Here is a 144,179-nt window from a genome sequence, read left to right as displayed (position 1 = left end):
CCCTTTCTTCAGCTCCTATCCTCCTCTTCTCTCCTCCCCTGCCCTCTTCTCTTCTCCTCTCCTCTCCTCTCCTTTTCTGTCCTTTTCTCTCCTCTCCCCTTCATTCCTCTTCTGTCCCTTTCTCCCATTTTCTCTCCTCGTCTCTCTTCTCTTCCTGTCTTCCCTCCTCCTCTCTCCTCTCCTGTTCTCTCTCCTCTCCTCCACTCCTCTCATTTTCTCTCTTCACCTCTTGTTTCCTCTCCTCTCCTGTTGTCTCCTCTTCTCTTCTCCCCTCTCCTCTTCTCTCATATTTCCTCCTCTGTCCTCTCCTCTCTTCTCCCTCCTCTCCTCTCTTCATCTCCTCTCCCCTCCTTCTCTCCTCTCCTCCTCTCTTCTCTATTCATCTGCTCTCCCCTCCTTCTCTCCTCCTCTTTCCTCTCCTCTCTTCTCTCTTCATCAACTCTCCCCTCCTTCTCTCCTCTCCTCTCCCCTCCTTCTCTCCTCTCCTCTCCCCTCCTTCTCTCCTCTCCTCTCCCATCCTTCTCTCCTCCTCCTCCTCTCCTCCTCTCTCCTCTCCTCTCCTCTCTTTTTTCTTCATCTCCTCTACCCTCCTCTCTCCTCATCTCCCCTCCTCTCCCCTCCTCTCATCTACTCTCCTCTCCTCTCTCCTCTCTCCTCCCCTCCTCCTCTCCTCTCCTCAGTAGATTTATGCTCCTGCCGGCCGGGGAGAGTATCTGGTAATGGGTGTGGAACAGGGATAAGACTTCCCTGAGTCTGTGCATGTGAGTGATGCTTTGAGTGAGCGGCGATTATGAGACAGACAATCGCAGAAGTCTTGGCTAATTTGCAGATGAGGAATGGTGCTGGGGCTAAACAATGGCAGGCTCCAACACTGTATAAATCTGTCAAATGTCTTTTCATTCACTTTTCTGGTTCATCGGGATTGTTCTGTGAATAGGAGGTGGCTTCGACCAATCAGGAGGCTTCTTATTTGAAAGTGATGAACTCTGCAGGATTTGGCTAAAGTTTTGTGTTAAAGATCAAGAAATTATGCCATTGCTAGCTTAGTGTTTTGGTTAACTGCAATGTGCTAATTTCCTCTAAGACCCCAAAGCATTAGTTTGTGTGGAAAAACAAAGGATCGTATTCAGTTTTAACACATAAAGCTCCATTATGTAACATTTTAGCCAAAAAAATTTGCTTTTTTGGGTGTCCTTCTTCACTTCTGGTCAGATTGCTGGTGGACACGGCCTTATATCTGTCTGAAGGGAGGTGCTAACTACACTGAAACTAACACCTATTTGTTTACAGTTTCTGTTTGTTGGCTCGGTCTAAGTGTGAACTGTGCCTGAGTCATATTTTGCATAATCGTTCAGGCCCTTAATGGTTGCTCTCACAACTTTTTTGGATGTTTTTATGGCACTAAAATCCTAAAAAAAAACCAACACGTTCTTACGCGCAGGATTGCAGCTCCACAAACTTTGCTCTTTTTTAGCCTGGATGGACTTTCTCCTGTTTGAGGCGATGTTTGTAGGTGATTACCCAGTGTTACTTTAAAACAAGACCAATTTATTTGACTTCTGCTTGAACCCATAGACTGTAAGTGAGTGTGACGTCACCCATAGCGTTCGGCTCCAGTCAAATGAAGCTCATAGCGGCGAATTTGGAGCCAAGTTTTGTATTTTAAATTCCAACCGTAAGTATCATCAGATCCAATCCAGAGCGAGGCTGTTGAAGGTAACGCTGACAAAAATAAATTAATTGAAGAATTTACAAAGTGTAAAGTAATCTAGACCTAGTTATATGTATATTTAGTAATATTAATTGGTAATACAAATAAAATATACAGCATATTTGGTAGATATATTTAAACTAATTATCCTTCTGCAGTGCAAAATAATCATACTCACTGTTGTGTCTGTCTCCTGCTCTTGCCCCCTGCATCTGTCCTTCATCCATCACACCGCGGTTTCTTCCAACAGCGCGACGACAGCGTTGGCATAAAAGGGGAGGTCCGGAGACGCGTGGAGGGGCATTTAAAGGGGCAACTAAGGGGCCAGGAGGTGACAAGGCCTTGGCCCAGTCTGCCCCTTAGAGTCTGGAGATGATGGAGCATTTACCCCACGACCAGACAGCTGTCCCTCGGAGAAGGACGACGGCCGCACACGCCACTCACTGTGGTGGCAACGCTGTCGTCAAAATACTTAGTAGGAAGCGGCTGAGATCATTATAGTGGGAATTAAAGGTAAAAATAGAGCGGTGATGGTGGATGGTCTGGATTCATATATCACACAAACTAGAGTCATGTCATCTGTCACTATCGTCATAAATCTTCCTAAAGGGGCTGTACGTAACCTGCCTTCAGTTGAGCCTAGGTTGTCAGTAGCGTTGTCAAAAGAATCAAAAAATCAAATACTAATACTACAACTGTTATCGAAACTAGATACTCATTTGAGCAAGTATCGATACTAAAAAGTCAGAAATGAACCTTTTCTGAATGGCTTTAGAATGATCCTGCGCTGTATACGAACAAATATAAGACACATAGACTATTATACGCCCATGGACCAGGGATTACACAGATATAAGGCCACATAAGGATAAACAAGAAAGTATTGCCTAAATAAAGCGTTTTTTAGTATCATCGTGGTATCAGATTCTGTATTGAGTATTGAGTGTATTCCATAGTATCGGAATCAACTTCAAATTTTAGTTTCGGGACAATACTAGCTGCTTCAACCCAGATAGAGACACATTCGACTTGGTCTCATTTTCAGTATATGGACAGGCCTCATGTGAAAGCTCAGAACCTCCTGAATTCCCTCACTGAGCTGCAGAGGCTGCACTAGCACTGATTCATGATTGGCTGCAGGTGCTGGGGTTCATCATTCAGAGCGGAGAGAGACTAAACTAACTAACCAAATGAGTGACTCGTATGACGCACCTTCTGTTTTCTGTTTGGATAATTGTCTCGAGACATTAACATTGTTATCAGTAAAAGCTGTATTTGATTTGAGCTTGTTTACGTCGTATCTGGGGCATAGACAGTGTATATAAATGGACATAGCTAACCTGCTAGTTGCTGCGTTCCAAATAAGAAGTGAGCACGAACGCTTTCCCGGCTCCATCTGGCTCCTCTCTCTGTAACTAGTGCCGTCTCGTTTTGGTCTTAAGATGCTCGTATTAACCTGCTTTGCTTGATCCTGTTTTTTTGTTTTTGATTTCACCATTTGGTCTTTAAATTAAGATATGAACATTAATAACAGACCAATATGGCGCCTTCTTTTTTGAAGGTTGCTCCTGCTACAAGTGCGATTGACAGTGTTGCTAACCGCTCACTCGTTGCTAAACCAGTTGTACGGGTGGAAAGGGGCGTTACCTTCAACATCCTCACTTCGGATTGGCTCTGGTTGCTATGATACTCGTGGCCGGAATTCCAAATATGGATTTCGGCATTAAACTTTGCCGCTATAACTGCTAGCCTCAATAAGCTTCATTTGACTGAAGCCGAACACTACGGGCGACGTCCCACTCATTTAGTCCACTTCTTTATACAGCCTATGATCTGGAGACACAGATAGGTCACGTTTATGTTTATTTAAAACCACAAACTTGCATACGGTCCTTTTAAATCCACACGATCACTTTGCATCAACCTGAATTAATTGAACTGGCGCAGATGACATAACACATGTATTCACATCTTTTATTTCTCCATAATATAATGAACATAAAGAGCTAATTAGACACTGAAATGCGCCCACAGCTCTCCCCTCTGTTTCTTTGGCTGCATCTTTAGATCCGAAATGAAAAGTGGGTCATTCTCGTTCACACTCCCCCCCCCTCCTCCCCTGTTCCTGATCAGACCATTTAAAATAGTGAGGGTAAAAATAGACCCTGATAAACAGCAGCGTTTACATAGAGGCCCGGGTCAAAACACTTCAGAACATACAAAAACAAATGTGGAACTTAAGAATTTTAGGTTAGTTTACATCTATGTGTAACTTTACTGGTTCTGCCACCTGCTTGTCTCCATGGAGATTATCGCTTTGCCATGTTTCACAGTATTAAATTACACTTAAAGGTCCATATTACGCTATTTTCTGATCTGTTATAATGTTGTTTCCTCATCGCAAACAGACCTGGAGTTGTGTTTTGTTTCATTCAACATGTTTAACTCACAAACCCTGCATATTTAGTCTGAGTTTTTCTCTTAGACTGAAAACACTCTGTTCCACCTTGTGATGTCATTATGTGGTAATACAGGAAGTGCTCCACTGTGTTTTTAAACTCCATACACCTTCACTAGAATCATTTGGATAATTTCAGCCCTGGAATTGCAAATCTCCACTGAACAAAAAGTAAAATGTAGCTGCTAACTTGAAAACTACCACTTCATGACATCACAAGGTGGAACAGAGCATCTTGAGCTTTAGGGATGTGTGTGAATGAAAAACACAACTCCAGGTGTGTATTTGAGGAGGTAACAGCATTATAACATGACTTAAAGCTCACCAGAGGCCATTGTGCGTAATGTAAGAACTGACCTGGATGGAGACAAGCAGATAACATCACTAGCCCAAGTTACAGGTCAGCTCTGTGGAGAGGCAAGCCCAATCACAGTGAGGATGCACATTTATTAAGGTATTTTTGAGAAATAAAAACACATGTGATTGAATAAATGCAAGATAGGTAGGTGTAATGTCATACTGTGGAACATTACAGGCAAAGCAATAACAACTCCCATAATAAAGACAAGCAGGTGCGCCTTTTAAACGGGCACCTGCTTGATAAATGGTTTATAGTAGCACTTTACATCTAGAAACTACTCACCCGTTACCACACGCATGCTAAAATGTGTCTGAGATGGGATGTTAGCTTCACTTCAATAATAATGCCTTGGTCTTAACGTGTTTCCAGAAGCTCAAAGTTGCTTCATAGTTTTGTGCGTAATTCAATCACTCCACACTTGGTGGTAGTAAACTGCTGTTGCATCCATAGCTGCCCTGAGTCAGACTGACAGAAGCGAGGCTGCTAATCTACGCCACTGGCCCCTCCGACCCCCACCAACACTCACGCACCACCTTCAGACTGGACAATGTGGGTGAATTGTCTTGCCTAAGGACAGTTTTTGTCACTGACGCCCCACTGTGGCACCGGTTATTCTCCGTGGTCTCCAACCCAAGTACTAACCAGACCCAGCCCTGCTTAGCTTCTGAGATCTGACGAGATCAGGCTTTGACAAAGAGGTTTGGCCACTTCTCCATCTGATAACAAACTGTTCTAAAAACGCCCCAAAACACTTGGATGTGAACACTAGTGATGTGCCAATGAGTTTATGAGAGCTAGAAACAAGTTAAAAATACTACTTTCTACTTTCACAGTTTGAAAATCAGCTAGCCCATATTGAAAGTTGCTGTGTCCAATTTTGTTTTGTGTAGTTGAGCATATTTTTCCTTGTCCCAGTACAGATGTATTCTATATGCAGCTCCTAGGGTTAAAATGAGACCTCTCTTCACTGTCTATTATAACACATTTTATTCTTATATGGTAATGGTGACATTTTTATACAGCACTATTCCACCTTCAAGGCACTCAAAGCACTTTACATCGAGGAACCACTCACCCATTCACGCACACATTCATACACTAGTGTACACAGATACTGGGGATGAGGTGTCTTGCTCAAGGACACAGCAACAGTATTCATCTGTGGGAGCTGGAGTCACACGACAACCTGTTTATAAGTGGATCCGACCTCTCAACTAATGATGTCTGTATGTCGAAAGTGGGATTTGAACCGCTAACCTTTAGATCAGTGGACAAACGGCAACACATTACAGTGAATAATTAGAATGCTAGAAATGTGCAAGTTAAGTGAGTCGTAACTTTGGAGCACTACAAACCATTTAAAATTAACTATCTCTGTTTTTCACCTTTTAACCCTACACCCATTCCCCACTTAAAGGGCTGTATTACACTATTTTCTGATCTATGTTATGCACCTTGTGATGTCATGTGGTGATACAGGAAGTGCTCTGTGTTTGTAAACTCCGTACATCTTCACTCGAATATTTTAGCCTATAATTGCCCATTTCTACTGAACAAAAGGTAAAAAAGTAGCCATTATTTTGAAAACTACCACTTCATGACATCACAAGGTGGAACAGATCATGTTGAGCTTTGCAGATGTACACAGACTAATAATAAAGTGTTACTCAAACATGTGTGAATGAAACAAAACACAACTCCACGTATGTTTTTGATGAGGTAACAACATTATAACACGACTTAAAGCTCACAAGAGTCAATTTTGTGTAATATAGAACCTTTAAAATAACACCACAACCCAAAGCCAAGTATATAATCCTCTATTTAATACAGTTTTTTTTATATTAATCTGTTTTTTCAAGCTTGTGCCAAACACTTTTGAATGTACATATTGGAACAGTGGTGCGTGTTTCAGACCTGCGGTGGGATTATGTGGTTTCAGGGCATCGTGGGATTTCTGGGGCACTGGTTAAATGTGCATGTCTTTTATAGTGTACGGGATATTATTATCATTATAGGCCTAAAGGAGATCACAAAGACACAGAGCTGTAGTCCATGAGTAATCTGTTCATGGTAGGTGGAGCTTAGCATATGTTTGGTACCATTTATTTAAAATCAAATACGATTATTGTTTTGCATATTTTTACACTGCTAAATATATGAGAATGAAATGCGGTGGTATCTGGATCAGCGAGTTTGGTCGTCCACTGGAAGTCGAGATTCTGTTTTGGGAAAATGATGGAACTAATTGAGAAAAAGACGAGACAAGAATCACATTTCAGGACGTGTTTGTTAGCAGTTTGCAGGGTTAGCCATTTTTATGCAGAATGAGATAGGAGATTTTTTTGTTTGTGAGAGAAATTACTGTTGATTGTGATTAATTTTACTGCCCTACACTCTGCACATTTATTTATTATAGTTATAGCTGTAGCTGTTATTGTGTTCTTGGGCAAGACACTTCACTTACCTTGTCTATAATGTGATATTTGGCCATTGCAGCACTTCAGTTAGATCTGTATGTTTTATTATTCTTTATAAATTTGCTTTACTTCCTGGATTTGTCTGTTGGAGCCCAATATTAACTCTTTCTAATGTGGAGCAATCAAAATTTCATGGAATTAACTTTTAATACCTGTGTAATCCTTAAATCGCCCAGGTAGGATCCATAGTCCAAATGGATCCATGTCAACTGGATATGAGTTGTTATTTTTTTGCAGTTCTTTGTGGATTGAAACTTTTGGATATTTTTTTTTACATTTTAGAAATATGCACTGACCCTGTTCAAAAGGAGTAGATTGAAGTTAAAAAGCTGCATTTCCCTGTGGCCAAGCCTTTTTTTTTTGTCAAAGCCTGTTCTCGTCTTATCTCAGAAACTAAGCGAGGCTGGACCACTGGGAATACCACAGCAGATAACACATTTTGAAGCGTGGTATATCAATACAGAGGAATACTGTGATAAGTGATAACATTGAAACTACTTCATGCCATTGACACAAAGCAGGACAATCCCAGTAAACTTATTTTAAAATAGACAGAATCATTAAAAGGCTTGAGCTACAACAAATGGACACCGGAATGAACCAATATGTTATTTATTCAACCCACTCCAGCTTAAATCTTACTTTATTGCGTAAAAATAACAAAAATCTCCCCACAATTGCAAAGAAATTGTACACATGAAAAATACTGAGCTCCAAAATGTAATGTTCCAGTCGATAAAGTAATCATCATGACACTTCACCCACACTGCCAAGTATGAATGTGGTGTGTGCGTTCAGTGTGGAGTGTTGGTGGTAGTCGGAGGGGCCGATGGTGCAGATTTCCATCAGTCTGTCCCAGGGCAGCTGTGACTACGGACATAACTTACCTCCACCGAGTTTGGAATGAATGAATAAAAGTGTCAAAAGTGCTATAAAACATTATTATTATTGTTTACTCCTCATTATCACGTTTGAGAATCTTAAAACATCCGTTCACTTTCATCATTGTCTCGCTAAAATCAGTTTGAAGGTTCAGTTTTTCTACAGAGGTGCGTTTGTTCATGTTCTGTGTTTGTGTGATGGGTCAATGAGGTAAAGGAGAAGGAGAGTAGACCTAGTATTAACAGACTTTGAGCCATAGGACCATGTTTCCCCCACAGCAGGATCAGAACATCAGGACTGGACCAGGACTAAACCAGGATCAGACCAGAACTGGACCAGATCTGAACCAAGATTAGCCCAGAAATGGACCAGGACTAAACTGGGATTAGACTAGAACTGGATTAGCCCAGAACTGGACCAGACCTGAACCAGGATGAGACCAGAACTGGACCAGACCTGAACCAATATTAGCCCTGAATTGGACCAAGACTAAACCAGGATTAGACCAGGACTGGACCAGGATTAAATCAGGATTAGACCAGAAATGGACCAGGACCAAACCAAGATTAGACCAGAACTTGGCTAGACTTGAACTAGGATTAGACCAGAACTGGACCAGACCTGACCTAGGATTGGACCAGAACTGGACCAGGACTAAACCGAGATTGGAGCAGAACTGGACCAGACTTGAACTAGGATTAGACCAGAACTGGACCAGACCTGACCTAGGATTGGACCAGAACTGGACCAGGACTAAACTGAGATTGGACCAGAACTGGACCAGACTTGAACTAGGATTGGACCAGAACTGGACCAGGACTAAATCAAGATTAGACCAGAACTGGACCAGACTTGAACTAGGATTAGACCAGAACTGGACCAGACCTGACCTAGGATTGGACCAGAACTGGACCAGGACTAAACCAAGATTAGCCCAGAACTGGACCAGACCTGAGCCAAGACTGGACAGCAGTTAACAGGTCCGCTCCAGTCTAATCTAGTCCCAGACTGACACTGAGCCAGAATCAGGTCTTCAACAGGAAGCAGAGGAAACCAAGATGTGCTTTAGGTTTTCAAAGTGCAAAAATAGGTGGCGCTATTGTGTACAGAGCCAATGTGATGGTTATGCCCTTTGTGACCTGTTCTGGTTAATCATTAAACTATAAACGGACATCTTGCCAATGTTAGACGGTGTGGATGAATTTGGAATGTTCCACAGTATGGCATTAACTTGCGTACCAGCTTAAGGACACAATGACAGTTTACACTAGAGCCTCTGGTGTGGTATCTGATATTCCCATCGGTCTCCCAGCCAAGCACTGACCAGGCCAAACCTCGCATAGCTTCTGAGATTAGACGACACTGGGCATTGGGTATAAGTACATAACAGGATTGTCCAAAAATGTATACAATGTGGAATCAGCCCATAAGAACACATGTTTTAAGGTACTTTTGAGCAATAAAACATCTGTAATTGAACAAATGCAAGGTAGATAAGTTAAAAGTAGACCTGTTCTGCAAAATGGACCTTTTAGAGCTTTTAACCATTTCATAGTTCGTATAATATATTGTGATTAGACGGCATTGGGCATTGGGTATATAGCTGTACATAGCAGGATTGTCCAAAAATGTATACAATGTGGAATCAGCCCATAAGAACACATGTTTTTAAGGTACTTTTCAGCAATAAAACATCTGTAATTGAACAAATGCAAGGTAGATAAGTTTAAAGTAGACCTAATCTGCAAAATGGACCTTTTAGAGCTTTTAAGTGTGTTATAGTTAGTATAGTATAGAGTTTTTCCTCACCATTTACCCTCTCGAAGTTGTATTTGGAGTGATTCGTACATATTTGAGTAGCCTTTAATCGCTTATTTTCAAGACGCCATATTGCCAATCAACTGCCGATACACGCCCATTGTGACGCACTTACTTCGTTCTCCAATTTTATTTTCTTAATCAGATATATGTGTTTCAGCTGCACTACTCGCTAGCTTGATCTGCAGCTCTCCGTCGTAGTCGCCGACAGTGACACGGCTCTTTGACATTTACGTGGATGTCAGCTGACTTGTTTCTTTTATTACGTCGTTTTAGATTAACATCGCAATTCAAAACGTGCAAATTACATCATAATGATTTACAACATAGCAGACACAAGTACAATATGTCTTCTTTAATGCCGTACCGTGGAACATTCCAGACAAAGCAAGAACATGATACCGGAGACAGACCCCAGAAAGAGTCGCTGACTGTTAAGCTCAGTTAATGGGATACTAATAATAAACTAAACTAAACTAGACCCTCACCCAGAAAAGTTGCAGTGCACCTTTAGTCTCGCTCTTTCACTCGGGCCTTCGTTTCGTAACAGGTGATGAATTAAAAACCCATCACTGTACACGCTATGAAAAAGTAGGTTGGCCTTCGCTATCTGTCAGAAAAGAACAACACTGTATAAAATGTATTTATAAGCGACTACGATGACGGTAGACTGCCTGAATATCTCACTTGTTTGTTGAACTTTGATACAGGAACTTTTAACACAAGATTTCATGATTGTGTAAGTCAAAGGACAAGGCTGCAGCAGAACTGAGATGGGAAAAAGGGCTTTTGGTTATTTTTCTTCCCAAAAATGGAATATATTACATGTGAAACTGGATACTTTGGTAACACTTTGGCAATTTAATAATCTGGTAACACACCTGGACCTGTTTTGAATGTTTTAAATGGACCTATGTACTTGTTCAAATACAGGAAAATGCAAAAAAAAACAACAACAAACAAAACAAGCAAGACACTTATGAAAAGGAGAGTCTGAGCGCTGTCAATGGGCTCTCTACGCATAAATAAAGGTAAATCAAATGAAATCTGTAATGAGAAGTAATATCTGAAGAAAAAAAATCCTTCAAAACAAGAAAAAAATCCTTTAGCTCAAAATGGGCCCTATATCTTGAGCCTTAACCTCTCAAAGCCATTCAAAAGAGACTGTCTATATTCTTCCCCAGCATGTGTTGAGTGGGTGTTTTGGCCTTGTAGTTTCTCAGAACAGAGCGAGACACCGCAGCTGAAGACCAAGGAAATGTCATGGAGATTAGCCTCATAGTTCCCAGGTCAAGTTCAAACTCTACTGCACATACGAGACATAGGAGACATAGCAGAGACATGAGGCGAGGGAGCGTTCTACGGCCGCGAGGTTCATCTAATCCAAATTAGAATGGATGTAATCAGCAAATCGCAAAGGGGACAGTTTTTGAAGCAGGATAATTTCTGGTCTTGTGTCTTCTTGTGCGTAAAAACTGTTAACCCTGTAGTTTAGATCTGTACAGACAGGTTCTGAAATGTGATTCTTCTGTTAGTTTGTTGTCTGTTTCATTATTTTCTTTAATCATATGGTTAAAGTGCTCATATTACGCTATTTTCTGATCTGTTATAATGTTGTTTCCTCATCACAAACAAACATGTGTGAATGAAAAAAACACTACTCCTGGTCTAACAGACAAACCCCACATATTTAGGCTCTAAATCTAAAGAGAGTTCTTCCATCAAACAGAAAACACTCCATTCCACCTTGTGATGTCATCGTGTGGTAGTACACATATGGATTTGCTAGAAACATTTGGATGATTTAAGCCCTGGAATTGCCAATTTCTATTGAACAAAAGGTAAAAGGTAACTATTAAGCCATGTTATAATGTTGTTACCTCCTCAAAAACAGCCCTAGAGTTGTGTTTTGTTTCATTCATGCATGTTTGAGTAACCCTGGATACTTAGTCTGTCTACATCTCCAAAGCTCAAAATACCCTGTTCCACCTTGTGATGTCATGAAGTGGTAGTTTTCAAAGTACCGTTTTTCCTTTAGTTTGATAAAGATCGGCAATTCCAGAGCTGAAAGTCATCCAAATTCTAGTTAAAGTCTATGGAGTTTAAAGCACTTCCTGTGTTACCGCATGACATCACAAGGCAGAGTGTTTAGGAGACAAACTCAGCCTAAATATGCAGTGTTTGTGTGTTAAACTTGTGTGAATGAAACAAAACACAACTCCAGGTCTGTTTGTGATGAGGAAACAACATTATAACATAGACCAGAGAATGGCTTAATATAGTCCCTTTAAAGTCTTATGCAAATCCGCGTACATCTTGCAATATTCTTCCATCATGAGAAGCTGCAGCGCTCAGAAAGAACAGGGTCAAAAGCCAGCGCTGAACCTTAAACAGATAAAAGCACTTCATGTAGCAGTCATATATTAAAACATTTAAATACTGTAGACTGGACACGCTTTGGTTCGGCCCACGTCTCTTTTCTCTCTAAGGTTAAATGCTGTTCCTTTGGGCTTTAATATCAGCTCTGTACATTTACATAAAACGTATTGAATTTGCCACTCTCAAACAGATCATATATGTGCATAGAAGGGAGATGACGGGCAGACCACAGTGAGCTACAATGAGCAGGAAAGACAAAGCGAAAGTAGCTCAGTTAGTAGAGCGTTTACCCACTGACCCGAAATAAAATCTGCTAACCTGTTGTAATCGCTGACGTCCTGCTGACAACGCCAATTGTAATTGTGAAAGAAGAGACTGCGGACCAGGTAGAGAGTTGAAAGAGGTTTATCTCATGAGAAGAATGAAGGTACAAGCAGCAGGCGTGTGTGTGTGAATGAATGAGTAACAAAGGAGCCATTCACCAAGAAACTTACTACTTACTTACTACTAGTACTTGTATACATGGTCCTATAAGGGCTTAAACTAAATTTACATTCTGTCCGTACAAGGTCATAAATGGATTTACCATTAACTGTTTACATGAAGGTAGGATACGTCATTAAAAGATGCTTGCGTCACTGAAAAGATGTATTACAAAGCGTCTTGTCAACCTGAAGATAAAGAGCCGTATCATGTAACTGAAGGAGCAGGTTCCAGTATAGACATCTTAAAATAAGCATGTGTCGTATCATTACTGATGTTTTTTTTTACACACAATTGTCAGCACAAGGTTTGAGAGTAAAGTAATAAAACAAAAACTCTGCTTTCTCAAAGGTTGCCGGTCTTCGTGGTCTTCAGTGGGCAAATGTGAAACCTCCTCCAAAGACTTTCTATTGGAGGTTTTCAGATTCTATAATGTGATAATGTCATTCTCCCAGACGAGGGACAACATCCAGATTTTTTTTTCCTATTGATTGTACTTTGCCATGAAATATCCGAAAGGTAAAAGTACGAATGTTGAACCTGGTCATTTCTATTGGCGACTAGACCCCAAATCTCAGTGTAAAACAACAAAAACCTGAATTTTACCGCAATGACGACGATCGAAGACACAGAACGATACTTCAGAACTTTCTCCGTAGCGATAGATGTTTATTCTTCACGAAAAAAAAAGTAATACACATTAAGATGACGTACAGACAGATTTTTCCATGTGTGGCAATGCTATATCTACTGTTTCACAAATTTGCAGGTGTTGCCGTTATGAGTGTGTGTGAGTACCTTGCTGTTGTGATGTCTGTAATATGTGTGAATACTTAATTGGTGGTATGTGCTCTATATGTTAAGTTGTGTATGTCAGTTAATTTATTTATTTGTTTTAGCACTTGTACAGGGTGGGTTCTATATCTATGCACTCATATTTTGTACAATTCTACTACACTGTGCTTGTGCGTTTAGAAAAAAAAAAAAAAAAAAACAGTGGACAAACTATAAACTATACTATAAACTAAACTATATTTCAGTGTAATGTGTCTTTCTTTTGGTGTTCCTGATACAAAAAAAATTAAAAAAAACATTTGGAAAAAAAAAGATACATTTATTCTAGGGTGCAATAAAACAAAAACCAGAATACGAATACTTTACAGACCGTAGCTTCAAATAACATCAGCCTATAGAACATTTCGATGTCATCTGAAACCCACCAAATAGTTCCTACTCTGCCCAATTCAAATCAAAATCTTCCCAGAATTCCCTCCAGCTGCCTGCTGTTCTTTGTCAGTGATGCAAGTGTTAATCTTTAGTAAATAAAACGCCTGACTTTAGAGATTCAAATGGATCGAGTTGTGGAGTATTTTTACAAAGACGCCTCAGCAGCGAAAACCGAACCGGAGGCGTCTTTCACCCAGCTCCTCACATGATCCGTGTTTGATCGTCCAACTGTTGTGACCCCCGCGACCCCTAGTCTCTTCTTCTTCTTCTGCTGTTCACAATGGTATTCACAAGGAACTAAATCAGAAACTCGAGCGCGATTGTACTGGTCATTTGCCACGAAATAGAAGAGTTAGAGCCAAAAGTTAGCTTGAGTGTATAGCAACAACTGTTCTGACTATGACCTTATGACCCCTGACGTAGACCAATAAGATGCTGATGTGAGCCTCAGAGGAATCCATCTTGATTTTGATATCATTGTGTTTTATTAAAGAGGACCTATTGTGCTTGTGCCTGCTACATGGCTATGGTCTGACATCCGTGGATCGTTATGTAACAATTTGCACATTTTAAAGCGCAATATTCATGTAAAACGACTTAATAAAAGAAAAAAAATCTGCTGACTTCTGTGTTAGAAAATTGCACATCACACTAGCGGGCAGTAGATTTGTTTTTATTTGTACGAAAATGATTATGCGACGCTGACGAGTCCTATGCACATAGTCGATTAAGAAAATAAAATTGGAGAACGTCGTATGTCACAGTGGGCGTGTACCAGTGGCAGTGAAAACGGGAGTTGATCGGCAAAATGGCGTCTTGAAAATAAGCGATTAAAGATTGCTCAAATGTTCACAAATCACTCCAAATACAACTTCAGAGGGTCAATGAGAAGGAAACATCTATAACATGGTTTAAAGCTGTAAAAAGTCTATATACATATCAAAATAGGTCTGATTTAAAATGAAACAAAATGACTTTCAATATGAATTTCCTGAAACAAACAAATCATACTTTTAATCTGCTATTTAACACAAAAATAGTCAATTTTCCTCTGCCCTAAACCAAATACTTTTACTGACAGAGGACAGAGGAGGGGCTGTGGATCACGCGCTTAAAAGGACCCAAGCTGATCACGGATTTTTAGAATGAATTAATCTTGATCTTGATCCAAATGTAATTAATTGTCTACGCTGATATGTCAAATTCAGAGCATTTGTGTGAATGTATTGATTTTCTGGCATCAGTGGTTTTCATCCTGTTTGGCTTATGGAGTCAGCAAGGAGACAGTGGCTCAGTTGGTAGAGTGTTTGTCCACTGAGCTTGAAGGTTGGCAGTGCAGTTCCAGCGCCCACAGATGAACGTTGTTGTTGTGTCCTTGGGCAAGACACTTAACCCACCTCACCCTCAGTGTCTGTGTACATTGGTGTATGAATGTGTGTGTGAATGGGTGAATGGTTCCTTGATGTAAATTGCTTTGAGAGCCTTGAAGGTGGAAAAGCGCTATATAAAAATGTGACCATTACCCACTTTTACGTCTCTTTATAATTTTAATGTCTTTCTTATTGTGTAAAGCACTTTGAATTACTTCGCGTACGAATTGTGCTATACAAATAAACTTGCTTTACCTAGTTTAGCCCCAGTTTAGATCTCTCTCTACGTTACTAATGCAGTAAAATAAGTAGCAAAAGATCATTTTTACATAGCAACCCAACAAAAAACAAGCTATATTATGTCTTAGTCTTAAAGCTAAATCAGTCAATCTAAAGCTTTACTGAGCAGTTTTACCGGTGGAGCGTCCGCCACCTTCTTGTCTCCACGGATATGTTTTTTGCTTTGCTTGGGAACTTATTAAACCTGAACCGGAGCCGTGTTTCCGCCAACTCCTCACCTGATCCGTGTTTGTACAAGTCTCTGATCTCCCAGCTGCTGTGACCCAGGCAACCCCTTGTCTCTTCTTCTACTGTTCACGACGGTATTCACAAGGATCTACATCAGAAACCCCAGCGGACTTGTGTTGGTCAGTTGCCCTGAAATTTAGAGTTAGAGCCAAAAGTTTGCTTGAGCGTGTAGCAACAACTGTTCTGACTATGACCTCGAAGTCGGTGTATCTATCTCGCAGTTACTTAATTCCAAAGGCTGACAAATACCTTGGAAAACATGGATTCTTACGATGAGGCGGGGTCACTTTTCCATAGATCTGACCATGAAATCCTGGGCTTTGGGTAGAAACGGTGTGATGCACAGTCTGCAATAATTTCACATTGTGTTGAACGAGAGCCATGAAGTAACAAAAATGCTTGAGGATCCATTTAAGCGTGTGTTTTTTTTGCAGTTGTTTCTTAGTCATGGTTCAACATCAGAGCGAGAGAAGGAACTGAGCAAACAGTTGAATCAGAAACATGGTCCTACTCATGCTTTAGAATCATGTATACAGCCTTTACATTGCTAAGCGAGGTGCATTTTCCAGTTTAGAGTTTTGGTTCGAGTTGGCTCTACTTCCTGCACTCTTTCCATTGTGATGAAAGTAGGGCACAGTGATGCAGGGCTCAAAGTGCTGAGGCAGGGCTTTAACTGTGAGCTAAAGGACTTTTGTCATGAGTTACAGGGACATGAGGAGAGTTAGGAGAGTATCAAGGTTCACACAAGGCCAGCTTCACACCTGAGCTGCAGGGGGCTGCTCTGATCTGGACAAGTCTGCTGCATTTTGTTATTTCTTATCCTTAAAAAGCCACTCCACCAATTTTCCCCCCATGCAAATTCGACTAAATTTGACTCACCGCTGTACAGTGTATGTATAAGCAGGCCTGGAGGTCAGAATAAGTTTGCTGTGTGTTGGCCTGTCACGGTAATTACTATGTCGAGTTCTCATTCAGTACATGATGGATGGAGCAATCATTTTTGAGGGTCAATATTTATCGCAGGGACTTTTTCTTTGCAGTAGTGGAGGAACATTTAGTTTTTTTTCTGCTCTACGATAAGATTTGAGCTGTAGACGGTTGAATAAATAACTAATTATAGATGCAAACTTAGTACTAACAGCTTCATTCTGCTATGAATTTATTGCAGGTTGTGTTTTTAACCATATGGTACATTTAGCATAGTGTTTTGTTTTGTTTTTTGTGTCAGTGGCATAAATTAGTTTCAATATTATCGTTTATCATCTGTATTTACTTCAGCGATATATCAGACTTAAACATTTTTATCGTGACAGGCCTAGCTGCACGGTGTCTGCATCTAATTTTCATCTAAGCGTTTTATTTTCTGAGAAGCAGGACGTGCATGTTTGGCAAAGTTGGCATGCTAGTTGTTGTTAGTATTACCGTGACCGTAAACTTTCTAAACTGTCTAAAATGAACTACTTCTGTTTTTTGTTTTGTTTTTGATGGTAAAAATCAAAAACAAAAAAAGCACCTTTATTTACCCTTAATAAAGTACAAACAAAGAATACAAATGGACAGAAATACTCTGACTCTAATGCAGGGCCATCCCAGCCTATGAGCAGACTAAACAGCTGCCACCAGAGGGCCCCCAAGAGCTCATGCATTTGTTTTGAAAATAATATAATATGTAAAGTTATACTAGATATATACTATACTAGTGCTCGGGTGTTTACAGCAGCCGAATTATCCCTCTATAAAGATTAGTTGTTTTTTTTTTGTTTGTTTTTTTTATAAATAGCAAAATATCTGCTTCCTACATTTGTTATATCTATGTCACATCTGTCAAACTCAAGGCCCGGTGGCCAAATGCGGCCCGCCACGTCATTTTATGTGGCCCGCGACAAGGTAAATTCAAACTTGTGACTGTCTTAAAATGTCAGTTTATCCAGAGATACGCAGTTACAGTCAGTATTTTTTACATCTATGCAAATTTGAGGGCGACATTTTGCTGATCTGGCCCTTGGTGATATTGAGTTTGACACCCCCGTGCACTGAGACTGCTGCGGTTTTGCTGCTGTTTTACAAGTTAGATTAAAACATTTCCATCTTTTTGTCATATAAATAGAAACACAATTGGACAAGGTGATGAGAGGATGGTCATAATGTTGTCAAATATCAATATCTGAGCCCAGGTACATCCACTGCCCAGGGGCCCAGAGACACATTCTGCTTAGGGCCCCCTGAAAGCTAAGGCCAGCCCTGCTCTAACGGCTTAGAAAAAACTGCCACTGGTTCCTTAGGCAAGACACTTCACCCATGTTCCACAACGGTATTCACAAGGAACTACATCAGAAACCCCCAGTGGACTTGTATTGGTCAGTTGCCACGAAATAGAAGAGTTAGAGCCAAAAGTTTACTTGAGCGTGTAGCAACAACTGTTCTGACTCTGACCTCTGAGTCGTGTATCTATCTTGCAGTTATTTAATTACAGAATACTGAAAAATACCTTGAAAAACATGCATTCTTACTATGAGGCGGGGTCATTTCTCCATAGATTTGACCTGTCACCAGGGGTTTAGCATGAAATTCTGGTTAGAAACAGTGTGTTGGAGAGTCTGCAGTAATATCACAAGCTTCAGGATCCATTTTCAGCACGTTTAGGCAAGACACTTTACTCACATTGCCTGGTATAAAAGTGCTGTGTGTGTGTGAGTGTTGTTGGTGGTCGGGGGGGGGGGGGGGCAATGGCGCAGATTGGCAGCCTTATTTCCATCAGTCCCCAGGGCAGCTGTGGCTACACTAATAAGAATGGAGCGAATGAATACTGCGCGCATTTGTAAGTGTCCAAAAAGCACTATATAACCCATTATTATTCATTATTTGTTCACATTTATTAAGGCAAATTGATGATTTCAGACCTGGAATTGCCCATCTCTACAGAACTAAAAGGGAAAATATGTAGCTGTTAACTTCAAAACTACCACTTCGTGACATCACAAGGTGGAACTGAGCATTTTGAGGTGTGGAAATGTAGACAGACTAATAATAAAGTGTTACTCAAACATGTGTGAATTAAACAAAACACAACTCCAGGGATGTTTTTGATGAGGCTTAAAACTTAGAAGAAACCATTTAGCATAAGGGAATTTTAGCTCCGTTCCATCTGTATTAAACATTTTTGGCCTGTAGAATGTTGTGATGTAATTTAAAGCATCTCCAAGTGTTCAAAAAAGTAAATCACTATTATTATAAAGTCTTTGTTCATGTTTATTAAAGCTAATTAAAGTGTAGTTATTATAAATCCTAACCATTGTCGCCCTGTTTAAACTGAGCTAAACCTCACCGCTCCTAATCCTGCTCGCCTCTCGTCTCGATATTCCCGTTATCCGTGTTGACGTCGCTTCATTACAAACAACACCCAAACGATCAGAGCGGAGCCGTGACCCCGCGCGACTTCGCTTTGACTTTCCGTGTCACGTTCGCTGCCCGAAGCAGATGTAGGAAACTGGAATACTCGGGGCCCATAGTGCGAGCGGCTGCTGTCCCATTACAAACACACATCTGTCAGCGCGTCTCTGCCTCTCCGTCAGCACTAACCCAACGGCCGTATCCAGTGTCACCAACACAATGAAAACATAAACACAGGGCCCTCCAGGACACAAGGGGGTGCACTAAGGATAACACAACATTTACATTAGTTTAAAGGCGCTGTCTTAAAAAACCTGCGCAACAAAACTAGTTCATTTTTGCAGCGGTCCAGAGTTATTCCTCACTTTCCTTATGTATTCCGAGCATCCTAATGAGTTGGTTAGTGCTTTTCCTTAACTCTCAGAGGCCAGAGCAGAGTTCGGTCGTCACAGTAATCCTAAGAACAACTAGCATGCTAATTGCACTTGTCATCTGAGGATAAAACTCTGTATAATTAGATGCAGACGGCGTAGAGCGGGTTTGGCCACGAGAGGCAAACGCGTGTGTTCATTTGATTGGATTTATTTCAATATAAGACTCACTGGTTTCAACATATTTTATCTTCAAGCTAAATGTCGACTCAAGGGTTTAAGAAAATTGCAAGTTAAAAACTAATTTGCTGGAAATAAGGGAAGCATATTAAAACCATCTGCTCGTCTCCATGGAGATGTTGTTGCTTTGCGGGCACAAATTGAGACTTAAATGCTGTACTCTGGAACATTTCAATTACAGGTGTTTAACTCGCCTCTCCACAGAGCTGACTTGTAACTTGGCCTCTTGGCATGGTCTTCTAGTCTCCATGGAGATGCTATTGCTTTGCTTGAAATGTTCCAGAGTGTGGCATTAAAGTCATCTACATTTGTTCAGTTACAGGTGTTTAATTTCAGAACCGCAGGCTTGCCTCTCCACAGATCTGACCTGTAACTTAGCCTCATGATATTGTCTTCTAGTCTCCATGGAGATGTTATTGCTTTGCTTGAAAAGTTCCAGAGTATAGCATTAAAGTCTAAATTATTCAATTACAGATGTTTGATTTCAAAAGAGCAGACTTGCCTCTCCACAGATCTGACCTGTAACTTGGACTCCTGGCATGGTCTTCTTGTTTCCATGGAGATGCTATTGCTTTGCTTGAAATGTTCCAGAGTGTGGCATTAAAGTCATCTACATTTGTTCAATTACACGTGTTTAATTTCAAAACAGCATGCTTGCCTCTCCACAGATCTGACCTGTAACTTGCCCTCATGACACGGTCTTCTCGTCTCCATGGAGATGTTAACGCTTTGCTTGGAACATTCCACAGCGTAGCATTAAAGTCGTCCACCTCGCATTGTCCAAATACAGGAGTTTTATTGCAAAAAGAACAGACTCAACCGCAGATTCCGCAGATCTGACGTGTAACTTGGCCCCGGCGGTGGTGGTGGTGGTGGTGTCACTTTCTCGTCTCCATGGCGACAGTAAAGTGGTGATCAGCAGTAATTAGAGCCAAAGCGCTGCGTAAGGATCCTGTTATCTCACACATCACATCACGGCTCTGAAGAGAAGGCACTTTGGCTCATTTAGATCAGGGAGATTCTGTCGGACCCAGTTAATTACTCTAAAGGTGACATACTGTGTAAAGCCCACGGTTACGAACGCTTAAGCTCACGGTAACCGGCCCGTATGCAAACAGTGCGGAACTTTTTCATGCATGCGTTTTACATGAATCCTGTTTGTCAAACTTAAGTCACTCTGAACCATAGACTGTATAAAGAAGTGGTGATCGGCTCCAGTCAAATGGAGCTCGTCGAGGCTAGAGCGGTTATGGGCGAATTTGGAAAGAAGTCGCCCGATTTGTCTGTTATTAATGTTCATATCTTGATTTACAGACACAATAGTGAAATATGAACCATGTAGAGCGATATATATATGAACATTTTAAGACCAAACTGATGAGTTACAGAGAGACGGGCGATGGTTTTCCAATGTAAAGTGAATGGGAGCCAGAGTCGATGGAGCTGAAAGCGCGCCCATGAGCACTTCCCATTTTGCACTACTAGGAAATTTTTGGTAATTTTTTGGCAGTATGAAAAGATTTAAGCTGTAAAAAGTTGAATGAATGACTTCTATGCGTCATTACAGATGCAAACTAACGACTAAAGTGTCTCATTCTGCTGTTTATTTATTGCAGCTCATGATTTTTAACAATATTGTAGAGTTAGAATGTTTTTTGTGGTTTAAATCTGCTCTTGGGTTTTTGTGTCAGTGGCATAAATTAGTTTGAATATTATCGTTTATCGTCTGTATTTACGTCAGTGATATATCGAACTTCAAAATGTCTTATTGTGACAGTCCTAGATATTATGTTATTTTCTGATCTACTTCATCACAAACAGACTTGGAGTTGTGTTTTGTTTCATTCATACATGTTTAACACAAACTCAAATTGAAAACACGCTGATCCACCTTGTGATGTCATCATGTGGTAATACAGGAAGTGCTCCACTGTGTTTTTAAACTCCACACACCTTCACTAGAATCATTTGGATTATTTCATCCCTGGATTTGCCTAAGTTTGAAGTTACAGACGTTGTTTTAGCCCGATTGAAACTGCTTGACTGCTCAGCGCACCAGTAGATATCAGAGTCTTTCTATTGGCGCTCTGAACTCTACAAAAAGTAAAACTAAAATATTCAAAAATAATAGCGAAGAGTGAAGAGTGTTCTTGAGGTAACAACATTATAACATGGCTAAAAGCTCAAACGAGTCAGTTTTGCATGATATATGACTTCAAATTACAATGATAACAATAAAACAAAACATAAACGTGCCCAGAAGTGACCCAGAAAAGGCACGTCTCGACTTTTTGAAATTTTTGAATCATGACAACAAATGGCGTACTGCATGTTACTATTAGATAAAAACATAAAAATAACTACTGTACTTGAAAGCCTGTTAGTGCTATTGGGCTGCGATATTATTTTGACATATTAAAAATAAATAAAAAGTGCTTTCAGTATAAATTTCCTGACCATAAACAACACAGACTTATTGATACTTGAGGGGAGGTGGGTCATGCTAACTAGAGGCACCTCTGTCTGAGGCTTTGATACTCAACTTGGACTTTAATCTGAGTTTTGTTTTAACAGAATCTGACCAGAAAGACGTGACTTAGATGGAATAAAAAGAAATGCAGAGGTGTTTATCTGGTGAACGTAATCACTGAGTGCAGTAGAACAAATCAGATGAACTTACTGTATCTTACAATAATCCTGAAACCAAACCATTAAGCAGAACTATCCCCATAAAAAACGATTCTAACTGAACAAAACATGAGCTGAAATGACTAAATGGCAGAATGCAGCACCTAAGTAACTAGTTTATTGTATTTATTCAGCCTCCCTCAGCTCAAATTTCATAATATTGTAAAAAAAAAAAAAAAAAAATAACTAACTACTGCGAACGAAAAAAGTCCCCTCGATAAATACTGACCTCCAAAAACGTATTGTTCCACCCACCGTCATTTGAAATCTTCACTGCACGCAAATATTTGAAAACAGCTTTGCAAATTCTGTCTAAACTTCCCAAATTTCCGAAGCTTCACAGTTCACTTTCAAGCCTTGTAATGAGGACGAAAGTATCTCTCATGTTCAATAAATCATGGACCGAAGCTGCAAACCGAGTTATTTAAGTTTATCTGTTCAGGGAAGTGTCTGAACAAACTTGTGGCATGTTCTTGCAGAGATACCATTTGACCTCCCTCTTTTGTCTCACTATCTCCCTTTTGTGGATATAAGCGTTCTTCTGTGCATTTTACATCACAATACTCCTCCACGCTTGCTTCCTATTTCTGGGTATTCAAATGCGATTTCATTCCCGGCTCCTACCTCTCGTGTGGTAGTGTCGCTCAAAGCCGGCGACATATAAAATGCTACTTGAACTGCCTTAAATATTCCCGCTGTGTGGGGTTTTTCAAGTTGAATTTGCATTTTTTCCCCCTTTTCGCGGTAGTTTGCATAAAGATTTACACCTGGGAATGAACCGAAGCTGTTCAAATCTCTGGCTTTGTAAGAGCGTTTTGAATGGAAAGGCATGGACAATATAAGCCCTGATAAGACTGCAGTGTGGTTATCATTAAAGCTGCATTAGGTCACTTTTCCGCCGAACTTGTCTCCGCCTGCTTTGCCTGGAATGTTTCACTGTATGGCGTTAAACTTTTATCTCCATGTTGACGAGCAGGTGAGCCGCCAGGCCGAGGTACGTGGTAGCTCAGTTAGTAGAGCGTCTCCCACTGATCCGAAGGTTGGCGGTTCGAATCCCGCTCTCCACAAGTTGCCGTTGCGATTCCAGCTTCCACAGATGAATGCTGTTGTTGTGTCATTGGGCAAGACACTTAAACCGCCCGTTGTATTAGTGTGTAAAGCGCTTTGAAGGTGAAAAAGCTCTATATAAAAATGTGATCAATTACCAATGTTTTTGAGCACATACAATATTAATAATTGAGTGAATGCAAGGTAAAGTTTAAAGCCTTACTGTGAAACATTCCTGGAAAAGTAATAACATCTCAATCAATCAGTATCGCTTTATTTGTCCAATTTAAGCGCAGTGAGGAGTAAAATATTATAATAATGGTAAAGCTCAAACTAACGTCTCAGTGCAGCTAAACACATCAGGTCATCAGATCCAGCGTCAGGCCAGTTTGAGTTTGAGGAGCGTAACATCCCTCAGGACAATAGTGTCTCGTCTCTGTGTCCTGCAGCTCGGGAATCACGGCAGCCTCCAGGGGGAGCTAGGTGAACTCCGGAGACACAACAGGAAAGCTTCTCCTGAACCTCTCAGTCCGCTCTTGTGTTTGTGTCTTGTGACCGTGATGATATGGGAACGTCTTTTTTCCAGAGTATATATAAAAAACCAGATTACATAGAAAAGTGTAGTATCCAGGGTTAATATGAGGGATTAACGGTTTACAGTGTACACCCCTTAAAACATACACTCAGCCAACAGACCCCCCCAAAACCAAACCAAGAACAAAAGACAGACAGAATATGTGCTACTAAAACACTTAGATAGCATAGTTAGATTAGCCACTTGATATCCATGAATATACGAAATAAAAGACAGCTCATGGGGACATCTGTAGTGTCAAAGACATGACATGATCTAAAAAAGGTAAACAGACTTCAGTAAAGTTAGAACCAAAGCCTTTGAGAGAGTGCAAATCGGGAACGTCTTCAGCCTTCGTCATTGGTGTAGCCTGTTTCATTGTTGTAAAAACGTGACAGCAGCAGATAGTCCAGATAACCAGTATTTATTGACAACGATCTCAGTAATTGATTAGCTGCGATTAATCGGTTACCATCTTTCAAGCCCGAACATAAAATACTTTCTAATTCAAAGTGAAACAACTCTGAATAGGGACGCCTTTGATAAAAAGCAATGTTGTTTACTTTTTCAAACACCACATCACAATAAAGACTAAACCAGGACCAGAACAGGACTAAACCAGGACTGTAACAAGCCCAAAACACCGTCTACATCAGGACTAAACCAAGATCAAACCAGGAATAAACCAGGATTAGAGAGAACGCAGAATTGATGCAGCCCATTCTTGCGTTTCATTTGAATAGTGGTTATAATTAGCCTGTAGAAGCAGTGATGTGATGGTACAGCTCCCCAGTCTTCTGATCAGAGCTGTCAGAGCGGCTGAGGAAACCATGATGTAACTTGGCCTGCTCCAAACCTGGACCCAGCAGAACCATTAGACTTGCTAATTCCGCGACGATGTTGAAAAATAGGCTAATTCATATTCACTGACTTGTTTTACATTGGAGTGGGGCTATAGGGGCTTCATTAATTGTAACAAAATGTGTTTATGTTGGTATTGTGCACTATTTTAGGGACTATAAATATCACTTAACAATGGAGCTCAACAGCGTCTGCCAACCTCATTCCCAAAGTGTATTTCCCTTAGACTTGTTAGCTGTTGCATAATAGAGAGTTTCATTTTCGAATAAAGTTATGTGTTTGGTCGTGGCTGCATAGTCCTCATTAAACCTTGAACACTATCTGCTCGTTTTGGAAATGGGGATGGGGATTTAGTTTCCTTCTCTACTATTTTTTAAGCAGTTTTATAGCAAACTTGGTTAAATGGCTTTAACCTGCATTATGAAGCATTATGAGTTCTATAGACACAGGAAGGTACGATGTGAGCTCCATGAACGTATCTACATTGTCCTAACCATAGACTGTATATATAAATAAATGGTCTTAGCTAATGTGCTAGCCGCTATATTCCAAATAAGAAGTGATCATGGGCATGCTTCCGGCTCGATCGACTCGGGCTCCAATTCACTTTACATCAGAAAACCGTCACCTGTAACTGCTGCTGTCAAACTCGTCATTTTGGTCTTAAAATGTTCGTATTAACCCGCTCTGCATTCGCTCTCCACCCAATTTTGCTATTTTATTTCGCTTTTGTGTCCATAACTCAAGATATGAACATTAAAAAGAGACAAATCGGCTGCCTTCTCCTCGCTAGTGTTAGCAACAGGTTTGATTGACAGCGTTGCTAAGCGCGTGCCCCCTACCAAACTAGAGGTGTGGGCAGGAATGGGTATTACCTTCAACATCCTCGCTCCGGATTGACTCTTTGGTTGCTATGATACTCACGATTGGCTTTCCAAATATGAAACTCGGCTCCAAATTCACTAAATATAACTGCTAGCCTCGATGAGCTTCATTTGACTGGAGCCTAACACTAACTAATGCTATGGGTGACGTCACACTCACTTAGTCCACTTCTTTATACGGTCTTTGTATGATCTGAACCTCGACTGTGCGCTGTTATCCAAACAACAAGACAGGGATAAATAAGGATATTAAGACCATCCTCAACAACAAGAAGCTGCTTAGAAAGAACTGAAAGTGAAGCTGAGCCGTTAGTCCCTGCAGCAGTAGACGCCTAGCCACGCTAACGCCTCTGCTGCACCTTAAAACTGAAGCTTATTCTATTTTCACTGGGAGTGTAGTTGGTAAAGACTTATTATACTTACTTTCTTATGTTCAACGAAAATAATTGCTATTGTTCGTTGTCGCAGACCCTTTCCTGGGAAGCATATACCCTCCAACAAGAGGAATTTAAAGACTCAACGTATTACAGTAACTGGCAATAGCTGAGAAAGGAAGGGCATCTGGCGTACCCTCGCTGTGAACAAAAAATACAATAACAAAAGTCAGTGCACATTTCCTCCATCAACATAATAAACCACATCTTAAACCTCCGTAATCATCAGAATCAGAGCATGTACAGCAGCCAAACCTGCAGCATTAGTGTAGGCTGAAGTCTGGAAGAACACGCCATCGCTAATCTCCATCTCATTAGCTAGCCCTGATCCGCGTCGCTAACCCACATCCCCGCAACAGCGCAACTTTGAAGTCCTTATCCTATCGCGGCTGGTTTTGTCTCCGGGCCTAGCCTTTTCAGACTGCGTTTCAAGCCCAATTATCCCTCCTGATCTCTGAAAAAGACGTTTATATCCACCCGGCAGCCTCTGTGTTTTTGTAAACCAAGCATAATTTGTATACGACACAATTCCCACATTGGAAAATCCAGGCTTTTGCATCAAGCTCTAGGCCAACCCGTCAGGAATCTCCTCTGAAGGTGTATTTATGTTGGTAATATGGTGGTTTAAGACTGTTGTATGTTTTGTATATTTATGAAAATGTTTGACACGGTTTCGCAGTATCGGAGAAGCTTTTGGCTGATTGCAATTCATGCCAGCAGGTGGAGGATAACAGATTAGCAGATAAAGAATAAAGAGGAAGTAAACAAGAGCTGCTAGCGTTCAAATGCACATGGCCAATGATTCTGAAGGGTAGAATTGGTATTAATCAATATTTAATACAGATGGAGGCAGCTGAAGTGAATATGCAGTAGTTGAAATGCAGATTCTTGTTGTAACACGGTGAGTTCTTGGGTCTAGTCATAAATTGAAATGATCAGGTTCAACATTTGGGAGTACTTTCGGATATTTCATGGCAAAATACAATGCGATCAGTGGTGGTGGGATGTAAAAGTAGTAAGGCACTGTACTTAAGTAGAAATCTTAGGTACTTGTCCTCATTTTACACTGGATACTTTACTTTTACGTCACTACGTTTGAAAGCAGTTATCTGTACTTTCTACTCCACTACATTTTTGAACAGGACTGAAAAGTAAAAGTATTTTTTATCATTGTTTGAGACTCGCTGAGAAGTCTGAGGGTTTATTTTTAACATGTTCATAGTTTGAGCAAATAAATATACAAACAGCTAGCAAAAAATGTGAATTCAGTTGTTTCTCCATCCATCCATCCATTTTCTTCCGCTTATCCGGGGCCGGGTCGCGGGGGCAGCAGTCTAAGCAGGGACTCCCAGACTTCCCTCACCCCAGACACGTCCTCCAGCTCCTCCGGTGGGACCCCAAGGCGTTCCCAGGCCAGCCGAGAGACATAGTCCCTCCAGCGTGTCCTGGGTCTTCCCCGGGGTCTCCTCCCGGTGGGACATGCCCAGAACACCTCCCTAGGGAGGCGTCCAGGAGGCATCCTGAGCAGATGCCCGAGCCACCTCAGCTGGTTCCTCTCAACGTGTAGGAGCAGCGGCTCTACTCCGAGCTCCTCCCGTGTGACCGAGCTCCTCACCCTATCCCTAAGGGTGCGCCCGGCCACTCTGCGGAGGAAGCCCATTTCAGCCGCTTGTATCCGCGACCTTGTCCTTTCGGTCATTACCCAGAGCTCATGACCATAGGTGAGGGTAGGAACGTAGATTGACCGGTAAATCGAGAGCTTCACCTTCCGGCTCAGCTCCTTCTTTACCACAACGGACCGATACAGCGACCGCATCACTGCAGACGCTGCACCGATCCGCCTGTCAATCTCCCGCTCCATCCTTCCCTCACTCGTGAACAAGACCCTGAGATACTTAAACTCCTCCACTTGGGGCAGAGACTCACCACCCACCCGGAGAGAGCAAACCACCTTTTTCCGGTCAAGAACCATGGCCTCGGATTTGGAGGAGCTGATTCTCATCCCAGCCGCTTCACACTCGGCTACAAACCGCCCCAGTGCCTGCTGCAAGTCCTGGCTCGAAGAAGCCATCAGGACAACATCATCTGCAAATAGCAGAGATGAAATCCTGTGGTTCCCGAACCAGGCCCCCTCCGGCCCCTGGCTGCGCCTAGAAATTCTGGCCATAAATATAATGAACAGAACTGGTGACAAAGGGCAGCCCTGGCGGAGTCCAACATGCACCGGGAACAGGTCTGACTTACTGCCGGCAATGCGAACACAGCTCCTGCTCCGGTCATACAGGGACCGGACAGCCCTTAGCAAAGAGCCCCGGACCCCATACTCCCAGAGCACCCCCCAAAGGACACCACGAGGGACACGGTTAAGGTGGCGGTTCGGGGAGGGGTCAGTTGTTTCTGTTGAAAAAAAAATTCAGCACAAATCTGTATCAATGTCTCTATATTTGAAGCTTTGTTAGATCTCAAACTTTGTGCAAAATACTTTTACTTTTTAGACTTTAATGACATTTTTAAACAGGTACTTTAATACTTTTAGTTAAGTAGTTTTTTGTGATACTTTTACACTTTAAAGGTTTTACACAGTTAAAGACTCAATTACAATATAAACAATTTAATGTTAAGTGTTTTTAAATGTGCACTATGTAACTTTTCTGATGAGGGCTCAGCCACCTGCTTGTCAGTAAAGAGAAGTTATTTCTTTACCTGTAATGTTCCACAATACGGCATTAACTTATCTTACTTATTACAGATATTGTTACAGCTGAAATATAACTAAAAAAACATGCATTCTTACTGGAAACAGGGACGTCGCTCCACAGATCTTACCTGTCTGGCTTGTGTCCATGGAGATAGATAAGTTTACGGCATTACCTGCACCAAAAAAGTTACACAGTGCACCTTTAACTCATGTAGATTGTTTTTTTTTTTATCATTTCATCACATTTGTCCATTTCTGACATGTATACAGTGAGTAACGGGGCTCTGAATTTCAATGTTCCCTTCCCCGCTGCAGTTGCATGATATGAAATTAATTGAAAAGCGTGGACAAATTAATTTCCATAATTGTGTTTTTAATTGCAGAAGCCAAAGACGATAAGGCGGCCCCAGCCTCTTCTGGTAAGAGCCTTCTCCAAATCTGATCCTGGGACACTTTTACATTCAATTTACTCCCTGCAACGTGCTGTGCAAATGAACTCAAATTCAACCCAGATGATGGAGTTTATTTAAATCAGACCTATTCTGCAAACTGGACTTTTAAGAGCTTTAAACCATGTTATAGTTGTTTGCTTCTCATTGACCTTCTGAAGTTGTATTTAGAGTGATTTGTGCATGTTTGAATTATCTTTACTCTCCTGTATTTGAGACGTCATTGCTCTGAACAACCACCGCTCCACAGCCACTGCTCTGTACTTACTTTGTTCCCTAAATTTATTTTCTTAATCGATGATATGTGCAGGATTCAGCAGCGTTGCTTAGTAATTTTGATACAAATTTAATAAAACATATACGCTGTTTGCTTGCCTGATCTGCAGCTATCCATAGGAGGCGCCAACAGCACGCGGCGTCGTTTTAGATGAATATTGCGATTTAAAATGTCCAAAGTATAACATAATGATCCACTGGTGTCATAGATTATAACTATAGAGCAGCCACAAGCACAATATGTCTTCTTGAATATATTTTATTTCTGTGTTTTTCAGATAAGCCTGGTAAGAAAACTGCATTTGACCTGTCTCGTGGAAGAAGCTTATAATCCAATAGTCGGTAACAACATTGTTTTCCCCACACATAGAGCTGTCAGATGAGGAGGAGGGTAAGACTGCATCATAACACGAGGCCAAAATGAACGTCTGCATTAGTTAAAATGACTTGAGTTTAGCGTATATTAATGGTGCACAGTGTAACTTTTGTGATGGGGAGACAGTCACCTGCTTGTCTCCATGGAAATGTTATTGCTTTTCCTCCATGGCATTAAACTTATCTGTCTCAATGGTGTTAAAAGATAAATGTGTTTAATGCCATACTGTGGGATGTTCCAAGCAAAGCCATAACATAATTCTAAAAGTTGCACAGTGAACATTTAAGAGAAAAAACTAAACTATAGTGAAATGTATTTAAAATGAGATGAATTTTCCAAACTGAAGTCATTTTAACTCGTGCAGAAGGCTCATTTTGTGGTGCAGATGTACTGTACAAGTACTGATATTATACAGATATTTTAATGAATCATTATTTTACAAATTGAAACATATTAAAAATTCATATGCATCTTATGTTTAGCTCAAAAAGCAATTTGTGAGCAAAGGATTCACAAATATGAATAGCTTTGGTTCACAAATCACCAGAAGAGGGCGCACAGAAAGATACTAGAACAAAGTAAAACATCGATCAGTATCACTGTTTTTGCCCGCGAGGATCTGTTTAAACACACTGAGCAGGGAAATGCAGACCTGGGATCCAGAACACACACTTCTTCAATACTTTATGAAGATGTGAGTCTGGTCACCGGAAAATCTCCCAGAGTTCAGATGAGCGTGATTGACAGATGGATTTGCCAGTCAGGGACACACATGGTCTCTCTGTATCAGAAAAAAATAATGCAAAAAAGTAGCACATGGTGCTGCAAAATGTTTTCTGCAGATTTCTGCAGAATAAATGAGCAAAGCAAGAAACTCTGTTAATCTGAGGTCAGATAAATTTGATTTTATTTGTAAATCACAAGTGACCAATGAGCTCTTTTGAAAAGAACAAATCTGACTGGACGATCGTATTTGGCTTGAGACGCCACAGAGGCGCAGGGACCAGACTGATATCAGTCTGTATAATAAACACACACATATCACTCTGGATTTTCCAGGCAAGTAAAACAAAATAATAACAGAAAAGCTCAAACTACAGTCTCAGTGCAGATCAACCGGTCGGGTCAGGTCCAGTGACAGGGCAGTTTGAGGAGAGTAACAGCCCTCAGGACATAGTGATAAGAAAAGGTTAATTTTCATACAACTTTGCCCATGTTTAACACTTTAAACTTTTATACTTCTCAGAAAATCCCTTGTTTAGACAAATATCTGTATGTGAGCACTAAACAGACACAGAAGCGTCTCTGTGGCGATGGCAGCACGTGCATGAACTCACACATTTGATTATCGGAGCTATTTCCGACTCAGATGGTGAGAATTTAATAAAACCGTGGAACGGAGGTGTTTCGCTTGTGCCTGTGAAACTGTATTGAGTGTTTGACCCCAGTTTTTTCAGTTCAAATTAAAGGTGCATTATGCAACTTTACTGGTGGAGAGTCTGGCACATGACGGTCTCCATGGAGATCGCTCTGCCTGCAATGTTCCACTGTATGACACTAAAGCTATGCATCTTGCATTTATTCAGTTCCTAATATCTGGATTGCTTTTTCTCCTCTGTCATCAGCCCGTACAGTTCTCACGGTGTATTTAGCCACAGGTGAAAGAAAAGGCCTCGTGTACAGGAGAAGTGTGTGTGTGAGTGTGTGTTCACGGGGCTCAGTCGCTTGAAATAAGTTCTTTGATCAGCTGATGGACTCTCACGTGGCTCATGGTGTTTGTGAACAGGACCGACCTAAAAGTGAAGTAAACAGAATTAAATCTAGAGCCACTGGGGTCGTTCCACAGACCCACTGACATGTGTGAAAACCTTTTACTTTCTGTTGATGCATCTGGCACTTCTTTATTTCACCAAACACTGCTCACAAATGTGTATTCTTTTACAATATATTTTTTCACAGTCAGGTTAAAGTTAGGGTCATGATCAGGGTGAAGTTTAGATTTAGGAACAGGCCTCTCGTGATAATTACTATATCAACTTATTCAAAATATGACATGTACCTTTTCTTTGGACTAGCAGAGATAATAATAAAATAAGTCAAAATGGGTTAAAGATAATCCCACTTTAGTGTTACTCCATCAGTGATATTAAGTAGGTTCAGTGTTATTGTTTATTGGGATATTTTTCTGTAAAAATATATCGTACTGGATCATTTGGTTAAAGGTCCTATATTACACAAAACTGACACTTGTGAGCTTTTAACCATGTTATAATGTTCTTATCTCCTCAAAAACAGACCTGGAGTTGTGTTTTGTTTCATTCACACATGTTTGAGTAACCCTTTATTATTAGTCTGTCAATATCTCCAAAGCCCAGAATGCTCTGTTCCACCTTGTGATGTCATGAAGCTGCAGTCTTTAAGTTAGCAGATATCTTTTACCTTTAGTTCAGTAGAGATTGGCAATTCCAGGGCTGAAATCATCCAAATGATTCTAGTGAAGGTGTATGAAGTTTAAAAACGTAGTGAAGCACTTCCTGTATTACCACATGATGACATCACAAGGTGGAACAGAGTGTTTTCTGTTTGAGAGAAGAACTGAGCCTAAATACACAGGGTTTGTGTGTTAAACGTGTGTGAATGAACAACAACAAACAAAACACAACTCCAGGTCTGTTTGTGATTTTGACGAAGAAGCAACATTATAACATGCATCAGAAAACAACGTCATACCGGCCCTTTAAGCTGGGACAGGTTTGCTAAGCAGGTCTTGAACTGAGTTGTATTTTCCTCTTGCCAAGATGAACTATATATCTGGAAGTTAACATGCTATTTGCTGTAATCACATCTGTCTATTATGAAATTACCTCACGCTCCATGGAAAATACAGCACATAGCAATGCCGAACTTTTAGCCAGTCCCGGAGAATTTATCTGAGTAGCACTAAACATTTTTCACATACAAGTCCATTTGCATCATGGCCTGTATATAAACCCAGGTATTCCTCAGAGCGTGACGTTATGAGCTGTAACTCCCAACATGGCTGCTCCGTTCCCTGGAGAGGCTAAATCACTTTGTATTCGGAGAGCGGCTCGGATTAGACGCCATGTCCCGTTATAGATCAAACTTTAGTGCGTATATGAGCGAGCGCGCTACATGTTGTTGTAATTTAAAGAGTGTGTACCATAGCTGCCAGCTCAGATGAATAGCTGTGTAAACCAGAGCAGGCACAGAGAGGAACGCGATTCGTGAGGAGCGTAGTGATGGGAGCGTAGAGATGGGAACAATTGAATCGACATGGCAGTTTTCAGTTTATTATGAAAAGTTATTTAATAGAATGCTCTCAGCAAAGAACAAAACATACTGTCTTTTGATAGAAAAGTCTTGTTGAAAATCCTGTAGTTTAGACATTCTGGAAACAATTCGAAAATAAGAACTAGCATTACTTCCTTGCTCAAAAATACTTCAAAATTAGAGGCAGGCAGCACACTGCGGTCTAAGTTTTAAAGGTCCTATATGACACAGAATGGGTTCTTGAGAGAGTTAAGCCATGTTATACTGTCACCTTCACAAAAACATACCTGGAGTTGTGTTGAGTAACCCTGCATTGAGGCTGAAAAGCCTTTCATGATGAGTAGAACAGCAAGGCCAGTTACGTCACCTGGACTGGCGTTACTGGGGCCCCACCCTGGAGCCAGCCCTGGGGGGTTGCTCAACAGCAAGTGCCGGGTGGCCGGGCCTTTCCCAACGGCGCAGGTCAGGCACAGCTCAAAGGAGCGACAGTGGCTGTCCCCCCGTCGACCCAACACCTGTAGGAGGATCCATCAGATGAGGAGCTCAGTCACACAGGGGGAACTTAGAGTAGAGCTACTGCTCTTCCACATGAGAGAAGCCAGGTGGGGTGACTTGGGCATCTGCTCAGGATGCCTCCCTAGGGAGGTATTATGGGCATGTCCCACCGGGAGGAGGTCCCTGGGAAGACCCAGGACACACTGGAGGGACTATGTCTCTCAGATGGCCTGGGAATGCATTGGGGTCCCACCGGAGGAGCTGGAGGATGTGTCTGGGGTGGAGGGAAGTCTGGGAGTTCCTGCTTAGACTGCTGGCCCTGCGGCCCGGCCCTGGATAAGTAGAAGAAAATGGATGGCTGGATGGATGGAACCCTGCATTATTAGTCTGTTTACATCTGTCACCTTGTGATGTCATGAAGCCGTAGTTTTCAAATTAGCATCTATCATTTACCTTTTTGTTTAGTAGAAATTTGCAATTCCAGGGCTGGAATTATCCAAGTGATTCAAGTGAAGTTGTGTGGAGTTTTAAAACACAGTGGAGCACTTCCTGTATTATCACATGACATCACAAGGTGGAACAGAGTGAGAGAAGAATTCAGTCTGAATATTCAGGGTTTGTGAGTTAAACGTGTGAATGAAACAAAACACAACTCCAGGTCTGTTTGAGATGAGGAAACAATATTATAACATAGATCAGAAAATAGCGCAATATGGAAATAAAATAAAATTTAGCTTGATGTTTTTGTCTTGAAAATTCAACTTTATAAATCAATAAATACACAGGAAAATACTATACAAACAACTCAAAAAACGTCCTGTGTCTGTGTCATAATGAGGTTTATTCTGGTCTTTGTTGCACAGATTCTCCTTCATTCACACTTCTTCAGATCGATGAGACAAGGTGCATTGTGGGAGATGGAGGCTTTAATTGTCTGCTCTAATCCGCCTTTGCATTTCAGAGCTGCTTTGTGTTGGTTTGTTTTTGAGCATTTGAGAAAAACAGCATTTAATCTGACATGAGAAGAACTGCACGAGACGCATTAAGCCTATTTAGGACGCCATTTTAGAGGAAACTGGCAAATCTGAATTAGCTTTAGCTTTTAATGTATGTTGTTTACTAAAAGAGCCTATATCTTATGCACTGGCCTATATATAGTATTTGAATATCTTAGACTATAGTTATTATCTTTAGATTTAAATGAAAGAAGACCTATTGTCTGTCATATCTGTTCTATAGTTACAATCTGTGACACTCGTGGATCATTATGTTATAGTTTGCACATTTTAAATTGCAGTATTCATCCAAAATGACTGGATAAAAGAAACAAGTCTGACTTCTGTGTTAGAAAACTGCGGTGCCCAATGGGAGCTGACGACACCGTAAATGTCATCACACCAAAGAGCCGTGGAGCTGTCGGCGCCTCCTATGGGTAGCTAGAGACCACACTAACAAGTAGCAGATTATAATTTTTTTTATTTGTGCCAAAATGAGCACGCTACACTGCCAAATACTACTCATATCACCAATTAGGAAAATAAAATTGGAGAACAAAGTAAGTACAGAGCAGTGGGCGTGTACCGGTGGCGGTGAAAACGGGGGGTTGATTGGCAGAAAATCTTCTTGAAAATAAGAGATTAAAGAGATTACACATTTTTACATAGCACTTTTCCACCTTCAAGACACTCAAAGTTCTTTACATCAAGGAACCACTCACCCATTCACACACACATTCATACACCAGTGTACGCAGAGACTGGGGCCGAGGCGGGTCAAGTGTCTTGCCCAATTAAAGCCAAAGTTAAAGCTGTCAACTGGACAAAAAGTTGTAGGAGTGAAGACGTTTGGCTGCTCATCTTCAGTTCTGATCAGATTTCTGGTGGACACTGCCTTATATCTATCTGAAGGGAGGAGCAGAAACTCGAAAACTGAGACATACTTAATATGTTCATACAATTCTTAGTGGGTGTTTTTGGCTAGCTCTATTGTTCTTTTTGTTTCCTTTGTTTGCTTTGGGTCTGAAACACTCTACCAACTGACCCACTTTCGCCCAAAATCCCTCAAACATGCACAAATCACTCCAAAAACAACTTGGTTTAAAGGTGCACCATGTAACTTTTCTGCATAGTGGCCTGTCTACATTTTTGCTTTGACTCGAATAATCCACAGTATGGCATTAAACTTATCTTGCATTTATTCAATTACAAATGGTTTTACTACCTACAGATACCTTGAAAAACATGCATTCATACTAAGAGTGGGCCAGCCTCTTCACAGATCTGACCTGTAACTTAGACTGGTGGTGTCACCTGCTTGCCATGAACTGTGGAAAGTTCCAAAGCAATAATATTTCCATGGAGAGAGAAAATTTTGATTAGAGTAGAACAAGTTGAGTTAGAGCAGTCATAAAGCTCTGCACATTATGGGCTATTTAGAAGATATGAGATTATTTTTCTATTACACTTTTTCATAGACTAAATAAGACAACAAGTTTATGCTAATCCAGAGCAATGTATTTTTGTGGCATATAGTAAAAGTTATATTAAACAAAATGATGGTGTTTTGAGGGAGTAGATGCAGATAAGACAAGACTTAAAGAGGGCGTATTATACAAAAACATGTTATAACGCTGTTTCCTCATCAAAAACACGTCTGAAGAGGTTTTAATTGTCATCCATGCATGTCTGAGTAATTAAGGGATCTCTCCCGGGCCCTATTCGAACCCTCTTTACGGTTAGCTGTAAGATGTGGTACAAGGCTCCACCCACAAGCCTACGTCACCCATGCTCCCACACGACAATTCTCCATAAATATACAAAAACACAACACACAAAACTGTACACAGCAACTTGACAAACCTGATGTGATGTGCAGTCGTTTCATTAGCCGGATGCAGCTGATTGTGTTGTGATAGTGCTCTGAAGGGGGAGTGACTTAGCACAGAGAGCAAAGGGAGGGAGATTCAGAGCGTCAAAAACAAAAGCAAAACATGTTTTTGGCAAATACCTCATTTTCAAAACTATAAAAAGCAACATGGTGATCTAAATATTTTATATGTTAGCAATTACTAACACATAGAAGTTAAATACCTGCTCTTTAAAGCTGCACTATGGAACTTTTCTGGAGAAGGATCTACCACCTACTTGTCTTTATGGAGATGCTTTCCCTGCATTGTTCCATGGTAAGGCATTAGGTAGGTATCTATCTCCATGGAGACAAGCAGAGAGTGACACCAGGTCAAGTTATGGGTTAGATCTGTGGAGAGGCAAGCAGCTATTCCTGACCAACTTCCCCATGGCTCAGATCTGGGTCACTCTGCCCGGGCCAGTGGTGGAAAAAGGCAAGTTTATTTGTATAGCACAATTCATACACAAGGTAATTCAAAGTGCTTTACAGAATAAGAAAGACATTAAAATCACACAAATCAAAACATAAATAATCACCCAATCTGCAACTCTCTCACCCACTCGTTTGCACCTTTTAAAAACTCTCTCTCTCGCACTCTTTAAACACTGTCTTGCTCACTTCTCAAATACCTTCCTGTCACTTTACTATGTCTAATAAAAGTCCGTCAGTCCATGTTTCTTTTGTCATCATAAAATTACCATTAAAGGAGAAAAGTGCAGAATAAAAACCTTTCAGTCGTATGTACAGCTAAACAGAACCGTTTTGAGCCTGGATTTAAACATTGTCAAAGTAGAGGCCTGTCTCACATCTTCGGGAAGACTGTTCCAAGTTTTAGCTGCATAAAACTGAAACGCTGATTCTCCATGTTTAGTCCTGACTCTGGGCACCAGCAGGAGGCCGGTCCCTGAAGTCCTCAGAGTGTGAGATGGTTCATATGACACTAACATGTCAGAGATATACTTTGGACCTAGGCCATGGAGAGACTTATACACAAGCAGAGCTGCTTTAAAGTCTATTCTTTGAGCTACAGGAAGCCAGTGCAGAGACCTGAGCATAGGACTTATGTGCTCGTACTTCCTGGTTCTAGTCAGGACCCGAGCAGCAGTGTTCTGGATGTACTGCAGCTGTTTTAAGGCTCGTTTGGAGAGGCCAGTGAGCAGATCGTTACAGTAGTCTAACCTACTGGAGACAAATGCATGGATAAGTCTCTCTAAGTCTGCCTTTGACAGTATACCTTTGATTTTTGCAATGTTTTTTAGGTGGTAAAAAGCTGCAGATGTTATTGATTTGATGTGGCTGTTAAAGTTCAAGTCTGAGTCCATTATTACCCCTAGATTTCTAGCCTGATTTGGAGGTTTTAGAGAGAGAGACTGGAGGTGACTGCTGACACTTTCTCTATGTTTCTGTGGGCCAAAGGTGATGACTTCAGTCTTGTCTGAGTTTAGCAGAAGAAAGTTGTTTCACATCCACACACTGATCTGTTGGATGCAGTGTCAGAGGGAATCCACTGGTCCATATTCACCTGCTGCCAGTGAGATATAGGTCTGAGTGTCATCTGCATAGTTGTGGTAAGACACATTATTGCTGCGTATTAACTGGCCTAAGGGCAGCATGTAGAGACTGAACAGCAGGGGTCCCAGGATTGAACCCTGGGGCACCCCACAGGTCAGGGACATTTTATCTGATATACATTTTCCAATTTCAACAAAGTACTTCCTGTTTTCTAAATAGGACTTGAACCAGTTTAGTGCAGTACCAGAGATGCCCACCCAGTCCCCTAGTCTCTGTAAGAGAATCCCATGATCCACAGTGTCAAAGGCAGAACTCAGATCTAACAGGATCAAGACTGAGACTTTGCCTGCATCAGTGTTCAGGCGGATGTCATTTGTCACCTCGATAAGAGCAGTCTCAGTGCTGTGGTGGGGTCTAAAACCTGATTGGAAGACATCAAAGGACTTGTTCATTTCGAGGAAGTTAATAAGTTGTTGGCAAACAACTTTTTCGAGGACTTTGCCTAACAACGGCAGATTTGAGAACGGTCGATAATTGTTCAATATTGTGGCATCAAGACTACTCTTTAGGAGAGGCTTGATAACCGCAGTTTTCAAAGCACTTGGGAATGTTCCAGATTGAAGTGACATATTAACTATGAGAGTGAGTGGTGACAGCAAACTGTTGAGCACAGACTTTAGAAATTTAGTGGGTAACACATTGAGGCAGCACGTAGATGAACTCAGACCGTTTGTATATTAACATCAACATCAGTCTGTGACAGTGGTAAAAATCTGTTTGTAAGTTGTATTTTGGGTGATGTAACTATATTAGCATTGCCTCTTATCACTTGTGGCGTTGGCTTGAAATTCTTGTCTTTACAAAGTTTTGGAAAAGACACCGTATCACTCAGGTTTAAGTTGAAAGTAGCAGTTTTTTCACTCTCTTCTCTGAAAGTATCTGTAGGCTGCTTACCACTGGAGGTCACAGGGGGCGTTCGGTGAAGTCCTTTTTCAGATTCTAAAACAAATATCTCTGCTTGTAGCTCAATAATTTGTTGTTGATAGTTCCGACAGCGTTCGCAGAAAGAATTCCTTTTGTTTCTGTTGTTTCTTCCTTCGGACATGTTGGTGGCTCGTCAGAAATTTTGTTAAAAATGTAAAAATGGTTTAAAAATCTTGGTTTACTTAAGAGAAAATCATAACTAAACAAATCTCCCAGCAATGGAAGAGGTAAAATGATTAAAAAAGCAAAGTAAGGAGGAAGCAGCAGGAGCAAGCAAGGTTTGCATCTGCATTCTTCAGAAGCAGGAAGCAGAACGTTGAACACAACCTTAGCAGCATCTCGGTCACTACGACAACCACATCTGTCTGTCTGGCCCCATTACTAAAGAATGAGTCTGAAGTACTCAATTTTTTGTTACTTAAGTAAAAGTACAGATACCAGAGCAAGAACACTTAGGAACTTTGAACACAACCTTAGCAGCATCTCGGTCACTATGACAACCACGTCTGTCTGGCCCCATTACTAAAGAATGAGTCTGAATAAATCATTAGTGTGAGATAGTGTACTATAGTCAGACGTACTGTGTCGTGTTTTATTCATGGATCACAAATGTGTTACTATTTCAATGCCCCGCTGGAGCTAAACACTGACCACTCACTTCAAATCTCCACAACTCAATGTATCACGGCAGAAATAAACTAAATAAATAAATATTAGCATGATGGGGGCTGTGGGGTAAATAATGACCACAAAATCTACAATCTCTGACTTTTAACACCGCGTGAGTCGACTGATGTGTTGTATTTTATATTTTACACAGTAGCTCAGTTGGTAGAGCGTTTGCCCACTGATCTGAAGGTTGGCGGTTTGAATCCCACGCTCACGACATACAGTAAACATCATTGGTTGAGCGGTCAAATCCACCGACCCACAGCTGAATGCTGTCGTTGTGTCCTTGGGCAAGACACTTAACCCACCTCACCCCATGTCTGTGTACACTGGAGTATGAATGTGTGTGTGTGTGAATGAGTGAGTGGTTCCTTGATGTAAAAGACTTAAGTGCCTTGAAGATGGAAAAGTGCTATCTAAAAATGAGACTTTTTATCATCATCATTTTTTATCATCTTGTTTTGACTGTTTTACTTAAGTGTTAAAGCTAGCATCTGTAACTTTATTTGGATTTTTTTAACTACTAGATGGCAAATGTGAAACCTGTTCCCCCCTTCCCTTCTCCTGGTCTTTGTTCAGTCTCACCTGTGCTCTCCAGTCTTCTTCTGTCAGAGGAAAGCTGGTACACTATCAGAGAGCAGTAACATAGACAGCATCTAGTGGTGATATGTGAGAATACAACAGGGCGAGGTTGATCAGCCTAATTAGGGATGGTCGCTTTAACTTTTTTTTTTTGTTTAATTGACAGACAACTGTGCTATGGACATTAGTTTTCTCTTCACAAACAGACCTGGAGTTGTGTTTTCTTTCATTCATTCACACATGTTTAACACACAAACCCAGCGTATTTAGGCTGATTTCTTCTCTCATATTGAAAATACTTCATTTCCACCTTGTGATGTCATTGGCTAATACAGGAAGTGCTCCACTGTGTTTTTAAACTCCATACAACTTCACTAGAATCATTTGTATGATTTCTGCTCTGGGATTGCCAAACTGTGCTGAACAAAAGGTAAAATGTAGTTGTTCACTTGAAAACTCCCACTTCATGACATCACAAGGTGGAACAGAGTATTTTGAGCTTTGGAGATGTAGACAGAAACACAACTCCAGGAATGTTTTTGATGAGGTAACAGCATTATAACATGTTTTAAAGTTCACAAGAGTCAATTTTGTGTAATATAGGACCTTTAAACATATTTTTAAATACAGTGGGCAAATCCATTACCACAAAAACACAGAAAAGACAGATAAATAGTGACAAAAACCCACAAATGTTCTAAAAATTAATAATAATAATAATAATAAATGATATACAACTATGCTCAGGTCTAGTGCCCGTCGCTGTATTTCAGAAATGACCGTCATGTGACTCTCCAGTGTCTCCTGTCCTCCTAAAACAAGTGTCCAAAATGTAAATATACTCCGTTAAGTCTTTAAACCGATCTGAGCCAAAGACATCAGCAGACTCATTTCATCATAAGCCTTTCTCCCAAACGCACAGTAACAGAATCTAGTGTGAGCACCCAAGAGTCTCCTTTGGGTGCTTCTTCACAAGATCAGATTCACCCGTTTTACACCTGACCAGGGATGTGTCGTCAGGGGGGACGCGTAATTAAGAGATCAAATTAAAATCTGCGTCATAAAAGAGGAATAGACGAAGACGCTCAGCACTTTCTGACACAGATCTAACTTGTAAATCTTTATTTAATGAGATCTCAAAGTAAAAATACATCATATATTTTTGGCCATAATATGAATACACAAACAGCACTGATGTTATTGCTTTGCCTGCAATGTTCTGCAGTATGGCATTACTTAAAAGGGCAAAAGGATGTCTTAAAAACTTGAAAAACAGAAGTAGTTCATTTTAAACAGTTTGCAGTGGTCCAAAGTTATTTCTCACTTACCTTATGTATTCAGAACATCCTAATTATTCACCATGATGAGTTTATAAGCTCTTTTCAGTGTAAAGGTAACAACAGCGCACTTCCTGATTATTGGACAATAAAATGTACTGAGGCAAGACACATTTTTCTCAAACACATAAGAAGAAATCCAGTAGAAGACCTTCAAACCTACTTGTTTAATCAAATTACAAATGTTACATTGGAAACACCTGTATCATTACTGTGTGAGGGCTCACATTTCCACAGATCTGACCTGTAACTTGGCCTGCTGGTATCGCTTATCATCTCCTTAAAGATCAATACGTTTAACGCCATACTGTGTAACAAAAAACAAGCAACATAGAATTAGTTTTCCTATTTTGAGTAGATGTTTTCCAATTATTATTATTTTTTTTGGCTCCAATTCACTTTCTATTGAAAAACCGTCACCCCTCTCTCTGTAACTGCTGCAGCGAGCCTCGTCATTTTGATCTTAAAATGTCCGTATTGACCCGCGCTACATGATCCTGGCGTTTTTATTTCACTATTGTGTCCGTAAATCAAGATATGAACATTAATAACACACAATAACAGACGTCGCCTTCAACAGCGTCGCTCTAGATTGGCCCTTTCTATGCTACTTGCGGACAGAATTCCAAATATAGGACTCTGCTCCAAATTCACCCCTATAACCGCTAGTCTCGATGAGCTTTATTTAACTGGAGCTGAACACTATGGGCGACGTCACACTCATTTAATCCACTTCTTTAAACAGTCAAAAAAATACTTGCCTGTATGTGACTTTTTGCAGTGTAGTCTAGGGCGTTTTGGAGATGGAGTAACCCTTCTGGACGTCCTCAGTAGTGATCTAAGCCGAGCCATTCTCCCGTGGGACGTCCTATTAGCAGAGGTGTACAGTATTTGACAGAGGGTCCCAGATGACTGCTCCAGCTGCTGCTAAAGTAAAAACACCTGCCATTGTTTGTGGTGTAAAAAGACAGTTTGAATCACTTTGCTAAGACATTCCCATAGTCCCAGAGGAAAACGGTTAGCTAACTTCAGATACAAAGGGTTAGCGCTCGAAATGGGACACGACAGGAAAGAAGTAAAATGCGATACGTGAAGCTTGAAAGGGCCCAGATTACACTATTTTCTGATCTATTTAAAACATTTTTCAACATCAAAAACATACCCGGAGTTGTGTTTTGTTTCATTCACACATGTTTAACTCGATTTAACTGGATTCATACACAAATCCTGCAGATGTAGGCCGATTTTTTCTAATAATGTTGTTACCTTCTCAAAAACATACCTGGAATTGTGTTTTGTTTCATTCACAGATGCTTGAGTCACCCTGCATTATTAGTCTTACCTCAAAAGCTCAAAATGCTCAATTCCACCTTGTGATGTCATCGTGTGGTAATACAGGAAGTGCTCCACTGTGTTTTTAAACTCTACACACCTTCACTAGAATCACTTGGATAATTTCAGTCCTGGAATTGCCAATCTTTACTGAACTAAAGGTAAAAGGTATCTGTTAACTTGAAAACTATCACTAGATGACATCACAAGGTGGAACAGAGCATTTTGAGCTTTGATGTGGACAGACTAATAATAAAGAGTTACTCAAACATGTGTGAATGAAACAAAACTCAACTCCAGGTCTGTTTTTGAGAAGGTAATAACACAACATGACTTAAAGCTCACAAGAATCAGTTATGTGTGATATAGGACCTTTAATATTCACAATATTTGGGGTAAAATAGTTCATAAATTTGTTACCAAGTGTGTATTCTAGGTTGCACACATCATTTGTAGATGATAAACCTAAACTAATAAAATAAACCATGTATTTTTGCTTTATTCCTACTGAATCATTACAGTTTTTATACTACGTCCTGAGCTGTGCAGTCAGTATGAAGTCACACCACCGCTGTCTAATCAGAAAATGTAAATATAACCAAAATAACATCATAAATTATAAATTGTGTATGTGTATGTATATGTATGTATATATACTTTTTTAAGTATATATGTATATATTTTTTCTCTTTCCTTTCCTTATTTGTATTACTGTTAGTAGGTATGTATGTATGTATGTATTTATTTTGTTATTGTGAAAACCATGAAAATAAATAGTAAAAAAAAAAATAAAAATCATAAATCAATAATTAAACCATAATTTCAAGGCGGGGCTTTGCTTTGAAAAATGCTTTGCTTTGAGTATGGCATTAATTATCTATCTCCATGGACACAAACAGATGCCAAGTCACAGGTCAGATACGTTTAATGCCATACTGTGGGACACTGACGGCTTATCAGTAACACCAAGTGAAAAGTAAACTATATATAAGCACATAATGCTAACTTTTATTATTTGTTTTTTTCTGATCAAGTTCTCTGTGTTTACTTTCTCTAGATTCGGCCCCTAGTGGCCAAAACCAGCCGTCGGAAAACAGCATTTTCACCCAGAGGCCAGAGAGCGCCACGGCAACTAAAGGTACACTGAAAATACCCACAAAAATATGAACGAATGAATCATGACATAAATATCTTAGTATTATTTTTGCTCATGTTTTACATTTCTGCTGCTTCTGCTGTTAAAGCAGCTGTACCTGATTTGTAGTTTTGCCCCAGTTCAGATGTACTGTAAGCAGGCTAATGAGAGTGCTGTCTGTGTTTTTTCATCCAGGAAGTGCACTGTTAGCATGCTAGTTGTTGTTAACTTTACTGAGCGCTACGGGTGATGTCACACTCCCTCAGTCCTTTTCTTTACACAGTGTTAGGCGTGTTCTTATCAAAATGACGACTGGATTCGATCAGTTCAAATCTTAAAAGTTTATTCCCCTGACAGTTACAATCTAATACAGGACCCGGGGTCATATGATCTATCCCTCGTGTGTGCAGCAGGCGGTCTGTCTGCTTTTCCCTGGCCCCGTAACATAAAAATATAACATGAAACATGAATATGCAAATATTATGTTGAGTAGGTTGTCGCCCAGGTTCCTCCCTTCGGCCTCGCTCATCTCTCCGGGCTGCACCAGTCTATTTTTCCGGCCTTGAGTCTCATCCGACCACCCTGTAAAGGAGCGTCTACACACCCCAACAGCCTTCCCCAATTCATATCACACAATATTGCTTTTAGCATAGTTTCAGTATTATCACAAGATGCTCCACTCTAGTATAAACATTAGTAGCTGTCAAGCGACATGATTCACCTCCTACAATGTTGCCTTAACTCGGTTAAAGGAGTTTCTGCAAGGGACCAACTGTCTCCCATAATTCACGTTTTACCTTTAACCTAATTTCAGTGTTAGTAGATGGTATTCAACTTTTAGTATGGTGCTTGTTAGACAACCTCCAAAAAGATACAACATTCAAAGAATATATAAATTCAGTATAAAAATGGTGATTACATAATAATATTCAAAACTTATATGATTTCAGTATCAAAAGATACATATGTATATGTGATGGCCCTAAGAAACTTTATTCAATCAATATGCATTCCATATTTTTGATATATGTGTTTGTAATGCAACTTAAAAGCTTTATTACTTGACATACCCTTCATTTCCCCCTTTTGACCTCTTCTAAGAGGTCACATCCCAGAACAAGGTAACATCACGTGGCAGCTGGTCCCCTCCGTCATCCCTCCTTCTCAGCAGAGGATACTGTCCCTTCTGGTCCGGATGAACTGCAGTGCTAATGACCTTAAGACACAGAGCACGAATGCAAGGCACACAACAACATCTCACCAGTGCAAATATAGCAAACACGGCGACCAATGAAGTAACCAATGAGACAACCAGACCTTTCTATTTACCCAATACATTATTTAGCCACGTATTCATCGGATTTTCCACTCCAGCCGCGTTGTGCATGTCCCTAGACAACATGCGCAGTCCTTCCAGAGCCTTAGACACTGACCCATCAGGAGCTGTGTTATTAGGAATAAAGGTACAACATTGATCATTAAAAATATGACAAACCCCGCCTTTCTCTGCGAGGAGCATGTCTAGTGCCATTCTGTTTTGAAAGGCTACCAATGATGTTGGGTGGAGCTGATCGGCCAAACCTTCTACTGCGTCCCTCGTTAAGTTACTGAACTAAGCCTAAGCAAATTATAGTAAATATAATTGATGGGGTCCACATTTTTGTTTGGGGTGATCGGGAAAATTGCAGCAATTAGAGGTATATTTTCAAAGCCGGACGCTATTTGGTCCGCTAAGTTATATTCATCCAGGACCCCTCTAGGAATGCCAATAGCATCAATATAAGTGGGGTTGTTGTGGTCCAGGAGTTCTGGCATCACTGAACGTTTAGCCCTCTGAGGGTGGGGTAGAGTCTTATTAAGGTGTCCCCAGAGGGTGATGGGCATAATTAGCCGCACCATAGCACCAATGCCCGTAAATTTTGCCTTCAACTTGTACCTCACTTGCATGTCTCCGCACAGCCAATATAGATCTCCCCGTATTCTGGTGTAGGGCACTGGATTTGGCAGCTGCACCACGTGTTCGCACCAGTCTTCTGGAAGCTCTCCCCACTGCAAAGATTCATGATCGCCTTTAGTAGAATTGAAACAGATATGATTAGCTCATACTGGAGTGAACATCGGGGGCTGCACAGGCTTTTTCTGGAGAGGGTATAATTTGGACAAGTCAATACATATTTCATTCTCTTTAGTGTTATTACTGTCAAATAGGTTCAACATACAATCATACCCATGATGATCGTCTAGGTGAATTGGCACAGGGTGGGTCTTCAGAGTCGGTCTGGCCGATGAGCACACAATACAATCTGTAAAGTTGGTCACTTTGTATAGTTAACACTGGGGGAACCACCCCCTTTTTTAACAGGGCATTTGGAGTCTTGCAATAAACAACGGAACATAAATCAAATTGGAATGCAAGGGATGGCCCCTTGGTGTCCTGTATGGTCATTTTGACATACTTATCACATTCTGAGATTGACCGTGGGTCAAGTTTTAGGAGAATCTTTTCCACATTGGTTTGTACATGTTTTTGATTTGCTTCCCAGAGAAGGATGGTGAAGGCAACCAGCACACCCACAATCAATATCACTACAATTCCCCATTTCCCCCTCTTGCTCAGGGGGAGCTCCATGCAATCTAAAACAGCTGTGCGTGTGTGTGAGTGTACTTAACCTTCCGCCAGGACGTATTACCCAACCATGTACAGGGAGGAGAGACCAAAGCCGAACACCACACCTGGAGTTTAAAACCGTCGAACGTCACCGGAGCAAACAAAATACACCTATGGAAATATGTAAAAAGAGAACAAACAAACAAACACCAAAGATTCAAGGGTCCACCGGTCTGGTCTGTGTTAGATGAAACCACTTATGGCCTTTGCCTTCCAACCGGACAGCCCTGTCGGTGTGAGCAGTCACTCTGTATGGGCCAGTCCAGCATGATTCAGACCACTTATGAGACAGAACTTTCAGATAGACCTCAGAGGGTGGAGGCAGAGCAGCCTCCTTGGTGGATACCTCCAGCCGTTCTTCCGACACCTGAGAAGAAAAACTAGATAACAGATGCCGCAATTGATTCCAGTATGGCTTGTACTGGAGATTTGGAAGGGGCTCCTCTTCCTGTGGTACCAATGTAGCCCCTAGCCCTGGCATCAAACGTCCAGTGAGCAAGTCATAAGGAGAGAAACCAGTAACTTTGTTAATAGACTATCTCACTGCCAGAAGAGCCAGGGGTAGGGCGTGGAGCCAATTAAGCCCTGAAGTAGAACAGATCTTAGCCAATTTGTCTGTTAAAGTGTTCAGCCCGTCCTTGACTTTCAGGATGATACACAGAACCAAATTTATGACACAGACCAAGCATTTTTTTCAACCTTTTGAAGAGCATGGCTGTGGAAATGTGTACCATTATCAGACCTAATCAGAGCTGGAAAGCCATGAGTAGGAATATAATGATTAATCATGCCCTTGATCACAGAAGAGAATCCTCGCGGTTCACAGAATAGGCTTCAGGTCAGATACATTCTAAGCTGTTTTTATTCAGTTTAGGTTAGTTTACCCTTACCAGTCACCAGGGGGTTCTCAGAGACTCTGGACCTATTGGGAGAGAACTATAGACTTAAGTTAGTCAGTGCTTTGTAATCAAGACCTTATGAATTTGAAGATTTTTAAGGACACTTGTTTCAGGTTGGAGAGGAGTGTCCATCCTTTTCCTAATTAAGATCTCATGTAAAGAGAAATCAAGAATGCTGGCTGTGGATCACGTTGCCATCAGCGCTAATGGCAAAGCATCCAACCATGTAATTCTGGTAAAGTTCATGTTTTATTTCCCCATTTGCTCAAGTGATGAGGCCCCCCTCTATAAAATATAGCCATATGTAACAGTCTGTCAATTGTCAGGTGGTCTATTGTGACACTTATTTGTCCTGTTGGTTACATATTTGGTACATATTTGTCATATCTGTGCCAGTCCAAATACTGAGCTCGAGTCAATAACCTGCCAGTGTCTATCAGTTCTATTGAATGTTCAGTTGTTTGTACAGTGCTGGTGGTAAATCCCTTCTGTATCTATTGAGAGGCATCAGTGTGTATTAGATGCCATAATTACTGCTTTAACCATAAATGTCCTTTGTTAATGTTGTCCAGTTTAGCTGTATATTATATCAACTGCAACCTCCTCGTCCAGTTTAGCCTTAAGTTATATAACCTGCAACCTCCCCCTTTTTAACAACTTTATTTTATTTGATCAACATTCATATAATTCAAACATTCATTCACAGCAATAATTTATTCTATTTGTAAATACTTAACATTATTTAAAACCAGGTTTTGATTAAGATTTAAATGGGACTTATTTCTTTCAGATTTTTCCTAGTGTTCAATTATCTTTAAGTTTAAACACATTCATACTGCTGAACATTTTGTTTTTCATATGTCAGATGTATTGAAATGGCTTTATTGTGACTACCCTATTTAGTTGTTGTTGTTAGCTCAATTGTTTTACGAGCATTAAAAAGCCACTGTTTTATGTTCTGATAATATAATTCAGTTTAAAATACAAAGTTCAAACACATTCAGGAGCATTAACATTTTGATCTAATATAAAGTATCATAGTATATGAACTAAACATTTACACCAAACTATTTAAAGCCTTTCAGATCCCAGCGGTCTCAGATTTCACACATAATAAAGCTACATATTTCTCTCCACATTGGAAATTCTACTGTCTAAAAACTTTGGTTTCTAATTTTGTTAATTGTGGCCATTCTAAATGCCATTTCAAATGCGTTGCATATGCATTATGTAGCAGCCCCAGTTTGACAGTGCTAATGTACAATGAAAAGAAATAGCCTAAATAATGTTATATTGTTATATGATTATTTTCAGGAATGGAGGAAAACTATTTCAAATAAATGAATACACTTCTAAATTTTGAAATTAAGTTAAAAAAACAAAATATTTGACTGTGTGGATCCGAGAACAGGCTCCAGTCATGAGTGCCCAGGTAAACACAGCCCAAACGCAGCAGCAGAGACAGTTCTATGGTGCCTTTAGAGGAGCAGCAGAGCACTTGAAGCTTTTGATTCAGTTCATTCATTTGTCATGTGACCAGTAGTGGAGGAGCCCAGTCCACAGATGAGTTTCAGAGCCATCAGGACTTTCTTTGGTTTTAGTTCAGTTCATGTTTCTCAGTGACGCAGCAGCCATGTTTAGACAGTCTTTAGACAACAGCAGAGCAGAGCCAGTCCAGGTCATGTGACCTTTCAGTTCAGAGCTGGAGCGATGCACCCAGAGCCACTGCACTTAGACCACGCCCACCCAGACACAACAGGCCAAAGACCCATCCCAAATCCACTTCAGCCAAAACTAAAATCTATTCAAAGTCTATTCCAACTTGCATGGACAAGTTGTTCATTTTCACCTCCAAAAAAATGTGTAAACAGTTTGCATAAGAAATCTGTATCTATATTACAATATCCTAAAGTTAAAGTGAGGAATTTTCAATAATTATAAAGACATGGTTTGAATTATTTACTTAAATTTCAGCATGATCTAATTAAACAAAATTCTTCTAACGTTTACTCGAATGTTAAAATAAATCATCACTGTCAGATGAGTTTAAAACATACTGCTCTTTCTTTGCATTGCACAAACATCATCAACTGTGGCCCTTTAATCATTGGTCTTGTATCATGTAGGTGTGGTTAAACTCAAGTTTAATTATATTGCTGGGATCATTATTTAGTAAATTGCTTTCATTTTAAACCACTTACAGAGGCACCAATATGGGATAAAGTGTATTTATTCATCATTTATCATCAGTACAATTTTGTTTGACATTTTTGATCATGGGTTCAGATTGTATTTTATAACTATGTCTGTTTATTTGTTATGCGTCCACATTTCGTTCTTTAGCTCGATAGAGATAGTTACAAATGTGCTGAACTGCAACTTTAATGGTGTCACAAGCAGCCCTGATAGTTATTACACAAATCTCTCATATTTTAGACTGAATTATATTATGATATAATCTAATAGTACAACAATATTTTAGTATAATAATATCTTATCCTAGGATGCCTCCAATCTGCAACTCGTTTGCACCCTTTAAAAACTCTCCCACTCTTTAAACACTGTCTTGCTCAGTTTAAGAACTTTCCCATTACTTTACAAGACTTTCCTGTCACTTTACTATGTCTAATACAAGTCTGTCAGTCCATGTTTCTTTTGTCATAGTAGCGGTACAATTATGTTTGTACATTGTCAATTCTGTCCGTCTCTAAGTCTGATTTACACACCTGTAATTTGGACTATTGGGAATGGAAATGTTAGTATAAATGTAATGTATGGATCCAAACCTTTCACCACACAGAGGTCCCACCAGATTTGACCTTGTCCACCCAACGCAGAGGCCAAGACGTCTGTGCGGGGTGGGGGTTCCAGCAGGACATGTGTGATTTCAGTTTTAAAGACTCGACACTTCTAGACCCCAGGTTTTCACCTTTATTTTCTCCTCCCCCAAATGCAGCCTATGCGGTTTCTGCTCCAGCCAATACTCCATGCGGTAAAGGCTAAAAAAGAGAAGTCAGAGACCCAAGCCACCCACAGTGATTCCAAAAGAAGTTCTGTCCCTGCCAGTTTATCCAAATATTGCTCAGCTGAGTGGGTCCCAGGGCCAAGGCCCCAAGCCCCCACAGTCCAAATGTCTAGTCAGAATGCACACTATCCGTCCATGTTGTACTGTATTATTTCAACTCGGTGACCCTAAACCTACACAATTATAAGAAAACTCCACTTTAGACTATTGCACCTGCCTGGTATAACTCACTTTATCACCCAAAAAATGTTAAACACAATCAGCTCACCTTGTCGGGGAGCGGCACAATTTACTGGTTTCTCAAAAGACTATACGTCTCCGGGCACAATTTATCTTATCACATAAACACACACACACACACACGTTCAGCGCACCACGCCGGGTCGCCTACCTAATCTATTTTGCTCACCACGCCGGGTAGCCTATCTAATTTCAGCGCACCACGCCGGGTCGCCTACCTAATCTATTTTGCTCACCACGCCGGGTAGCCTATCTAATTTCAGCGCACCACGCCGGGTCGCCTACCTAATCTATTTTGCTCACCACGCCGGGTAGCCTATCTAATTTCAGCGCACCACGCCGGGTCGCCTACCTAATCTATTTTGCTCACCACGCCGGGTAGCCTATCTAATTTCAGCGCACCACGCCGGGTCGCCTACCTAATCTATTTTGCTCACCACGCCGGGTAGCCTATCTAATTTCAGCGCACCACGCCGGGTCGCCTACCTAATCTATTTTGCTCACCACGCCGGGTAGCCTATCTAATTTCAGCGCACCACGCCGGGTCGCCTACCTAATCTATTTTGCTCACCACGCCGGGTAGCCTATCTAATTTCAGCGCACCACGCCGGGTCGCCTACCTAATCTATTTTGCTCACCACGCCGGGTAGCCTATCTAATTTCAGCGCACCACGCCGGGTCGCCTATCTAATCTATTCAGCGCACCACGCCGGGTCGCCTATCTATAGAGTTCAGCTCAGTACTGTATCTAATTTAAACATATACAATATTAGCACATAAGCACACAAACACTTTCAGGTCGCTGCACAAAAATACTTAGGTCTCATATTTTACACCAGGCAGGGCAAAACTCTCAATTGCATAACAATCTAAAACACACCAAGTTCACCAAGTTGAGCAACACATAAGATCTAAATCTCAACATGTCCTCTATCAGATAAAAACCTTCAACACAACACAACACAACACCACATCACACAAGTTCACCACATCATATGACCCCGGGTCTGCTCTTATTATGATATTAACACTTTTAAAAGAGAAAAATATATATATATATGCTCACCTTGTCTGGACCGCTCTTATACGATAATAGCGCCTTTAATACATGTTCACCTCCACTGGGCAGCACCTCTCTCCTTAATTTTGATATGTCCAATAGCAGAAATTCGGTTCCTTATCACAACAGGCTTTCTGCTCACCTTTCAGAGTTGGCGGCCGCACTTGGAGAGAAGTCCTGTCCGAGCGGAGGCGCGCGGAGTCCTACTCCCCTCGCGCAGTTGTTTACGGCGTCAGTTTTGATCACGTCGGGGTCACCAATTGTTAGGCGTGTTCTTATCAAAATGACGACTGGATTCGATCAGTTCAAATCTTAAAAGTTTATTCCCCTGACAGTTACAATCTAATACAGGACCCGGGGTCATATGATCTATCCCTCGTGTGTGCAGCAGGCGGTCTGTCTGCTTTTCCCTGGCCCCGTAACATAAAAATATAACATGAAACATGAATATGCAAATATTATGTTGAGTAGGTTGTCGCCCAGGTTCCTCCCTTCGGCCTCGCTCATCTCTCCGGGCTGCACCAGTCTATTTTTCCGGCCTTGAGTCTCATCCGACCACCCTGTAAAGGAGCGTCTACACACCCCAACAGCCTTCCCCAATTCATATCACACAATATTGCTTTTAGCATAGTTTCAGTATTATCACAAGATGCTCCACTCTAGTATAAACATTAGTAGCTGTCAAGCGACATGATTCACCTCCTACAATGTTGCCTTAACTCGGTTAAAGGAGTTTCTGCAAGGGACCAACTGTCTCCCATAATTCACGTTTTACCTTTAACCTAATTTCAGTGTTAGTAGATGGTATTCAACTTTTAGTATGGTGCTTGTTAGACAACCTCCAAAAAGATACAACATTCAAAGAATATATAAATTCAGTATAAAAATGGTGATTACATAATAATATTCAAAACTTATATGATTTCAGTATCAAAAGATACATATGTATATGTGATGGCCCTAAGAAACTTTATTCAATCAATATGCATTCCATATTTTTGATATATGTGTTTGTAATGCAACTTAAAAGCTTTATTACTTGACATACCCTTCAACAGTTACATTGAATATTGTTTGTAGGAAAGGACATCACGTTCGTGGCCAAAGTAGACTCGAGCAGTCTCCCACGGAAACCGGCGTTGAAATGGTTCAAAGGGAAATGGCTCGACCTGGCGAGCAAAGCGGGAAAACATCTGCAGTTCAAGGAGACCTACGACCGCAACACCAAGGTACAGCTGGGCTCACAGTGTAGGTATATGCAGACAGAGGGCAGAATAGTACTCACGTGAGAGTAACTTTACTTCAAAACTGATTGCAACACCAAGGTACAGCTGGCCTTATGGTGTACTTACTGATGAAGTGCTCAATTTTGTTATTTAAGTTAAAGTACAGATATAGAGGTAAGAAGTTACTCAAGTATTATATTAAAAAAAGAAAACTTAAGTAAGAGTGTTACGTCCCAGCTGGTGTGGGGGAGGGAAGTAACAAAAAAAAGAACCAAGATGGAAAAATGGGGAAATAAGAGGTAATTTAATTAACAGGTATGTAAGGGTGAACTAAACAAAAGGGAACTAAACATAGGTACCTTTCAAGGAATAAAACCAAAAACAATAAAGGTAAACTAACTAAACACAAATTTTACAGTAACAAAATCTTACAACTAGACAAACTCAGTCAGTACTGACAATCAAAGGGTCTCATCAAACAAAGCCACTACCCCTGTAGTGACTGAACCGATGAGACAAACACAGAGGCAGACTGGCCACTCCAGGCCAGCAGCCACGAGCAGGTGTCCCCAATCTCCTTAAATGGGGAGGTGGGCGAGGCTGAAAACTGTCGTCCAGTCATGGCCCAGGGATCCAGCAGCCAGGTTTAAGGGGAAGAGGAGACTTGGGGAGCACACACACAATAAACAAAATACATAAATACAAACAACAAAACGAACTTAAGGCCCAGGGCCGTAACAAAGAGTATTTAAGAACTTGTTTAAAAATGTACTTTAAGAGCAAAAAGTATTTCACACAAGTGTTGTTATTTTGTTCAAGTCTTAAATGTAGTGATATTGATTAAAAATTATTCCTATTTTGGTCACAGTAACAATGCAAATCATTGTCTTAATTTTTCTGATGAATTTTGTGTATTTATTTTTGTTTGCTCAAAGCTTGAACTCAAAAACTTTAGTCAGGATGTTACCACAAACATGGTAAAAATAATCCCTCAAATTATATGAAAAGTACTTTATACTTTTCTGTTCAGTTAAAAAATGTAGTGGAGTAGAATGTATAGATACCTGCTCTCAAATGTAGTGAAGTAAAAGTAAAAAAGTACACTCTATAAAATGTACTTATGCACAGGTACCTAAAAACTCTACGTTCCACCACTGCTTATGTGCAAACAGAGGTGGGTAGAGTAGCCAAAATAATACTCAAGGAAGAGTAACGTTACTTCAAAATTGGCCACAACATCAAGGTACAGCTGTGACCTGTGGAGGGAGCAGTGTGGACTTTCAAACACAGGCAGAAATCCTGGTGTCTAGTAGAAATGGTCTACTTCTCCATGTTAAGTACTTCAGGATACACACACCTCACAATGTTGAGTTTGTTTGTTTTTTAGATCTACACGTTTGAGATGAAGATTATCAAAGTGGTGGATGGAGATGCAGGAGGATACCGCTGTGAGATCAGCTCCAAAGACAAGACCGACTGCAGCTACTTTGACATCGAGGTTCAGGGTGAGTCCAGACCAGGACTTAAATCAAACCAGACCAGGACTGGTACAGCTTGAGTAATCTTGTATATCCCTGCATTCGAGGCTAGAGTGCTCAGAAAATTTCAAATCTCCCCCTAAGCCTGGCCACTTCTCTGGGTCATACGCAGGGTTAAAAATTTCATGTAGCCAATTTTCAACAGTAAAAATTGCAAACATGTTTGTCTTGATTTTTGTTCATGTGGAGCCCAAGCAGGAGGGGTTGGATGTCAACGTGAGCGCAGGATTGGGGATTTTTATTTTATTCAGTTTTACTTTTTTTTATTTTTTTTATTTTTTTTTTTTTTTTTTTTTTTTTTTTTTATATTTTCATATTTTTTTTTTTTTTTTTTTTTTTTTTTTTTGTATTTATTTTATTTGTTTTGTTTTAATTTTTTTTATTTCTTTTGTTATTTTCATCTTTTTTTTTATTTTTTTATTTTTCTTTATTTTATTTGTTTTGTTTTCATTTAATTTTATTTTATTTTTGAGCGCAAAAAAAATGTTAACATTGCAACTCCGAAGTCAACTCGTTTCTACTTTGAGGCTGTTTTAGATCGATATAGCACTTTACAATGAACAAAATGTAAAATAACACTCTCATATGTTGTAATTTAACACTAAATACCCCCCAAAATCATAATATGTTCTTTAATGATGTAACATTTCTAAATCTTTTTCCCTTTTCCCACCACAGCTGCCCAAGAGGATACGCAGGACAACATCCTGGAGGCCTTCAAGCGATCGTGAGTCTCCCTTTCACCAAACGCCCCAGTCCCTGAAATCTTCTCTGGTGTCACTGCCCCTGATTTAGTGCAGGCGCATCTATTAAAACTGTCTCCTAAAGAGGCTAGTTTCACTTTTAGCTTCCTCTACAGATTAACAGCCATGTGTATGTGGGTCTGTTGACTTCAGAGGCTATTCCTGTCCGTCCTGATCATAGACTGTATACAAGTGGATCTAGCTAACCTGCTAGCTGCTGCGTTCCAATCAGGAAGTAGACAATTTTCATTATAATCCACTCTACATGATCCTGGTGGTTTTAATTTGTGATTTTGCCCATAAATCAATATATGAACATTAATAAAAGACCAATCAAGCGCCTTCTTTCCCTGAGGTCAGCTCCTGCTCACGTTGGCAACCAGTTTAATTGACAGCAATGACTCTTGTTGCTAAGCGCCCATTCCTGATTAGTGATCTAAATTTAGATCTCCATTTTGATACTAAGGATACGACTTGATACTCAATACTGATGCCGATACCACAATAATAATTAATCCCTCAGTGGTCCATGGGTGTATACTAGTCTATGTGTCTTCATCATTCTAAAGCTCTTAAGGAAAGGTTTGTTTTTGTCTTGTGAATGTGATGCTTTCGTATCAGCACTTTCTCAAATAATTACTGTACATTTCAGACTATAGAGCGCACCTGAATATAAGCCGCACCAGCAAAATTTTAAAAGAAAATCAATTTTGTAGATATATAAGTCGCAGGTTTTCATGTTGTAACATAAGATATTTACATAGAAAGACGGTACATGGTCTTTTTTTAAAAACTGTGCCTAAAAATCGACATCAACACGGGATGAACATACCTGCAGGTTTAGAAAATAAAACAGCACCAACACGGGCCATCTGCTTTTATTTACTCTGAAAGTCTTTTTACATTGACCAAGTTCTTCCCACTGCCGCCTCCAACATCGCACCATCGGTTCATTACGTGCAGCGGCTCTATTTCCTTCTTTGATGCCAGATCCACTGCCTTTAACTTAAAAGCTGCATTATCTGCATTTCTTGGTGTGTTTTCCATGATGAGGGCGTGTGTATAATGGGCAAAATGACAGTTCAAAATCAAAACTAGTGTATTCTTCAGCGCATAATCTGTCTCCACGTCTGTCTCACTTTTGCGTTTGCTGTTAGAGAGCGCCCCCCGGTGGTCGTTAGCCAGTAAAAATCTATAAATTAGCCGCACTGTTGTATAGGCCGCAGGGTTCAAAGCGTGGGAAAAAAGTAGCGGCTTATAGTCTGAAATTTACGGCATTTAGTTTTGATACTAATTTTAATATCGATTAGTATCAATTAGATTTTTGATACTTCTGACAGCCCTACTCTTGATCACTGTTACTTCAGTATAATTTTACTGAAAAAGAAGTACAGTATGTATATAATTAAAACTATCAAAGCACAACGGAAACTCAAATGTTCATACAAAATTGTCCACATGATGCATTTGCCGCTCGCAGATTCAAGGTCCTACATTTTACGAAGGCGCAAACAGAAATAATCAATATAATCTATAAACTGACGAAACACATTTACGAAATACTTACCCTTGTGACATGTTGGTAGTCGTTCCCTCCAGCTCATGACACGGTAGTTGCATATCAGAGCCGTGTGGGTTTAACATCAGCTCCTCTCGTTTCGTTGCTTTATCCCGCATGAAGTGAGTGCCAACAGCCGTGCCACCCGATCCATAGGCCCCCAGTCTGTTTAAAGCTCAGGGCTCAATACATTAGACATTCGACTGTGGTAAAGAGGCTGAAACATGAACCCAAATGACCCACCGGGGGGCCCTCTCGCTCTCATTGTTGAGTGATCACGGCTGGTAGAAATCATAGCTGTAAACCTGCTGTTGCCGTTTGTTACTGTTAAATACATGTAGACAGTTAGAACGGGCTGGGATTTGGGAGGCTAATTAGGGGCCGCAGTCAGATTATCCAATTACAAGTTGTCACACGCAGTTTTAATCTGATTTAAAGATCTGACTCAAAGGACTCGCCACTTCCGGGTCCAAGTCGCATCAGCTGATTGAAGAAAATGGATCTTTTTAATTAATTTTCTTTTTGTTTAACACTAATAAGTTTATAAGTGTGACAGAACAAGGGTGAATGAAGAAGCTAGGCAAGGCTAAGCTAACGTTGGCACCATAGACTGTAGATATAAATGGACATGGCTAACCCGCTAGCCGCCAAATAGGAAGCGAGCATGGGCCTGCTTCCGACTCCATCGACTCCAGTTCACATTCGATTGAAAAACTGCTGCTGTCAGGTTCGTCTTAAATGTTCGTATTAACCCGTTCTATTTGATCTTGACGTTTTTATTTGGCCCTTTTTTCCATAAATTAAGATATATATAATAAAATCAAATCTCGTCACTTCTTTCTCTGAGGTCGCTCCCACTAGCGTTAGCAACAGGTTTGATTGACAGCGTTGCTCTCGCTCTCTGCTAAACAGGTGTGGGCGGGAAGGGGCGTTACCTTAAACACCCTGGCTCCAGATTGGCTCTTTGGTTGCTATGACACTCATGGTAAAAAAAAAGGGAACTTGCCTCAAAATGTGGAGCCAAGTTTGGTACTTTCTGGTGGAAGGTAAAAGTTACATAGTGCACCTTTTAATCTATGCATTACATGTGGTTAGCGTTGTCAAAAATATCGAAAATCAAATACTAATCGATATCAAAACTTGTAATTTGAGCAGGTATCAATACTAAAATCACATTCACAGGACAGAAATGAATCTTTCCTTAAAAGATTTACACTGTTCTTGAGCTGTATCTTTATATTTTACTGTCAAAACAAATTATGAAAGTGCCCTGTCCAAAATTTTTGTGGATCTAGAGAGGTACTTTTCTCTGCCAAACTCTCTTTGATCACACATTTCAACAATTAAAATGAATGTGTTGTCTCGTATAAATGTTCTTAGTTTCATTATCCCACTGCCACCACCATGTCGTTACTGGGACGGTCTGCAAAGAGCCATCCCACATTTGATTTGGAATGATAAAAACGGCCCCGCCTTAAATGGTCCACAGTTCAAAGTATCAGAGCGGCAGGAGGATTGTCACTACCCAATTTTGAACTGTATAACTGTGCCTTGGTACTTTGGGTTGGCGAACGTTAATCACATAACTAAAGCATAAAAAAACAAGCTAACAAGTTTACGCTGGATCTCACTCCAAATCACTAAGTCCTCGGTGTCGCTTCTGAACAACTCCACCAACTCTGGAGGTAGATGAAGCTCCTCTTCCTCTTCTGTGTGGCTCATCAGACTCGGCACAATACGATTTTCTTTTAGGAGGCATTTTTTTCAGTCTTTCTCAGATGTCTTTTAAATTACCGTAATGTTGAATTTTTTTCTTTTCAACGTTGCAGGAGTAGTAGACACTGGTGCACAAGCCTAAAGTGCCCTCGTGCAGTTTCACATATAAGTTGCACGCCCGGCCAAACTATGAAAAAAAGTGCGACATGGAGTCTGGAAAATACGGTATACGCCCATGAACCACTATGGAACCTACCTGGACATTGCGATATAAGTCCACATGGGAATATAAAAGAACGTAATACCATTTAATGTTGAAAATCATATTCTATTGTCTTTATAAAGAGTGTTTTTAATTATCATCGTAGTATCAGAATCGGTATTGAGTATTGAGTCTAATCCTCAGTATCAAAATTGAGGTAATTTTAATATCGTGACAACACTTCATGTGGATGTGTTGTTTTTTTTCCAGCGGAGGGGCCGATGAAGACGCAGGAGAGTTGGACTTCAGTGTTCTCCTAAAGAAAAGGTGCGTATTAATGATTCAAAAACAACATCCTTCCAATAATCATTCTGGATCTTAATTTTGTAATGACCTGTGCGTTGAAAACAGGGAGAAAAAGCAAAGGCAGTCAGAGAACGAGGAGGTGGACGTTTGGGAGATTTTGAAAAATGCCAAACCGTGTGACTATGAGAAGATCGCGTTTCAGTACGGCATCACGGACCTCAGGGGGATGTTAAAGAGGCTCAAAGCGATGAAGAAAGTGGAGATAACCAAGAGTGAAGGTGAGGACGCCAAAATACTACTGCTTTGAATGAATTTAAAGGAACAGTACGTAACCTGCACTCTTAGTTTTTTAGGTATCTGTACTTTACTTAAGCACATTTTAAAGCGGATACATTTTACTTTTACTTCTCTACATTTGAGAGCAGGTATCTGTACTTTCTATGGGATTTGAGGGATTATTTTTATCATGTTCATAGTAACATCCTGACTAAAGTTTTTGAGTTCAAGCTTCGGCTTTGAGCAAACAAAATAAACACAATTCAAGACACTGATTTGTATTGTTACTGTGACCAAAATATGCATCATGTTTGAATCAGTATCACTACATTCAATACTTTAAGAGCTAAAAGTAAAAGTAAAAATATTTCCGTGTTGTTTTTGATTTTGCGCTTTACTGAATTGAACTGAAACTGTCGTTGTTCCTGTCAGCCTTCTTGAGGAAACTGGAGTCTGCGTACTCTGTGGACAAAGGGAAGAAGATGACCATGTCTGTGGAACTGGCCGACCCCAACGCGACCGTCAAGTGGCTCAAGAACGGACAGGAGATCAAACCATCGGCCAAGTGAGGACAATCTCTGTCTTTCCTCTTTTCTTTTCCCTCTCTTTTTACCCTCCTCTCTCCTTGTCGCCCCCCCATAGACTGTATATATAAATGGACATAGCTAACCTGCTAGCCGCCGCGTTACAAATAGGAAGTGAGCATGGCTTTGTAGACTCCAATTCACTTTACATTGAAAAACTGCTGTGACAAAGGAGTGCAAAATTAGAACACATAATAATGGAAACACGAAAGAAAAGTGCAAAAAGGCCTGATAAAAAATAAAATTGCTGAGAAAGCCTCCAAAATTAATTTTAATTAATTAAAAAAACAGCAAAAAAACATATCTAGCATTTATATATTTGATAATGTTTCTTTTAAGTACTCGGAAATACTTTGAAAAACATGCATTTTCACTGTGAGCAGCCTGGCCTCTAAAAGGGTCTGAACTGCAACTTGTCCTGGTGTCATGTGATTGTTTCCGTAGAGAGAGATATGTTTAAATCCATACTGAGGAACATGAGCAGCACGTAAACATAAGACACATGAAATCATCTTTATTTGGAGATACAGAGTGAGCTGATCAGTGAGGTCAGCAGGGTAGACCACAGCGTCAGGCCTGCACTGAGGCTGCTGCCGCTGCACTTAAACTCCTCCATGCTGACCAGGATGGAGGGAGGATCTACACAAATGCTCCGAGTGGCACATCCCTTTATACCTGAAACATGAAAACACATCAGTCTGGGTGGGACGATCAATCGACATGGTGCCAAATAAGAAGTGAGCATGGGTGCGCTTCTGGCTCCATCGACTCCAATTCACTTTACACTGAAAAAACATCTCCCACCCTTCTCTCTGTAACTGCTTCTGTCAGCCTCGTTATTTATTTTGGTCTTAAAGTGTTAAAGTGTTACTATGAATGACGTCACACTCACTTAATCCACTTCTTTACACAGTATATGGTCTCAACTCACTAGAGCCAGGGCCGGTCCAGCCTAAAAGCAGACTGAGCAGCTACTTAGGACCCCGAGGCCACCAGAGGGCCCCCAAGAGCACATACATTTATACTGAAAATGATATATCAAGTTTTATTGGACACAGGGCTTGTGTGTTTACAGCAGCCTAAATATCCCTCTTAAACAATTATATTTGTTTTATAGTAGCAAAATATCTGCTGCTGCTTACGTTTGTTTTTGAGTCGGGCAGAAGTGAGGGCAGCTATGTGTTTACACCGGTGCAAGGACCCTTTGTAATGTAAATTTAAGCCAATGCCAACAGGAACACATAAAAATCCAATAGAAACGAAGAAAAAATGTCTAGAATTTTAAAAATCTTGACCCCCCTTATATGTTTGTGTACTGTTCTTGTGACTGTGTTATTTGTGACATTCTGGATGTTTTCAGTCTGGAGTTGTTCATATAAACACAAATACAATTGGTCAAGGTGATGAGAGCAGAGTCATGATGTTGATCCATTCACTGTCGGGGGCCTCAGAGACAAATTCAGCTTAGGGCCCCCTGAAAGCTGAGACCGGCCCTGACTAGAGCCATAAACAGTTATAAGGCATACCTCATAATCCGACTATCAGTGGACCTAATATGTGTGTGTGTGTGTGTGTTGTTTACCTAAGTCGATGACGCTGGTACACAAGGTCTGCTCTCCCACACAGCTCTGGGTCCCGTTGCATTCTCCTCTGTCCAGGCAGATTTCACACTTTATCCCGTTGGGGGTGGAGTTGAAAAAAGCTAAAACGCAGAATAAAGGAATTCATAATGTGTTTTAAAGGTTATAATAATACACTTAACGATCCAGTTTACTATATCACTTTTATTTGACCAGAAAAGTCAAATATAATATGCCTTTTCTTGACTCTGGAGCTTTAATGCATGTTAGAAAATTGTTTCTTCATTAAAAACGTGCTTTTGTATCTAAGCATTATAAGTTTTTGGAGTTTCAGCGGCGTCACAGTTAGTGAAAAATGAAAAATGCGCTTAAGACTAGGCCTGTCTGTTTCTCGTTTGTACTTTTTCTTTGCACTACTGGGACATTTTTGGTTATTTTTTGGCTATATAAAAACATTTAAGCTGTTAAACATTGAATGAATAACTTCTATGCCTCATTACAGATGCAAAATAACGACTAAAGTGTCTCGTTCTGCTGTTTACTTATTGCAGCTCATGATTTTTTAACAATATTTTAGGTTTAAAATAGTTTTTGTGGTTTAAATCTGCTCTTGGGTTTTTGTGTCATTGGCATAAATTAGTTTCAATATTATCGTTTATCGTTTTTATTCAGCAAAATAAGTTATCGTGACAGTCCGACTTTAGACACAGGCCAATGTTTTAGTTTAGGCCATGTCCCGTCTAAAAGATAATGATTTCAAATATTGTGTTGTGTATAATTGGTATAAAAAGAATGAAGAACATATTCCCTGGTCTTGAAAGAAAGATTTGCATGATGGGCGTCACCTGTCTCTCTTAATATCACACTGTGGAACATTCCAGGCAAGTAAAAAAAAGTTCAGAGACAGTGAGCTCTGTGTAACTTTTCTGGTGAATTGTGCATTATTGTTTTTACCGCTCAAAAACACTTTCTTACTCTATGTGGGCTCGCCTCTCCACAGATCTGACTGTAACTTGGCCTTCCATACTGTGTAACAGGCGAAACAATAATATCTCTATGGAGACAACCAGGAGCCAGACCCTCCTCCAGATTTAAAATATTGTGTTTAGCGTCATTTTAAAGGGCCCACCAACAGGCATTCTTAGATCTGACTTGTAATTTGGCCTAGTGATGTTGTGTTCTTGTCACCATGGAGATAAACAAGTTTAAAGGGCCCATATTAGGCTGTTTTCTGATCTATGTTATAATGTTGCTTCCTCATCTCAAACAGACCTGGAGTAGTGTTTTGTTTCATTCACACATGTTTAACACACAAACCCTGCACATTTAGGCTGAGTTCTTCTCTCAAACAGAAAACACAATGTTCCACCTTGTGATGTCATCATGTGGTAATACAGGAAGTGCTCCACCGTGTTTTTTAACCTCAATACACTTTCATCAGAATCAGCTGGATAATTTCAACACTGGAATTGTCAATCTCTACTGAACTAAAGATATAATGTAGCGGGTTAAACTTACTTGAAAACTGCACTTCATGACATCACAAGGTGGAACAGAGCATTTTGAGCTTTGGAGATGTGTGTGAATGAAACAAAACACAACTCCAGGTACGTTTTTGAGGAAGTAACGGCATTATAACACAGCTTAAAGCTCACAGGAGTGTTTAGTTCAGAGCTGACTCCTTTTGTTGTTGTTGTAACTGTTTATTTGCTTTTGTTTGTGACACTTTGTTGCTACGACGACAGGTTCTAGTCGTCTGTTACTGGTCTGTTTTGGGAAACTCTACGAGGCTCTACCTGTGTTTTTAATGTAGTTCTGGTGAGAGAAACACGGCAAATTTCTTCCGGTTGTTTATTTTCTACGGGTGACGTCACACTCACTTCGTCCACGTCTTTGCTCTGAACTAAACCCCAGATTTCAGCTTCTTAGACGAGGTGAAGTGACTGTGTGGAGTCTGAGATCGGCTCACGTGGTGGGGGCCGCTCTGTGTTGCAGTTGTCTGTGTCGCAGCACTTTGTCGTGAAAAACTCCTGTTCAGTTCCAACGCTAACTGAGCCGTGTGTGCAGTCACTCACCTTGAAACATGATCTTAACAGCAAATCCGAGTTTTTAGTTCTCCCTGCAAAAGAAAGGGCATATTTGTATGACGTGTTTTTGTATAAAACTGAAATAACATAACATGAAGTAAAAAATAAATAAATAAAATAAAAAATAAAGAATTAAATACAAATAAATACATATATAAATAAATAAAAAATAAGTCAATAATTAATTTAATAAAATAAATAAACACAAATAAATAAATAATAAAAATAAAGAAATACAAAATTAAAAATAAATTAATAAAAAATAAATAAAGAAAGAAAGAAAGGTTCCCAAAAACATATAACTCATAAGCAATAATTTTAACAAAAACAGGCAAAAACATCTCCAAAGCTCCAAATGCTCTGTTCCACCTTGTGATGTCATGATATAGTAATTTTCAAGTTAACAGCTACCTTTTACTTTTTGTTTAGAAGAAATTGGTAATTCCAGGGTTTAAATTATCCAAATGATTCTAGTGAAGGTGTGTGTAGTTTAAAAACACAATGGAGCACTTCCTGTATTACCGCATGACATCACAAGGTGGAACAGAGTGTTTTCAGTTTGAGAGAAGAACTCAGCTTAAATATGCAGGATTTGTGTGTTAAACATAAAACAGGGAATGTGATTTAGAAGAAATCTCTTAAATTCAGAATAAATCCCTCTAATTCATACGTCAATAACTAAATGTAACTGAAATCTGTATTTTTGTACATGTTCCACACTGACCACTGTAGCTGACGGTTCGAAGGGTCCCACAGCGAGTGAACTCTCCAGTGCAGGTGGCCTCTGAGCCCAAACACATCCTCTCCGTAGTGTCACACACATTACACTTCAGGGAATGGGCTAAAAATCACACATTGGTCAGTTTACAACAAATAAGAACATTACATCAGAGCTTGATATTACTGTTTGCAAAATGCTGGAAGATTTTAGCTTGGATACTTTCACTTTCACTTTCATACCTATAGTCCCAGGTCTGTTTTCCTTCTGTATTTTTATACCACTCCCTCTGTCGCGTCTTGAGCCAGAACCAAACATGATCGTCCAATGAGATTCGTTTATTTCAGTGACACATGTGAAACGAAAGAGCTGATTGGTCAACTGTCATTTACAAGTAAAATCAGATTTCTCTCACCTCAGATTAACAGTTTAGGGCAATGATTCTGCCATGTTTTTCAGCCTCTGTGATATGTTTTTCATACATTTTTTCAAATACCAACAAACCATGTATGTCCCTGATTGGTTAATCCACCTGTCAATCACATCCATTTGAACTCTTGGAGATTGACCGGTGCTCAGACACACAGTTTTGTAATATTTTCTACTTATATGTTGAATCCTGTGTCCTCCCTCAATGGAAACCTATATTTTCACCACAGAAAACAGATACACACTCTGGGCCCACCACCTAAACTGTGTATATAATCTCAGATCTAGGGCAAGGCCTTAAATAACTCTATGGAAGGTTCGCTGATTGATGGGGGTCACCAGACTGTATTAATATCACACTGTGGAACATTCCAGGCAAAACAAGGCAAATAGATAGCCAGACGTGTATTACAAATAATCAGCTGCACCTTTTCAACTACCAAAATGTTAAAAGTTCAGTAACTTCAGTCTAACTTTTCAGGTTTCATTATTGTCTTTATTGCTCAAAAATGCCTTGAAAAACAGGCATTCTTACTCTGTGTGGGCTCGCCTCTCCACAGATCTGACTTGTAAGTTGGCCCGGTGACGTCGCCTTCTTGTCACCATGGAGATGGACAAATTTATAGCCCATATTAAGCAATTTTCTGATCTATGTTATAATGTTGTTTCCTCATCACAAACAGACCTGGAGTTGTGTTTTATTTCATTCACACATATATTTAACACACAAACCCTGCACATTTAGGCTGAGTTCTTCTCAAACAGAAAACACTCTGTTCCACCTTGTGATGTCATGTGGTAATACAGGAAGTGCTCCATTGTGTTACTCAAATATGTGTGAATGAAAGGTATGTTTTTGAGGAGGTAACAGCTTTATAACATGGTCCTATATTACACAAGAGTCAGTTTTGTGTAATATAGGGCCTTTAATGCCATACTGAGTAACAAGCAGAAAAATAATGTTTCTAGGGAGACAAGCGAAGGACAAACGCTCCTCCAGAAACGGTGAACAGTGAACTTTTAAGCTCGTAACATGTACATAAAAAGTAGTGTTGCTGACCCTGTGGAAATAGAACGACCCCAATGATCAGTAAAAAGAGCTGCATGTTGAAAGTTCAAGTTTTGCATGTGGAGTTTTTTGTGTTTGTTTCTTTGGAGTCTATCGCCCTCTCTCCGTCTGTATGCACCCTCTCACAATACCGGTACGAGCGACTGTTTTATTCGACATGTACAGACAATGCTCCCCTGATGCCTTAGGGGAGAGAACGGTGTAGGCAAAGTGTGTGTGGGGATAAGTGATTCTAAACAAAAAACACTAAACTAAAAGTCATTTAAAGGTCCTATATTACACAAAATAGACTCTTGTGAGCTTTAAGATGTGTTATAATGTTGTTATCTCCTCAAAAACAGACCTGGAGTTGTGTTTTGTTTCATTCACACATATTTGAGAAATCCTGGTTCATCTCCAAAGCTCAAAATGCTCCGTTCCACCTCATGATATGGAAGTTTTCAAGTTAAAAGCTACTGTTTACCTTTTGTCAGGGGCAGATGAAGTACTCAATTTTGTTACCTAAGTAAACGTGCAAATACAGAGGTAAAGTAAAAGTATCATATGAAAAACTCTACTTAAGTAAAAGTATTTAAGTACCCGTTTAAAAATGTACTTGAAGAGTAAAAAGTAAAAGTGTTAATTTGTTAAAGTGTTAAACGTAGTGATAATGTGAACCAAAATAACCCGTCAAATCATATGAAAAGTACTTTTTACTTTTGAGTCCAGTACAGTACAGTCCTTTACTACTTGCTCTTCGTTACTTTCGACCACAGCTTTTGTTCAGTGGAGCTTGGCATTTCCAGGGCTGAAATGATCCAAACGATTCTAGTGAAGGTGTGTGGAGTTTAAAAACACAATGGAGCACTTCCTGTATTACCACATGATGACATCACAAGGTGGAACAGAGTGTTTTCTATTCGAGAGACGAACTCAGATTGAGAAAACAACATTATAACATGGATCAGAAAATAGCACTATTTGCCATTTAAAGGTGCAGCAAGTTTATGTCTGGAAGTGGCAAGTCACTACCATGGAAACAGAAAGTTAAAACCATACTTTGGAACCTTCTCCATGCACATTTTACATTGCGACGCCCGCTGCTCTGAACATACTTGCGATTTGTCAAAGGATTCAGACTCTCTGGTTTTTACATACAGCGTTAAAATGTCACATAGTCATTTTTTAACAGTAAAAATATACACAGATACATGAAAATCTACTCCTTTGTGCGCTGAAATGACAAGTATAACTATAACTACGATGAGCCAATAATGCAATAACATCTCGCTAATAGTTACTGCATTATTGGCGGCAGTTATAGCAGGTTAAATATATAATAACCGGACAATAATGTGCTTTTTCAAACGGTGGTACATGTACACGCAAGCTCATTCAGGTGGTACTTGGACTCTCAGCTCTTCAGATTGTGGAGTTGATTTTATCCCCTTTTTGTCCTGCTTTGGATCATTTCTCATTTATAACTACAGCGGAAGTGATGTATTCCACTTTTTAACCTGGTTTAGTCCTGGATTAGACCCACATTAGTCCTGTTATAGACCTGGTTTAGCGCTGGTGGTTCTCTGAAAGCCAAATCTTCTCTTGGCGGTACTTGGTGTGAAATGTTTGAGATTATATTATTGGGCTGTTATTACATTATGGACTTGTGACATTTAAACTTGGCCAAAATTGTTGCGTTATGGGGGGTTATTACATTATTGGCTCCTAATAGTAAACAAGGACTACCCATCATCAGTCTGCGGTTATGATCTACGACACCCGTGAATGGTTAGGTTGTAATTTGGACATTTTAAATCACAATATTCATCTAAAACGACTTAATAAAAGAAACAAGTCTGCGGTGCCCACTGGGAGCTGACATCACCGTAAACATCGGCACAGTAAAGAAGTGTGGACAGCTGCAGATCACACTAACGAGTAGAGGATTTTTTTTCATTTGTATCAAAATGACTACTGTATTTTCCGGAGTATAAGTCGCACTGGACTATAAGTCGCACTGGAGTATAAGTTGTACTGAAGTATAAGTCGCAATGAAGTATAAGTCGCAATGAAGTATAAGTCGCAATGAAGTATAAGTCGCAATGAAGTATAAGTCGCAATGGAGTATAAGTCGCATTGGAGTATAAGTCGCACCAAAGTATAAGTCGCACCGGAGTATAAGTCACACTGGAGTATAAGTCGCAATGAAGTATAAGTCGCGCCGGAGTATAAGTCGCAATGAAGTATAAGTCACACTGGAGTATAAGTCGCAATGAAGTATAAGTCACACCGGAGTATAAGCCGCACCAGAGCATAAGTCGCACCGAAGTATAAGTCGCACCGGAGTATAAGTCGCACCGGAGTATAAGTCGCACCGGAGCATAAGTCGCACCGGAGCATAAGTCGCACCAGCCAAAAAACGCATAATAATGAAGAGGAAGAAAAGAACATATATTTCACATATAAATCACATCTGAGTATAAATCGCACCCCCGACCAAACTATGAAAAAGTGCGACTTAATACGATAAAAAATACGGTACACGGCGTTGTTGAACCCTACTCCTATTACAGAAAATTAAACTGGAGAAGGAAGTAAGTACGTCACAGTGAGCATGAACCGGTGGCAGTGAAAATGGGGATTGATCGGCAAAAAATACTTGCACGAATCACTCCAAATACAACTTCGAGAGTAAATGGTGAGAGGAAACAGCTATAACATGGTAAAAAGCTCTGAAAAGTTGATTTTGCATAACAGGTCTGCTTTAATAATGTATTTCTATTCAAATAAGACTAAATACCTCTTGGCTTTTCAATGGCAAACAGCAGCTTTTTCAGTGATGTTATCTTCTGTTGGCTTTGACTTTTGCTCAGCCCACACTGTCTGCTTCGCCTTGAGATGAGTGAGTGTTATTCTCTGACATCAGCAGTGATCCTTCAGGCCTGTATTGTCATCATTGTAGTGCGTCGTTCACTTTCAGACCTGCTGCTCGGAGCAAATCTACAGTAAATATGAACAAATATAACTGACTCACCTCAAGGACCACCTCTTCAGTGTATGGATATGTGTCTAAACCAGGCTGATCTCAGGAATAAACCAGGTAAAATAGAGTTGGTAACATTTTAAAGGTCCTATATTACACAAAATGTACTCTTGTGAGGATTAAGTCATGTTATAATGCTGTTACTTCATCAAAAATATACCCCGAGTTGTGTTTTGTTTTGTTCACACATTTGGCTGATCCTTTTTCAAAGCTCAAAATGATCTGATCCACCTTGTGATGTCATTTAGTGGTAGTTTTCAAGTTAACAGCTGCCTTTTAAATTTAGTTCAGTAGAGAGCAGGACTAGTACTATGCTTCCTGCTTCTGAAGAGTGCAGACGCAAACCTTGCTTGCTCCTGCTGCTTCCTCCTTACTTTGCTTTTTAAATAATTTTACCTCTTCCATTGCTGGGAGATTTGTTTAGTTATGATTTTCTCTTAAGTAGACAAAGATTTTTAAACCATTTTTACTTTTTTTTTAAACAAAATTTTTGACGAGCCAGCAACATGTCCGCGGGAAGAAACAAAAGGAATTCTTTCTGCGAACGCTGTCGGAACTATCAACAACAAATTATTGAGCTACAAGCACGGATATTTGTTTTAGAATCTGAAAAAGGACTTCACCAAACGCTTCCTGTGACCTCCAGTGGTAAGCAACCCACAGTTACTTTCAGAGAAGAGAGTGAAAAATCTGCTACTTTCAACTTAAACCTGAGTGATACGGTGTCTTTTCCAAAACTTTGTAAAGACAAGAATTTCAAGCCAACGCGACAAGTGATAAGAGACAATGCTAATATAGTTACATCACCCAAAATACAACTTACAAACAGATTTTTACCACTGTCACAGACTGATGTTGATGTTAATATACAAACAGAAAATGGATTTTTGTCGCAAAACAAGAGCAATGAAGTTGGCAAAAGAGCGGCGGCAGACAGGCGGTCTGTGCCAAACGTCAAGGTCAGAGATACGCTGCTGCTAGGAGACGGTGCTATCAGAGATGTGACTCCCAGAGGAATCCAAACTTGCTCGTACCCCAGTCACACTGTCTCTGAGATTACAAAACTCCTCCCAAAAGTTTTGTCAACACACCAAGGAGCTAAACAGCTGATTGTGCACGTGGGTGCAGTTGACACCAGAATGAATGAAACTGAAATCTTGAAAAAGCATTTCATTGAATTATTTGAGGAGCTTGATAAAGTGGAGGTTAAGACTTTCATCAGTGGACCTCTTCCTACCATAGACAGAAGGAAGATGAACAAATTTACCCGGCTGCTTCAGCTGAACACATGGCTGTTCAACGAATGTGCAGCCAGAGGACTGCACTACATTGAGAACTTTGATCTTTTCTGGAAACGAGAGGACCTGTTCAAGGGAAATGGCCCGCACCTGAGCAGAGGTGGAGTAAGAGTGTTGACGGATAACCTCCTCCACGCTCTGAGAAACCGGCCTGGACAGGGTCCTGGGCCAGTGAGAGAAAAGAGGAATGAGAGAAGCATTCCTGCTGCACCAACCACAGACCAAGCCAATGTGTCAGCACCACCAGCAGCACCACAACTACAACCACCACCTCCCCCAGCGAAGGAGTCACCACCAGCAGCACAACCATCTCCCCCAGCGAAGGATTCAGCTGCACCACCACCTCCCCAAGAGAACAAGTCACCCCTGCCCACAGACCAACCCTGGGTCCCCTTTGCTACATCCACTCCCTCTAGGGACTCCTCACTCTCCTTTTCCTCCCCACCTTCACCTATGGCCCTTCCCGACCATCTAGAAAGTCTCATCAGATCAGGAATTAAGATGGCTCCTCTCACACCTAATATAGAGCGATCAAGAGTTCTGGCATCAACTATGCTGAACTCTTCCCCGTACCCACCTATCCCCCCTCGTCTTTCACGCAAACTCCCCCCTGCTCCGCCTCCTCGGCCCTCACCTGGTCCCTCACCCAAACTCCCCCCTGCTCATTCACCTGGTCCCTCACCCAAACTCCCCCCTCCTCGCCCTTCCCCCAGAGCTGTTATCAACAAGAGCTAGGACACACAGGGCCTCTGCTGTCTCAGGACATACAGTCATGATAAAGATAATATCATGCTGAGGCCCTGTGATGGAGCTATATCTACAGTTACACCGCGTAGACTGAATAACAGAAGGACAGTTAGACTGTCCAATCAGAGACATTTAGTTCACATTCCCTGTAAGAAGATAACATCCAGTCCTACTGAAACTAATCTGAAACTTGCTGTGCTCAATGTCAGATCTTTATGTAACAAGTCCTTTTTAATTAATGATTTTATTTCTTCTTTTAGTCTTGACTTTATGTTTTTAACTGAAACATGGCTCGACAAAAACACAGGTAATGCAATTCTAGTGGAATCAACTCCACCCAACTTCAAATTTGAATCTGAAACACGAGTAAACAAAAAAGGTGGAGGTGTGTGCGCATTTTTTAGAGATAGTTTAGTTACTCACAGATTGTCATTTGGAGTGTTTTCATCTTTTGAGTATGTTTCATTCAAAATGGAGCTAAAACAATCCCCCTCCATACTCTACTTAGTCATATACAAACCTCCCCAGCACTGTCTGAGTTTTATTGATGATTTTACTGAGATGCTTTCAGTCATATGCACAGACTTTGATGGTTTAGTCATTACAGGTGATTTTAATGTACATGTGGATAATGTGTTTGACAGGAACGCTAAAGAGCTCAGTTCTGTCCTTGAAACCTTTGGCCTGACTCAGCATGTCAGCGAGCCCACCCACAACAGAGGACACACCTTGGACCTGCTCATTACAAAAGGAGTAAATATTTCAAATGTCAATGTGGTGGATGTTGCTCTGTCTGATCATTTCTGTGTCTTCTTTGACCTGTCTGTTATTCCCAAACCAGCGGCTGGTCCTGCAGTTGTTCGAAGGAGACACATAAATGATAAAACAGGTGCACTGTTCATGGAAATGATACACTTTGAAAATGCCTCATGTTCTGATGTTGATGATTTGTTGAACTCTGTAACTTCGAGTGTTTTGAATGTTCTGGACACCATTGCCCCGATGAAGGTTAAAATGGTTAAAGATAAGCAGAAAGCGCCATGGAGGAATGATGACTCGGTCAGGGCACAGAAAAGGGAGTGCCGGAGGGCCGAGCGGGAATGGCGCAAGTCAAAGCTCCAGGTTCATTATGAAATTTACAGAGAAAAGATGCACATGTACAACCACAGTTTATGTAGAACAAGGCAAAGGTATTTTTCTGACATTATTGGAAGTTGTAGTAACAACTCTCGTATCCTGTTTGCAACGGTAAACAGATTAACAAACCCCCCAGCTCCACTGCCGTTAGAACTAATTTCCACATCTAAGTGCAATGAGTTTGCAGTATTCTTTAATGACAAGGTTCAGGGTATTAAAAATGCCATAAATTCCACAACACAAATAACAACCCAGCACCCACCTAGACACTTAGAGCTGACTCACTTTACACCTGTAACTGATAAAACTGTCCAAGAGATTGTCACCAGTCTGAGTTCATCTACATGCTGCCTCGATGTGCTACCCACTAAATTTTTAAAGTCTGTGCTCAACAGTTTGCTGTCACCACTCACTCACATAGTTAATATGTCACTTCAATCTGGAACATTCCCAAGTGCTTTGAAAACTGCGGTTATCAAGCCTCTCCTAAAGAAGAGCAGTCTTGATGCCACAATATTGAACAATTATCGACCAATCTCAAATCTGCCATTTTTAGGCAAAGTCCTTGAAAAAGTTGTTTACCAACAGCTTATTAACTTCCTTGAAATGAACAACTCCTTTGATGTTTTCCAATCAGGTTTTAGACCCCACCACAGCACTGAGACTGCTCTTATCAAGGTGACAAATGACATCCGCCTGAACACTGATGCAGGCAAAGTCTCAGTCTTGATCCTGTTAGATCTGAGTGCTGCTTTTGACACTGTTGATCATGGGATCCTCTTACAGAGACTGGAGGACTGGGAGGGCATCTCTGGTACGGCACTAAACTGGTTCAAGTCCTATTTAGAAAACAGGGAGTACTTTGTTGAAATTGGAAAATGTATATCAGATAAAATGTCCCTGACCTGTGGGGTGCCCCAGGGTTCAATCCTGGGACCCCTGCTGTTCAATCTCTACATGCTGCCATTAGGCCAGTTAATACGCAGCAATAATGTGTCTTACCACAACTATGCAGATGACACTCAGATCTATGTCTCACTAGCAGCAGGTGAATATGGACCAGTGGATTCACTCTGCCACTGCATCCAACAGATCAGTGTGTGGATGCAAAACAACTTTCTCCAGCTAAACTCAGACAAGACTGAAGTTATCATCTTTGGCCCACAGAAACATAGAGAAAGTGTCAGCAGTCACCTCCAGTCTCTCTCTCTAAAACCTTCAAATCAGGCTAGAAATCTAGGGGTAATAATGGACTCAGACTTGAACTTTAACAGCCACATCAAATCAATAACATCTGCAGCTTTTTACCACCTAAAAAACATTGCAAAAATCAAAGGTATACTGTCAAAGCCAGACTTAGAGAGACTTATCCATGCATTTGTCTCCAGTAGGTTAGACTACTGTAACGGCGTGCTCACTGGCCTCTCCAAACAAGCCTTAACACAGCTGCAGTACATCCAGAATGCTGCTGCTCGGGTCCTGACTAGAACCAGGAAGTATGAGCACATAAGTCCTGTGCTCAGGTCTCTGCACTGGCTTCCTGTAGCTCAAAGAATAGACTTTAAAGCAGCTCTGCTTGTGTATAAGTCTCTCCATGGCCTAAGTCCAAAGTATATCTCCGACATGTTAGTGCCATATGAACCATCTCGCAATTTGAGGACTTCAGGGATCGGCCTCCTGCTGGTGCCCAGAGTCAGGACTAAACATGGGGAATCAGCGTTTAAATTTTATGCAGCTAAAACTTGGAACAGTCTTCCTGAAGATGTGAGACAGGCCTCTACTTTGACAATGTTTAAATCCAGACTCAAAACAGTTCTGTTTAGCTGTGCATATGACTGACAGGTTTTTATTCTGCACTCTTCTCTTTTAATGTTGATTTTATGATGATTATTTGTGATTATTTATGTTTGATTTGTGTGATTTTAATGTCTTTCTTATTCTGTAAAGCACTTTGAATTACCTTGTGTACGAATTGTGCTATACAAATAAACTTGCCTTGCCTTGCCTTGCCTTGCCTTGCCTAGACCAGGGCTAGACCAGGACTAAATACTCTTGTTTTTTTGCAGGTATGTGATGGAGAGTGTGGGAGGCGTTCGTACCCTGACTATAAATAAGTGTAATCTCTCGGACGACGCAGCGTACGAGTGTGTGGTGGACGAGGAGAAGAGCTTCACTGAACTCTTCGTCAAAGGTACAGCTCTGACCCTCTGAGGTGGAGGGCCCAGCTCTGAGGTGGAGGGCACAGCTCTGACCCTCTGAGGTGGAGGGGACAGCTCTGAGGTGGAGGGCACAGCTCTGACCCTCTGAGGTGGAGGGCACAGCATTGGAGTTCCCAGTCTCACATGTGAAAATGGAAACAACCCTGAGGTGGATCTGAGCAGACTGTCTCTGCGAGTTGTGCATTGGAACAATCATATTTTTGGCGCTTGTTTTTGTGTTCGCAACCTACGATACAATACACGCATATTCACTTAACCATTTTCTCATAGAGCGACTTGACAGCTTCAAACACAGAGCCAGCTGTGCCCATGTGTTTAAAGCTGCAGCAGTCAGTAGCACAATGTAAACGTCACACATGAGATTAGGTTTCCTGATGATTCAAACTGCACTTTCATTATAGATTTCCATTATATATTGTGACGTGTGGTCTTTTTTTTTTTTTTTAATTTCAACTTAACACGTGTCACATCAAATCAGGTGAACAGCCCAGCAGAGGGCAGTAGAGTCCAACCATATGTTCAGTTAAACTAAACCATGGAATTAAACAGTTTGACTTCCTAGACTTAACGAAAAAAATGTTTTCTCTGGTTTGAAGTTTTAATCACTGTTGGTTTATGGATAAAGTAACACGTGTTGGTGCTGCTTTAGGACGATGATTTCTTTCACCGTCATGTCCTCAAATGTCACTGTTCAAACTCCTCTGAGGTCCCTCCTGGTGCCTGTAAACTGTTCATGTCCCGGCTCCTGTGGTCCCTGTCAGCTCGGCCCTGTCAGCTCGGCCCTGTCAGCTCGGCTCTGCTCCCGTCTCTGTTCTGCCTTATTGTTGTTTTCTTTTCCTCAGACTGAGCCGTGTCGCCTCTCACTCATTTTTAATCACAGCTCAAACTGTCATGTTTCTGTCACTAAACTCTTCTGAGTAACAAAGCACCACCAGCTCGTACATATCTCTGTTTTATCTAAAAATACATGTCTCATAGTGTTGAAATACAGGAAGTGCTCAAACAGAAAAGCTGTACCTATGGCTGTGTCTGAATGTCCACACTATTCCCTACAGGGGGCACTATTTAGGGGTTACGCAATCTTTAAGTGGTGTCCAAATGTCCAGTTGGTGAGAAAATAGTGCGCTCAAAATTTTCCACAATGCACCTTGCAAAGTAGTGGGCATCAGTGGTCACTACACTATTGCTTTTTCTACTAGTTTAAACTTTCACTTAACAAAATAAAGTCATTTACATTTATTTGATTAACCATAATATTGTGTAATTTAGTCAAGTTTAGACAAGTTTATTATTATTGTTGCCAGAAAACAGTTATGGAATTACCTCTACAATGTTTCCCATAGATTCTGAGGAAACTACGGCAGCATTCGATCTTGATAATGATTTTAATAATTTAATTTTAAACAATTTAGGGAGTATAAGTGGCGTTTATTGCCTATATTTAATCTTAAAGCAGCTGTTTTTCTTAGAGACTGTATATATAAATGGACATAGTTAACCTGCTAGCCGCCACGTTACAAATAGGAAATGATCATGGGCTCAGATTCTGGCTTCAATTCACTTTCTATTGAAAAACTGTCGCCCCTCTCTCTGTAACTGCTTCTGTCAGACTCGTCATTTCGGTCTTAAAATGTTCGTATTAACCCACTCTACATGATCCTAGTGTTTTTAAGTCCAGACAGACAAATCAGGGGCCTTCTTTCCCTGAGGTCGCACCTGCTAGCATTAGCAACAGGTTTGATTGACAGTGTTGCTAAGCACCCGCTCCCTGCTAAACCAGAGGTGCTCCAAATTTGCCCCTACTACTGCAAGCCTCGAGGTTGTTTTTTGACAATGGGGGGCCACCGTAGTCTCCTCTATTAAAGGAAACACTGCTTCTACGTATGTCAGCCTGCTGCCCATGTCTAAACCAGGAAGTAAAATTATAAACCTCACCAGAAAGATAAAACTAGAATAAACTAGACGATTTTTGTAGTCTTTAAGCTGGTAGAGCACACTAAAATGTATTATTACTTTATTTATTTATTTATTTATCACTTTTATTAAGCCTAATTTCCTGTTGTGTCCCAGAGCCCCCGATCACCATCACGAAGCTGCTGGACGATGTTCACACTGTGGTCGGAGAGAAGGTGGAGTTTGAGGTGGAGGTGTCCGAGGAAGGAGCCAACGTCAAGTGGTGAGGAGCCAAATAAATTGTCAACCAAACAGCGTAAACCTTCATCAAACTGATCAATGAACCAATCGACCAAAACAAAACTAGTTCATTTTAAACCAGTGATCCAAAGTTATTCCTCTCTTACCTCGTGCATTCAGAGCATTTTAATTATTGAGTTTGTCGTGACGGTAAAGCTAACAATAACTAGCATGCTAACTGTGCACTTCCTGATTACCATACAATCCGATAATACACTTTCTAATTAGATGCAGACAGCAGACAGTGGACTTATTTTGACCTTGAGCCATCTACATAACATATAATTTTGCTTTAAAAAAATGTACTTTTTATTGGATTATAGGAAAAGGCCTGACACTCAATACAAATTTGATCATCTCTCATTTAAAACTCAAGTAACTGAAACGTGAACTTTTTTTTGTAGACACTAGAATGCCATTTTCAACACTAAATAAACCGAGTTCAAGACCATTCTGAAACAATTCTGAAAAAAGGTCCAAATTTGTCCTGTTTATGTATTTATTTTAGTGCTGATACCTGCTCAATAGAGTATCTAGTGTTGATACGAGTTGTATTTTTTGCAGTGGTGGAAGTAGTAAAATAAGTACTTAAATTTTAGCTATATGTAAGTAAATTTTACAGTGGATACTTTTTACTTTTACTTCACTACATCTGAGAGCAGGTATCTGTACTTTCCACTCCATTACATCTTTGAACTGTACTGAAAAGTAAAAGTATTTTTATTATAGTTTGAGACGTTCTGAAAAGGCTGAGGGTTTATTTGTAACACGTAAAATCCAGTCAGTTGTTTCTGCAAAATTCGGCAGAAATCTTTATCAAAATCACTACAGTTGAAGCTTTAGTTTTTACTCTTTAACTACATTTTTAAACAGGTACTTTAATACTTTTACTTAGGTATATTTTTTCATGTTATACTTTTATTTTTACTTGAGTATTTTTTTGCTCCGCTATCTGTACCTTTACTTAAGTAACAAACTGAGTACTTCTTCTTAAAATACCACGTGTCATTTTCAGGATGAAGGACGGAGTGGAGCTGAGCAAAGAAACGGCTGGATCCAAATACAGGTTCAAGAAAGACGGAAAGAGACACATGCTGATCATCAATGAAGCCACGTTGGACGACATTGGAACGTACTACGCCTTTACCAACGGCGGGGAGTCCAAGGCCGAGCTGGAGGTTGAAGGTAACTTGTACTATCACTGCGATGCTTATACTGCTGTTATTGCCATTGCTAATATAGGGTTTATTACGGGGTTCTATATGAAACACGTACATGAAAACAAGCAGTTGAACAATAGAGTTTCAAATCAATAGCTGTATATATAAATGGACATAGCTAACCTGCTAGCTGCCATGCTCCAAATAGAAAGTGATCATTCTGGCTCCATTGACTCTGGCTCCAATTCACTTTCTTTTCTTTTACTGTCAGGCTCATCATTCTGACCTTAAAATGTTCGTATTAACCCTCTCTACATGATCCTGTGTTTTTTATCTTGCTGGTTTGTCCGTAAATCAAAATATGAACATTAGCAACAAACCAGTCAGATGTCTACTTTTTCATCCCGCTAGCAACAGGTTTAATTGACAGCCATCGTGCCTTGTTGCTAGGCACCCGCTCACTGCCAAACCAGCTTTGCAATTGGGAAGGAATATTTGGCATTCCCGCATTATTTCTTATGAAAATACAGTGTAGTTAAAAGGAAAAACTGGCTCTTGCCTCTATCTGGGAGTATGACGTCATTACATTCTCAAATCTGAAAGCAACCAGTGGAGTTTCAGTTTCAGATATACACGTATTAACATATAAACTAGCAGTTATAGGACGAATTTGAAGCTGTGTCCCATATTTGAAATTCCGACCACAAGTATCAACGTAACTAAAGAGCCAATCCGGAGTGAGGCTGTTGAGGATAACACCTCTTCCCGCCCACACCACTGGTTTTACAGGGATTGGGCGCCTAGCAACACTGTCAATCAAACCTGTTGCTAACGCTAGTGGGAGTGACCTCAGGGAAAGACGGTGACTAATTTGTCTATTGTTAATGCTCATATCTTGATTTACGGACAAAATAGTGAAGTAGACACACCAGGATCACGTAGAGCGGGTTAATATGAAAATTTTAAGACCAAAATGACGAGCCTGACAGTTACAGAGAAAGAGGCGACAGTTTTTCAATAGAAAGCTAGCGGCTGGCGGCTAGCAGGTTAGCTATGTCCATTTATATATAGTCTATGGTTAGATTAGCTAATGAACCTCTGAAATGTTATTTTTTCAAAGATTATATATGTAAAAGGCTGAACAGAAATTGTACTTTAGGAAGTTGGGAGGTGGGCGGGGCCGTTAAGCTCCAATATAACTCACCCACTAACAGACGCCATGTTGAGTCCATGTTCATTTCTTCACCTATCACTGGTTGTAATGTAATGGCTCATATCTGTACACTGCGAGCCTCCCATCCATCATCCGGTCCCTACACATCACCCATACTTTCCAATTACCTTCTAAACACATTTGCACACGAGCTGTTGATGTTTTCAGTTTATGACAACCATAGAAAGAATCAATTAGTCATTACGCCTGTCCTAATTAACATCCCTCCATCGCAGTCTTGTATCGTCATGCTAATTTCACGTAGCGCCTCCCAGATCGCTGCTTCGGGTGCTAGCCGTCGTAAACCGGGACAGTAGCGGAGACGGGGTGGCGTCCGGACCAAACGTGGAGTAATTACAGCAGTTCTCAGAAAGACATTTTGCATAATTGGTGAAATAGACCGAGCCGAGTAAATGGGATGAAACATGACACTGATGTGGTTTGGCTTGTTTTCATGTTATCGCGAAATATCTGCGTGTAAGTTGATTAGTTTAGCAGGACTTACAAATGATTTACATGCAGCTGAATAGATATTTGTATCCTCTATCCATTTTTTTCTATTTTTTTTTTTTTGGTATTTGAACAAAATGTGTCTTTCTCCAGTACAGATATGCAGGTATAAGCAGCTCTTCAGGTCAAAATAAGTGCGCTGTGTGCTGCCTGCATCTAATTAGAAAGTGTTTTATTGTCTGGTAATCAGGAAGTGCACTGTTAGCATGCTAGTTGTTGTTAGCATTACTCGTCCTTGGACTTTGAAAGTTGTAAAAAGGTCCTATATTGCACAAAATTGACTCTTGTTGAGCTTTAAGCCATGTTATAAAGTTGATCAGAAAATTGCGTGATATGGAGTCTTTTAATTTAATTCATAGCAGTGAATAATTAGGACGCTTAAGTGAGGAATAACTTTGAAGCGCTTCAAATGGTTTAAAATGAACTAGTTTTGTTTTTCACATTTTTAAGACAGTAAAATCAGGTACAGTGAGTTTAATAAAGTATTTAAAACTGCACGATAGGAAGTAAAAAGTATAGTGAAACTAAAACTCCATTCCATCTAAGTGTTTGGTGTTTAATGTTGCACTATATGACTTTTCTAGTGGGGGAGGTGAAATGGATTGTTTCCATGGAGATGTTATCGACCAACGTGAGATTTGTCGTGTTTAAAGTGCCTGTATTTATCCATTTTCTGATCTATGTTATAATGTTGTTTCCTCTCCAACCAGTCATTCACTGTAGAGGCATGGTGGCTGAGTGGCTAGCACTCTCTCCACACAGCAAGAAGATCACGGGGTCAGCTCCTGGGCCTTTCTGTGTGGAGTTTGCATGTTCTCCCTGTGTCTGGGGGGATTTCCTCTGAGTGCTCCCATCAATCCAAAACATGCACAACAGCCCAAATCCTCCAGCTAAGGTAGTTCTGACCAAGAGTAACTCAAGATCTGGAGATGGTTCCTCTGCTCCTGACAGCTTTCTCCAGCAGCATTAAGAAGGATGGGTCAAATGCAGAGGGCAAATTTGCATATGGAGACAGTAAAGTGTACCTTACCTCATAGACTTTGTTTGGTTTGTTTTAGATAAGGAGCTGCAGGTCCTCCAGAGCATCGCAGACCTCACAGTGAAGTCTTCAGAGCAGGCCGTGTTCAGATGTGAAGTGTCTGATGAGAAAGTCACCGGGAAGTGGTACAAAGACGGAGTGGAGGTGCAGCCCAGCAACCGGATCAAGATATCGCACATTGGCAGGTACTCGGCTCCTGTCTGGTCCTGTCTGCTCCTCTGGCTCTGCTGCTCTGACTCTGCTCCTCTGGCTCTGCTGCTCTGACTCTGCTCCTCTGACTCTGCTCCTCTGACTCTGCTCCTCTGACTCTGCTCCTCTGGCTCTGCTCCTCTGGCTCTGCTCCTCTGGCTCTGCTCCTCTGGCTCTGCTCCTCTGGCTCTGCTCCTCTGGCTCTGCTCCTCTGGCTCTGCTCCTCTGGCTCTGCTCCTCTGGCTCTGCTCCTCTGGCTCTGCTCCTCTGGCTCTGCTCCTCTGGCTCTGCTCCTGTCAGATTTTCTCAGATCCTCGCTCGGCTTTGTTCCTGTCTGCTCATTTAGTCCAGAGTTAGACCTGGTTTAGCCCTTGTATAGACCTTGTTTAGTCCTCACTTAGACCTAGTTTAGTCCTTGGTTAGACCTGGTTTAGTCCTGGTTTAGACCTGCTTTAGTTCTTGGTTAGACCAGGTTTAGGGGCTCACATCTGAAACTGCTTCCTCTTGCCCCATGCTTAATCATACATACTTACATTTTGTTATTGTCTGAAAATCTGTGTATTCAAATATTCAGTTTTTCTCCTTCCTGGTCCCTCCCGGTTGCTTTACCTGTCCAGCCCGAACCACAGGCTTTGACAACACTTTGCAAAGACGAGTAGATCCGGAGTTGTATCCTGCGTCCTCGATTTCAAAGGGCTTGATTGACAGGTGGATTAACCAATCAGAGAGACGCATGCTCTGTTTGTGTCAAAAACAAACATGGCTGCTCACATGTAAAATAGGGGGAAAAAAACAACATAAAGGTCTGAGAAACAGCACAGATGTTTGCAGAATCAACCATCGGAGCACCAAACCTATTTATCTCAAGTAAAAGTAGTTGTATTTTGTTAGGGTTAGGTTTAGGGTTAGGGTTTGTTTTCGGGAGGAGACGTCCTCGGGGTTTGGGCCACTGTGGTTGGACCGACCCAAGTTGGATGGAGGAGTTACACCCTCAGTTTTCAGCCCTGTCTGGACTCAGACAGAATGTAGACGGGACTAGCTGGTCAGAAAACCGGTTGCCAAGGGAAACGGTTTTACATAATTAGTCATCAGTAGAGTAACATGTGCGTATTTCACCTCAGGGTGCACAAGCTAACCATCGATGACGTGAAACAGGCTGACGCTGGCGATTACACCTTTGTACCCGACGGACACGCACTCACGCTCTCAGCCAAACTCAACTTCTTAGGTGAGAGGATAAATACTAAGCCTGAAGTATAATGTTTTGAATAAAAGATGATTTTTACAGTTGTCATCATTTATTTCTTATTTTGCCCAACAGAGATTAAGATTGAGTACAAGCCAAGACAAGGTAAGAGAGTTCATTCAAAAATACGTCTTTTATTATATTTTCCAACTAATTACTTGTTGATGATACTCAGAACAGAACTGCATAATTAAAGAGGGGGGTATTATGCTAATTATTTTTTTTAGCTTTCTACCATGATATAGCGTTCCCTCATCAAAAACATTCCTGAAGAGGTTTTAGATCCATGCATGTTTGTGAATTTTAGCGATCTCTCCCAGGTCCTATTAAAAACCTCCTTAAGATTAGCTCCAATGTCCAATGTTCCGCCCACAAGCCTACGTCATCTATACAAACCCCATGACAAAACTGCGCACAGCAACTTGACAGACCTGATGTGATGTGCAGTAGTTTCATTAACGGGATGCAGATGATTGTGTTTTGATAGAAGGAGGAGTGACTTAGCGAGGGGAGTAAAGGGAGGTACTCAGAGGGTCATAAACAAAAGTGACACTTACAAAACATGTTAATACGTTGTTTTTGCTGAATATAGCTAACATGGTGATCTAAATATGTTACGTGTTAGCAGTTAATACCCCGTAGAAGTAAAATACCCCTCTTTAACTATTCAAATGCAACGTATTTTCACAATAAAATGTAAATAAATGTGTCATTCAACCGTACCTATGTGCAATACTCAAGTCACTTTACAGAGATGTTATATTAGAGTCTATTTAGTTTATTTTTAAGTGTATTTTTCTTCTTATTTTAAGCGATTTATCTATTACCTTGTTCCGTTGCATGTACCATTTTCCTTCTGTTCTTTAACTGTGCGGTGCAATACTGGAATTTCACCACTGTGGGACTAATAAAGGCATATCTTATCTTATATAAAATATGTTTTATAGAGCCCGATCAGTCAACACTTCACGGAGTGGGAGGGGACAGGAACAGTAGACAGAGCTAAGAAAAACAACGCATTTTCAGCTTATAGAGACTGAAATAAGTAAAAATAGATGGTGTTCATGTAAAGGTGCAGTGTGTAACTTTTCTGGTGGAGGGCCTGCTATCTGCTTGTCTCCATGGAGCTGTTATTGCTCTGCCTGGAATGTTCCACAGTATCGCATTAAACTTAACTATCTTCAGTGAGACATGCGATGACACCTCCAGGCCAAGTTATACGTCAGATCTGTGAAGAGTCGACCCATATGTGAAGTTGTGTTTTGTTTCATTCACACATGTTTAACTCCATGGTGTTTTTAAACCTTCACTGGTATCACTTGGATAATTTCAGCCCTGGAATTTCAAATATCTACTGAACAAAAGGTAAAATGCAGCTGTTAACTTGCAATACACGACTTTATGACATCACAAGTTGGAACGGAGCATCTTGAGCTTTGACAGATGTGTGTGAATGAAACAAAACACAACTCCAGGTATGTTTTTGATGAAATAACAACATGGTTTAAACCTCACAAGAGCCAATTTTATGTAATACAGGACCTTTAATGTTGTATTCCACCAGAAAACTTACACAGTGGACCTTTAACGATCCAAACATTGTCATTCATTTTTCAATACTTTAGTCATGTACTAGTAAAAAAAAGAGGTCGTTTGGCGTATTTAATTTCTCTTGCGTGCTGTATTTTGTTTCACTGAATCCACTCAGAGCGGCCCATTTGTTTAAACATGTGTGATATTAATAGTTTGATTTCCCACTGGGCCTGTTTAATATCACAGAGTAACAGTGAATTATAGACACTGCCTGATCACTGTTCACCCAGAGACAAAGCGCTCGGCTCTGTCAGCAGCTGCCAGTCCACATGCCCCATACTCTATATTAATCTGACATAATCTGCTTTATCTGTGAAACTCTTACACATTCTGAGTAAATAACTAAACAGGAGAATGATTCACACTCGTGTTTTAGAGTGTCCTGAAGCGACAACAACAACTGTTCAGATTCTGAGCCGATATGAATATTTGGTGTAGGAAATACTTGATTTAAAAAATAAATTACAATTTTTTATATGTGTAGTTAGCTGAATATGTTTACAGTGTGTCAAATCTGTGCAAAATGGAAATGTAACAAGTAAAAGTAATGTGTCACATATAGGTATCTGTCGTAACGTCAGGTGCAGGTGGGGACCAAGGAGTGCAGACTCGGGGCAGATTTACAGTGTGTGCAGAAACAGTTTTCACTAGTTCATTTAACACACACAAGGAGCGGGGAGCAGGAGGCGAACCAGAAAGGCTTCGTGTAGAACAGGAACGGGGAAAGCCAGGACCGGAGCGAGGACAGGATCGGGAATGAGACCAGAGAAGACTGAGCAGGGGTAGTCTAGAGAGCAGGAGCCAGGGCAGGAGACGGGAAGCAAGCCGGAGACCAAGACAGGACAGGAGGCGAAGACAATGGGTGGACTGTACCGGAGCTGGAGCGCAGAATCAGGAGCAGGGATGAGCGAGAGCAGGAATCTGGAAGGTGGCAAAAATCCAATGAGTATCGAGCAGACAGGTAACGAAATGCAAAAACTGAGCTGGAGCATTCACGTTAACACGCGGACGATCTGGCACCGAGTGTCTTCTGCCGAGCCCTCATATGCTCGGCAGCAGGTGGTGGTAATTGTGCTGATGCACCTGCTCCAGGTGCGTGCAGGAGGAGTAGGAACTCCGCCCAGCTCCGTACTATCTGTACTTTGGATACTGTGGATACTTTAATTATTTCAACTTTTTATTTATTTATTTATTGATTTATTCATTGCTCATGACATTTTATGTTGTTGGAATCAAACAAAATAATCATACAGTTAAATTAAATACAACTGTTATGTGCCTTGACATTATTGGCGTGAACAAAGAAAGTGGAAGAACATAAATCTTATAAACCCCACTCCTTTCACACATCATTAATATAAACATTTCTTTCATAATCTTTGCTCAGCCCCCGACCAAGTCACCAATGAGCCGCACGTTTACAACAGCCTCTTGTGGTTAATATTTCATCAACTTAAATATTTTCATCAACTTAAATTTAGATTTAACAAGTAATTTTTACTTTTACTTCACTACATTTGAGAGCAGTATCTGTACTTTCTAGTCCACTACAATTTTTAACTTTGACTGAAAAGTAAAAGTATTTTTCATTATTGTTTGAGACCGGCTGAAAAGGCTGAGGGTTTATTATTTAACACGTTTAGGGTTTGAGCAAATAAAATAAATAAATAGGTATAAATCTGAAGCTTTATTAGATCAAAATCTGTGCAAAATACTTTTACTTTTTACTCTTTAAGAACATTTTCAAACAAGTACTTTAACGCTTTTACTAAGGTACACCTTGTCATGTTATACTTTTACTTTAACAAATGTGAGTACTTCTTCCACCACTGCCTCCCAGTAATGTATTTATGAGCTGGCTTGTAAATATTCTGGATAGCTGCAGTAGAGCTTGGGACTGTATGAAGAATTTAAGATGCTAAAAGTCAACTACATAAAGGTGCACTGTGTAACTTTTCTGTTAGTGAGATGGTTACCTTTACTGGCCTCGTAGATCCCCGTTTCTACTATCCAAGAGTTTATCTCCAGACAATAAGTCACCGACGCCTAGATGGGTTTAGTCTTTTATATGACAAGTAACATAATACAGTGTACATTAGTGATCTTACAAAGGTACACGGCAAATAATAAATATCCTAATGCTAACCCAAATGCACGCTAGTAATTCAACATAAGTTAGCCTGTAAATTAGTTTGTAAGTAGTTCATTTTTTGTACGCTCAGTGGTGTCAAACTCATTTTCACTGAAGGCCACATGAGCAAAATGGCCGCCATCGAGGGCCAGATATAACTGTGCGGCAAGATAAATGTCACTAAATGTAAGCAAATGTCATGTAAAATAAATGTAACTACTTATTAACTTGTTAAATAGCTCTTTCTGTTGTTAAATAACTCTTGCTTATTCAAGTTGGAAATATTTCAGTTTATCAGTGGATACACAGATACAGACATTTTTAAAAGTGTATCGGGGCACACCTGCTCACAGACCTTCAGCACTGCTTCAAAAACAGCCTTTTAATCATTGGGCAATGTGTTGTTTTTCTTGAAGGCTAACGTTTGCATACTCGGCTCCGTGTTTGGTCTCTAAATGCAGACGTAGATTGTACTTTTTCACAACTGACAACGCCTCATAACATAAAAAACATACAGGTTTTTCTCCTTGAAGCACAAACTTGTATTCACCTACAACTTTCTTGAAACTGCCCTCCATGTCTACACTTATCATCTTCCTGAACATTTTGGGATCATTATTTGCAAATATTTCTCATTAGTTTATGGCCAATGCACACATTAAAGCAGCATGAATTTATTTTAAAATGACAGTCCTGCCTTTTAATTTACCATGTCGCGGGCCACATAAAATGACGTGGCGGGCCGCATTTGGCCCCCGGGCCTTGAGTTTGACACATATGCTTTAGCTGATTGAACACATCTTATTTATCAATATCTTTAGCCTTTTGAGCTAAGTTTGTGTATACTTACAGGGAATGTCTTCATGAACTTATTACAGTGCTGTTATTACGTCCTGTTTTTTTATTAAAGGGCCAGCGCACATGGCCACACTAAAACAGACAATACGCAGAATATAGTGGTCAGAACATTACCCATAGAGATGTTTGCCTGGAATGTTCTACAGTAAGGCATTAAACATATCCATCTATCACATCCTCTATTATGAGCTCAAAAAATGCCTCAAAAACGCTTCAGAAAACAATCATTCTTATTTAAAGTGGAGACACCTCCCCACAGATCTGACTTGTTACTTGGCCTGTTGGCGTCGTCCGCTTGTCTCCATGGCGATATTTACGTGTAAAAGTGTAAAAACAATACCCATGGACACCAATATGTTAGAAAAGTTACAGAGTGCACATTTAAAAATATTCAGACGCACTGAACCAAAACCACTTCACCCACCTGTGTTTGTTTGCATGTTTTTTACAAATCTCTCACTATTTTTATGTCTCACGTTTGTTGCTTAGATCCTCCAAAGATCCACCTGGACACGAGCGGAGGAAACAAAAACGCCATCACTGTTGTGGCCGGGAATAAGCTGAGGCTGGACGTGGAGATCAGCGGGGAGCCAGCGCCCACTGTCTGCTGGAAGAGGGGAGAGGAGGTCAGGAGCGCCATGGAGGCTCACTGTAACCGGGGGCAACGGGATGAGTTAAAAGGGCCAGCGCAGAATTTTTAGCCATGTGTTAAAAAAAAACATGTTTAAGAATGAACTTTTAGCCCCGCCCATTTAGTCTCGTGTTGAGCTTTCACCCTTAAGTGCAATATTTCGCAATGTACACACACATAAGAAGTTCACTAAAGTTGTTTTTTCGTGCGTTATGAGGCGCTACATTGACTGACATTCATTTCTTGGAGAGAAATCTTAACCTTAAAGCTCCTATATTACACAAAATTGACTCATGTGAGGTGTAAGCCATGTTTCCAAAGCTCAAAATGCTCTGTTACACCTTGTGATGTCATGTCATGTAGTTTTCAAGTTAACAGCTAACTTTTACCTTTTGTTCAGTAGAAATTGGCGATTCCAGAGCAGAAATTACCCAAAAGATAATGATGTGAAAACAACATCATAACGTACACTTCCTGGTGAAAAAAAAGTCACCACCAAAAAAAAATAGGCCACACAATCTAATATTTCGTTGTTCTGCCTTTAGCTTTGATTACGTCACACATTCACCGTGGCATTGTTTTGATTTCACTTCTGCAATGTCACGAGATTTATTCCCATCCAGTGTTGCATTAATTTTTCACCATCTCACATTGTTGATGGTCGAGTCTGACGCTGCACAAAGCTTCTCCAGCACATCCCAAAGATTCTCAATGGCGTTAAGGTCTGGACTCTGTGGTGGACAAATCATGTGTGAAAATGATGTCTCATGCTCCTGATCCACTCTGTCACAATTTGAGCCCGATGAATCCTGGCATTGTCATCTTGGAATATGCCCGTGTCATCAGGGAAGAAACAATCCATTGATGGAATAACCTGGTCATTCAGTATATTCAGGTGTCAGCTGACCTCATTCTTTGAGCACAGACTGTTGCTGAACCTAGACCTGACCAACTGCAGCAACCCCCAACATATTTGCTTAGTTAAATCCAGGTGACAACTTTTTTTTTTGGCCAGGCGGTGTATATCAGGAAACAGTGTAATATGGGCCCTTTAAACTATGGCTTTTCTACCAGGTTGTTTTGCCTTGTGAGCGCAACCCATTGGTCAGTTTTGGTTGGTTTCATACTCGTCTCTTTGCTGTCCCTCTTTGGTCCAGGTGATCTCGGAGGGGGAGGGCAGGGTGCGTGTGGAAATGAGGAAAGGCTTGTGCAGTTTTGTGATTGACGGGGCGGTGAAGAGCGACGAGGGGCCGTACTCCATCACCGTGACCAACCCGGCCGGGGAAGACCACGCCGAGCTGTTGGTGAAGGTCGTGGGTCAGTGAAAACTACTATTTATTCTTTACAGTGGCACAACGCTAGGGGTGTTTTACATGTATCTCTATGTTGGAATGTTGAGCAGTTGCCACGGAGACACAATATTACCAAACACTGCCAAAAAAGTTTTAAGATTGTCGGAAAAAAATATGAGCAAAATACGATATGAACTGAAAAACTGTTGGCTAATGCTAGCTAGCTCGTGACAGTATTATTATGAGTGAGAGAGTTTAACAGCACAAATCATCTCATCTGTTGTAATTCCAACTAAATCGGATTTTTCTGTTCAGATTGTGTGAAAGTATAGATTGGATTAAAGTCTTATAGAGCCTCAAACAGAGCAGTGCCTACAGTTAGCATCACACCCCCAGGGAATGTTTATGACATCAGCTGCAAAGTATCAATCCTGAATATTTTTCAAATGCTAAAAGACAAAAAAAATTAATATAACAAAACAAAGTTATAAATCATGTTATTACAGTATAGTAAGGGTGCACTATGTAACTTTCCTGGAGGAGGGAATGGCATCTGCTTGTTTCCATGGTGATAGTAAAAGTCCTATATTACGCAAAATGGACTCTTGTGAGCGTTAAGGCTTGTTATAATGTTGTTACCTGATCAAAAACATACCTAAAGTTGTGTTATGTTTCATTCACACATGCTTGAGTAACACTTTATTATGAGTCTTGCTACACCTCCATCCACCTTGTGATGTCATGAAGTGGTAGTTTTCAAGTTAAGAGCTACCTTTTACCTTTTGTCCAGTGATGATTGGCAATTTCAAGGCTGGAATCATCCAAATGATTCTGGTGAAGGTGTGTGGAGTTTAAAAACACAGTGGAGCACTTCCTGTATTACCACATGATGACATCACAAGGTGGGGCAGAGTGTTTTCTGTTTGAGTGAAGAACTCAGCCTAAATATGCAGAGTTTCTGCGTTAAACATGTGTGAATGAAACAAAACACAACTCCAGGTCTGTTTGTGATGAGGAAACAACATAGATCATAAAACAGTGTAATACAGGCCCTTTAATGCACAATATGGCATTTCCATAGAGATAAGCGACGCCACCAGGCCACTTACAGATTAGATCTGTGGAGAGGTGACCCAGCTCACTGTAAAAACAGCTTTTTTTAAGGTACTTTTGAATTCAAGATCGATTTGGCACATTCCTATTGAAGCAGGTGGCAGATACTGATACCCTCACCGGAAAAGTTACACAGTGAAACTTTTAATTCTGAAACCTATATGACTTTATTTGAATATTACAGAGGAGACGCTACAGGCAAATTATTTTTTTGTGTGTTTTTTGGTCAGTTTGGTCTCTAAGCAAACCGGGTTTCATAAGGAAGAAACAAAATGGTCCACTCTGCACTGAAAGATGTTACACTGTCCCACAGAGTTTTATGGGACAGTGTTACTTTACAGGCTGTTTCCTCAGGATGTATTTCTTCCCATAGAGACATAAGGATCAGACCTTGGAAGTAGCACCTATACTACACACACCAAACTTTACTTGTACTTAACAAGATTTCAGCAAAATGTATGCAAGGATTTTTTGATATCTAATCCCAAATGTTTATTATTAACATTATATTATATTATATTATATTAACATTTTAACGCAACAAAATGAGTTAAAAGGCCATTTTTCAGACAGATATAGTTTTCTCAAATACTAAATTAGATCCAAAATCCCCTCTGTATATTTTTAGTGTTTAATATGGCAAAACAAAAAAAGCCTGCTCCATCTATTTTTGAGATTCGAATGTCCAAAAACGTGTCAGTCTTGCCGTTTTTACACTTAAAACGCCTTTTTTAATACAAAAACATTACAAGATGAAAAGCGTGTTATATTTTTTCTTAGTTTTATGTGAGTAAAAGACCAAGGAAGTTTCAAATTGATGCCTCTACATTTCAGATTTGTCCTTTTTCACCTGCAGTGTCTCACCTTTTTAAAAACAGGATATAATCATTTAAGGAAACAAAAATATGAATGACCCAAATAAACATATGTACAAACAATTTTTGAATTTTCAGAGGTAAAAACTGCCACCAATGCTTTTGCCCAGATTGTTCTATCCTCAATCCACCTCTTCTGCCCCCCCTCCTCTCTCTTTGTCCCCATCTCACCCCTTCTCTTTCGCCCATTCCCCCTCTCCTCTGTCACGCTCTCCTTCTTTTTCCTTCCTCTCTTTTGTCTCCTCCTCTGCCCCTTCTTCCTCTGTCTCCCTCATCTGCCTCCTCCAACTTCTCTCCTCCTCTACCCTTCGCTTCCTCTGTCTCTTCTCCTCTTCTGTCACCTCTCCTCTCTCTTTGTCCCCATTTCACCCCTTTTCTTTCTCCCAGTCCTCTTCTCCTCCGCCACGTTCTCCTTCCTCCTCCTCCAATCTCCTTCTTCCTCTCCTCCTCTCTGCCTTCTTCCTATTTCTCCCTCATCTGCCCTGCCACTCCTCTTCTCCTCTGCGCCTCTCTCTCTGTCTCCATCGCACTCCTTCTCTTTCTCCCATTCCTCCTCTTCTCCGTAACACTCTCCTTTCTCCTCCTTTCTCTCCTTCTCTTCCCCTCTGCCACTTCCTCCTCTTCTGCCCCTCCTCTCTCTCTGTCCCCATCTCACCCCTTCTCTCTCTCCCATTCCTCCTTTTCTCCTCACTTCCTTCTCTGCCCTCCTCCTCAGTGTGTTCTACTTCTCTATCTCCGTCTTCTCCACTGTCCCTGTCCCTCTTCCAACCTCCTTCCTCTCCTCCTTTGCCCCTTCTTCCTACGTCTCCCTCATCTGCCCTGCCACTCCTCTTCTCCTCTCTTCCTCTATGTCTCCTCTCCTCCTCTGTCACCACTCTTCCACTCCTCCATCTTGTCCCTCCCTTTTCTTCCTTCCCCTGTCCTCTTTCTCTCTTCTGTCTCTCCTCCTCTCCCCCTTCCTCTTCCAATCTTTCCCCTCATCACCCTCTCCTCCGTCTCCTCCTCTACTCTAATTTGTTCAACCCTCCTTTGTCTCTCCTCCTCTCCCTGCACTCCCCTCTTTGTCCCCTCTGTTTCTCCTCTCCACTTTACCCCTCACCAACCTGTCCTCTGTCCATCTTGTTCCTCCCTCCTTTGTCTCCGCTCCTCCTCCCCCTGCCCCCTTTTTCCCGTGTCACCCTGTTGCTCTTTCTCCTCCCTCTCCTCCCTCTCCTCTTCTCCTCCGTTTTACCCCTCTCACCCTTGTTCTCTCTGTTCCCTCTATCTGCAGATGTTCCAGAGCCTCCAGAGAACGTGCGCTGTACTTCAGTGGGGGAGGACTTCGCTGTGGTCACATGGGACGCCCCGCCGTACGATGGAGGCGTCCCCATTAAAGGTACCACACCTGAGGCTCTGCTCCTGCAAAACACTTTAATCCTGATAAACACATGTACCCAAACTCGTCTTTCACTCACGCTACTCCGCAATATTCACTCATTTGGACCTCCTTTTTAGTAAATTTGATGACGCTCGTGAAGTAGCTTGAGAACTCGAGTGGTCACGTGATGTTGCTGTGTCCGGTCAGCTGGTTTAAACCGGTTTTGGCGCTGTCTTCCTACCGACGGAGGCAGGACGACAGCGCCACCTGCAGTGCGACTTCTTCAGGACAATATCCCAGGTGTGTGAGAGTAAAAATGCCCCTTTGTCCCGGTTTAAAGGTCCTACGTTACACAAAAATTACTCTTGTGAGATTTAGGCCATGTTATAATGTTGTTACCTTTTCCAAATAAAGTCTGTCTACATCTCCAAAGCTCAAAATGCTCCATTCCACCTTGTGATGTCATGAAGTGGTAGTTTTCAAGTTAACATCTACCTTTTACCTTTAGTTCTTTAGTAGAAATGGGAAATCCCAGGACAGAAATTATCCAAACGATTCTAGTGAAGGTGTATGGAGTTTAAAAACACAGCAGTGCACTTCCTGTATTACCACATGATGACATCACAAGGTGGAACAGAGTGTTTTCAGTTTGAGAGAAGAGCTCAGCCTAAATATGCAGGGTTTGTGAGTGTGTGAATGAAACAAAACATAACCCCAGGTGTGTTTGTGACAAGGAAACAACATTATAACATAGATCAGACACACAGTAATATGGGCCCTTTAAAGTGCTTTCTGTTCCAGTCAAAGCAGCATCACGTGACCACTCTGAGGAAGAACGCTAATCGAAACTGTCAGGTATGAAAACAAACTAAAACTTGGTCTGAAGAAGAAGCAATTAAAATAAATCATCAGAAGACCAGATGAACGTCATTGGACCCTTCTCTCTGTCGTATCACAGAACATGGAGCCAGATACAATAATGTAACTACAAAGTGTTCAAAACGTTCTCAGTTCTGGTTAATCCATTATTTTGTTTGGTTCGTGCTCAAGATTTTTCAAAATAACTTAATGTTTGTCACGCAGGTAGTAACTGTATTCACGTGCAACACAAAAAAAAACCCAGCCAAACTCCTTGTCTTGGTGAACACGTCAGGTTTATTTGAAATACAGTCAGCGTGTCTTCTAGATGAACAAAAGAAATGAACAAACAACAATCCAAAACAGACCAATAATTGACCAATAAAACCTTCACATCAACTTGTCCTCATAGCAACCAAGTGTCACAATATATTCAGTTATACATGTCGACAATTGTTCCTTATTCTGCGTCCCAGGATATCTAATGGAGAGGAGGAAGGCTGGCTCATCGCGTTGGACCAAACTGAACTTTGACGTTTACGAGTCGACGACGTACGAGGCGAAGAAGATGATCGACGGCGTCATGTACGAGATGAGAGTGTACGCCGTGAACGGGATCGGCATCTCAGAGCCCAGCGGCACCTCCAAACCCTTCATGCCCATCGGTACTGCACCGCACACGCAGGAATAAGATCGTTTAGAGGAGTTTGGACTAGTTTGACTGTGGGAATGGTCTAGATCCATTAAGTGGCCTCTTTTAATGGGCCTGGTCCTGGTTTTAATGCGTTTCTGTCAAGATAAACGCTCTTTACATCACTGTAGGGTGAAAAAGCCTGTGAAATATCATCTATTCATTACATAGCATTTGTCAGGTTTTGTTGCTAAGGATCATGGGAAACCGACTGCCTGACACTATCCGAGACACTGTCATAATTTTCCGATCATGCATTATTTTAAATCATTTGAAAATCATCGACTTGTTATTGTCAGATATTGCAAAACTTGAAATAATTGTAACTAGTATAACTGTAATGTGTAATAGTACTTTTTAAAGGAGACTCTTGATACAAAATTGACCTTTACCATTTTATTTTGTCATTTTTTACTTTCTTAAATTAGAAATATTAGAAATGTAAAAACAAATACATAGAAACAACAACGATAATCGAAAACTAGCCAGAACTACTAAACAAGAACTCAAAATTATTACTGTATTGTGAATTTTACTAATATAACCTCATATTTTTGCAGTGTACAGTGATGAATATACATAATACACACAGTATAATACACATTCTCAGTGTGTATTTGTTCCCTGCTCAGCCCCGACCAGTGAGCCGACTCGTCTACAGGTGGATGATGTGACAGACACCACCTGTGCTCTGAAGTGGCGTCAACCGGAGAAGATCGGAGCAGGAGGCATCCAGGGATACATCATCGAGTACTGCATCGAAGGAAGTACGTTGGCGATATTCATATACTGTCACATACATATACTGTCACCTATATACGGTCAGATACATATACTGTCACATATATATATTGTCACATACATATACTGTCACATACATATACTGTCACATATATATACTGTCAAATACATATACTGTCATATACATATACTGTCACATATATATACTGTCACATACACATACTGTCATATACATATACTGTCAAATACATATACTGTCACATACACATACTGTCACATACACATACTGTCACATACATATACTGTCACATACATATACTGTCAAATACATATACTGTCATATACACATACTGTCACATATATATACTGTCACATACACATACTGTCATATACATATACTGTCATATACATAAACTGTCAAATACATATACTGTCACATACATATACTGTCAAATACATATACTGTCATATACATATACTGTCAAATACATATACTGTCATATACATATACTGTCACATACACATACTGTCACATACATATACTGTCACATACACATACTGTCATATACATATACTGTCATATACATATACTGTCAAATACATATACTGTCATATACATATACTGTCAAATACATATACTGTCAAATACATATACTGTCAAATACATATACTGTCACATACATATACTGTCACATACATATACTGTCACATACATATACTGTCACATACATATACTGTCACATACACATACTGTCACATACATATACTGTCAAATACATATACTGTCATATACATATACTGTCACATATATATAGTCACATACACATACTGTCATATACATATACTGTCATATACATATACTGTCAAATACATATACTGTCATATACATATACTGTCAAATACATATACTGTCAAATACATATACTGTCATATACATATACTGTCACATACACATACTGTCACATACATATACTGTCACATACACATACTGTCACATACATATACTGTCATATACATATACTGTCACATATATATAGTCACATACACATACTGTCACATACATATACTGTCAAATACATATACTGTCACATACATATACTGTCATATACATATACTGTCACATATATATAGTCACATACACATACTGTCACATACATATACTGTCACATACATATACTGTCACATACATATACTGTCATATACATATACTGTCACATATATATAGTCACATACACATACTGTCACATACATATACTGTCAAATACATATACTGTCACATACATATACTGTCATATACATATACTGTCACATATATATAGTCACATACACATACTGTCATATACATATACTGTCAAATACATATACTGTCATATACATATACTGTCAAATACATATACTGTCATATACATATACTGTCACATACACATACTGTCACATACATATACTGTCAAATACATATACTGTCATATACATATACTGTCACATATATATAGTCACATACACATACTGTCACATACACATACTGTCACATATATATACTGTCACATACATATACTGTCACATATATATACTGTCACATACACATACTGTCATATACATATACTGTCATATACATATACTGTCACATACACATACTGTCACATATATATACTGTCATATATATATATATATATACTGTCACATACTGTATATGTGACAGCCCCTTTAAAAAACACAATAATCCAACATTTAATAAATAAATAAAATTAAAACTGCAAGCGGCAATGATGGCCCTCACCATCGTGTGCACATCCCTTCCTAGTCCCCATCATGGACTTGAGATTTTCATTCATTTCTGTCTCTGTATATAGATTTGGAAAGTCCAATATGGAATAGTTGATGTTTATATGTTTTTATTCCCACAGTCCAAATTATAAAGAATATGATGTTGATCCAGTTGAGGTATTTGTATGTTATGGTGAAAACAATTAATCGTGACCTCAATCGTGAGCATTTTGGAGCTTTTATGTGTGTGATTTCAAATAAATGTATGTCAAAGCAGCAGCAGAAATTCCATCCAATATGGCCGACTTCCTGTTTGATGTACAGTATTGGTCCGATTATGTTTTAGGGTTGTTTTCGTGTGTTAAGGAGTTTTTTCAAGCTGGTGAATGGAATACAACACAATAGAAATCAAAATAGAAGAAAAGCATACATGGATATATCTCCAAATCTCAAAACACTCTTCCACCTTGTGATGTCATTAGGTGGAAATCTATAAAGTGCTCCGTCATGTTTATAGTCCATGTACTTTCTAACTCATGCTAATCATGGCAAATTAGCCCCTTGTATCTTAACCTTGATGCTAACAGCTATTGCTTTTAACCCCATTCAGTTTGCTTCTCATAGTTTCGAGGGTTGAATTACTTTTACCATTATTTTAAGACTAGTGTGTCCAAAAAGTCATTCAAAAGTCCTGAATAAATCAAAATAAGGGAAGATAAAATGACAATAAAACCTGCACAGCCTGGACCAGACGACAGGACTCTTTCTAAAAATACCTTCTGCCCTCCCTTCTTCTTTCCCCCTTCTCTTGTTTTTTTCCTTATCATCTCTTCTCATTGGTTCTCCCTCCTTCTTTCTCACCGCCCTCTAATCTCTTTCTCTTTTCCCCCTTCCCCTCTTTCTCTCCCCTTCCCCTCCGTCTCCTCCTCTCTCGTCATCTACCTCTCTTTCTCCCCTTCTCTTCCTTTTTCCACCCTCGTCCCATCTCTCCCTCCCTTCTTTCCCTCTCTCTCCTTTTTCTCCCTTTAACTCTCTTTCACCTCCCTCTCGTTCTCTCCTTCTCTCTCTTCCTGCCTCACTTTCTCCCACTTATCTCTCCTTTTTGCCCCTCTATCTCTCTCCCTCCTCCCTGTGTCCTCCTATATTTCTATCCCTCTTTCGCTCTCTTTTCTTCCTATCTCCCCTCTCCCATTTCCTCTCTCTTTCCCTTTTTCTCCCCCTCTCTGCCTCTTTCTCTGTCTCTCTGTACCTCCTCTCCCTCTCCTCCTCATCTTTCCCTTTCTCTCTCGCCTTTCCCTCTCTCTGTCTTTCTCTCTCTCTGTGTGTGTGTGCTCCTCACCCTCTCATCTTCCACCTCATCTTTCCCTCTCTCTCTATCCTTCTCTCTCTCCTCTCCCTCTCCTTATACTCCTCACCCTCTCATCCTCCTCCTCCTCACCTTTCTCTCTCTCTCCTCCTCTTCCCCATCTCTTTCTCTCTTGCTCCCTCTCTCTCTGCCTCTTTCTGTCTGTCTCCTCTCCCTCTCCTCCTCATCTTTCCCTCTCCCTGCCTTTCTCTCTCTATATACTCCTCACCCTCTCCTTCTCTTCCCCATTCCTCTCTCCCTCTCCCTCTCTCTGTCTGTTTCTCCCTCTCCTCCTCATCTTTCCTTCTCTCTCTCTGTCCCTCTCCTCCTCTTCCCCATCTCTCTTCATCTCCCTTTCTCTCTCTCTGCCTCCGTCTCTGTCTGTCTCCTCTCCTCCTCCTCCTCATCGTTCCTTCTCTCTCTCTCCCTCTCCGCCTCCTCTCCCTCTCCTCCTCATCTTTCCTTCTCTTCCTCTCTATCTCTCCCTCCTCCTCACGTTTCCTTTCTCTCTCTCTCTCTGTCTCTCTCTCTGCCCTCCGCCTGCTCGTCGGCGCCCCCAGGTGACCAGTGGGTGCAGGCTAACGAGGCCCCGGTGGAGAAGACTCAGTACCGGGTGAAGGGGCTTCCTGTGGGGGAGAAGATGCTGTTTCGGGTGGTGGCCGTGAACCTGGCGGGACGCAGCCCTCCGGCCGTCCTGGGACAGGCCGTCACCATCAGGGAGATCGTGGGTGAGGAGCCACACGGACCACACGTTTTACATTTAAACTATTCATTTGTGGAAAGAATTATATCAGAAAGAGAAAAGAGAAGTGTCTGAGTCTCAATGAGTTAAAATAAAACACCTGTGGTTTGAGTCACTTCTACTTTACTATTTGTACAAGTGATGGAACATAATGAAGTAAAAAAAATAAATAAATAAAGGAAAGTAGCAGGAGCTAAATCTGGTACAAATCATCTTTTCTTTTGTAAGATTCATGAATTTGTGTATGGTCCCTGATAAAGAAAGAACAGAAGGAAGGGGGAGAGAGAGAAAGGAAGGAAGGAAGGGGAAAGAGAGAAAGGAAGAAAGTAAGGAAGGGGGGGAGAGAGAGAGGAAGGAAGGCAGGAAGGAAGGAAGGAAGAGAGAGGAAAGAAGGAGGAGAGAGGAAGGAAGGAAGAAATGGTAAAGTACCATACTTAAGTACAAATTTTAAGTATCTGTATTTTAAGTAGATTTTAGTAAGTGGATATTTTTACTTTTACTTCACTACATTTCAGAGCAGGAATCTGTTCTTTCTACTCCACTACATTTTTAACTGGCTGAGAGTTTATTTTTAACTCATTCATAATTTGAGCAACAAAAATACACAAATAAAAACAGATCTGTTGGACAAAATTCAGCACAAAACTTTTAAAATCTTTAAAAATCACTACATTTTAGGCTTTTTAAGACTGCAAAATATGTGCAAAATACTTTTTATTCTTTAAGTACATTTTTAAACCGATACATTGATACTTTTACTTAACTACGTCATTATTTTGGTCCTACAATGTTCATATTAACCCGCTCTACCTGATCCCTTTATTTCACTATTGTGCTCATAAATCAAGATATGAACATTAATAAGAGACAGATCAGGCTCCTTCTTTCCCTGAGGTCACTCCCTGTAGCGTTAGCAACAGGTTTGATTGACAGCGTTGCTAAGGACCCGCTCCCTGCTAAACAGCCTCGCTCTGGACTGGCTCTTTGGTTGCTATGATACTCTTTACATTAAGTCATTGCTGTATCCCTCATTATCGTTGCGCCTCAGACTTGTGTGTCCTTTGTTGTATCCGGCCCGTTCCTCCCACTGCTGTCTCACTCCTGTGTTTATACATTTCTCTCAGAGTCGCCAAAGATCCGCGTGCCTCGTCATCTGCGCTCCAAACTCATCACTCGAGTGGGAGAGAAGGTCAACATCGTCATCCCCTTCCAGGTGAGAGCGCGTCGGTCTGTCTGCTGCGGGAATCGATACAGAAGAATCAGACATACGCAGAGGAAGAACAGGGTAACGGCGTTAGTGGGAGGTAATACAGTTTGTAAATAAAAGGCAGTGTGGTGGTGTAGTGACTAAGATTCATGACTCGTAGCAGCAAGGTTTTGGTTTAAGTCCTTGTCTACAGGATGTGGAGTTTGGATGTTTTCCCTGTTTCTGAGTCCTTGTTCTGAGCATGAATGTACAGCTAGGTAATCCTGACCAAGATCCTGGCTCAGATCTGGTACAAAAATAAAATAAAACTAAATTAAAATAAAAAATAAAATAAACAAAAAAATAATAAAATAATTAATTAATTTATAAAATAAAAATTCAATAAATGAAAATTAAATAAAACATAAAAATGGCTGGTGGTTCGAATCCTGCTCTGGTAAAAAAAAATACAATAAAAATAAAAATAGATAAATAATTAAATAAATGAAAATCAATTTTTAAAAAACCAACATAAAAATAGTTGGTGGTTCAAATCCTGCTCTGGTAAAAAAAAAAAAAAAATAAAATAAAAAAAAATAAATTAAAAATAAATAAGTAAATAACAAAATAAATAAAAATTCAATAAATAACATTTTAATTAAAAAAAATAAAACATTGGTTGATGGTTCAAATCCCACTCTCAACATGAACATCATTGGTTGAGCAGCTCCTACAGATGAATGCTGTTGTTGTGTCCTTGGGCAAGACACTTAATCCACCTCGCCTCCAGTGTCTGTGTACACTGGTGTATGAATGTGTGAGTAGTTTCTTGATGTAAAGTACTTTGAATGCCTTGAAGATGGAAAAGCGCTAAATAAAAATGTGACTATTGACCCTATAATTTCCTGTCAAATTAAATCCTTATTAATAGTTTATACAATATAGTAGCCTGGTCTCATAAATATAATATGGATGTCCTATATAAATATAGACTTGGGGATGCAGTACCAGCAAGTCTAGGCTGGTGGTAACATTACATAAATAGCGTTGGTTCCTATCGTTTAAAGACCTTTTGAATAAATAATGCTTCTATAGAGAGTTAGAGTTTGATAGCAGACCCTCAGCTATTCTTCAGCTTTCTTTTATTTGCAGAAAACTCTATGGGCTCTGGCACCAGGGTTCCAGCTTGTTTAAAGTCTCCAAAGAGAGAAACTTAAGTGGATTTGTAGAATGAGCCCCACTGAGCAGATTAAAGACTGTGTAAAATACATCTGAATGAAAGTCAATGGGAACGCCTCAGGGACCCAATCCCCAAAACTGCACCCCGTCTGTACTTTGAACCAAGACAACGCTGACAACAGCAATGTGAAATTTGTGTCTAGAAGTTGTTTTTATTTATTTGTAAAGATCTTGTTTCACATAGATTTCTTAAGACATTATAAATGGAAACCCAATGCAGGTTAAAAAGCGTAGACACGTTTAGTGGAGCAGAAATAAAGAGTCCAAACAAAGATTAAACATGGACTTAACCAGGACCAAGTATTAGACCTCAGTAAAAACTAAACCAGTACAAACCAGGGAATAAAGCAGGTTAAGATTAGCTTTAAGTTTACTACTACTACTACTACTACTGTTAGTACTACTACAACTACTATTAGACCTCAGTAAGAACTAAACCAGTACAAATCAGGGAATAAAGCAGGTTAAGATTAGCTTTAAGTTTACTACTACTACTACTACTACTACTACCACTAGTACTACTACAACTACTATTAGACCTCTAAGAACTAAACTAGAACAAACCTGGGAATAAAGCAGGTTAACATTAGCCTTAAACTTACTACTACTGCTGCTACTACTACTACTACTATTACTACTGCTATTACTACCACTACTAATATTACTACTACTACCACTACTACTAGTACTATTATGAGAACTCAGTAAGAACTAAACTAGTACAAAGCTGGGAATAAAGCAGGTTACGATTAGCCTTAAGTTTACTACTATTGCTACTACTATTACTATTAGAATTACTACTACGATTAGTCCTCAGTAAGAACTAAACTAGTACAAACCCGGGAATAAAGCAGGTTAAGATTAGCCTTCAGCTTACTCCTGCTACTACTACTACTACTACTCCTACTACTACTCCTGCTACTTTTACTACTATTGCTAGTGTTATTACTACCACTACTATTATTACTACTACTACCACTACTACTAATACTTTTATGAGAACTCAGTAAGAACTAAACTAATCCAAACCTGGGAATAAAGCAGGTTAAGATTAGCCTTAAATTTACTACTATTACTACTGCTACTGCTACTGCTGCTACTACTACTACTACTACTACTTCTACTACTACTACTACTACTACTAGTAGTAGTAAATTTAAGGCTAATCTTAACCTGCTTTATTCCCAGGTTTGTACTAGTTTAGTTCTTACTGAGGTCTAATAGTAGTAATAGTACTAATACTACTACTTCTTCTACTACTACTACTACTACTACTACTACAAGTAGTAGTATTAGTACTATTACTACTATTAGTCCTCAGTAAGAACTAAACAAGTACAAACCCGGGAATAAAGCAGGTTACGATTAGGTTACTATTAATACTACTACTGCTACTACTAGATCAGGCTTTGACAAGGAGGTTTGGCCACACTCACAGTGCGAAGCTTCTGGGTTCAAATCCCATGTTGCTCGGGTCAATGTGGGTTTCGTCTGGGCGCTCCGCTTTTCCCCATGAACCCCAAAAATGCACCACAGGTCAAACCCTCCAGGAAAAACTCAAGATCTGGAGCAGGATCCCGGGGGCCCACTCCTCCTGACAGGTTTGCCCCAGCAGCAAAGAGTCAAAGTCAATACCAGGATCAAAGTCTTCATAATTAAAATGTACGTGGTTTTACATTATAGAGCCTCTAATTAAAACAGTAATGCATCGTCAGTAAAGTCCGTCATTACGCACTTCTTGGAGACTTTACATTGACCTACATTCAATTTGAGACTGATCCTAACGTTAACCATCGTCACTACTGTCCTAACCTTAACCTCAACTTAAACCTTAGCAGAATTAATCCATATCTTGTCCTTGATCCGATTTTACAGGATCGTTCTGCATATTTGTCTACGGTATAATGTTCAGCGGTTACCGTGGCGACGCAACGCACACATTAGCGAACGAGATAATAAATATACGCTTTTAGATTGTCTGAAAACTCGAGGAAAAAATGCGAAACGATCCCATGTAGGTGTTTGATTGTGATTTTGAAAAGGTTGAGAGTGACAGTGCGAGAGTACAAATCAGCTCCCCTGTTGTAGTTCCGGCTAAGTCAGCTTTTTCTGGTCAGATTGTGTTAAAATAAAACAGAGCAGTGCCTTCAGTTAGCGTCATACCCCAGGACATGTTGATGATGCTGCAAAGAACGAGGTCCCTGGGAGACGTCTTTTCCAATTTCAGTCCCTGTAATTTAACGAATACTTGGCCATAAATCTAAAAAAAAAATCCATGGGTTGAGAAATTAGGATTGTTGCTATAGAATATAACAATTTAACACAAAAAATCCTCAAAATTTCAAAGGATTCTTGGTCTATATTGGTGTCTGCTGTGCGTGTTGTGGCTTGGTTCATCTCAAAGTCGAACACGGAGCCTCACCACATCTCACACTGACTTCTGATTAATGATGTTAAACAAGCTGTGCAGAGGGAGCTAAATAAAAGCAGACAGGCTAAAGGCAGCGGCGGCCATATTGTCTTTTGAAGAAGAGGCATCGCTGGAGGGAGGAGGAGAGGAAGGAGGAGGAGGAGAGGGAGGAGGGGCGGTCTCGTGGGACAGGGGCAAACCTCTATGTGATCTAACAAGTGGACTGAATCTACAGAGAGGAGAGCGGCACCAAACTTCTACAACTTCGACTTTAAAGAAGACCGATTGTGCTTGTGTCTGCTCTGTAGCTATAATCTGAAGTGCTCGTGGTTCTTTATGTTATAATTTGCACGTTTTAAATCGCAAAATTCATGTTAAGTGGCTTACTGAAAGGAACAAGTCCGCTGGTTTGTGTGTTAAAAAATGGCGGTGCCCAATAGGAGCTGAGATCGTCGTAAACGTCATCACAACAAAGCGAGGCGAAGTTGTTGTCCGCTCCTATGGATAGCTTCAAATCACCCTAGCAAGCAATGAATTTTTTTCATTTGTGCCAAAAAATGGCTACCCGAAGCTGTCGAATCCTGTGCGAATAACCGATTAAGTAAATAAAATTGGGGAAAACGTAAGTAAGTAAGTACGTCACAGTGGGCGTGTAACGGTGAAAACGGTGGTTGATCAACAAAATGGCGTCTTGAAAATAAGTGATTAAAGATTACTCAAACATAACGCAACAAAAATCACTTCATATACAACTTCTGGCGAGTAAATGGTGAGTGAAACAACTATAGCATGGGTTAAAAGCTCTGAAAAGTCAATTTTGCGGAATAGGTTTGATTTAATGGTTTTAATAGTCACCACCACTACTACTACTACTTCTACTACTAATACTGCTACTACTACTGCTATGGTCACCATTACTTCTTTGGATACTCCTACCACCTATTCATGCTACTGCCAAAAACCAAGCCTGAATGATCTCTTTTCCATTCCTTTAATAATAATTATAATACTGAATGTGCGAGGTTGACAAAAATAATATCTTTATTTTTATTTATTTTCCCGATGACAGTGTTTAGACAGTAATGTGACAGTAGATCAAAACAACGCTCAAACGTGCAGGTAAAAGTCATTTCAAATAAGGCACAAAAAGTGATCGGAATTCAACGAAATTCAACAAAAAAGTGCCAAAATATATCTTTGATTTTGCAGTGTTTTATGTAGTTTTATTATAGACTATTTACTATTTATTTACTCAGTTTAAGTTTGCATATGTTCATAAAGTAATCCTACCTCTAACTGTGGGTTTACCGTGCCAAATGATCTGAAGGTTGCCGGTTCGAATCCCGCTCTCGACATTTAAAAAAAAACAAAAAAAAACATTGGTAGATCCACAGTGTGACTCCAGCTCCTACAGATCAATACCGTTGTTGTGTCCTTGGGCAAGACACTTACCCCCCCTCACTCCAAGTGTCTGTGCACACTGTTGTATCAATCTGTGTGTGAATGCGTGAGTGGTTCCTTGATGTAAAGTGCTTTGAGTGCATTGAAGGTAGAAAAGTGCTATATAAATATGACCTTTAACCTTTATCTATATTCATTTGTTTAATACTTTCCAATAGACTCTCTCCACTCACACCTTCTTTGCTGTTTCACACATTTCTGCTGCTACACCCTCTCTCCACCTCTCTCTTCTTTCCCCTAACCACCCCCTCCTTCCGTCTGTAGGGAAAGCCTCGTCCCGTGGTGACCTGGTACAAAAACGGCACCCCCCTGGAGGACCGGTCCGTGGGGATCCGGACCAGTGAGGTAGACTCCATCCTCTTCATCCGCTCCACAGAGAGAGAACACTCCGGGATTTACACCCTCAACGTGAAGATCGAGAACATGGAGGACAGCGCCGACATCCACATCCTGATCGTAGGTCAGTGCGGCTCCAGCTACGTACGGTATTTATTCAGATTCGAGTTAATTTAAAGCCACAGTATGCAACATTTTATCTAAAAAAATACACGTTTTTTTCAATACGTTTAAGTTTATGACAATGAAAATCTTGCGTCCTTACTCTGATATAAACATTCCTTGACATAAAACACTATATAAAAACATAACCATGTGACCATTTCACTTTCTGTTTCTATGGAATCACTCACGAAAGTTACACAGTGCTGCTTTAACTCCATACAGTATATCATGAAAGCAGGTAAATGATATGACCTGAAGAGGTTTTAAATGTCCATGCATGGTTGAGTAATTTAGCAATCTCTCCCGGGCAATATTTGAACCCTCCTTACGGTTAGCTGTAAGATTCTGTACAAGGCTCTGCCCACAAGTCGACGTCACCCATGCTCCCACACGACAATTCTACATAAATATACAAAAACAGGATACAAAACGGACAAACCTGATGTGATGTACAGTAGTTTCTTTGGCGAGATGCACGCTGATTGTGTTGTGATAGTGTTCTGAAGGGGGAGTGACTTAGCTCAGAGAGTAAAGGAAGGGGAGACTCGGTGAATATAGAATTTTCAAAACAATAAAAGGAAACATGATGGTCTAAATATGATACGTGTTCGCAGTTAATACCCCATAGAAGTAAAATACCCGCTCTTTCAAACGTCTTCTAATCACATGTGTAGCTGTGAGATTCTGTTCCACCAGAAAAGTTACGCAGTGCTCCTTTAAACATGTCTATTTGACCTGTAATATTCTGCGCTTCCCGTCTGTTTGATGCATGTATTGTGATTTCCTAATCCTCTATGTATTTAGTCTCTACTTCCAGATTAGGAACAAGTGTAGATTTGTTTTGTCAGTGGTTTCCGGGCTGTAGGTGTTTGAAGCCGAGATTAAACTGTGTGCGGTACATCTCTGCTCACTCCTAAAAACTCATTTGGAAAAGCGGATGAGCCTAATTCTTCCTCAAACGTAACTGTCTAATTCCTGGAAGTGCGGTGTTCTCTCTCTCTCTCTTGCAAATGGCACGGTATAATTCCTGGATGTGCGGTTGGACGTATGCGGCTTTGATTGCCCTGATCCCTGTCCCAGGAGACGCACGGGGTTGGGAAGTGGCTGCACTGCAAAACGAAGTATTTCTACATTAGTTTAAAAGGATTTTGCTTCATTTTAATATTAATGGGCTCATATTACGCTGTTTTCTGATCTGTTATAATGTCGTTTCCTCATCACAAACAGACCTGGAGTTGTGTTTTGTTTCATTTACACATGGCTGAATTCTTATCCCAAACAGAAAACACTCTGTTCCACCTTGTGATGTCATCATGTGGTAATACAGGAAGTGCTCCTCTGTGTTTTTAAACTCCACACACCTTCACTAGAATCATTTGGATCATTTCACCCCCGTAATTGCCAATCTCTACTGAACAAAAGGTAAAATGTAGCTGTTAACATAGCATTTCATGACATCACAAGGTGGAACAGAGCATTTTGAGCTTTGCAGATGTACACAGATTAATAATAAAGTGTTACTCAAACATGTGTGAATGAAACAAAACACAACTCCAGGTCTGTTTTTGATGAGGTAACAGCATTATAACACGGCTTAAAACTCACAAGAGTCAATTTTACGTAATGTAGGGCCGACCTGCTGCCTATTAGTGAAAGTGTATGAAAGAAAGAGTATTTGTATATCTGAAACTGAGTGATTGTGCATGTGTGTGTGTGTATGAACCGAATGTTTTTAGAAATGGCGTATTTGAGGGGCGGGATGTGTTGCACTATCAAGGGTGTCAAACTCAATTTCACCAAGGGCCACATCAGCAAAATGTTGCCCTCAAATTTGCATAGATATAAAAAATATGACTGTGTAACTGCGTATCTCTGGATAAACAGACATTTTAAGACAGTCATACATTTTAATTTACCTTGTCGCAGGCCACATAAAATGACGTGGCGGGCCGTATTTGGCACCCGGGCCTTGAGTTTGACACACGTGTACTAGATGTATGTACAGTATGTTTACAGGTCTTTCATCCATCTACAACAAACTGCCTGTCCAGGGACTACAGCTTGAAATGAGTACTTCTGCTATAACCTGGCACCATACATCTTTCCTGTTGTTTTTTTGGGGGTTTTTTTTTGGTTTTTTTAAGGTCAGTGTATTATTGTGCACTGTCCCTGTTCAAATAAAAGCATACCAAAAGATTCAACGTAAAACAACCGCTCTTCTGGGCTGATGGTAAAACACGGCTGTGGGTGAGTTCATAGTGAATTTAAATGAATTTGGGGAAAAGAATCAAAATCTGCCCAACGTATCGGCCCAGAAATATTGGAAGAGATTATCGGCCATCACGTGCTATGGATGTGAAACAATCGCTATCCGTCAATCTCTAATTTCTGTGTATTTGGCAGTTTTCATGTATTGCATTTTACTTCATTTTACTGCAAATTGCAAAATAAGATGAACCCTTTTTGGCCCACAGTGGGGAAATGCCAAGGTTTCAATGTAAAGTAATAGAACAGGAGGAGAATAGAACCACACAGGCAAAGATCAAGATTAAAAATGATTAAAACTGACTTAGATCTCACAGTATCTGACGTCCAAAACTGCAGACGCCAAAACTTCAAACTTGTACCTTTTAGTAAATTCATCTAAACAGACTTTTTTTTTTACAGTGCGTAGAGCAGTAGGCGAATCCAGCGCGGCTCCTCTGGATTACAGCTCTGTATATCGGCATAAAACCTGGATTTAAAGGAACACTCTTCTGTCACTTTCTGGTCGTCGTGGTAATGAGCAGTTCCTATATGATGTGTCAAAGATGTATTTAGGTTAGGTCCGGATTAGGATGTAATTTCCCATAATCACGTGTAGCATGTTACCGGGTTTCAGGCGGTATTGCTGTTTATAAGCCTGAAGTGTTAAATGTGTTCACGTAAGTTTGGTTTTCAGAAGGTCAAAGGTCAATCTTTATCGGAAACTGAAACAAATTTACTGAATAATGTCGACTAGTGATTGGTTCCATGATTAAACTGTTTTTATTCTACCTTTCTGAAAATACTTCCACATTAGTAAGGCATAAGGTTCCTCATTTGTGTGTTTTCCTGCACCTCATCAGTACTTTCTACCAGAGCCTCCCTTCCCTTTCCTCTCCGCGCTAAGTCACTCCCCCTTCAGAGCGCTATCACAAACATAATCAGCGTGTGTCCCGCTAATGAAACTACTGCACATCACATCAGGTTTGACAAGTTGCTGAGTACAGTTTTATATCATGTTTTTGTATATTTATTGAGAATTGCTTAATAAAGAAGCATGGGTGACGTAGGATTGTGGGCGGAGCCTTGTACAGAATCTTACAGCTAAAAGTAAGGAGGAATAGGGCCCGGGAGAGATCACTAAATTACTCAAACATGCATGGATGACATCTAAAACCTCTTCAGGCATGTTTTTGATCATCTGTGAAAAGATGAGCCCATTCACATAGAACATAGACAGGTTTAATGCCATACTGCGGATTATTCTGGGCAAATTAATACCATCTTATCATTAGTTTGTCTACATCTCCAAAGCCCAAAATGCTCTGTTCCACCTTGTGATGTCATGAAGTGGTAGTTTCAAGTTAACAGGTAAATTTTACATTTAGTTCAGTACAGATTGGCAATTCTGGGACTGAAATTATCCAAATGATTCTCATGAGAGTGCATGGAGTTTAAAAACACAATGGAGCACTTCCTGTATTACCACATGATGACATCACAAGGTGGAACAGAGTGTTTTCTACACTACACTCTTCTTTTAGCAGTGTATTGTTTATAATGGTGGACATCTGGAATACTTTCACTTACACTCTTGCCCCCTTCGCCCTCGTTTCGCCCTCGTTTCGCCCTCGTTTCGCCCTCGTTTCGCCCTCGTTTCGCCCTCGTTTCGCCCTCGTTTCGCCCTCGTTTCGCCCTCGTTTCGCCCTCGTTTCGCCCTCGTTTCGCCCTCGTTTCGCACTTTCTTATTTGCCCCTTGTGTCTCCGTTCACAGATCTACCCGGCCCCCCGATGTCCGTGCATGTCACTGACGTCTGGGGCTTTAACGCGGCCATCGAGTGGAAACCTCCCAAAGACGACGGCAACTGTGACATCATCGGGTACACGGTGCAGAAAGCGGACAAGAAGACTAAGGTACGACGGCGACGAACACGTTAAAAATAAACTGTTAAATTTTGTTCAAATAGTGAAAAAATGAGCCTGAAATGGAGAAACAAAAGCTTTGAGAGAGTGACCGGGTTAAACATGACTCCTGGAGCTCACTGTGAGGTCCCAAAGCTCTAATCAGCTTAAACTCACCAAACTGTGTCGTTATGTGTGTGAGGCTCTGCGGTGTGTCGTTATGTGTGTGTGTGAGGCTCTGCGGTGTGTCGTTATGTGTGTGTGTGTGTGTGTGAGGCTCTGCTGTGTGTCGTTATGTGTGTGTGAGGCTCTGCGGTGTGTCGTTATGTGTGTGTGAGGCTCTGCGGTGTGTCGTTATGTGTGTGTGTGAGGCTCTGCTGTGTGTCGTTATGTGTGTGTGAGGCTCTGCTGTGTGTCGTTATGTGTGCGTGTGAGGCTCTGCGGTGTGTCGTTATGTGTGCGTGTGAGGCTCTGCGGTGTGTCGTTATGTGTGTGTGTGAGGCTCTGCTGTGTGTCGTTATGTGTGTGTGTGAGGCTCTGCTGTGTGTCGTTATGTGTGTGTGTGTGAGGCTTCGCTGTGTGTCATTATGTGTGTGTGTGAGGCTCTGCTGTGTGTCGTTATGTGTGTGTGTGAGGCTCTGCGGTGTGTCATTATATGTGTGTGTGAGGCTCTGCGGTGTGTCATTATGTGTGTGTGTGTGTGAGGCTCTGCGATGTGTCATTATGTGTGTGTATGTTGTGTTTCATTATGTGTGTGTATGTTGTGTTTCATTATGTGTGTGAACATGGGCTTACACTATATGTTTAATACACAGTTTGTACAAGTGCAACGACCTGATTTGGATTCAAAAACACTCTTAATGTGAAACGATGGAGTTCAGCTAATTCAGACGTAGCACTAGCACACACACACCTCACACACACACACACACACACACACACCCACCTACACACACACACACAGACACACACATCACAACATCGAGAACTGTCACTAATCTGGGACCTGTATCTAAACCATAGACTGTATATATAAACGGACATAGCTAACCTGCTAGCTGCTGCATTCCAAACAGGAAGTGAGCATGGACGCACTGTTCGACTCTGGCTCCAATTCACTTTCTATTGAAAAACTGTGGTCCCTCTCTCTGTAACTGCTGCTGTCAGACTCATCATTGTGGTCTCAAAATGTTTGTATTAACCCACCCTACCTGATTGTTTTTTCATTTTGCTAAATCTAGATATGAGCATTAATAAATCAGGCGCCTTAGTTTATCCACGTCACTCCGGCTAGCGCTAGCAACAGATTTGATTGACAGCGTTGCTAAGCACTCACTCCCTGCTTAACCAGTGGTGCAGGCATGAAGGGGCGTTACTTTCAAAAGCCTTTTTCCAGATTGGCTCTTTAGTTGCTATGATACTCGTGATCGGAATTCCAAATATGGAACTCTGATCCAAATTCTCCCCCATACCTGCTCGCCTCGATGAGCTTCATTTAACTGGAGCTGAACATTATGGGTGACGTCACACTCACTTACTCCACTTCTTTATACAGTCTATGACCTAAACCTGGACTGGACCAGAACTAAACCAGGACTAGTGCTGGACTAAATCAAAACTATATCAGGACTAAACTGGGTCAAACCAGGGTGAAAAATACCCTAAATGGTATAAATTGTGAATTATGGTTATTATGTCCCTAAGGTTCGAAAGTTCAAATGTTCCTGGACACTTTGAGCTCAGTTTAGTCCTGATTTAGTCCTGTTTTAGTCCTAGTTTGGTCCTGGTCCTGGTCCTTGTGTTTTAGGTTCAGTGCAAGTTTAGTACCAATTTTAATATATTGTGTGAATACAGCCTGCAACTACTTTAACCTCAAAATGAACCTCCTCTGCCTGGTCCCCTGTCTCCTCTCTCTCTCTCTCTTTCCCCCTCTCCCTGACTCTTGTCTTCCCCCTATACTTTCTCCCTTGCCTCCATCTCCTCTCACATTCTCTCATTTCCTCCCTGGTCTGTCCCTTATCTCCTCTTCTCTCCTCTCACTTTTCTTCCTTCTCTCATCTATCCCCTCCCTTACTCTCTTCTGTCCCCTGTTCTCTCTCTCTCCTGCCTCTCTCTCTCTCTCTCTCATGTCCACTCTCTTTTTCTACTATCTCTCTATCCCCTCTCTCCTGTCTCTTTGTTTTCTCTCCTCTCTTTTTCTCCCTTCCCTCTCTCCCTCTTTATTTTTACCCCACTTCTTTCTCCTCTCCTTTTCCCACTCTCTCATCTTCCTTTCTCTTTCTCCTCTATCTCTCTACCTATCTTTCTTCTTGCTTTCTCCTCTTTCTCTTTTTTCTCTCTCCTATCTCCCATCTACCCCTCTGTATTTCTCTTTGTCTTCTCTCCTCTTGTCATCTTTATTCCTCTTTCCTCTCCCTCTCCTCTGTCTCCCTTCTCTACTATATCTCTCTATCTCTTCCCCCGGCTTTCTCTCTTTTTTCTCTCCCCTGACTCCCATCTACCCCTCTCTCACTCTCTTTGTTGTCTCTCCTCTCTCCCTCTTCTCTCCTCTCTCTCTCCTCTGTCTCATCTTTTCTACTGTATCTCCCTTTCTCTCACCCTTTTTTCTCCTCACCCTCTCCTCTCTCTTTCTTCGCTCTTTTGTCTCCCATCTATCCTCTCTGCCTGTCTCTGTCTTCTCTCCTCTTCTTTCCTCCATCTCTCCTCTGTCTCCTCTATCTCTCTACCTCTCTGTCTTCTTGCTTTCTCCTTTTTCTCTTTCTTCGCTCTCCTGTCTCCCACCTACCCCTCTCTACTTCTCTTTGTCTTCTCTCCTCTCTTCCTCTTCTTTTCTCTCTCTCCTCTGTCTCCTCTTCTCTACTATATCTCTTTCTCTCTTGCTCTCTCGTTCTTCTCCCTCCCCTCTGCCCCTCTCTCCCTCTGTTTGTCTTCTTTACTCTTCTCCTCTTTTTTCCTCTGTCCTCCTCTCTGTCTTCTTGCTCTCTCTCTCTTCTCTCCCCCTCTCTCCCTCCATCTCTCCCCCTCTCTCCCCCCCTCTCTCCGTCCTCTCTCTTGTCTTCCTCAGGAGTGGTTCACTGTGTACGAGCACAACCGCAGGCCCAGCTGTACAGTGTCAGACCTGGTGATGGGAAACGAGTATTCCTTCCGAATCTTCAGTGAGAACATCTGTGGACTGAGCGAGGAGGCGGGGCTCAGCAAGAACACGGCCTTCATCAGCAAATCAGGTCCAGCGACGCTCACAAAACATAACTATCAACTACTCTAGAGGAGCAGCAGGTCTAGTCTGAGCTTTTACTGACTCCTCACGCACTGTCTGATGCAGAGGTGTCAAACTCAAATTCATAAAAAAAAAAAAACACAAAAAAACTGAGACAAATATTACAAACTTAAGAGAAATTAACTTTGAAATAAAAGACAGTAGTATTCATTTCTTATTTAAATAAATGAAATAAATTGTCTGTCTCCGTAGTAATTCATTTGGCCGAGATGACCTGTAGCTTGTTTGCTAATGAGTGTCAACAGAAAAGGAGGAGCAAAGCATTCTGGGATTTGTAGTATTAGCGGTGCATGCGCTATATACCGGCGGGCCAACTCTAATGCACATTTGATATGATCTCACGGGCCAAATATAATTACAACACGGGCCAGATTTGGCTCCCGGGCCTGAGTTTGACATATGTGGTCTGTGTAGTCAAAGCTAAAGGCGGAACAACGAAATATTAGAGTGTGTGACCTTTTTTTTTTGGTGATGACTACTTTCTTTTTGGCCAGGCAGTGTATAAATGTACAGAGCGAACCTTCTAGTTCAAAATAGGAAGTGAGCATGGACACACTTCCGTCTCTATTGACTCTGGCTCCAGTTCACTTTCTATTGAAAAACTGTGGCCCCTCTCGCTGTAACTGCTGCTGTCACACTCTTCGTTTTGATCTTAAAATGTCCGTATGAACTTGCTCTCCATGATCCTGGTGTTTTTTCCATTTAATAGCAGGCAAATCAGGCACCTTTTTTCCTTGAGGTCGCTGCCACTAGCATTAGCAACAGGTTTGATTTACAGATATGGAACTCGGCTCCAAATTTGCCGCTATAACTGTTAGACATCACACTCACTTAGTCCACTTTTTTTTACAGTCTGTCTTGATAAATCATCCAAACACAACATAAACAAACTCTGGTGAACCCTCCGAGTTTGTGGACAGTTTGGAGCTGTTTACAAATACTTGGACGATTTTTTTCCATAATTAAAGTGTTATTCTCACCTTTTACTCAAAACACAATTGTTGTTCTATTTTTCTAAGTACTGTATAATTATTGCACTTGGACCACGGTTTCAAAACAGAATTCACCACCTGCTTCCAGCCAAATGCAGCAGTGGTTTTGTTGATTTTGTCTCTGCTCCAACCAAAACTGGCAGAAAACCAAGGCACATTTTGGTCCAGTCTGGCTTTAAAAACGGAGATATCTAAAAACGCGCCTACCCCTGTGATGAAACGGTGCTATGCAAAATAAAGAGCTATTTTAGGAGCCGGGAAAGAGGCAAAAATACCACATTTATTTGCACAATTAGCGAGGTACTTACAGCTGCGAAGAGATCGATTTGAAGTGCGAATTTTGTCAGGAACACTTTGAGGCCATCCATTTCAATTAGCCAAACATATGAACGCTCACTGCTTCTCCCTGTACAAATAAATTAGCTGAAGACTGCACAATATGTTACATCATTTTCATAGGCAGCAGTTTCTAAGGTCATAGAGACGGTCTTAGAACTAGAAGGTTAAGTGCCAAGAAAGTCCAAGATTACACACTTTTACTCCACTGAAACTGTGTCCACGGCACTTTACGCTCGTGATTGTCAGACGGATTAACCAATGAGAGAAATTCATGGCTGATTGGGCAATAGTGGCTCAGTTGGTAGAGTATGTGTCAGTTCGAATCCTGCTCTCGACGTAAGCATCATTGGTAGAGCAGTCAAATCATAGACTGTATATATAAAAATGGATATAGCTGACTTGCTAGTGGCTCTATCGGCTCCAATTCTCTTTAAAAACCCATCCCTCTCCGTATTTTTATTCGTATGTTCCGATTTTTGTATTTAATTTTGTCCGAATATAGCAGTCGTATGATTTATTCTCTGATTTTTAACACAGACATTTTTTTTGTCCTAGTTTCACTGTGTCCATCGTAAATTAAACTTCCTCACTAATTTTTATCATGGTGAAAGTCCCCGAGCTTGAATCTTTGACCTTTGTTTCATTACAGGTTTCGATTTCAACCCTCGCCCGTTCAAAGAGAAGGACATGAGCCACTCGCCCAAGTTCACAGCGCCCCTTGTGGACAGGAGTGTAGTGGCAGGTTACACCACTGCCATCAGCTGCGCCGTACGTGGATTTCCTCGGGTAAGAACTACACGCATGTTTAGAGTCATGTGTTCTGTTGGTGAGAAAAAGGGTAGAGAACTTACAGGACTGTTGACAGAAATTTGGGGGCTCCGGGCAAAAAAAAAAAAAAAAAAAAAATCACATGGGCCCCTTTCCAATCTGGTGGTCTAATTCTGGTCCCCTAAAGACGCTGGGGCTCAAGACAACAGACCCCTTTGTCCCTCCCCGATATCTTATATTATATAAAAGACATATTATATAAAATCACAACAGTGTCCCCATTCGTTTATTCAAAGTATTTCTATTGATTTGTGCATGTTTGAGTAATGCTGAAGTGTTTTGCATTTAAGGCTTGAGTGTTCTGTTTTCAACTATCTCCTATCTCCACCCACTGCTCTCTACTTATGATTATTCCAATAACTACACAAAACATCACATAATAGACATGTGCAGTGGTGGAAAGTAACAAACTAAAAGTAGCAAAGTATTGTACTTAGGTAAAAGAAAATTGTAAATGTTAAGTACATTTTAAAGGTCTTACATTACACAAAATGGTGAGGTTTAAGCCATGTTATACTGCTGTTACCTCCTCAAAAACATAAATTGTGTTTTGTTTCATTCATACATGTTTTAGTAACCTTTTATTATGTCTGTCTACATCTCCAAAGCTCAAAATGCACCTTGTGATGGTGATAGTTTTCAAATTAAACAGCTCCTTTTACCTTTAGTTCAACAGAGATCGGCAATTCCAGGGCTGACATGATCCAAATGATTCTAGTGAAGGTGTGTAGAGTTTGAAAACACAGCGGAGCACTTCCTGTATTACCACATGATGACATCACAAGGTGGAACACAGTGTTTTCAGTTTAAGAGAAGAGCTCAGCCTAAATGTCTGTTGTTTGTGCGTTAAACGTGTTTGAACGGAACCAAACACAACTCCAGGTGTGTTTGTGATGAGGAAACGACATCATAACATAAAACAGAAAAAAAGCATAATCTGTGCCCTTTAAAGGTGGTGAAAACTAGTTCAAGAACCCTGAATAATGCATAACGTGTTACTGTTTGAAGTACAAAAGCTACTCAAGTAAACCTGAGTGAGTAAACCTCTGTAGCTCTTGTTCAGAGGCTTCAGGATCAGAGAGGGCGGGTCTTCTTCCCTCTCGATGTGCAGCAGGAGCGGCTTTGAACTCTCGCACTTTTATTCAACAAATCTGATGCCTTTGTCAGGTCCACGCTCTGACCTGGATTCTGCCTCCTTTAGATGCCGCTGCAACCGGTTCTCGCAAGGGTTTAAAGTCTACGGAATATGTTTCAAAAGCGCTCGGGATTGAACGTCAAAAACAATGTTGGGAAAATCCGTCATGTTTGTATAGAAATCATCGACTGTATAAAGAAGTGGAGTAAGTGAGTGTGACGTCACCCACAGCGTTCAGCTCCAGTTAAATGAAGCTCATCGAGGTTGGTGGTTATTTGGAGTCAATTTCCACGTTTGAAATTCCGACCGCGAGTATCATAGCAACCAAAGAGCCAATCTGGAGCGAACAGGTGGAAGGTAACGACCCTTCCCGCACCTGATTTGTCTGTTATTAATGTTCATATCTTGATTTACAGACACGATAGTGAAATAAAGATGCCAAGATCATGCAGAACAGAGTAATCTTAACATTTTCATAGTGAAATGATGAGGCTCACTGCAGCTGTAACAGAGAGAGACATGACAATTTTTCAATGTAAAGTGAATTAGAGCCAGAATCAATGGAAGCACCGGAAGCAGGCCCATGATCACTTCCTGTTCTAACGACTGACAGGGGGACCAAAGAGACAGAACTCAAACAGTTTAACAATGTTTATTAACAGTTTTAAATGTGCAAATGAAGGTAGATTGATGGGATAATTGAGAGCGGGTTTTGTTTGCAGTAGTCCATGAGTAGATTGTGGGCAGCGGGGTCAGAAATGAGGTGAGCTGGGTCGGAAGGTGTGAGGTTCGCACCGGTCGTGGAGAGCTGGGTCGGAGACAGAGGAGCTGAGCGGGTCCAGGGAGCGAGATCTGACGAGGAGAAAAAACATCCAACTTAGAAAAGAGTAGGAAATGCAAAAACATGAGACTTAGCCAAGCAGAGCAGTACCAATGTGGATAAGCGCACGATCTGGCGCTGAGAATCAGGTCCTGGCTCCTTTTGTCCTCCCCAGGTGCAGCTTGATTAGTGATTAGTTGCAGGTGTGCATGGGACAACCCCGAGTCTCCGCCCAGCTCCAGGCTCTGACACAGAAGGGAGCAGGAAAACACCACAAAAACACAAGGCAGACTGGGATCTTGACGCTTCCTATTTGGAACGTGGCGGCTAGCACGTTAGCCATGTCCATTTATATATACAGTGTATAATAGAAATGCATGAACCAAAATGAGACAAAAAAGTGAACAAATTTGCAATGAAATAACCCAATGTATCTTGAATGTAAACAACAATTTATACTTCTCCTGTGTATCGTTTATCTGCATATTTGGTTTAATCCGTTGACTTTCACATGAAGCACTGCGGTCGCTTAAGTCGTTTAAACGTGCTGTATAAATACTCTTGAATTGATTTGAACAATTTGGTGCAATTACTTCAGGAAATAAGCAGGGCCAGCTCTAGCTATAGAAGACCATTATAAACTGGATTCTTGCCGGCAAAATCAATTCTACAGATCTCGGGATCAGACTTCAAAAGCGTTAATTTTTGGCAAGACATGCTAAACGCCCGTAGTGAAAAATCAGCAAAAACTATGTAAAAAGTAAAAGAGCAGTGGATCAGCACGATTAACTGCTCTGTCACTGCTGGTAAATACATCCTAATTACTCACCACGATGAGTTTAGAAGTGGTTTTCACAACTTTCAGAGACCAGAGCGGAGTTTTGCCGTTGCGATTATGCTAACAACAACTAGCATGCTAACAGCACTCTTCCTGATTGTCGTAGGATAAAACGCTTTGTAATTAGATGCAGGTAGTACATACATTCCATCTTAAAGGGCTCGTATTACGCTATTTTATGATCTATGTTATAATGTTTCCTCATCACAAACAGACCTGGAGTTGTGTTTTGTTTCATTCCCACATGTTTAACACACAAACTGATTATGTTTAGGCAAAGAAAACACTTTTGTTCCACCTTGTGATGTCATACGGTAATACAGGAAGTGCGCCATTGTGTTTTTAAACTCCATACACCTTCACTTGAATCATTTGGATAATTTCAGCCCTGGAATTGCCGATCTCTACTGAACAAAAGGTAAAATGTAGCAGCTTTGTGACATCACAAGGTGGAACAGAGCATTTTGAGCTTTGGAGATGTAGACAGATTAATAATAAAGGGTTGCTCAAGAGTGAATGAAACAAAACATAACTCCAGGTCTGTTTTTGAGGAGGTAACAACATTATAACATGGTTTAAAGCTCACAAGAGTCAATGTCATGTCATATGGCAAGCTGCTTTTACAAAATATCTGTACTGGGACAAGACAAATTTTCCTCAGATACATTGGAAAAAAAACACTTTACCCACTGTACTCCTTGACATCCTTGAAATGAACCTTCTCTCCATATTTTTCCCTCAGCCAAAGATCATGTGGATGAAGAACAACATGATCATCAGTGAGGACCCTAAGTACCTGATGCAGAACAACCAGGGTGTTCTGACTCTGCAGATCCGCAAACCGAGCCTGTTCGATGGGGGAAAGTACGCCTGCCGCGCCATCAACGAGCTGGGGCAGGACGAGGTCGAGTGCAGGTTGGAGGTCAGAGGTGAGAATTATGGGTAAACAGTAAAGGCGTTGGAACGTGAGTGTTTGGATCGTTGGGTACATTTACAGTAGGGTTGTCAAAAGAATCGAAAATCAGATACCAAAGCTAGATATTCATTTGAGCAGGTATCAATACTAAAAAAGTCACATTCACAGGACAGACATGAACCTTTCCTGAATATCTTTAGAATGATCTTGAGCTGTATCAGAACAAGTATAAAACACATAGACTAATATACACTCATGGACCACTATGGAAACTACCTGGACGATTGAGGGATTACACAGACATAAGGACATATGGGAATATAAAAGAAAGTGCTACCATTTAATGTTGAAAGTCACATTCTATTGTCTAAAAGAAAGAGGTTTTTTTTACTCTCATCATGGTATCGGAATCAGTATTGAGTATCGAGTCTATTCCTTTGTATCGAAATGGAGTTTTAAATTTTATTATCGTGACAACACTAATGAACAACAAAAATCTAATAACTAGAATTATAATTTTGAAACATCTGGTCACATGACACCAGTCAAATTTGGTGCTAAATACATAAAAATGGATGTGAACTATTTAAAAACTGTTACCAACATATAGCACTCACGTTATCCCAGAAGATACCGTGGGCAACACCATTGTCATTTGTTGTTGTATCCTTGTGTTATTTTGCATGGGGCTGCCGAATCAGTACAGTGTCAACGTGTGTCACATGAACTTTGAACATTTACACGAATCAACTTAATTAACGGCTAACACATAACATATTTAGATCACCATGTTACCTTCTATTGTTTTGAAGATCTATATTTGGCAAAAACTACGCATTAAAAAGTCTGACAGTTTCACTTTAGTTTTTGATTCTCTGAGATGCCACTCACTTTGCTCACCCTGCTAAGTCACTCCCCCTTCAGAGCGCTATCACAACACAATCAGCGTGCATCCCACTAATGAAACTACTGCACATCAGGTTTGTGAAGATGCTTTTGTGTCATCTTTTTGTATATTTATGGAGAATTGTCGTGTAGGCTTGACGTAGGCTTATGGGCTTGTGGCGTAGGCTTGTGGGCGGAGCTATGTACAGCATCTTACAGCTAACCGTACGGGGGTTTATATAGGTCCTGGGAAAGATCGCTAAAATACTCAAACATGCATGGACGACATCGAAAACCTCTTCAGGCATGTTTTTGATGAGGGAACAACATTATAACATGGTAGAAAGGTTTAAAAAAAAATGCATTCAGTTTATATATTCAGACGAATTAAAAAATATAAATCTTTACAGAGATTCTCAGCACAAGGAGTAAAAGATTTAGTTCTGTAGCTATGCCCTAGTGTCAAAAGTGGTATTTCTAAGTCAAATCTCTTTGACGGGTTCTTGTGTAAGGCTAACCTCAAACACAGTAAGAGTCTTTACCACGTCCTCTGGTTCAGTCTAATCTGCAGTGTGTGGCTCTGGGGTTAACTAAAGCTCCCTCTGGAACATTTCCGTCTCAGCTTATTCACACATCTGCACTTAGAGCTTATCCAAGTCAGTGTGCAGCCCTCCGAGACTCTCATGACCTTCACCCATTTGAATAAAGATTTACATTTTGAACGGGGGTTGTATGAGGTGATACTACAGTGTTATCTAACCACGGGATAAAAGGCACTGTACAAACGTGAAAAACACAACTAGTTCATTTTAAATGTTTTGCAGTGGTCCAAAGTTGTTCCTCATTTACCGTATGCGCTCTGAACATCCTAATTATTCACCGCAATGAGTTTATAAGGGCTTTTCACAACTCTCAGAGACCAGTGCAAAGTTTTACCACCACAGTAATGCTAACAACAATTACCATGCTAACACGCTCTTCCTGCTTATCAGACAATAAAATACTTTCTAATTAGTTGCAAAGGTTCAGTCCTGCTTTAGACCTGGTTCAGTCCTGGTTCAGTCCTGGTTCAGTCCTGGTTCAGTCCTGGTTTACACCTGGTTTAGTCCTGGTTTAGACCTGGTTCAGTCCTGGTTCGGTCCTGGTTCAGTCCTGCTTTAGTCCTGCTTTAGTCTTGCTTTAGTCCTGGTTCAGTTCCCGTTCAGTCCGGGTTTAGTCCTGGTTTAGTCCTAGTTTAGTCCTGGTTCAGTCCTGGTTTAGACTTGGTTTAATGCTGGTTTAGACCTGGTTCAGTCCTGGTTTCGGTCCTGGTTCAGTCCTAGTTTAGTCCTGGTTTAGTCCTGGTTTAGACCTTCTTCAGTCCTGGTTCAGTCAATGAGTTTATAAGGGCTTTTCACAACCCTCAGAGACTAATGCAAAGCTTTGCCGCCGCGGTAATGCTAACAACAACTACCACTACACGCACTTCCTGATTATTGGAGAAGAAAATGCTTTCTTATTAGCTCCACACAGTACACAGAGGACTTATTTTGTCCTCAAGGCCAAGGATATGCGAAAAAGTAGGGCCAGTCGTTAATAAAACAACTTTGTTTTTCCATTAAACCTTCTATATGATGTTTGAATAATCTTATCTGCTGTTCCTTCTTAGCAATTTTAGAGCAAACTAGGTGAATTTGCAGCTCTGTGTTCAAAAACTGAATGTGTGCTCCCTCCTGTGGCCCCTGCAATTCCAAGTACTATGAGACATCACACAGGACTGCCCTGATTACAGTCAGGTGTTTGTGATTACAAACACCTGGCTACAAGGGCGGAGTTTGAAATGTTAGACCTACTTAAACCTCTAAACCCCGCCTCCTCCTCCTCCCTCACTCTCCGCTTTAATCTTCCAGACCTCCCCCCTCCTCCCCCCTCACTCTCCCCTTTAGTCCTCCAGACCTCCCCCCTCCTCCCCCCTCACTCTCCCCTTTAGTCCTTCAGACCCCACCCTTCCTCCCCCCTCACTCTCCCCTTTAGTCCTCCAGACCTCCCCCCTCCTCCCCCCTCACTCTCCCCTTTAGTCCTTCAGACCCTGCCCCTCCTCCCCCCTCACTTTCTGCTTTAGTCCTCCAGACCCCACCCTTCCTCCCCCCTCACTCTCCCCTTTAGTCCTCCAGACCCCACCCTTCCTCCCCCCTCACTCTCCCCTTTAGTCCTCCAGACCTCCCCCCTCACTCTCCCCTTTAGTCCTCCAGACACGGCCCAGTTTAGCAGCTCTATTTAAAATATGGTTGTGGGCGGAGTTTAGGGGTTTAGTCCCATTTAAATATCCTTAAATTTAAAAGTTAAAGTTAAATGTCTTTTTCTCTTTCAGTTGTTCAAGAGAAGGAAGAAGTAAAAGCAAAATGAGTCTTCAAGCATCAACACATCATGGATCCAGCTTAAAAACAGAAATAACGGATGAAATAAATAAAACCTGTTTGCATTATAGTCAAGAATTACATTGATTAGAATAGTTCCTCTGCTCGTTCTCCCTGACATCTGTAATAAATCGTGTTCTGAGCTGGAGGTGACTGCGTTGGTTTGAACCGTCTTGTCTGTCACTGAGTGCATTATAAAACAGGCTCTCATCCATTATGGCCTCTGTGTCGTGGTGCGTTTATGGGACGGTGGAATTTACGATTGCGATAAAGATGTACAAAGAGAAGGTACGAATGGTCCAGAGGGCGGACTCACTGCAGAAATACGCACACAGACTTAAAGTGCATATGACAGGTTTGACTTCTCATTTCACTAAAGCACAGTTAACATAAATATTTAAGACTTAACCATAGACCGTATAAAGAAGTGGACTAAGTGAGTGTGAGCGCACATAGTGTTCCGCTTCAGTGAAAAGAAGTTCACTGGAGCTAGAGGTTATAGGGGCAAATCTAGACCAAGTTCCATAGTTGTAATTCCTACAGCCAGTATCATAGCAACCAAAGAGCCAATCCAGAGCGAGGCTGTTGAAGGTAACGCCCCTTCCCGCCGGCAACACTAAGCAGCACTGTAAATAAAACCTGCTGATAATGCTAATGTGGGCGCAACCTTGGGGAAAGAAGGCACTTGATTTGTCTATTATTAATGTTCAGATCTTGATTTACGGACACAATAGTGAAATAAAAACATCAGGATCATGTAGAGCAGGTTAATACAAACATTTTAAGACCAAAATGTCTGACAGCAGCAGTTACAAAGAAAGGGGCCACAGTTTTTCAATAGAAAGTGAATTTGAGCCAAAGTCGATTGAACCGGAAGCGCGCCCATGATCACTTCCTATTTAGAACACGTCAGCTAGCACTTTAGCTATGTGCATTTATATATACAGTCTATGGGTAAGGCAATGTTTACTTTACACTGGTCCCTTGCTATATCGCAGTTCACCTTTCACAGTCTCGCCATTTCGTGGATTTTCTTTTATTACAATGTATGAACGTGCATTGTGTTCTGCGTTCTGATTGGCTGTTGGACTGTAGACCATTGTCCATCAGTCTCCTGTGCAGTACAGAATGTCTTCAGACAAATTTACATAAACATTCGACCGCAGTGTGACTCTGAAGTGCTGTATGTTTACAAGTTTCTCCCATCAAAACCCACAATGTCGATGAAACGTTCTGCACCGACAAAGGCGCCTACGAAGGTTTGAACTTTGAGAGAGTTTAAACGAGAGAGAAATGTGAGAAAATGTTAATGCCTGTGTGAGAAAAGTGTATAAAATGTGTGGTGAGGGGTTTTACAGCTACAAAACATATAGATTGTAAAAAAAAAAGCTGACTGCCTCGCATATTTCACCTATTGCGGGTTATTTTTTAAAACGTAACCCCCACGATAAACGAGGGACCACTGTATTACATAAAATAAATCAGGTGTGGTCCCTTTAAATATTGTACAAATAAGGTCTAGGTACTCTCCTTCCTCTGATGTAGCATGTCGCTCCTTGAACCTTGACGATACCAGTGGGGGAATTGAACCCTCATACACTTCCTGGTTGTATGGCGTGACCTGCGGTGTTAGCAACCCGCTCCCAACATCATGCTAACACACTGTATGAATCAGAGCCTCGTTAGCCGCGCTCACTGGAGGCTAATTAATGCGCCCATCAACACTGGCCTGATTAGCTCCCACACGGCATTATGAGCTAACCAATTAGCGCTAATGCTCCAAGGTGCTACACAAACACGCCGCCGATCTGGAGGGACAACCAAACAGAGACCGACGACGTCCCGTGTGACCCAAGCTGCGCCCTGTCATCATCATCATCGGACATCCCGTACTGCGATGATGTAATACAGGTAAGGATTAGAAGGAGAGATGTTAAGCTTGTACGTTTCTCTTAAAAACCGTTTACAAATTTAATAGAATTTTTACCATACAATAAAAATCCCATTACCGACCTTCAGATGACCTCACAAGATGCTTTTGGCTCAGTCATTTTAGCACAAATGGGGGGCAATAAATGATTTTAGTTCACGGTGAGTTCTAGGGTCTAGTCTCAAGTAGAAGTTAAATTAGCAGGTTAAAGACAAGGTGATGTTGTTCCCTCATCAAAAACATCACTGAAGAGGTTTTCGATGTCATCCATGCATGTTTGAGTAATTTATCAATCTCTCCTAGGACCTATTCAAACCCTCTTTACGGTTAGCTGTAAGATTCTGTGCAAAGCTCCGCCCACAAGCCTACGTCACCCATGCGCTCACCCGACAATTCTCCATAAATATACAAAAACATGATAGAAAACTACACAGCAACTTGTCAAAGCTGATGCCGATGTGCAGTAGTTTCATTAGCAGGATGTATGCTAATTGTGTTGTGATAGCGCTCTGAAGGGGGAGTGACTTAGCACAGAGAGCAAAGGGAGGAGAGACTCAGAGCGAACCTTATAAAACATGCTATTTTTCAGAGATTATATCATTTTCAAAACAATAAAAGGTAACATGGTGACCTAAATATGTTACGTGGTCGCAGTTACTACCCCATAGAAGTAAAATACCCCCTCGTTGACCATTTCTTATGAGAATACAATATAATCAATACTGAAAACAGGCTCTCGGGCCCTGTCACAGTCTATATCTAGTGTTATAATGTTAACATGGCTAAATCTATTCAGTGTATTCCTCAACTGTTTAAACTGACTCTCAAAGGCTGTCTGAGCTTGAATGTTTCCTGTTCAGTTGTTTTCCTGGTCCCCGGAGTGTCCAGCAGAGGGGGTCAAAGCCCAGTCCAGACTTTACTTTTCTTATTATAGAAACTGTTCACCATTTTCAAAAAGGTGCAAGTGAGATATGAGTAGGCAGAAATATAGTCTTGTCTAAGTAGTTTCAATCAACGCTGACCATGTCCAACAAGTAGTTAAGCTTATCTTAGGATCCACAGCGGCAGAGTGGTTAGCCCTTTCATCCAGCCTGAAGATTGTGGGTTCAAATCCTGGTAACACAACTAATACCTCCTTAGAAAGACCTAGAAATGTCACCTGTCAACCAATCACAGCCTGCGATTGCCTTTATCCAGTCCCCTCTTGTGCCATTTGTAGAGCGTTTGTCCACTGACACAGGTTGGCGGTTCAAATCCCATTCTCGACATAAACATTGGCAGACCGGTCAGATCCACTGATCCACAGGTTGGCGGTGCAATTCCCGCTCACACAGATGAATACTGTAGTTGTGTCCTTGGGCAAGACACTTAACCCACTTCGCCCCCAGTGTCTGCGCACACTGGTGTATGAATGTGTGTGTGATGTAGCGCTTTGAGTGACTTGAAAGTGGAAAAGGTCTATATCCATTTGTCATAATAACAGTTTTCGACCTTTTGACTCCACCGCAGCAGCCAAAACATTAGCCTCCTCAGCTTCTACAACTCTTCCTCTTCACCTCAGTTTTACCAAAGTTCAACAAATTAGTTTTCCTGTTTAAATGCAGTTAAGATACAATTAATGGAGCAACTTTGTTTTAGAATTGTTACTTACTCAACCAGTTTTGTAGCCTCATACTTGATTTTTTGATCTCTGTTATAATGTTGTTTCCTCATCACAAACAGACCTGGAGTTGTGTTTGTTTCATTCACACATGTTTCACAGACAAATCCTGTACATTTAGACTGAGTTCTTGAATCAAACAAAACACACTCGGTTCCACCTTGTGATGTCACCGAGTGGTAATACAGGAAGTGCTTCAGTGTCTTTTCAAACTCCATACACCTTCACTAGAATCACTTGAAAATTCACAGCCGTGGAATTGCCAAAAACTTTGACTCTACAGCTATTGTCTGAGCCTCTTTGTTTTCTCGGTGCACCTGAGGATATTGTAAACTTTCTGCGGCAATCTCACCTGAACAAAAGTTAAAACAAAAACATTTTTAGATGACAACAACTTGAGGTTATTGTAGTGTTTTGTAGAGTAAAGCGGTTCAATTGAGGCTAAAAATCGCCGTTAACTACCACTTAATGACATCACAAGGTGGAGATGTAGACAGCCCAGTAATGCAGGAGTACTCAAAGATATGTGAATCAAACAAAACACAACTCCAGGTCTGTTTTTGAGGAGGAACATTATAACATGGCTTAAACCTCACAAGAGTCAATTTTGTGTATGGATAGACCCGCTGGTGGTAGATTGGTAGGTTTCTCCCAAATACTTTTTACTCTTGAGTTATTTCTTGACCACTACTTTGTACTTCTAACAGTATTTGAGTTAGTAGAGCGTTAGGCCCACAGATCTGAAGGCTGGCGGTTCAAATCCCACTCTCAACATAAACGTCATTGGTTGAACGGTCAAATCCACTGATCCACAGGTTTGCGGTGCGATTCCAGCTCCTACAAATGAATCATATCGTTGTGTCCTTGGGCAAGTCACTTAACCCACCTCACCCCCAGTGTCTGTGTACACTGGTGTGTGAATGTGTGTGTGAATGGGTGAGTGGTTCCTTGATGTAAAGCGCTTTGAGTCCCTAGAACGTGGAAAAGCGCTCTATAAAAATATGACCGTTTACCATGTACTATTTTTGACTATAGCACCTCTGTTTTCGCCTCTTGTGATTAAAATGCTAAAATGACTTTGTAAGTGTATATAAATCCTTGCAGCAGTCTCTCACCTGCTGCACCTCTCGCCTGTTTAAAACCCTCATATATTTCACCGGGCCCCAGGGAACCCCCAAACCTGACTACACTACTCCCCCTCCCCGGCACCTCCCCTCCTCCTCCTCCTTCCCGAGCGCTGGCAGAATTCGGGAGCCGTGTCTGGATAAAGAAGGGAAAATCCTCCGCTTCAGTGAAAGTAGGCCACCACCGTACAGACCTGCACTGCACCGTGAAGACCCATGTTCAACCCTGAGTCTCTGAGACGACTATAGCCCGGGTTCTCAAGAGCTGTTTGATTATGGATGAAATCATAATTAATGAGGCTGTATTATGCAAAATGGACTTGTGTTAAGCTTTCTACCATGTTATAACGTTGTTCCCTCATCAAAATCATGCCTGAAGAGGTTTTAGATGTCATCCATGCATGTTTGAGTAATTTAGCGAATATAGCGATCTCCTATAAGAAATTCTGTACTATTCATAGACGACGTAGAAGTGGATGAAGTGAGTGTGAGGTCCAGCCAAATTAAACTAATTGAGGCTAGAGGTTCTGAACGTAAGTATCATAGCAACCAAAGAGCCAATCCGGAGCTAGGATGTTGAAGGTAACGCCCGTTCCTGCCTACACCGCTGGTTTAGGCTAATTTCAATCTGTTGTCCCAAGGGCTGGGGTCACAAAAGGGTCAAAATAAAAAATGCACACTACACTCATTGCACAGTTCCCATAGTTGCACATTCCGCTCATTGCACATTCCGCTCATTGCACGTTACACTCATTGCACGTTACACTCATTGCACGTTACACTCATTGCACGTTACACTCATTGCACATTCCACTCTTTGCACATTACGCTCATTGCACATTACGCTCATTGCACATTACGCTCATTGCACATTCCACTCATTGCACATTTTGCTCATTGCACGTTACACTCATTGCACATTACACTCTTTGCACATTACACTCATTGCACATTCCACTCTTTGCACATTACGCTCATTGCACATTACGCTCATTGCACATTATGCTCATTGCACATTACACTCATTGCACATTGCACATTACAGTACATTCATTGCACAATTCCCAATATTGCACCATCCAAAATATTGCACATTACACTTACTGCACCCATTGTCCCCATTATTTCAGTTTGGCCAACCATTCAAGACAATTATACTCTATACCCAGCCCCTTCATATTTTGCCCATACATGCAAATATGTCTCTATATAAAAGTTCAAATCACATTGTCACTATAGATGATGCATGTTTAGTTTGACCATGACCAGTTTTTCATTTGAGCTTTAAAATAAATGTACATGGGACATTCTCTCTTTGTCTGTTATTAAGGTTCTTATTTTGATTTACAGACAAGATAGTGAAATAAAAACACCAGGATCATGTAGAGCGGGTTAGTACAAACATTTTAACACCAAAATCACGAGCCTGACAGCAACAGTTACAGAGAGAGGGGCCATAGTTTTTCAATGTAAAATGAATTGGAGCCAGAGTCGATGGAGCCGGAAGCACAGCAACTTGACAAACCTGATGTGATGTGCAGTAGTTTCATTAGCGGAATGCAGCTGATTGTGTTGTGATAGTGCTCTGAAGGGGGGGAGACTTAGCGTGGAGAGCAAAGGTAAAGCAAACTTATAAAACACGTTAATACACTGTTTTCGCTGAATTTAGCATTTTCAAAACAATAAAACGTAACACAGTGATCTAAATATGTTACATGTTGACGGTTAATACCCCGTGGAAGTAAAACCCCCGTCTTTAAGTTTAATTAAATCAATGCATAGAAAGCTAACTCTTTTCAGAAGGTCTTAACTATGTGAGGATTGTGCATATTTTCATTGTGTTAGACATGACCTCGAACTGCAGTGATTGACACATCAAAAGATATAAAAATATGAGTGCGAAAGAGAGAGAGGGAGTGAAAGAGAGAAAGAGAAAGAGAAGAACTTGAATGCTCCCTTTAGCTGACTGTTGTGATGCAGTGCAGGCAAAATAATTGTATCTACAGGCAGGACGAGCCGGGCTGAAAATCTGAGGTGAAGAGCATCTGGCCTTATCTCCCAAAAACAGGCACTTTTCTTCAGATTTTGATCCTATGCATAAGTCAAAGCGAATACAGTTAAAGATGTACCATGAAACTTTCCCAGTGAGGGGTCTGTCAACTGTCTCCATGGAGATGCTATCGCTTTGCCCGGAAGGTTACACAAATGGCATTAAAGTTACGTATTTCACATCCGTTCAAGAACAAGTGCTGCTGTCCTAATTTGAAGATACTGGTTTGAAATCATGCAGCGGGGTCGCCTTTCCACAGAACTGACCTGTATCTTGGTCTGCTGGTGGCATATCTTCATAGTGATAGATGAATTTATTGACATAGTGTGAAACCTTGTTACGATCAAAGCTAAAAAAAAACATCTCCATAGTGACATACATGTGGCGTTTCCTCCACCAGAAAAGTTACATACTGCACCTTTAATTTCACATTTAACTGTTTTAATTAGCGTTAATAAAGCATGAACAAAGGTAATAACTCCTAACTCCTTCTGATCTATGTTATAATGCCATTTCCTCATCACAAACAGACCTGGAGTAGTGTTTTGTTTCATTCACATGTTTAACGCACAAATCCTACATATTCTCAAACAGGAAACACTCTGTTCCACCTTGTGATGTCATCATGTGGTAATACAGGAAGTGCTCCACTGTGTTTTTAAACTACACACACCTTCACTAGAATCATTTGGATCACTTTAGATTTAAAGTGAGGGACAGGAGCAGAGACAGGAGCAGAGACAGGAGTAGAGACAGGAGCAGAGACAGGAGCAGGGACAGGAGCAGAGACAAGAGAAGAGACAAGAGAAGAGCCAGGAGCAGAGCCAGGAGCAGAGACAGGAGAAGAGACAGGAGCAGAGACAAGAGTAGAGACAGGAGCAGAGATAAGAGAAGAGACAGGACAGGAGACAGGAGCAGAGACAGGAGAAGAGACCGGAGCAGGGACAGGACAGCAGACAGGACAGGAGACAGGAGCAGAGACAGGAGCAGTGCTGCATGTCCCAAAATACTCCGACAGGCGCAGAGCTCCCGCAGAAACTGTAATTATTCCTCTAATTATACATGAAATCTGGAGTTTTCAGAGGAGCCGAGGAGATGGAGAGGTGATGGAGGGAGAGAGGTTGGAGAGATGATGGAAAGGGGAGGTAACGAGGAGAGACGAGAGAGAGCGGGAGAGGAAGAAGAGGTAGAACAGGGGTGGAGCAAGAGAGAGGAGAGAAGAGATGGATGAAGAGAGAGATATGGAGAGTGGAAGAAAGAGGAGGGTCGAAGAGAGGAGGAGATGGCGAGAAAGAGAGGGAGGATGGATAGAAAAATGGATAAGAGGAGTAGCAGGGAGAGGAGAGAGAGCAAGAGACGAAGGGGAGCAGAGCAGGGAAAAGGAGGGATGGAGAGAGAGGAGGAAAGAGAGGGAGAGGCAGAGTCAAGCGTGTGATTACAGCGCAAGATCAGAATTGAATGTTTGTCTAAAACAGCAGAGAAATATGACACTCAAATAGAAAAGATGGAAGAGAATCAGAGTTTCACCTTGTGCAGCAGTGACACACAGAGAGACACAATGTGACCAGAGTGTAGTACAGGTGGGCGGAGGGGACAAACGTAGTGCTCAAGTAAGAGTAATGGTACTTCAGAATAATATTACTCAAGTAGAAGTGCAAAGTAGTGGGACAAGAAATGACTCAAGTAAAAGTAGAAAAGTATCAGGGGGAAAAAATGTGAAAAATACTGTCAACATAAAGCTGAAGTCACATGAGACAGGAGTAAGGACAGGAGCAGGAACAGGAGTAAGGACAGGAGCAGGGACAGGAGAAGAGACAGGAGTAAGGACAGGAGCAGGGACAGGAGAAGAGACAGGAGTAAGGACAGGAGCAGACACAGGAGGAGGGACAGGTGCATTAGAGAAGACAGGACTGAGCTGATACATCAAACTGATGTAGAAACACAAATGTACAAACTATTTCACATTGTCGACATGAAGCTTTTGTCACTTTAGACTCACTCACAGTGGGAAGAGGAACCACAACTTTTACTCAAGTAAGCTTAACGTTAATGTTGCTAGAAAAGTAAATGTAACTGAGCAAATATAACTGAGTACTACCCAGCTCTATGGTAGTAATGCAATTTGTTGTATAGTATTTATACTGTGGAACATTTAAAGGGCCAGTACCTGATTTGAAGTGGTTTTGTCTAGATAAATGCTCTTTACATCATGTGTTGTACAGCAAATCCTGCCATTCATTTTACACAGCATTTTCTCAGGTAATAACTCACACAGGAGCTACTGACAGGGCCGCTTTTTTTTCTTTTTTTCGTTCAGGCATCTAGTTACAAAGAATCATGGGAAACTAACGCCACCAACTAACACCATCCCAGACACTTGATTCTCTGTCATGGTGCATTTTCAAGACTGACAAAAACACAAATAGTAGCAGAGATTTGAGCACCATAAGGAAACAACTACCTGAAAATATAGACAAATGTAATTGCACCAGTCAAACACAGAGTACCTCATGAAAGCCCTTTCTTTCTCTCCCTCTTCCTCTCTCCTTCTTCCTCTCCTTTTTCCCCTCTCTCTATCACTCTCTCTCTAGTTCTCCCTCCCCTCTCTATTTCTGTCTCTTCTCCCCTCCATATTTATCTTACCCTCTTCCTCTGTCCGTCTCTCTCCTCTCTCTATCTCCTCTGTCTCCCTATCACTCTCTCTCTCTCTCTCTCTCTCTCTCTGTCTCTCATCCCCTTTGTATTTATTTCACCCTCTGTCTCTGTCTGTCTCTCTCTCTCCTCCCCTCTGTCTTTCTCTCTCCCTCACGCTCTATCCTTCTCTCTCTCCTCCCTCTCTGTCTTTCCTAATCCCCCCCTTGTCTCTCTCCTCTCATGATTTCCTGTTTTTATGTTTCCATGGCGATGAGGCTGCTGTGACTTATGTGGCGTGTCAGAGCGATCATTGATTAAAGAGCCCGGAGCCTCTCTGGACTCACAGCCCGATAACGGGAGGGCGCCCGGTGTAAAACTCAGGGTCGCCCCACAACTCACCACATGACAACTTCATAAGAGCCGACAGGAGCAAGGGAGAAGACAGGAGCAAGGGAGAAGACAGGAGAAGACAGGAGCAAAGAGGAGAAGACAGGAGCAAGGGAGAAGACAGGAAAAGACAGGAGCAGAGAGGAGAAGACAGGAGCAGAGAGGAGAAGACAGGAGAAGACAGGAGCAGAGATGATCAAAGGTGAGATGTGCATTTAACATCAGGTCTGGTCCTGGAGCTGCAGAACAAAAAGGACAAAACAGGACCATTTGACCTTGTTTTGCACTGCATGTTTTAGTCCCTGTTCAGTCCCGGTTTAGTCCCCATTGAGTCCCGGTTTAGTCATGGTTTAGTCCTGGTCCTGTACTGGTATAGTGCTTTTTCAATCCTGGTGTAATCCTAGTCTAGTCCCTGTTCAGTTCTGGTTTAGTCCTGGTTTTGTCCTGGTTTAGTCCTGGTTTAGTCCTGGTTCAGTTCTGGTTCAGTCCTGGTCTGATCCTGGTTTAGTCCCGGTTTAGTCCCGGTTCATTCCTGGTTCAATCCTTGTCCAGTCCCGGTTCAGTCCTGGTTTAGTCCTGGTCCAGTCCTGGTTTAGTCCTGGTTTAGTCCTGGTTTAGTCCTGGTTTAGTCCTGGTTTAGTCCTGGTTTAGCCTTGGTCCAGTCCTGGTCCAGTCCTAGTCCAGTCCGGGTCCAGTCCTGGTCCAGTCCTGGTTTAGTCCTGGTCCAGTCCTGGTCTAGTCCTGGTCCAGTCCTGGTCCAGTCCTGGTCTAGTCCTGGTCCAGTCCTGGTCTAGTCCTGGTCCAGTCCTGGTCCAGTCCTGGTCCAGTCCTCTTGTGCTCCTCACTGGGCGGTTGGTGAACTCTGTGTGAGGGGCCTCCTCTTTCTCTCTGCAGGAGGAAAACTACAATACTGTCTGTACACAGGCCCCAGGCAGCACAGCGCCCAGAAGAAGGGATCAGAGGAGGAGAGAGGGAGAGAGAGCCCTGTGAAAAAAGAATCAGAGGAGGAGAGGAAGGAGAGGAGGGGTCAGTCCTGTGAAGAAGGGATCAGGAGAAGGAGAGGGAAGGAGAGAGGGAGGGATTAAGGAAAGGAGGAGAAACAGAGCATCCAGGGTGGGGAGAAAATCAGAGAAAGAGGGAGAAGAGAGAGTGAAGGTGAGAGAGAGGGAGTCCAGCCTTGTGAAGAAGGGATCAGAAGAAGAGAGAGAGGGAGAGGGATAGAGGAATGGAGAGAAAACATCCAGTCCTGTCTGAAGAAGGGATCAGTGGAGGAGAGGAGAGGGGGATGAGAAAGAGAGGTGTAAGGGGAATGAGAGAAAGGGACAGATTGAGGGAGGCAGGAGAGAAGCCCTGTGTGAAGAAGGGATGAGAGGAAGAGGGGAGAGAGAGAGGGAAAAGAGAGAGGGTGAAGGTGAGAGAGAGGGAGTCCTGCCTTGTGAAGAAGGGATCACAAGAGGAGAAAGAGAGGAAAGGAGAGGAAGGAGGGATTGAGGAATGGAGCGAAAGCATCCAGTCCTGTCTGAAGAAGGGATCAGTGGAAGAGAGGAGAGAGGGGGAGAAAGAAGAAGAGAGAGATGGGGGAATGAGAGAGAGAGAGAAGGGGGCCAGCCCTATGACACAGGATCAGGAAAGAAAAGAGAGGAAAGGAGAGAGGGAGGGATTGAGGGAGGCAGGAGAGAAGCCCTATGTGGGGAAAGGATGAGTGGAAGAGGAGCGATAGAGGAGTAGAGAGAGAGGAAGAGGAGACAGGGAGGGATGGACAAAGGACAGAGGAAGAGTGAGAGTATCGTATTCAGCTTTGTGAAGAAGGGATGAAAGGAGGGGAGCATCCAGCCCTGTCTGCACAGTCACAGCCGTCTGCACATGAAGAGGACAGAGAGAGAGAGAGCGTTATAGAAGAGAGGATCAGAGGGAAGGAGAGAGAGACTAAAGGAGGGAGAGAGGTCTGCAGATGAGAAGGAGTGGGAGAAAGAGTGACACACAAAGACACAAAAAGGGGGAGAGAGGAAGAGAGGAGAGACCTCAGACATAAAATGGAGAGAGGAGATATTCATTACTGTAGGAGATAGAGTTTAACCTATGACCTTTGACCCAGTTACCTGATTGACAGCTCACTCCGTGTTGCCATCTTATTTTGTGTCAATGAGCAATACACTTCATCCATTCGTCTGTATGAATATGTCATCCATGCATGTTTGAGTAATTTAGTGATCTCTCCTGGCCCCTATTCGACACCCCCTTTATTAAATTATGCAATACAATTTTTATTTTTTTTTATTTTTTTGAGTAATTGTTATAGCTACATGACGCTTGGAGCTGAACTCATAGTGAAAGAACTTAACATTGACAATAAAGTTACATCATGCTACTTTTCTGGTGGAGGGTCTTTGTCTTGCTGGTTGCCATGGAAATGTTATAGCTTTGCCTGGAATATAAGGTTTTAAACTGATCTAACCATTATTCAGTTGCAAGTGTTTTTAGTGCTGAAAATACCTTGAAAAACACATATTTTGACTGTGAGTGGGGTTGCCTTTCCACAGATGTGATTTGTAGCTTTGCTTGGTGGTGTCACCTGCTTGTTTCCATGGACACAGAGCTTTAAGTCATGTTATAATGCTGCTACCTCTTCAGAAATATACCTGGAGTTGTGTTTTGTTTCATTCACACATGTTTGAGTAACACTTTATCATTAGTCTGTACATCTCCAACGCTCAAAATGCTCTGTTCCACTTTGTGATGTCATGAAGTGCCCGTTTTCCAGTTATCAGCGATACCTTTTACCTGTTTACCTGTTACCTGTACAATTCCCGGTCTGAAATCATCCAAATGATTCCAGTGAAGGTGTCTGGAGTTTAAAAACACAGTGGAGCACTTCCTGTTTTACCACATGATGACATCACAAGGTGGAACAGAGTCTGCCTAAATATGCAGGGTTTGTGTGTTAAACATGTGTCAATGAAACAAAACACAACTCCAGGTCTGTTTGTGATGAGGAAACAACATTATAACAGATCAGAAAACAGTGTAATATGGTCCCTTTAAATATCAAAACTTAAAGGTATATTATGTAACTTTTCGAGTGGAGGGCCAGCTATATACTCGTAGCTATGGAAATATTATCGTTTTTCCTGGACAGATTGGTTGCACGCTTTAAACTTATTCATCTACATGGAGACAAACTAATGATGACAACGGCCCAAGTTACAGATCAGCTCTGCGGAGAGGTGACCATAGTAAGAATGGATATTTTTCAAGGCATTTTTAGCAACAAACACGCCTGTAAGATAGAAGCGTTTAATGCCATACCGCGGTACATTCACGTCAACGCGATAACATTTTAGTGAGACAAAAGCAAATGGCCGATCCCTCACACCTGAAAAGTTGCGTAGTATAGCTTTAAAAGTCATATTTCTCCATTGGCTGTGACAATTTCAACAGCTCTGAACTCAACTTAACCTGTAGCGGGGTCATTCAGGACAATATCCACACTACAGCGCCCCCTAGAGTCTAAACCCAATCCCAATGTTTGTCTATTAGGCTCCATCAACACGCTAACTGCTAACTGCTAACGGCTAAAGGCTAACGGCTAACTGACCACTACTACCACCACCGCCAGCACCACCACAACTGTCAACAAACCAGAAGGGAGGGAGGGTGGGTGGAGGAGGGGGTAGACACTGCAGTACCCCGGAACAGAAAACGACGGCCGGGGGAGCGGGATGTCAGAGGAAGAGGGTACGTCCCGGTGGTAATGAGGGAATATAAGGCGAGGAGGGAGGAGACTGGTCGAAAAAATAGCGTGTGTTTTTTTTTTTTGTTTTTTTTTTTAGAGGATGGAAATGCAGATGACAACAGGCTATTGAGGTGTGCGGAGGGAGCGGAGCGAGAAGCGAGGGAGCGAGGAGGAGGAGGGGAGGAGGAGGAGGAGAGGAGGGAGGGATATCCACTGCACTGCTGTGTGACTGGAAATTTAATAGAGAAGAAGCGAGAGAGAGGGAGAGGAGAGGGAGAGGGGAGAGAGAGAGAGCGACGCAATGCCAAAAACAGACACAAGCAGGGGTTGTTGGAGAGATGAGACGTACACACACGCGAGGATACACTCCACAATATATATATGGGTTAGTCAGTTAAAGATACGCTATGGAACTTTTTTTCAGCGGTAGGGGTCTGCCACCTGCTCTGTGTGGAATCGTAAATGTTTCTATGTTGCAGACGTTTGTGTTCCATAGTGTGTGAGTGGGCTCGCCTCTCCGCAGATCTAACCTGAAACTGGGGCTGGTGGTGGTGGCGTGGCCGGTCGCCATGGAAACTGGTCTATTTAATGCTATTCATGAGGACCATCTCTCCCCGTTCAAAAGATGTAATATTTTGATTGGGATTGCGTAATGGCTGAGGACAGAGAGGACGGTTGCCATAGCAATGCCAAGCAATAACATCTCCGTGGAGACGAGCGCATGGTAGACCCTCCATCGGAAAAGTTACACTGTGCAGTTGCATTTGGATGTATTTAAAATCTGTTTTTTTTTTGTCTTTTTCATCTTAGTTGAGGCTGTAGTTTGATCACATGGACAAACAACAGCCACTTTTAAAATATTAAATAGTTGGTTTACAATGAGTTGAAAAGTTACATATATTTTAAAAAGCTAGCTAGAAGCACTGCTCTGTTTGAAGCTTTGTTTCTTTCTTTTAATACAGTCTGACCATAAATACGTGATTTAAATGGAACTACAACAGGGGAGCTGATTTGGGCTTTTAAACAAGTCCCTACCAAAAAAAAAAAACACCCAAAAAAACACTCACAAGCTAGTTAGCATTAGCCAAAAGTTTTTCACCTTTTTGTTGAAAATCTAATTCTTAAACCATGAACACCTATATTGATCACAGGTTTTCAGACATAAAAAAAAAAAAATTGGTTGGTGTTTGCTAATGTTAGCATTGCGTCACCATGGTAAACACTGAACATTCAGTCATAGACATACGTGCAGAACTTCCCAAATGAACTGCAAAATATCAATAACAAGACTGATGGTCGAAACCCCACAGCCTGTTTATACTGGTGTTGTGTCCTACCAACCGCCTCTCATGTCATTCATACAGTTACTCTGTGTTACTACTCCCCTTCCATCTCCTCTGCAGCAGAACCACCAGCCTCCTCAGCCTCTTCATCTTCCTCACCACTGATGTCAGTCACTCAGAGGGAGGTATCTTCCCAAACAATCTATCGCTTTAATTCTTTGCTTGTGTTTCTCCCTGCCAGGATTAAACGCCAAATTCTACTCACTCAAAATTTGCTCACCAAACTTTTCACTGTTCCTGAAAAGAATGTGCCTGAAAACGTCTCATCAGATTCAAATAATATTAAAGGTGCAAAATGTACCTTTTCTTGTCTCTATGGAGATGTGATTGCTTTGCCTGGAAGGTTCTTCTGGTATTAAAATGATGTATCGTTTTTCAATTGCAGGGTTTGTAAAATTATATCTTGAAAAACATACATTGTTACTGTTATCAGGCTTGCCCCTCTACAGATCTGACCTGTAACTTGGCGGTCTACCCAGCTCTTTTCTTTGGAGATTATTGATTGATTATTGCTTCATGGATGTGATGTTCCACAGTATAGTATTAAACTTATCTCTACAGAGACAGGTGGCACTACCAGGCCAAGTTACAGGCCAGATCTGTGGAGAGGCAAGCCTCTTTATTAGAAACACCTGTTTGAATAAATGCAAAATGGATGTTTAATGCTATACTGTGGATAATGCCAGATAAAGCAACATTTCCATGGAGACAAGCAGGTGGGAGCCGCTCCACCAGCAAAGTTACACAGTGCAGCTTTACCTTTCTTATATAACAGGTTGTTTCCCCTGTAGCATTGATCTAAAGTCTGTGTGTATGTGGATTTCACACTATAGAGATGATGTCAGACTCACAGAAGAGGGAGACACACATTTTCACACTGATCACATTGATTTTTGTCATGAAATATCCAACAGATAAACTCACAAATATTGAACCTGATCATTTCTATAAGTGACTCACTGCTCTGCTTCCATCTGTATTTACTATTATTGGTCTATAGAACATTCTGATGTCATCTTAAACTCAGCAGTAGCAGGTAGGTGGCGCTGTTTCTGCTCTAGTTCATGTCACTCTTCAGTGTAAATTACACAGTGTGATGGAACATGTATTAGCTGTGTGCAGCTTGTCCACGTGCACACACATGCATACACACACATGTACACATACAAACGCATACACACCCATACACACACGCATGCATGCACACACATACATACACACCCCCACATGCACACACATACACACCCACACACACATACATACACACACACATGCACACACATATGTGCACACACACACACACACCCCTACATGCACACACACGCACACGCATATATACACACATGCACACACCTCCACAGACGCATGCACACATACACATACACACACATGCACACACACATACACACATACATACACACACACATGCACACACATACATTTTCCCCTCTCATGTCCCTCTACCTCTTTCTACCCTTCTATCCTCCTTCTATTCTCTGCCTCCCTTCTTCTCTCCCTCTCCTCCCCTTCCCATCCCCCTCTCCCACCTCCCATCCCTCCCCTCCAGCCAAAGAGATGGATGCGCCTTGCTTCCCCCCCTCCTCCCCTCCTCCCCCTCTCCCTCACTCGTTCACTCCCTCTCCCTCCTTCTCTCTTCTCCTCCCCCCTCCCCTCCAGCCTAAGTGATGGGCCGCCTCGCTTCCCTCTCTCCTTCACTCCCTCCTTCAGGCTCTCTCCCCCTCCTCCCCTCCCCCTCCCTCCTTCTCTCCCCCTCTCCCCTTCTCCCTCCTCCCCCTCACTCCTTCTCCTCCCTCTCTCCCCTCCTTCCCCCCTCCCCTCCAGCTAAAGTGACGGAGCGCCGTGGCCACCCACCGCTGAGCAGATGTGTTAATGTGCCCTGATGACTGTGATGCATGGAGCGAGATGGGGAAAAATACAGGGGCAAAGCCGAGCCGCGAGAGAGGCTTCATTGCTATAGAGACGCACTCGGCAACTGTTGCTAGGCTGCGGCGGCACGGACGTTAGCAAAACATCAGGAAATGGATGAAATGACACAGACTGGAGGAAAGATGGACAAATGTTTAACAAAGAAAGACCGAATCATGTTGTGTTATCGTTATTATTATGAAAAGCGGAGAGTCAAACTAAACCATATGTGCTCGTCTATCGGCCCACAAAGTTAAAGAGCATATGGCAGGTTTTCATTTTTTATTTATTTTTTATTATTACTGGCGGGATAGTAAATATTTATCGTAGTTTTACATCAGTTAAGTGGTAGTGTGTGGGGAAAAAACTACTGAAACAAAAAGTAACCCTTTAGTATTAGTCTGTCTACATCTCCAAATCTCAAAATGCTCTGTTCCACCTTGTGATGTCATGAAGTGGTCATTTCATAGGCTATATATATATATATATATATATATATATATATATATATGTTAATGGACATAGCTCCATCGACTCTGGCTCCAGTTCACTTTCTATTGAAAAACTGTGGCCCGTCTCTCTGTATCTGCTGCTGTCAGACTCGTCATTTTGGTCTTAAAATGTTTGTAGTAACCCGCGCTACGTAATTCTGGTGTTTTTATTTCACTATTGTGTTCGTTACTCAAGATATGAACATTAACAAGAGGCAAATCAGGTGCCTTCTTTGCCCAAGGTTGCTCCTTCCTACCTTCAACACCTTCGCTCAGGATTGGCTCTTTGGTTGCTATGATACTCGTTGTTATGATTCTCCCCATAATTGCCTTTGGTTTTCTTTTTTCCTCTAATTATTACTGGTGAGATTGTAAATATTTATCATAGTTTTATATCAGTTACGTGGCAATTTGAGGTGAAAAAATGTCGAAATGAAAAGTACACAAATACAGTAAGTAGAGCGAGTTCGAAAACAGAATATCTCTATGATTCTATGGCATCAACCTCCGAAAATTACATTCAATACATGGAAATTACAGACAGTTCTTTTCTGACAGTTTAATCTTTTATTTATCAAAATAAAAGTGTTGTTATCAGGAGAGTCGACAACGGAGGGGACAAACGGGTCTGTTGTCCTGGGTAACACTTACGAAATTACCTCTATGTCATATCTGCTGTAAAAAAAAATACAAATACATTAAAAAAAATTGTAAAATCTTAAATATAATAATGTTAACAATGTTTTAGTGAAATAAGTAATCTGTCACAGGCACTTTAAAGTCATTAAGGTTGATTTAATCATTCATAGTAAAGCCTCTACATTTGACCCATCCTTCTCTGCTACCATGGCAACCTGTCAGGTCACACCCGGTGACCGGTCACCACATCCAAATTGTTAAAAGTGCCCGATGTAACTTTTCTCGTCCGAAACCATTTCTCATCATAGAGATGCTTTCGCCCAGAACGTTACACGAATGGCAAATCCATAGCATACTGCGGAACATCCTTGACATTTTCACGAGACAAGAAGGTTCACCTGTGACTAAGAAGACGTCAGTGTTGAACTTTATTACGAGACCAGATTCTCCAGCGATCTGCCACGTTACTGTAGACCTACACCCAGAGGAAACTGACACTGTGGACGCAAACATCTAAGGCTATAAAACACATGTTCCTCCACTAAAGAGCGCACATTCTGATGCTTCAAACGCTATTTATTCCGCAATATCCGCTTTTCTGACACTTTGGACCGCTCACTAGCGCTCGTCCTCAGAGTGGTCACATGATGTTACTGCGACGTGCCTCAGTGCTGCTTCATCTTGCGTTTAAACTTGGTGAGATAAATGATTTGTGAGTTTCAGATATGTGTTTTGTGGCTTCGTTTTAGCTGAAAATCTGCAGCAACATTACTAGGAACAACACAGTAGTCATTACTTAAAGCAGTGCTGTCCAAACTACGGCCCGAGGACCAGATGCGGCCCTCAGACCAATTTTTGTTGGCCTCCTCCTAAACTGACCCAATTGATCAGAAAGTATTATTACTACAAATTGAAGAAATTCTACTTTGCATTGTGACACAGACCTAAAAATAATCTTTCAAGTCTTATTAAATTACAATGTCGCTGTCAAATGTGTTAAATACACCAACTGACTCCCTGTACCAACACTAGACTGTGGCCCTTCGCTTCAAATATGTTTCAGGCCCTCGGTGAAAAAACATTGACAAAGAAACCTAAATGCAAAAATAGTGCTACTTACTCAATTATTTAACTAATGTTGCTAATGTTTAAAGAGTAATCATTGTGAAGTATTTGTTAAAAGACCTTAAAAGAACCTCATGTAGCAAGTGTCTATGGATTATTAATGATAAACTAATCTATTGTACGATAAATTAGGGCAATCTGAGTAAACAGTCCTGTCAGGGTTTACAGTGTGCTGATTTCCATAGATGCTTTTTCCAGACCAAAGTTGAGCTTGTTTTCATACCTGACAGTTTGGACAGTTTGCTTACTAGCGCTCATCCTCAGAATGGTCACGCAATGATGCTAATTTAAACAGGTTTTGCAGTCCGACTTCTTCAGGACAGTATTCCAGGTGCGTGAGAGTAAAAAAGCCCCCTCGTCCCGGTTTAAGTCTTCATCACTTTGGCCTTAAAATGTTCGTATTAACCCGCTCCACATGATCCTGGTGTTTTTATTTCGTTATTTTGTCCGTAAATCAAGATATGAACATTAATAACAGACAAATCAGGCAATGTTTTCCCTGAGGTCCCGCTAACGTCAGCGACAGGTTTGACTGACAGCGTTACTAAGCGCCCGCTCCATGCTAAACCAGACAATTTATGATTATTTTTATTATTGCATATTTATTTTCAAGGTATATTTATTTATCTAATCTCCTATGAAATCGCTTTTTTCATTTGAGGTGACAGTGAGAGCAAACTGTATGTATTGGAGTTATTGTTCATGATGGAAAAGCCATTGTCACAGTTTACCAGTCACATCTCCAGGGCACACACGGCCTCATTCTGAACCTCGAGGGAGCATTTCATTGTCTTTGTCATAGAAACACAGCAAAATGACGTTTAGAGCATCAAACACTATAGCTTTGGTGTAAAATGAAATACCGAAGGTGCAAGAGCCCATCCAGTGCCCCCATAAACAACCTCAGGAGACTTTAAAGAAGAGACAGGGGGATCTGGAACATATAGTCTTCCTCTAAACCAGCCCCAACCCCAGCCTTCTTAAACCCACATTTATCCTGCCCAAAATACACTTTACATTATTAACCTGACTTTGCCAACTTTTGACAACCCTGCCTATTATGCAAAACTGACTCTTATTAGGTTTAAGCCATATTATAATGTTGTTACCTCATCCAAAAAAAAGGGCGAGCATATCTGGAGTTGTGTTTTGTTTCATTCACACATGTTTGAGTCACACTTTATTATTAGTCTGTTTACATCTTCAAAGCTCAAAATGCTCCGTTCCACCTTGTGATGTCATGAAACAGTAGTTTTCAAGCTAATATCTACCATTTACCTTTTGTTTAGTAGTTGATTCCAGTGCAGGTGTATGGAGTTTAAAGACACTGTGGAGCACGTCCTGTATTACCACATAAAACTGGTAAAATGCACATTGCACATTCCGAACAGAAATGCCCAAAATTGCAAGAATATGTCAACTGCTAGTGTAGTTAACTAAATATTATCTAAGTAAAAATACAAAAAAAAGTATTTATTGAAAATCAGAGGTATAGAGGGAAAAGCAAGATATCTAAATATCACAAAGAACTCAAGCAAATTACAAATATTTTCAAATTTCACGTCTATGAAATACACAACTTGAGCTGCATTCACCACAGCGCTGGTTTTGTCCTGTTTAAGTCCAGTTTAGTCCAGATGTAGACCTGGTTTTGTTCTGCTCATATTTTGGTTTGGTATTGTTCGGCTCAGTTTGGCACTCTCTTTCACATCAGCCCTGGTTTTGTCCTGTTTAAGTCCACTGTAGTCCTGATGTAGACCTGGTTTGGTTCTGCTCTTAGTCTGGTTTTGTCCTGTTTAAGTCCAGTTTAGTCCCGATGTAGACCTGGTTTAGTCCAGTTTAGTTTAGTCCTGATGTAGACTGAGTTTAGCACTGCTCTTAGTCTGGTGTTATCCTGCTTAAGTCCAGTTTAGTCTTGATGAAGACCTGTTTTGCTACTGCTCTTAGTCTGGTCTTATCCTGTTTAAGTCCAGTTTAGTCCTGGTATAGACCTGGTTTGGCACTGCTCTTAATCTGGTTTTGTTTTCTCTGTTTCAAAATGTCACCTATAAACAGTTACGCATAAGCTCTGTGAAGAGGCAAGCTATGCATTTCAGTCCCTCTCATCCAGACCATACACCTGTTGCCATTTGCGTTAGCGCTCAAACAAACACGCTCCGACCCACGTGCGGCACAACCTCCTGTGAACCCCTCCTCCATTTTGTCTCTCTGCTCCGACTCCATCCAACCTGTTACATATGCCCCTCCCCCTTTTCCTCCCTCGCCAATGTAACTTATGCACTTGTATCTATATCTATGTCTATATCTATATCTTTATCTAGATATCCGGAGGACGTGTCCAGAGTGAGGGAAGTCTGGGAGTCCCTGCTTAGACTGCTGCCCCCGCGACCCGGCCCCGGATAAGCGGGAGAAAATGGATGGATGGATGGATGGATGGATATCTTTATCTACATCTGTATCTCATCTTGGACCTGGGTGTGTATTCCTGGTTTAGTTCTGGTTTAGACCTGGTGCAGTCCTGGTTCAGATCTTGATTTTTCCTAGTTGCCCAACATAGTTCCAACTTTCCAACGGTTTAGTCCTTGTTTAGATCTTTTATATAGTTCTGGATCAGGCTGGGTTTAGACCTGGTTTAGATTAGGTATAGAGCTGGTTTAGACCTGCTTTTGCCCTTGTTTACATTTAGTATAGTATTGGTTTAACCCTAGTTTAGATTAGGTTTAGTCCTGGTTTAGATCTGGTTTAGATTTGGTACAGTCCTGGTTTAGACCTGGATTTGATTAGCTATAGATCTGATTTAGATTTGCTTTTGCCTTAGTTTAGATTTGTTATAGTCTTGGTTTAGACACAGTTTAGATTTGGTATAGTCCTAGTATAGACCTGTTTTAAATTTAGTTTAGTCCTGGCTAAGACCTGGTTTAAATTAGGTATAGTCCTGGTTTAGCCCTAGTTTAGATCAGGTGTAGTCCTGGCTTAGACCTGGTTTAGATTAGGTATAATCCTGGTTTAGACCTGGTTAAGATTAGGTATAATCCTGGTTTAGACCTGGTTACATACTAGTTTAGATTAGGTATAGTCCTGGTTTAGTCCTGGTTTAGCCCTAGTTTAGATCAGGTGTAGTCTTAGTTTGGACCTGGTTTAGATTAGGTACAGTCCTGGTTCAGACCTGGTTTAGATTAGGTATAGTCCTGTTTCGATTAGGTATAGTCCTGGTTTAGATTAGGCATAGTCCTGGTTTAGACCTAGTTTACATTAGGTGTAGTCCTGGTTTAGACCTAGTTTAGATTAGCTACAGTCCTGTTTATACTAGTTTAGAGCTGGTATTCCTTGTGGATAAAACCTGGTTTAGTGTTTGTTCGGATTAGTTCTAGTCCGGCGTTAATCCCAGTTTAATCCTACCTGTTTTGCACCTTTACATCTCCCACACTCTCAGTCTATAATAACAAGAGCACCCGAGATGACTACTGCAGTGAACGCAGGCAGCAGACTTGGGTACAGGTGGGGCTTACGAAGGACGGAGTGTGCTCGGAGTTGCCAAGGGAACGGGCCAAGCAGCAAATGTTCCCTGTAACAAGTTGTAAACACCAGCATCATCGCATTATAGGGATTATAGAAACATATGGACGAAAGATCTCTGTCGAAACACACAAA

The 144,179-nt window shown here is 41.1% G+C and overlaps 1 protein-coding gene across 1 annotated transcript; it reads left to right on the top strand.

Annotated features, from left to right (window-relative positions):
* The first annotated feature begins 29,760 nt into the window (after positions 1 to 29,760).
* Positions 29,761 to 121,700, top strand: mybpc2a (myosin binding protein Ca). Its single transcript, XM_055223779.1, has 29 exons — positions 29,761 to 29,769; positions 29,888 to 29,896; positions 29,949 to 30,000; positions 44,152 to 44,232; positions 53,202 to 53,350; positions 54,735 to 54,852; positions 55,564 to 55,612; positions 59,375 to 59,431; positions 59,516 to 59,688; positions 60,119 to 60,251; positions 74,424 to 74,548; positions 76,647 to 76,752; positions 77,785 to 77,954; positions 80,711 to 80,876; positions 82,002 to 82,108; positions 82,202 to 82,231; positions 87,198 to 87,334; positions 88,497 to 88,656; positions 91,890 to 91,994; positions 93,311 to 93,499; positions 94,158 to 94,292; positions 97,936 to 98,103; positions 99,242 to 99,330; positions 104,678 to 104,873; positions 108,933 to 109,072; positions 112,125 to 112,284; positions 114,318 to 114,454; positions 118,032 to 118,218; positions 121,441 to 121,700. The coding sequence occupies exons 1-29, from the start codon at positions 29,761 to 29,763 to the stop codon at positions 121,473 to 121,475; spliced, it is 3,372 nt and encodes a 1,123-aa protein (XP_055079754.1). The 3' UTR covers positions 121,476 to 121,700.
* Positions 121,701 to 144,179: the final 22,479 nt, after the last annotated feature.

The sequence above is a fragment of the Periophthalmus magnuspinnatus genome, chromosome 8 (genome assembly GCF_009829125.3).
Source record: "Periophthalmus magnuspinnatus isolate fPerMag1 chromosome 8, fPerMag1.2.pri, whole genome shotgun sequence".
Lineage (NCBI taxonomy): Eukaryota > Metazoa > Chordata > Actinopteri > Gobiiformes > Gobiidae > Periophthalmus > Periophthalmus magnuspinnatus.
The sequence above is the reverse complement of the archived record's forward strand: the minus strand, read 5'-3'. Positions and strand labels throughout refer to the sequence as shown.

Coding starts and splice junctions, on each gene's coding strand:
- mybpc2a (XM_055223779.1), top strand. Junction 54,853..55,563: donor CTTTGACATCGAGGTTCAGG/GTGAGTCCAGAC, acceptor TTCCCACCACAG/CTGCCCAAGAGGATACGCAG. Junction 60,252..74,423: donor GAGATCAAACCATCGGCCAA/GTGAGGACAATC, acceptor GTTTTTTTGCAG/GTATGTGATGGAGAGTGTGG.